The 123,905-nt window shown below is 39.9% G+C and overlaps 1 protein-coding gene across 1 annotated transcript; it reads left to right on the top strand.

The window, feature by feature from the left end:
• The first annotated feature begins 49,233 nt into the window (after window positions 1–49,233).
• Window positions 49,234–120,225, top strand: SNAP91 (synaptosome associated protein 91). Its single transcript, XM_050709551.1, is given in 27 exon segments — window positions 49,234–49,341; window positions 49,797–49,950; window positions 69,660–69,802; window positions 70,807–70,882; window positions 72,312–72,447; window positions 74,400–74,493; window positions 75,731–75,842; window positions 77,318–77,424; window positions 78,723–78,764; window positions 82,222–82,292; window positions 83,703–83,730; window positions 85,507–85,616; window positions 87,059–87,159; window positions 92,330–92,500; window positions 99,154–99,231; window positions 99,339–99,410; window positions 99,839–99,922; window positions 100,860–100,943; window positions 106,995–107,132; window positions 108,442–108,591; window positions 109,956–109,986; window positions 111,232–111,343; window positions 112,279–112,302; window positions 114,468–114,551; window positions 114,622–114,726; window positions 117,708–117,808; window positions 118,883–120,225. Coding segments are annotated over 25 exon segments (2,376 nt in total). The 5' UTR covers window positions 49,234–49,341; window positions 49,797–49,820; the 3' UTR covers window positions 117,801–117,808; window positions 118,883–120,225.
• The last annotated feature ends 3,680 nt before the right edge of the window (window positions 120,226–123,905 follow it).

The following is a 123,905-nucleotide window of genomic DNA, read 5'->3' as shown; positions in this document are numbered from 1 at the left end:
ACTCTTGCATGGTCATTCTGGATTTACAGCAGTAGACCTAAAAACATGATTTCGTTTTCTCAGAACGTAAACCAAGCAGTATGTATTCAGAACAAAAGTAATTACCTTGGTTTGCTTTAAATTGATTAAAAGTGCTTTTGTGGCTTTCCGCAGTATGACATCTTGAAATGTAATGCACTGTTAATAGGATACACAGAAGAGCAAACACAGAGGTCTGTGCAGGTTTGAGTGTGCTACTACAAACAAAGAAGGTGTTCACAAATGGCTTAGAGCTAAATTTGACAAGACGGTGCTAATCACACTTGGACATGGGAATATCTGGACAGAGAACACTCAGCTGGCTTCATGTTAACCTCTGAAAAGCAGTGATAGATCTTATTAGTAAAACATGGGCATGTATGACACGAGTTTATATAGAGAGAAAATGTGTCTGATCTGGTCAGAACTTTCTTTAGGGAGAAAGATAAGGTCAAACCTTCTCTTACAGAGACTGGACTGAGGTTAACAGTCAACATTTGATCTTGAGTATTTCATAACCTAGCTTCATTTCAATAGTTCCAATTTTGACAGAACTTTAGGACTAAGTTTTGAAAACTAAGTCTTATGCTTACTGTTTGCATACAGATATTTACCATACATGTGTATGCCATTTATATACATTTGGCCTATTAGCTGATAAATTGAGCTATTATTGTTATTATTATTATTATTGCTGGTAAATACAATGTTTACATCAGATATTTATGTGCATAACTTAGGTAGATGTATGTCTGTTATGATTGCTTTACTAGAAATTTTGCAGCAGTATCTTATAATGCATCAGGCATTTTTTAGTTGTGAAATTATTTATTTGGATTTTTTTTCTACTATAATTTGAAAGTAAAGCATCAGTTTATAAAGAACAAATAACAGCAGAGATTGTTTTACCAGCCACTCTGTCCTCACCATTATTTGAGTTTGATCAATATTTTAGATTTTGCTGACATACCTGAAGGTGGGCTTGGTTCGACACTTCCACAAAGTGGAATCTTTTTCAGTAAATAGTATGAGATCCAAATTAGGTCCTAAGAAATAAAATACATAGAAGTTCAAATTTCTCCTTCTAAATATATATATATATATATATATATATATTAACCAGTGTATCAGCCTATTCATGTTACCAATGGTTATAAAAATATTGCTTAGCTAATAAAGAGACATCTTCTTTCATGGAGACATCCATCCCTCTTTTCCCCATCTCTCTGGATTTTGACTGCAGCGTAATAGTATTAAATGCTTTTATTTAATTTTCTGGAGAAAATGATTCTTCCCCTTCCTCTGTCTCACTGGGTATGAGGGATTTCATGTGAGAGTGTGCACACATGAGAGTGCTAGGGCGGTCACTGGTATCTGCTGGGAAAAAATAAACACGTTTGTGTTTGCGTGGATGTGTGGCACATGCACGCCTGCTTGAGGCCCCTCCACGTACATGCATGTGGCAAGGTGTGACCCCACACAGCAGGTTGGGTTTCCTCATTTGCCTCCCCCCTTACACTCCACTCCCAGGCCCATGCTGGCAAATGGTAAAGGATAATGTATCCGTATGGGAAAGCGATGCATTAAGGGGCTAGGAATGTGTAATGGGATCAGCCACTGGGTACAGGGATCTTTTTTAAAGTAAGAATATCATTTGCTGTTGAGTTATGGGCACTTTAAATTCCGTGCAGATAAGAAACAGAGACATCAGTGCAGAACACCAATCTTGCCATTTCTTTTAATAGAATGGGAGTTAGTGAAACACTGATACATCATTAATGCTGGGGCTCAGCAGAAGTGTCTGGCTCGCTCAGCATAATGCAGCACAATGTCACGGTGTTCACTGCAGTTGGAGCTCCCAGTGCTGCAGTGTGGCACTGGCAGGATTTATCCTCTCACCTCTAAAAAAAAGTGAGAGGCAGCCAAATGTAATGAAGCCGCTCTAGCCCAACAGCTATTGACAGAAAAGAAGAAGAAATTAGATAATCATTGGAATGTCCTGATCTGACTCCTCTGGCTGGTAACACAGTGTCTAGCAGTGTCATCTCTCCTCTCACAGTGTACCATTCAATTAAGCGTTTCTTCAGATTTATTGCCTCCCTGGCTAGAAAGATAGTCATGGAAACAGAGCAGTTGTTTTTCGATTTCCTCTGTATCGCTAAGACATCAGCACAGCATCAACCCTCAAACAGGATGCATGTCTCTAAACTTGGGGTATAGATAATTCAGCATTTAACCTCCAGTAGCAAGGAATGAATGAAACAGCCATACCTTAGACAAATAAGCACCCGAGAAAGGCAAACCAGCCCTGAGGAGTACACACAGAATCTTGTGCTGCACTGCGTGGACGACAGAGCCTTTACACAGGTGCCCAGAGATAAGTCCTGACAGAGAGCCCCAGCCCTGTAGTTCCTCTGTGTCCCTCCCCACAAAGAAGGGTGGCTTCTGGCTACTGCTGTCATGAGGCTGCAGATCCCATCACGGCAGAATTTCAGTATTTCTTAATTGCATGCTCACATCTCAGCAATCCAAAGTGGTAACACCGAACACAGGGAATACAGAGCTCATTGTGCAGGCTTGTAGTAGCCTGCCTGTCCTAGTTAAGGTGCACATAAATGGCAGAGGTACCAAGGAGTAAATATTGGTATCACTTACTCTTAAGACTGCCTGCTGGTTCCCTTAAAAATCACATTTTCCATCGCTTATAGCTTTTCAGATTTCATTTGGACTACATTTTTCCATGCTAGGTTTATTCAGGTTTAGTTTTGGGGAAAACTGCAATCAAAATAAGACAGGCCAAATCATTGAGCCATTTCCAAGAATGAGGGGGAAATAAATGGTAGAAACATTAATAGTGCAACAACACATCATCAGTAGGGCAAAAATGACCTGTCTCACGATACTCTAAACCCAGCTCACGTTCCCTATTAGTGGGTGAAAAATCCAATGCTTGGTGCATTCTGCTTCACGATGATAAGAACTTTTCTGGGGCTCATTAGTTAAACAATGACAGCAGCCAGTTTTGGACTGTGAAGTTTGCCATTGCATCAGGTATTTGCCTTTTGGATTTTCTCTGAAAATCTACTCAAATTTGGCCGATTTCCAGGCCTATAAAAATGATAGTTTGAGTTGCCCACTAAAAAAATTTTGAAGAATTTAATTACTAAATTCCTTGAAGAATTAAACATGCCTTGGGCGCATTCCATCCAAAACAGACCAGGTCTCTCCTCGCAATGTAATATTTATGCTGTTAGAGGCTGGGGTACATCTTGAAGTGAGTAATCCAAACTGAGAGATGCTTTCTTTTCTTCTGTTCTCCTGTACTTCCTTTGTATAACCCAAGCCCACAGGCTGCAGCAAGAGGAGGTGGCAGGAAGAAGAGGAGGAGGAGGAAGGGAAGAAGTGGGCAAGTGCTTCAGTGACAGACAGAAACTGGGAAGTAAGGTTAAGGCTGGTGTTTGTGGGGCGTTGGGAACTGGGACTAGAATTGATGTTAAGTGGAGGTGGCAGGGAGTTTTAATTAACCCAGTGGAAGACTAAGACTGGGAGACGAAGGGGTAGTGAGACTGGGTGGCAGGACCCTGTTTGCAGCACCAGGGTCTGCAGCCTCTGTTTTCTTCATTCCGGTTTGCAAGAAAAAGATGTCTATCTGTACTGGAGAGAGCAACTTGGAGACCACTGCAGACACCAGTCCCCAGCCAATGCACCCACAGCCAAATGTGGGGAAGCTGGAGGACACAGCACCTGGTCAGCTGGGCAGACTAGTGGCCCAGAATGTGAGCAGATGTAGCTGGTTACATCCCAGGCTGTTAGACCTGTGCTAACACCCAGAGCCTCAGGGGCTCTCTGAGATGCCCCCTACATCTGTCCAGCTGTGGCAGCTCACACCCATGGGTTTCATGGTAGACTTTCCACCTCACAGGGGAATGCAGCCATTCCAGTAATTGTGGCCCTGCTTACTGCCTGACTCTTCCTACAATGCTTCCCATGTCATGGCCTCCCGCACTGTATCATTACTAAACAGGGGAGCCAGTTCAAACAGGTTTTGGAAAGAGCTTCTGGGCTTCTAAAGCTCACTTCTCTCCCTCATGACACTCCCAGCCTCAGTGTCACAGCAACTCCCTCCATGCTGGCTGGCTCACCGCTCTCCCTCCAGCAGGGACTAATCACAAAAACAGTGCTCACAAATCTACCTTGCAGAGCCTGTTGGTGCACCCAGGGTGCTGGCATGGGAACCAGGCAGGGTGTGGAGAGAGACGAGGAGAGGAGGGGGCCTTTGTGAGCTGAGTCCAGAGATCATCCGGAACCAGGGCTTGAGCTCAGGAGGAACATTGCAGCTGGCTGATCAAAGAGCTTAAATCCTGAGGAGATGTCTTGGAGGAATCGGCTCCAGTAGATATGGGGAAGAATAGCTTGAGGGTGTGGGTAGGTGTGTTGAGTTTGAGCAAGTAGAGTGGTCCAGGTTCCAAATGGGCAGTGGAGAAAGGGAGGGCAGGGGTAGGACAGGTCAGAGAAGTGAGGATGCAGAAGCAAAGAAAGAATGGTTGGGACAGGAGCAGGCAAAAGAAAGCACTGAGCATGGGAAGGATCATTTGGTCTGGAAAAAAGTGACATGGTAATGGCAGACAGAAACAGGTTCTGGTGTGAAGGACAGGTGGGAAGAGAAACTGGGAGAGAGAAATGGAACTATTAGAATAAGAAGGCTGAGGATAGGAAGAGCTGGAAGTGACCAGAGATGGGGAAAAGACTGAGAAGACAGTCAAAGGGAATGGGATAGGCTCTTCCCAGTGGACATTGGATCTGGTTGTCTTGGTCCCAGACGTGGTCTGGAGAAAAGTCTGGAGGGTGGATTCTCAGACTGGTTAGTAAGAAGTTAGATGAAGAGCTGAAACTGGGAAGGGAAATTACTAAAATAATACATTTGAGGGGAAGGAAGAGAGGAGTCAAATTTGGAAAAATTAGGTACAGGAGTTGTAGGCACAGTGCACAACCTCCCAAAGCCTGGGATGGACCCCGGGAATCCCTACCCTGGCCAAGCCTGTGAAACCTGCTGGCAAGGTCTCATCAGCTACTAGGGAGGCTGCAAGCCTGTACCACTAAGGTACTAAAGTAGCAAGAGCCTGCATCGTAGACCTGAAGTTTTCCTGCCTAGGTGCTAGTATAGCATTATCTGATACAAAATCAATCACTCAAAAATCCTGAAACTTTTGAAGAAAAAAAAAATTCTCAGAGGTTGACATGTGAATTATATCTCATCTAATCTCAGTGTTTAAAGGCTAGTCATTCAAGTCTAAGATGGTGAATTCAGGCTGCCTTCAGAGTTAAATAGGAACATTCAGAGGACAATGCACTGCATCCTAAGATAAGGTGTCTAGGATGTCTGAAATGTACAGGGCAGGCAAGCTGACTAGCTCTCTGGCACAATCTGTGTCTCTCTACTGATTCTAAAAAGTGATTACTTTAGCTTGGAAATCACTAGCTGAGCTTGAAAAGAGCTTTTAGGTGCCTCAAGATAGGTAATATCAATCACAATGATACGTTTCTGTATTTTTGTGTCTGATATGAGAGTCTGCAGGAAGATTCGTAGAAATGTTTAAGTACAGGACACCCAGGGTCTGTAAGTGCAAAGTCTCTCGTGTAATTTGTGTGTCCTAAATAGCTTGTACACAGTGGGTGTGAGGCTCACAACCACAGCTGAAATGAATGAGAATCATGCCTGAAATGCAGTACTATGCAAAGCTATGTAAAAATGAGATCACAGCTATCTCGAACTGGCCAGCCAGGTTTAAAGAGCCTTTTAAACAGCAATGCATGTCCTTAGTTGCCTATTTATAAAATGGCACCACTAGTAATTCACTCACTGTCCCTAAAGGCTCTGTGAAGTCTGTTCATTAATTCATACAACTACTACAGTTATTGACACTGCAGAAAACTCTTAGGGAAATTCATCAGAGCAGCATTTTGAAATCTTGTCTGTAAATTTTTGCTGTGTGAGAAAAAAGTCTGAGCATGCAGACTGTACAGAGAGCAAACAATATATTGAATAGCAATTCAACGACTTGTCATCCCCTATTCTGGGCACAGAGAGGGAAGGGACTTGTGGAAAACAGAGTATGTTGATGTCATTGAGACTGCCATAATGCATGTACACACATGAACCAAATTTAAGTCATGCAGACAACCATAATTCTGGCATTTTTCTGGTGCTTGCTGTTGGAGTCTTAATAATGTTTTGGCATATGATTGCTTGAGAGTGTGAAACAGATGTGTCTCTGCTTTATTCCATCTGGAGATTTTGCATAAGATCCTCCCATTTTTAATTTCTCTCAGAAGCTTCTGAGCATGTATTTATATGCTCTGACTTTAATATTCAAGATATTAAAATATTCGCTATAAAATATATCAAAATATTAATTGTATTTTATACCCAGTTATAAACTGTGAGGTGCAGTGTTTGATCTTGATATGAACACATATATTCTGGTTACTGCAAAGTAGATGACATCAAACTTTCTCTGATAGGCATAAACTTGTCATTTTTAAAGAACTTGAAGATCATTATTGAAAAGTTTTTAAAGTTGCATGTTCCATGTTTTTATCAGTTTCCTCTGCTCAGTGTTTTACCGATTTCTTTCCTCTCTGAACTGTAGCCACAGTCTCATTATCACACATTGTGTTCTTGTACATTCTAGTATTCATAACACAAATCACAGAATTGCAAATCAGTGTGATATCATATTATTCTAAATTTTCTTGTCTCACCTTTTAAATTTTCTCCTGTCAGACTTTTTTCATTAATATGCTTTAAGAATTCCATGGATCCCACTTGCCAAGTTACCAAGGTGGCTTTGCTCTTTGGAACACAAGTCTCCCAACAATTATCATTTTCTTAGTCAGCCAAGAATCTCTCTGGCCTCCAGGCATTACTGCAGCATAAGAAAAAAAAAAAAAAGTCTGAAATTTTTCCATTACTTTCACCTATTGTCCGTCTTCTTAACCTAGTTCTTTACCCAAAATAACAGTTTGGATCAATCTCTATTTTTTTTTCTTTCCTTCTTGTTGAAATACTTCATGGCTATATTACACATTGTAGTCTCACCAGTCATTTTTTCTTAGCTTCACAGAGCATACATACATACATGTGTACACGTGTATATATATATATAAGAAATATATTTTAAAAACACTTCTACCTGAATGAATATGACCTAGTCAGAAAGTGACACATACAAAATAGAAACTCTGTCAGATGTCTGATATATATATATATGTATGTATGTATGTTTGTAAAAAACTTAGGTACTTACATATATTATAGACATATATTTAAATGGTGCTACTGTTAAGAAGAAAAATTTTAAATGCAGAGAAATTTCAGAATGTTTTCCAGATGAAATGCAAATTTCATCATGGAAATGATTACCTTGTGTATTCATTATCTCAGCACTGCAAGAGATCAGTCATACTGCACATGACATTAGCATTAGGCGAATACTCCAAACTAGAATATTGTTTGAAATGCATACCAATTGAACAGCTGTTTGTCTGAAACAAGTATTTTAAATACATTTATGCATGTATATTTGAAATCATTTTTATTTATTCGCTGATTTACTTAAAGAGGATTAAGAGGACATGAATAGAAAGTGCTGGGCTAATTTGTGCAAATATTAAGTGAATTGTCTGTTAAAGCAACTCTTACTTGTTCTGTTACATATGTTGTCAAGCACCTAGCAAAGTCTTTTGCTTTGAATTTTGAGCTATGTTAGCTATGCCTGAAAACTAGGGCTATGTAATAACTCCAGAGTAGGTGGAGGCTTCTTTTTCCTGGTGCATTTTCTGCTCTTATCAGAAAAAAAACTCTTGTGCTGATTGGCACCAAGCTGGCAATCTATAGAGGATTCAATAGCCTCAAAAGGAAATGCTATATTAAAGCCTGCCCTAACTCCCTCTGAAACCTGCAGTCATTTTACTTTTGAGATCCAGGGGAGTCACGTCAGCTCCCAGCTGTTGCCCCACCATCAATAAACACATTCCCATGAGTGAGGGGGAAGAAAGTGCATGTTGACACTGCAAGATCTCTGCCTGTGCAGCCAGGCAAAAAGAAAACGTCGGCTTCTGAGGACCCATCCTTTCACTGAACTTCTTCAAAGAGCTGGAGAGCTGAGATGCACTTCATGATACTGTTTATATACAAAAGCAAAGAAACAGCAGAGGACCCGTGCTTGTTTATCCCCACACTGAGGCCAAGAAATAATTTATTCAAAGAAAACTGATGGAGGTTTTTCTGAGGAGTTGGTTTCTCTTTCCATTCCTACTGCTGTCTCTGTTCTCCCTCATTGTTCTTTTCCCATGGTAGGAGAGCAGGTGCAGGGCAGAGTCTGTGGCAGGTAAAGATATTCTAGTGCTATAATTATAATAAACACTTAAGTGTAAAATACCCAGAGGTTTCTGGATACACATATAGGAAGTTCCACACAGTTTTCAGTTCCTTGCTCTCACTCTACATCTCACATCAACCCTTCAATCTTCTGGAGAATTTCAAATGTACTTTGGGGGAAGCAATGTCCCTGGGAAGTATTGGCTTGACAAGGTTTCATAGTTCCTTGCATCCAGGGTGTCCATAGCATAGTGAAATGGGAGAGGGAACACTGAGAATATTCTGCAAAAACAGACACTCTGATTTATCCCAGCACCAGGACAGTTCACAAAATGGCACCAGCCTCACCCCCTCCAGCATACCTCTAGGTGCTTGTGGCAGGCTAGTATCATGGCTGGTGGTGGAGAGATACGTGGCAGGAGGAGCAGCTTTGTGATTTTCATGGGCTTTATATAAAGATGGCATTTCCTCTCAAAGTGAGAGAAATTTGGAGGAATACAAGGATGGAAAGCAGAGGTAGCACAAGATTTCTGGGAGAACTCCCTGGAGGAGGTTCATGGGGTTTCTTCCTGTGGCTCTTGCAGTCCTTGGCTTCTGTGCTGCCTGTGCAAACCACTGTGACAGGTGGGGGAATGGTTTCATCAGACAGGATGCACATGTGACAGGAGAACTTAGCTCAGCTCAATAGCATGCCTCGCTGAACATGGGAGCCGAGAATAGAGTTTTCAATAAATCATTTACTTAAAAAGACTCGCCTCTGTGCACAAGAGTGCATGCTTCCTTATTTTTGTAATAGGTCTGTGAACAGGCTGTGAAATACTTGAATTTTTGTTTAAAATCACATATCTCTATTTTCCATAAATTATGCACAAGCTGTTTTTGCAGTTCTTCCTAACTGAACTCACATGGTCTCAGTGAGATGGACAGATTCACCATGTGTCTGTGTTCTCTTCCTGAGCTGGACCTTTATGGTTAAGTTTCCCATGAGGATATTATACACATTCATCTTTATCAGTTAAGACTTCTTTTTCCCTGAACATCTTGAGTATTGTGTTTAAGAGTCCTTGTTTTCATAGACCAGTATACCAGTAAACAGGATAAAGGCACACAGAGAACAGATGAAAACCACAACTTGAAATGTGGAGTGGAATGAGTCTGCCAGCACTTAAGGTTAAAAGAAGACCATAGAGGAGATTTTAAATGGAGGATTGAGGAAAAGATGACAGGTGCCAGAGAGCATACAAGTTGGAGTGACTCATCATCTACAAGGTAAAAGCAGAAACACTCTGCACGTGTGAGAGAAAATGACAAAAAACAGATAGGAATCAACAGAGACAGGTGCAAATATTCCACATAAAATTGGACATATGAGAATGGCTTAGATCAAGTTTCCATATAAAAGTGCTCTGTGTCAATGCCAGGAGTCAAAGAACTGAGATGAGTGAACTAGCACATTTAACTTTAAATGTTTGAAATAATAGGCATCTGAGAAACTTCCTGGAAGATATTCAGTGGGATACTGTAATTCCAGACTGCAAATATATCTGAATGACAGAGAAGATTGAGAGGAGGAGTCAGCACTAAGTTTTAAATTGATAAGAACAAAAATGTGCCATAAAATAAATCTAGGTTGAAATTTGAGAATGGTAGGCACAAACGAGTTGTCCTGCTCTTGGAGGTCAGGCAGGCATATCTAGAGGAGCCTCCACCCCATCCCAAGGCAGAGCACCAGGGAGGTGGAGTGAGCCACCCTCTGTAAGTGCTTGTCACTCCCTGTGACAAGGAGCTCATGAGCATGAGCTCAGACAAAACACCTCTTCAGGGAGCCATGTCAGGCATGATACAGCCACCTGATGATCAGGGCTGTACTGCTGGAGTCTTGATGGGGTGGTGACAACAGCTGCAAAACAACCACAGATTAAAGGCAAAATCTAAGTTGAAGAAGGAAGCCAGTCCTAAGTTGAATGAGTCAAAAGCAAATGGCAGGAGCTGTAAAAATAAAATAAAGGTAAATATTTTATATTTGAGGGAGTAAATATGTCTTGCACGGGTGGAAGTGACACTTCACCAATGTACAAGGTGATTAAGGTATCTACAACTCATTAAAGTGCAGAAATCAAACAGAAACAAAAGCTGTCATTGCTGTCACCTTATGAGCCTATGGTGAAACTGTGTTGATTGTTGCATGGAATATTGCTCCATTGTCACAAAAAGAAAATACAGTATAGCTAGAGAAGGTACAGGAAGGCAGCAATTAGGATAAGAGACTGGAAGTGCCATCTGGACAACATTACAGGACTCTCCAGCTTAGGAAAAAAAATAAAATAATGAAGTGTAAATAAAATTAAAGAAGTGTATTAGATACCTGTAAATTGTTAATGATACAGAGATAGTAAACAACTATTTCTCATAATGTGATATCTAGAGCCATCATATAAAATTGCCATGTAGCAGCCTTAAAATGAATGGAAGATGCTTTTCCATACAATATGTAATTGAACTGAGAAACACTGCCACAGGGTGCAGTAGAGACCAAAAGCACAGAGAAGTTTTAAAAAGGATCAGACACAGATAAGACAGATATGTCAGAGAGTATTAAATATGATCACTTGGCTATCCTGTCTGACTTAGGAAGTCAGGGTAAGAATCGGTGTTTTCCCAGGGCTGGAGCCTGCAGGTGGGCTGGCCAGGCGCCTGTCCTGCTTGCAGTAGAGGTTCCTATGTCCTAACCAAAGACACAGAGTAGCTGAAGGGAAAATTGGGTGGTTATTTTCTCCAGCCATGCCTATCAGGTAATAACCTTTGATTATTGCGGTCTGGGCTGGATTCCAAGTGTTGAATTCAAGATGAACAGCTCCAGCTCAGTTATGCTATCCCAGGGGCTTTCATTTGTAAATGGAGAGTAAACATGAATACCAAGTATTTCTTTATTGCATGAAGTGCAGCAACTCAGTCTGATTATTGCAACGATGACAAACATCTTCAACTCAGATGAAATATATGCCTTCCAGGGCACAGTTCAATTATTTTCACTTTCACATTCTTCTGTTCCAGTGAGAATTTGGTAAGAAAAACATTACCAGCATCAGTGTTATTTTCTGACCAATGTCTCCTCTCTTTGCAGTCCTGACTCAGAAAACACAGAAAACGATGCTGTGCTTATCTGCCTCTTTCTGGTGGCTCAGTGCGTTCTGTGACTTGTCTTGAGGCACCATAAGCCAGGAACGATAAACTTAATTAAGCTCCTTAAGCAACAGCATTCTGGCTCAGTAAACATTAACACTTCCCCTCATGCCTGAGCAAACACAGAGATCTGGTCTCAGCCTGGGAATAGTTCAGAGCGCTAATACAAACAACACAACTTAAGCCATTTCTGCAAATGGTCCTGAAAGGTTTTCTAACAAGTGTTAATCACACTTGGGAAGTGTGGAATCATGCTTGGGAAGATAATTTTACTCTGCTGTTCTGCATTGTACAAGTGGAGTCTTTTGTGTGGATACATGGAATGATTTATTTGAGAAAATGTGGTGATGAGGGGGGAAACCTTTGCTGAGAAGCCTCTAACTGGTCCTCTTAGAATAAAAAATAAATAAAAATAATAGACTGCAAAATCCCTGATCCTTGCCTCCATCAAAGATCATAGTAACTAGAATTTAAATCTGCAGATATTCCCCAGTGACATGGGGTAGATCATATTTTTTTAAGATTTCAACAGCCTCACCCTACACAGTTCATAGGGGTCAGAGTTAGTTTTGTCCAAGTTTGCATCTGCATTTTATACAGCTTTATAAAGGCACTCGTGCATAGGCATGTGTGTGGTTATGCATGGGTTTGTACGTGGATCAGTAAGGGCCAGCAGTGGCATACCAGTGTTTCCCAGAAATTTCAGATGCCCATATGAGCACAGAGTCACAGAATGGCCGAGGTTGGAAGGGACCTCTGAATAACCTCTACTCCACCCCCCCTGCCGAGCTGGATCACCTAAAGCACGTCGTGCAGGATGGCATCCAGGTGGGGTTTGAATATCTCCAGAGAAGGGGACTCCACAACTTCTCTGGGCTGCCTGTCCCAGCGCTCTGTCACCCTCGCAGTGAAGTGCCCCGTCATATTCAGCCAGAACCTGCTGTGCTTCAGTTTGTGCCCGCTGCCTCTCATCCTGTCGCTGGGCACAACTGAAAAGAGACCGGCTCCATCTTCTCAACATCCTCCCCTCAGATATACACATTGGTGAGGTCTCCCCTCAGTCTTCTCTTTTCCAGGCTAAACAGGCCCGGCTCTCTCAGCCTGTCCTCATACGACAGGTGCTCCAGTTCTCTCATCATCTTCGTAGCCCTCCTCTGGACTCTCTCCAGTAGCTCCATGTCCCTCTTGTACTGGGGAGCCCAGAACTGGACACAATACTCCAGGTGTGGCCTCACCAGGGCTGAGCAGAGGGGCAGGATCACCTCCCTTGGCCTGCTGGCAACACTCTTCCGAATGCAGCCCAGGATACCGTTGGCCTTCTTGTCCACAAGGGCGCATTGCTGGCTCGTGATCAGCCTGCTGTCCACCAAGACCCCCAGGTCTCTCTCTGCAGAGCTGATTGCATCTTCATAACTGATATGGTGGAAGTGCCATGCGATGGCATATGTTTGGAGCCACCAGGCCTCAGGGGAGGAGGGTGTTCTCAGGGTATGCTCAGAGAGCAGCAGCATTGCAGCCCTTCATTCTTAAACTCAGTCCCAGGAGGAGGATTTGAGAGAAAAGAAGTGGCAGAGTGATGGGTCATCAGCAGCGCCATGGCTGAGGTCCTGGGGCATGGTCTGTGATGCTTCCCAATGGGTTTTGGGAAAGGCAGCTTTGGAGCATTGTGGGGATATGTGCAATGCACTCTGGCCCAATGATTCATCACAAGTTCAGTAATTTTAACTGATCTTTACTCTTATCTTATCTCTTTACTCAGCTAATGGAGAAAGGCTGGGGAAGAAGAGAGAGGTTTGTGGTTTCCAGTACCTTTGAAAAAAATACAGTTGTGCCTCCTATTGCCTATATTTCTGAAAGGAATGGTAAAACCTGTTATATTTATCTGCACCACCAAGATTCTTTCAGTGTAGGATCCCCTTTGGTAAATACTATAAAATTTGGTAAACAACATATTTCTATAAACTACATACTCTTTATTACTTCTATTCCATTCAAACTGGATGCAACGAAAACAGATCTAGTTGTTGAGCTTTTATATTTGTCTCGTTTTGTCCCAATACTAAAAGGCAAATTTTGTGTTGCAAAACCTGAAAATAGGGGAATGTTTACATCCAAGATTATTTTTCCTTTGAAATACAGGATAAGAATATTATTTAAATAAGTCTTTGAAGTTTTATGTGTGCTCAAGGCTCAGTTGACCCAATTAATATTCCTTTTAGTCAAGTCCATTTAGTCCTTATCCTTTCATTGACTCCAAACTATGTCTTGTTTACAAGTATCTATATGTTCAACAACCAAACTTTTTGGTCTATGTGAATTTTGTGTCACGTAAGTTCTTCAGGAAAGTGCTGCCTGGTTTAAAGGTTCACTATTATTTCACTTTTTTTGTTTGCAGCTATATTTTGTTTCCTCTCGAAGTCCTACTCTTATCCATCACTTTTCTTTTGTTCCCTTTTATTGTCAGGCCATTGTCTTAGGAAACATGAGCTAAACACCAACCACGCCTTTGTTAGTTGGTTGTCCTTATCGTTATCGTCAGAATCATTTCCTTTTACATTTGCATGTCTGACTTGCCTTCTTGAAAGTCAAAATTATATTACAGGCAGGACTGCTGTGGATGTAATGTGCACAGGAACTTCCTATTCATGTCCATAGAGTTGTTGTGTGTCTTAAGCTGAGCAGAAAAACAATCCTCTATATTTGAAGAGCTAACTTTGGGGATTAGGTGAGGTAGATGATAGACTTGCCTTGGGACTCGTCCCTTTTATCTGCCTTATTTACCGTCCAAAAGGGGTTAGTGATTCTTATAAAGCAGCTGGGAGATCCCAGCTGAGCTCCGGCCCAGGATAAATCTATTTAACTGTTATTAAAGGGGCTGGAGGAACTGAAATTTATGCCTTCAGTCTGCTCAGAAAATGACCTAATCAGGAGGCAACAGGCCATCCTGATGGGGGAGGGAGGAAGGCTTTCAGCTGTTCCAAGGACAAGCTTTCTGGTGGCCAGGAAAGCATTTCCAGATTCACTGGCCATAAGATAGAGCAAAGTATCTCCTGAATCTGCAGAGGCAGACAGGTCACAAGAGGACGGTAGGAGTCCAAACCCTCTCAGCAGGATCCGCTACATCAGATGGGGAAAAAGGTGTATGGAGGTGGACACGTGGAAAAACACCTGCAGGGATGAGCGACCAGAGAGGAAGCTGAGGTGCTGGACTGGCAGAAAGAGGACCCCAAAACTGGGTATCCACCAAAACCTCCTCTGTTGTCCATGTCAGGAGGTTGCTATTAAATGTGTGAGAGTAATTTATGTCCACTGGTGTGATTGTCCTGAAAGGAGGAAAGACATGCTGTTCCCAAGGTCTTCATCCACCAGTTTGGTTAGAACCTACTTTGTAGCTCAAAAACATATATGTCATTTTTTTTTCTTTGCCTAAAAGACTTCTTTCTACTGGAGCATTTGCTATGTCTTCTTTTTTCCTCCTTGAGAACTTCCCTTGCCAACCATGTCACTGATGAGGTGGCTCTCAGAGCTGACTCTACCTTATTCTCGTGCTCATTCACCTTCCATATAATCAGTTTATTTCTGCACAATTTCTGAGTTCCAATTTTAAACTCCGACTCATGGCATTTCTCCAGTAACAGAATAACCCACCTTTTCTCCAGAGATCAGTATAGAAAAGAAGCTGTGTGTGCTGTCTGACTCTCTTCCCTCATTATCTCCACAGTTAGTATGAAATCTTTCATTTTCTATTCTTCACTATAAACCTCAAGAGGTTTACAGCGTATTTTGATAACCTCTGCAATTCACTGAGCAGAGATGGCTGTACCTTCATCCAACAGAATGCATAAAAGTAGGCAAGGAAAGAACAGAGTTTCAGGTATGACTGCTTGCAGGTACAGAGACTGCCTGTCTTTTTGCCAAGCAACATTGGTGAAAGACTCAAGGTGAGGAATCTAATAGAGGATGAGCTTCATGTGTTCTCATAACCCATGGAGACTTTATATAATATTATTCTTAGGTTGTATATTTCCATAAAGTAAAATAAAAATAGGTTGAAAGTACATTCATTGCTCCAGGTGCATAAAAACATAGGAAATCTGCAGATCATTGTGTTGCACCTGATGATACCCTGTATATTTTTTTCTCATAAAACCTCTCCTTTGTGATACAGATGTTCTGTGTTTATAAGAAAAAATCCGTAGTTACTGATGCCTTGATTTCTTTCTTTCCCGTTTTTTTAATTGGATTTTTTATTTCTCATAAGCCAAATTTCACTGCCTGTGCTAATATTGACTGGACAAAAGTGCAGTGGAAGGGAACAGTGGCTGGGATTGAATACAATCAAGACTTCTTCAGGATGAAAGGATATCAAAACCACCTGATATCAAGGATATCAAATAACACCCTGACAAGAGAGCAAATTATAACAAGGCTAGTCCTGGGCATTCAGTTCCCAGAAGGTCCCCCTGAATTCCATGAACCATGCTAGGATGAATAGTGCCAGCACCTCTCTTGCTCCATCACATCCTGAAGGATGGTTTGCACAATCTTTATTCAGGAAGCAGAAAGCCAGGGACCAAATTTTCATTAGTAATCTCTAGTTTTGTCTGAAATCTGAAGAGCCTTGCTTAAGACATTCAAACACTCTGAGCCTGGTGAATAAAGTATCTTTCAGTAAGTAAGGGATGCTGACACTTCTCAAAAATCTCTGACAGAAGCAGATCAATTTGAGATTATATTTCTTATGTCTAGAACATTGTGTTTTCTAATTCTCTTTTGTAGTTGAGAGCTGAATGTTTTACTCTATCCCATTTGATACCTTAGGGCTGACTCTATATCATATAAACTGAGGAAAAAGATTACACAATGTGGTTGCCTGTGTTCCTAAGTCAAAACGAGTTTTTCCATCAGTGAGAACAGCATCATATCATAATTCCCACGACAACTCGTGATCACAAACAGGATTACAATCTGTGGTTCAGTAGAGGAAAGAAATAGTGGAAGGAAACAAAGTCTTAAGAAACAAAGACCCTGTTTTCTTTCAGCTAGATTTTACAGCACAAAATAAAACAACATCCGGAGAAATTTGATTTTGGGGGTCCCTGACAGGCATTTTTTTCTGGGGTGTTTAATCATCTTGTGTTTGTCACAATCATTAAAGCACCAGGCTTCTGGCTTGCTGGCTCTGCAAGTGCAACTTTATGTGTTATACATATCATGATACAAAGGAGAAGAAATAAGGATTCTGAAAAATCAAAACCTAACTGAGTCTAAGGTGGAAGAAAAGAATGTAGGTCTTAGACCTGTGATTAAATCTCCTTTAGTTAACTTCAATGGAAACCTGGACTCACAGGGCTACTGGAGCATGTAAGACAACAAAAGCTGAAGCTCTGTGATGTTACAAGTCAGGAGCCATCTCTTTAACTTTTCAGTCATGCAGAAAGCCACAGAAATATCTATGCAGCCTGTTCTAGCATAGATTTATTTACAGTGGGCCCTTGATTAAAAAAGCATTTTAGGTATAATTCAGTTTAGCATGCTCTGTACTTTAATGTTTATTCTCTTTTCCTGCTTTACTAGCTTAGACACCTTACAGATTAACATTTTTTTAAAAAAACTTACTGCAATCAAATCATTAGTTCAGAACCAACCACCAGTGAAGACTAACTCCTGAGTTATGGTCTCACATTCTTTAAGTAAAGCACTGTCCTTTAAATAAACTCTACCACATTACAGCTATAATTCCCACGTGGTTATCCCCTGGGGAAGCATCATCAAGAAGATATCATTTTTCCCATGCTCAGATCAGCTCACTGAAAGCTGCTGCCTTTGATTTCAGACAGTGCTAACCCTCCAGGCCAGGCGTCTGTGGGGATTCCTGCCGTTTCAGGTGCAGCGCAGCGCAGGCTGTGGGTTTCCCATTGCATTGTTGATGGGATCTGGCGACAAAACCTCCCCGTCGCTCGCCTTCCTTCATGACCCTACTTGATCACTGTAAACATCTGCTTTCTCCATGCTACCCCCAGAAGGAAGGAAGTGATGGTTTGGAAAGCTAATTGCATTTCTTACCAGAAGCCAGGGAAATGCCCCTTCTCTCCTCAGACTGCAAGGTGTTTTATTTGATATTTTCATTGTCCCCTCTGTGGCTCACGGAAGGAGGAGCAGAGGAGCTCTCACACAAAGCAAGTGCATTCACAGATTTGCTTCATAATACAAGCAGTAGTTTCCCAAATGTATGCTAACAGTTTTATTGCACAATGAACACATGGGTGGCTTGTGTTAATGTTGCATCTATTGAATGCCTGCTTGTCTAGGGAACCTGTAATTATCATATAGAAAAAGCAGAGAGATCTAAAAGGCTCAGTGGTGATATTTACTTGTTTCAATCCAATGTCTCTTTGATACTTTAACAGAACAGCTGCTCAGCTGAAAGGAGAACTGGGAATGGAGGACCAGGAACTGCTCTCAGCCTGTGCAAGGATCCAGTGTGGGTGAGGCTTCCCAGCTCTGGCAGTTCCTCGAAGGGCTGACTTGGTTCCTTTAGGAACTCACCTTTACTTATATGTTTATGATTATGTTGCTCTTCAGCTGCTATTAATTATAAAAATGGGAGGGGTTCATGTTTAATATTTCCCATTAGTATTATATAACTTACTTCAGAATGTGAGATCACTTAAAAGGATGGAGAGATTATATACGGTTGCTCCAAAATGGTAAAAATGAAGTAAGCTCACACAAAAGTACATTAAGCTAAAAAGATGCTGCCAGGTAATTTAAGTCCAAAATAATATCTAAGTAGTAGATTTAAGTGTCTGTGAGCATATAAGTACTAGTACATATGAGTAGTATATGTGAGTGTATACCTTTCTCTTGTCTGGACATGATTTTTTTTCTGCCTGCTCGGCTATTGTGGACAATTTGGTTAAAGCATCAGATGTTTTTTTAGAAAACCAACTGACAGTGGAAATCTTTTAGAATTTATTTTAATGTTTCAGCTAAAGTAGCTGTTGATTTGGTTCACATACACAGTACATAACCAAACACTTAAACAAAGCAGAAATAGAATCAGGCTAGAAGAAACCTTTTGTCTTACTGACCAAATGATGAATTTTAACACTGTCAGAACTGGAGCCTTGGCTGGAGTTCCAGGCTGATTTTCAGAAATACCAAACAGCCATCTCCATCCAGTTAGCTCGGCAGAAAACAAGGGAAACTGCACCAAAACCTCCAGTTCTCCATCCTGGCTTTGTTTCTATGCAGCCAGAAGCTCCCTATGGAAATGAAGCAGGGAGAGAACAGGAGCGCACTCAGGAGCCAGACAGCCCCCTGTCTCCTCCACTTGTGTGCTTTGTGGAACAACACCCAGGCAGCCTCCAGCAGCCCTTTCCCTCTCCTTTCACAGGCTATTGAGAAGTCCAGCCTGGAAAGTACCTTACAGTATGTGTCTGGGCTATTCTGTCCATATCTTGTGCAGCAGGACAGACAGATGGTGGTCTGTAATATTTCCTTTACTAAAGGGAATCCTCACAGAGGTGCTGCAGCAGCAGCTCCTGTGCGAGCCATGTACACCCCAACTGGCGTACTTGGCATTTCCCCAGCCCTCCCCTCCAATCCCCAGCCCATCCACATAATATTGTGAATGTTTTTCTGCGGGTTAAGGGAAGCTTCCTGAAACAGCCAGCTTTCTGCTGGGCTTTTTAATCAGCAATAATACTTGAGAGAAAAAAAAATATCCTGTCTCTCCTTGTTCAATGTGACAAGTGCGAAAAAACTGAAGGTGGTTGTAGCTTGCGCGGAAAGCACTGGAGAGCACTGAGTGATGCAGAAGCTGCAGCCGCCTGCTCAGGGCTGCCATGGCTATGCTCAGTGTACATGGATGATTTCTCCCCTAAATCCACTCCAGCAGTGGATGTAAGCTAGCTGTAGGAATTCTGCTACCACACCAAAGGCAAACTGATTTAAATAATCCTCTCCCATTTATGCAATTTAAAATTCAATACAGTAAAAATGATAATTAGTATTTGGTGCAATCTGAGAGCAAAATGCCCGACTGCAACAGAGAGGCAGAGTTCCTGAACCACAGCCATTAATAACGTCAATACCAATTAGGCTCTCTAGGGGACAGCCTGATATAGGTATCATAAGTAATAGCTGTGGAGAGAAAACAAGACTGGTAATGCAATTACTGCTCAGATACGCAGTAAATGCTTTGCAATCTTCTAAATTCTGTAGGGCTTAAATACACCCTGAAGATCAGAAGTAAGTGTTGGGGAGAGAAAAGCTGCAGAGCCGGGGGGGAGTAAACACACAGTGTGTCGTTAAACGGTGGTTAAAGTATTAAAAACAGATGAGCTGCTTTCTCTGCAGCTCTCAGAGCTTAGAAAATCATCTAGTGAATCACATTGTAGCTGATCAGGATGCAGATCAAAAAGCTGCATATCATGTAGGGGATGAAAGGGAATTTGATTTAAGGATCCTTCACAAGGGGAAGATGAAGATGAAATAGCAATGAGCATTTGGGTGTGTCAGTAAATGTGGCAGGCACTCATGGGTGCGCAGTGCAGTAGACAGCCCCTAACATTGACACAGTCATAGGGAGCCTCTGTGTGAAAGCCTTCAGATGAAGATCTCATGTGAGGCTTAGATTTTCTCCATAGACTTAGGAGGTATGAAAGCACAAGCTCTCTGCTCACTCTGTGTACATAAAAAAGAGAAAGAAAGAAACAAATAAACAAACAACAGAAATAAGCTTTCAGCTGTCATAGAAGCTTTTTTTTTTTTTAATTAAAGTAAAATGAGAGAATGTAAAATGTTATCTACTAAATTTAAACATTTTCAAATGTATGGGCCTGGAGATCTCACACCAAGGATTTGAAAGGAAATATACAAAGAGATCCTGTAATCACATTGAAATATTTCAATGTATTCATTTGTAATATTAAAATGAGGGGAATATATATGTGTGACAAACAAAGGATTTGTTCTAACATTTACAAATGGAAGATCCAGTCACTGGAGAAAAAAAAAAAAAAAAAGTCTATTTCTGTACATTTCCGGTATGCTAGAAGTGAACAAATCCAAGGAGAAGGAGATGGAAAAGGGAAGCAAGGAGGAGGAGAGAAATCACAGTGCTTGACCACTTCAGCAGCTGCAAACAAGAGAAGTGATTGTCATGCACCCTGGGGTGAAGGTGTCCTGAGAGTGCAGAAGCAAACCTGCCCCACCAGCACTATGTCTGAGAGAGATCCCACATTGCATAATCCTTGAGAAGAGAGCCAGAAATCATCCAGAGGTTAGGAAAAATCCTATAGGCAGAGGAAGCTGGGAGGTGGCTTGATAACTTCACATGGAGAAGCTGTTTAACCACTGGGGTGGTTTCATCCTTGTAAATAGGTGCAAAATGTGGTCCAGAAATTATGAACTGAGCTTAGATAAAATTAATCTTTCTTCTTACAGAAAGAGAACAGGATGATTAAACACTTTACCCGGGAAAGTAACAGAGGCTGTTCATGTGCTTTCAGGTGAGTTATCTATATCTCATCTGTGGATACAGTACAGAAAACCCAATGTGCATGTACCTTTGTGTGCGTGCATGTTTGAAATCAGGAGCACACCCCACACATCCACTGGAGGGCTTCTATACAGAAAAGGAAACTTGCTGTTGTGCTCTTAATGCATATAAATTATGCAGCTCTGCAACGGCTTCAAGGCTTCAAGGTCAGGAAAAAAAAATAACACCCTTCACACCACCAACAGCACATGCTCCAAATCCCTCTAGTACCCCCTGGGCAACACTTTTCATTTTCCACATACTCAGACATGCTGGGGACCTTGGGAACTTCCTACCTGCCTATGCATGTGGTCATATGAGCCCATCCCCAGTGGTGATAAGTTTTGGAAAACTGGTAACATTCATCTTGTCTAAAAGGCATTAATTTGATATTTGGTGTCCTGGGATCTGCAGGAGGAATGCAGAAGAATGTATCTGTTGCTCTGCTTTGGGTTTAACTTCTGTAAAGGTGATGATAGAAAATAAATTCCAAATGGAAGATGAAAATGTTCTGCCTTGTTTGTAAGATATTAATTCAGAGGGGGTCAATGGTAATGCAGAAAAGCAAACCAAAACCAAACAGAAGACTGAATGGCTAAAACAAATGGAAGGACAGATGAAGTTCAGAAAGAGCTATAAAATAAAATTGCTGTTATATTATGAAACAAACAGAAAGAAAGATTGTAAATGTCTGTTTAATTCCAGCAGATTTGTGTAAGCGTAGTGGCCAGTCCACTTATCCCAGCTCTCCTTTCTGTTTTCCTGTAGTTAGCTGACAATCAACATTTCTTTCTGTTGGTCTGTAATGGAGAAATGTACTTTAAGGAAGAAAATATATTAATATGAATTACAGAAATCTTGTGAGCATGGAATACTGCTGGTATTTCAACATATTGCAGTAGCCACGTATGACCAGTAGCAAATACCCAAGGATACCCAGAACATCTTACTTTGTGCAAAGTGAGAGAAGAAGCTGTGATATCTGACCTTGAATATCGGTTTATCTATCTTAACATATAATTTATAAACCTGCTTAAATGGATACTAGTGTTAGTCAGAAGGCTTGAGACTACATTAGCTTTGCCGTCACCACCACCTGGTCAAAGGAAACTGATGTCAAGGATAGGAAATGTCTAACCAACAAGAGATATTAACCCTGATTTATTTAACTAGACAAAACTTCTCAAAGTGCATTTTACTGCAGTGTTGAGATGAACTGAATATAAGCAGAACATGAACCAGAACAATGAGACTGATTCCTTGAAGCTGCAGGTGTAAATAAATAATCATTTATGTTTCACCTGTACATCTGCTTTTTCATATGATGAAAATCCTATTGAATTATTAGGTTGAGCTTATTGAGTCATTTTTATATTCTAGTTCTGCAATTTGTGTTCAACCTGAGGCAAAAGCCCCAGTAGAATTACTATTGATTTCATAGCTAAAGTGTGCTACAGAATACACAAAACAATCTTTTATTTCTGGAGCTTATAGCCCATGTTTAATGAAAGATCTGTGATGAACAAGGCCTTAAGGATCTGAATTTCTGTTTGTAAAATAAATTTGCCCATCCTGTTCCCGTATCCATGTAGTACTTTCCCTTTCTTAGTCCCAGAAACAATCATTCATTCAGTCAATATTCATCGAGTAAAATGAAATGGAAATGTAATGAAAGGAAAGGAGTCCTCTCAGATGAAATACTGCACATCAGAGACAGGGATTATGAAAGCAGAATCACAGAGTCAGAGAATGGCCAAGGTGGAAAGGGACCTCAGAATATCACCTAGTCCAACCCCCTGCCGAGCAGGATCACCCAGAGTATGTTGCGCAGGCGGGGTTTGGGTATCTCCAGAGAAGGAGACTCCACAACCTCTCTGGGCAACCCGTCCCAGTGCTCTGTCACCCTCACAGTAAAGAAGTGCCCTCTCAGACATGGCCAACTTGCAAACTTTCCAACCCTTGTTTTTAACTGAGGATACAAGAAACTTACCTTCAATATGTGAATTTAAGTTTGCAAAAAGTTGTAGACCTGAATCAAAACACAGAAGGTATGACTGGGGACAATTTCCCATCTCTAAGAACCAGAAATGAACCTACAGTGTTGGTACAACGGGTTGCTTTTTCACCTTAGTCTCAGTTTCCTGTTTTCAAAATAAATGACCTGTTTCAGAGAGGAGAGAGGCCTGACCGGACTTCTGCAGAGCATTTAATAAGCCCTCCAGAAGGAACAAGTGTTAGCTAAACTGTATAAGACAGGTGCCGTGAAGGGAGTTTCAAGGTAGCCATGTAGCTGAGGGGGAGGAAAGGAAAAAGAGGGATGAGAGAATAACAGAACTGTGCTTGCAGGTAAACTAAGGATTTGAAGAAGGGTACCCTGAAAAGTGCTGGAGGATCACCACAGAGATACAGTTTAATGGCCAGATTTGGGCAATGGGTGTGCACTGATGTGCACACAGTTGCGGGGCACCAGTGGGTCAGAGGAGAATCTGGCTAGAAGTGTTGGGGACACCAACAAGCTTAACAACAACATTAATTGGACAAGACGACAGGTAATAGTGTGAAGTGTGAGGTTACGAAGTGAGAAGGGCCCTGATGTGTCAATGTGTGCTCCATGTCGCCTGTTTTCTAGCCTCCCTGTTATGTTGATAACAAGCAATGGCAGAAGTCTCCAAAACTACTGCCTACACCACCGCCGGACCCATCGCCCCTTCTCGAGAGATCCCATCCCCTCACTTCTGTCCACTTAACAATTAATTAACAATGATTGATTTGGAGTGAGTTAAGAAAAAATAGTTGTGAATCTCAGAAAGGCTACCTGATTTGGGGGGGGATATGCAGAATCTTGTCTGGGAAGGGTTTGTGACCTTTCTATCCCCTCGTGGCAGACGGACCTGTTTGCTGGAGCTGCCCCTGAGCTCAGCAGCAAGCCAGCAGCCTCAGCCGGGCTGCTCCAGCAGCAAGAAGCTCTGCTCGCGGTTGTTTGGTGCCATCTACGGCCAGATACTGAAACTCGTTCACATATCCTGGGATCATTTGAGGAAGGCAAGCATCTGCTTTAATAACAGCAACTACACTGATATAAAATATAGAAGTGGATATAATATAAAAATATATGCAGATAATCATCCATCACTTTTTTGGTAGCTGTTGAACACCACTAACAAGGTCTTAGAGGCTACTAGTATTTTCTGAATTTACTAAATATTTTTCAGATTGGTCTTTGTAGCCAAAGCACAGTATATTAATTTGAGGTATGGAATCAGAAAACTTTACTAAAGGAAAGGAAACTTTGCAAAGGGTGAAAATACACCATTTGTTTTTCTACAGGAATGATATTTTAATTACAGACATCAGTTGCTGTGTCATTCCCATTTCTACCTTCCTTGAATCCTCAAGGACAGGCATCAGTCAGTGCCAATGCCAGAAATCATCCTGTTGGTTCAGAGGGATGTGCTCTGCCTGTGCCTCTGCCTTCACAAAGCTGTCTCTCAGACTTCAAAACTATCGAGCAGCTAAGCAGAGGCCCTGGCAGCCTTGTTCATCCTCAGCCTTGTTCAGTGTGTCTGTGTTTCCAAGCAATCTAAGCGCTGAATCCATCGCAGCAGCGGTTCTGGTGGAGAAGGCAGCCAGTGGCATCAGCAAGGGCAGGAATATGAACCTGTCGCTGCCTGGAAGGCCTCCCTATCCCCAGGCAGAAGTCCGTGTCTCCTCTCTCCTCCCTTTCAGCTCAGTCCCACTGTTTGTCTCTGGGTTTGTGGGTGGCTTTGAGGCCTCCCAAAGTATCCCTGAAGAAACTTCAGGCACAAGGACCAGTTCTGGGTAAGCATAAACAGCCTCTTGAAATGAGTCTCTCCTAGATGACCTGTGGGGAAGGATGCAAACACCTGCACTTAGTTATCTTTATGCCCAGGCCTACACACGGGCCAAGCATCCAAACTCCCACTACCACTGAGAGAGAGCAGGAGTGGGACACAGTGCCCACCTGCAGGCACCTTGTGCCATCCAAGATTACCTCTTGTATCCGACTCATCCACCTCAGGACCCTCAGGAGACCCAGGTCCTTCTGCAGCAGGAGCTGGCAGCCCACCAGGACATCCAAGTGATGTTCAAATGGCTCTAGAAGCCAGCCCATTGGCAATGGTAGACACTTAAATTCAGGTGTGCTGACCTGGAATTGAATCCCACTGACGGTACTGTTGTCTTTTCAGAGCTACTGACAACATGAGACCATCTGGTGTGGTCTCTGTATAAAACAGACCTCAGAATTTCCTCCAATTACTCATAATATTGCACCAATAATTTCTATTGGCATAATTAGTGGCTGCAGTTCCAATTAGTCAGTTTAGGATGTGGGGTTTAAATTTAAAAGAAGAAGGATAAGTGGATATTTGAATAGCCAAGTGACTATTAAATTGCCCACATATCCATACCTCTAGTTCCAGCCATCTTATGTTTACTCATGCAGTGCATCTCCTGACAACTTCAGGGAGATTTCCTGTGCAATACTTGAGCGATGAAGTTGTGCGTACATATGTGTCTCTGTGAGCCAGAGAAAGGGGATGGGAGGTACATTCCCATGCTTTGACTAGGATCAACTGTCTTACATTGATAATAATGTTACTGTAGGCTATATAAGAGACAGAATTTTATTAATCAGGATTTTGAAGGCTCAGAATTTGAAAGACACTCTCTATTTGTGATGTTTACTTCACCAGTTGGCCATAAATTGCTTTTTTTAAAAATTATTATTTTAGAAAATAATAATAACTAGAAAGAGATATGGCTACCAAGAATTCAAGGGATATTACCACCAAGAATTCCAGCATCCGTAACAACCAAATGTAATGGACCAATGCTAATTATCTAAGCTGTCTAAGAGATATATATAACAGAAAGGGATATATGGAGTTGGGGAGAAAAAAAAGTGGGGGACAGACAAGTAACCTTGGCATACAAAATTTTAAAGAATATTGAACAGGAAATAAAGCCAACTGTGAATATACTAAAAGTGGGAGCAAGAAGGTCAGTGGAAGAGAGGGTTTAGTGTGATTAAGCTGTCAATTGACAGAAATATTGTAGCACTTTGACCTTTTCTTCTCAAAGTGAGTAAATGAAACATTACAGCAGTACTTATACAGAGTTTTGATGTCTTTTCCAATATTGAAAGTACAGGAAATAGGCTTGAATATGGCACTGTCAAGAGTGTCTGAATTTTGTCAGTAGTAGTAAAACTATCCCCTATTATTCTAATCATCATAGCAATTTCTGAAGAGAACTTTTACTCAAGTATCCTCTTATTTTCCAATTTAAGCTGGAGGCAGAAGGCTGGACTGAGATCTTTCTGACATGCTATCATTTTCCTCCTGCCTGACAAAAAAAAAAAAAAAAAAAAAAAGAAGGAAAAAAAAAAAGGAAAAAAGGAGCAATGAACTTCAGTAGCGCATATGACTGTGCTGGTATGGGGGAACTGGCATTGTCTCTGCCTTAGGAATGGTGTATACAAATGTTGAAGAAGCACCTGGCTTTGGAAAATCAAGCTGATCAGTGGATAGCAAAGAAATAATGTTTTAAACTTTACAATTGCAATTACTTTAAAGGTAATAAACATCACAGTCAATCTCATCAACTCACACTCTGAAACGATGGTTTTAGTCTTCTCCAGATGACAGGGTTCTAATAGTTGGTGCTGACAAGTACATTTATTTCAACGAGATGGAAAATCTTCTTTGTTTTTGGATAAGGAGATGAAGAGACATTGAGACCAAGTGAATCCTTTAGATCATAAATTATGGCAGAAACAGTCAAAAAGAGTTTATAATTTGTCTTTTGAACAAGAGTATCCAATCTGGGATCTGTAGCTCTAGTGGAGACTCAGTAGATTGGACAATGATGTAATGTCCTTAGCACTTTCACGGTATTGCTTTTAATGTAGTCTACCCTCATTTTTGCCTTTTTCACACAAGAGAACTATAAGAAGAGGAAGGAGGTGTTTTCATATGGCCGGCTGTCTAGTCTTCCTAAATTCTGTCTCTGCTCAGCTGAATTAGACAGACCCTTGCATAGGTCATAACTGAAGAGAAGACAAACTTAGATGCCGTAGACCATCTCCTAATGGCTCCTGTCTCCCTAGAAAGACCAGTGGAACCAAGTTCTGTGTTTAGATGATTAAGACAGAGGGACATTCACATAAGCTCTGTTCCAGAATCAGATTGTTAAAAATTCAGTTTGGAATTTAAAGGATTTTCTGAACAAGAATGGCATGTGCCAGGAAGGATTGACTAATCTGGAACCCACTCATTCATGATTTTTTTTTCTCTCCATGCTCACAGGAGAAACTGGTATTTTCAAAGAGCTGAAATATAAAATCGATCATTACTGTTTTGTTATTCTAATGGATTTATTGTACTTATTTTCTGTCAAAGATATTTTAAATATTTGATGTTAAAATCCCTTTGGAGGATACTTTACTTCATGGACTTTCTAATCAATTGTACATTTGTGGTTTTGCCTGTGGGTGCAGGTTCACTTAGGATATTCTATTGCATCATGTTTGTACCTTAGCTGGACTGCTTGCATTTCATGATAAGATGCCTCAAAATGCAAATCTAAATGAAAACAGGAAAATTAAAAGTATGCTTTCAATAACTGTAGTCTTATTAGAGGATTTGCTGTACTTGACCTTTAAACCCAGAATGTCAGTTATTATAGCAAACGTTCAAACTCTTCTTAAACATGAAAGAGGTTAAATAGCTGATCAGCCTTTTGTGTACAGGGTATACTGCAGAGATAGAAAGGAAAAACATTTGCAGGTTTGTACATTTGAACATGTCTTTATTAAAAGAAACTAGCACATAGCCAGCAGCTTCACTTCTGGCAAGGCATTTAAGTACAGCTTTACAAATAAGCCAGTTTCTGAAGTTGAAGCAATAGACAACCCCGCTGAAGCAGAAGAATCTGTCTTTTCACTTGGCTCATTGACAGAGATACAGTCATCTCTGAAACCCAGAATTATCCACTGCTGTTAATCCTGCTTCCCTTCACTGAGAACGCAGATGACCTTCAGTTTGCCCCATCTCTGACAACTTTGTTTGCCTTCAATTACCAAAATTGCATCCATTTCTTCAGTGAAATCTGGATCACTAGGATCTCCCCTCTCATCCGCTGCTTTGCAAAGCCTGTGATGCAGCCCTGGTTCATGCTGTACCCAGGGTTACATCCCAGAAGTGGTCTATTATTAGAACTGACCACACAGATGTGCTTCAGCTACAATTCACTATGCAGCTGGAATGCAGAAAATACTCATATTAAAAAGAAAAATGTTTTCAATTTACTTCATTTCTGCTTCCTCTTGGCAGCTTTACTCCACGATATTGGACATCACTCTGCCTCCATTCATTTGAGCAGACGTAATTAATACCTTTTTCATTATTAAAGCCTTGGGAACAGAAGATGAAATCCTGTCTTTATTCAAGTCAATGGCAGAACTCCCCTGAACTTCAGTTCCTTGAGTATCAGACCAAAAGGGATCATTAGATAGTCCTGTATATTGTTGATATTGATGTTATGTTGGACTACTGCCTATCGTCCAGATGGCATCCAAGCTGTGAATCCAAAGGGACAGAAAATCCACCACTGTCCTTGGTGGTGATATGTTACCATGAACTGTTACCATCCCACTAAAAAATCCTACGTTTTATCCTATTAAGCTTGTCCAGTTTGAAATTCCAGACACTGATTTTTTGTTATAGTTTTCCTTTTCACATTAAAGAGACTTATCCTACCTATCATGTTTGTTCAGGAAGATGCAGATTCACTGTAATTAAATCTCTTTTAAAAACTCTTCAACTACTCCAAATAATGATAACAATTTCTGGCCCTTTGCTAGAAATTATTTTGTTTCTGTGTCTTTTGCCTGCATATTTTTTCATTCTCCAATATAATTTAAAAGTGTTTACAAAGGACTCTGGGTTGTATTTAAATATTCATCTCACCAGCTCCACCTACAGCATTCTCTTCCCACACTTGTTACAACCCCATCCAAGCACACCACATGCGGTGCTGGCTTCTCATGTTTAGTTGCTTGTCTGCTGTGGTCTTTTCTTCCTTTCCTGAACACATCTCCCTTGTTTAGGCAAAGTTTGAATACTTTGTTCTCAGATGTGTAAGACTATGGCTGTATTAAAATACATTTTGGTGCAGTTAACAAAATATTTCAGGTCACTGTGTATGACAACCCAATCATTATTTACCATATGGTCAGTCCTTGTCCTCTGCAGACCAGGGGTGGCAGAGGTTAGTTGCAGATGACAGGGAGTATTGCATATCCTGCAGCCATGCATCTCATGCAGAGCCTCATTAGAAACACTTGCAAACCATCCCTGAGGACAACAATTCTGAAATGCTCCATTTATCTTGTTCTCATTCCTGTTTAAATATTCTTTATTGGTATTCCATGCTGCTTAAATATACTCAGAAAGCCAGCCAAATGCCCTTACAAAAGCCAGCCAGTCAAATGTCCTTACAAGGGTGGCCATCACATAGCTATATTTATCAACAAGTTACAGTTCCGCAGAAAAACTGGAATAGGATATACAGGGTCATGATCCTGTATGCAAAGCTCCTATGAGGCTGATGAAGCTAAGGCTATAGAATGAAATGGAAAAGGTAAAGAATTTGCAAGAAGCAGGATGTTAAATACATAAAAGTACAGAAAAATGTTATTTTGACTCAGACTCATCCCAGTCAATGGCAAGCTGTATGCAGTTTCTCTGTATTCTGGATAAATACAATTCTAAAGCCTGGAAGTGATGCTGGACATTAGCCATCAGAGCTTTGATACTTCATTGTCATGGCCAGGTTAAGGAGAAATAAAGATATTAATACAGATATGTAGTATAGCAGGCAAAGAATTTATAAAGACTTATCTCTTAATAAAATTATACTATAATTTGTATCTCATAACATCACTTTGTTTCACACTTCTATTGCAACATGCTATTGCATAATGCTTCATACTTTCATATCACATTCCACCTGAGAATCTGATGCTCTACCAAGCTTAATGAGTTGAGATTCACAAAAGTGCCCTGAAGCAGACCTTGTACTAGTCCCAAACTTGAGATGATGAAAAGGAATGACAGAAAGGATAGGGAGTGCCCAAGTCACTAAGAAAGTCTATGGCAGAACTGATTCTGGAACTAAATTTTCAACTTCCTTGCCTTGGGTTTTCACCAGAAGACTGTTCCTATCCAGAGCATAAGTTTGAAAAATTTAAAAAAGGAAGAAGATTACATATTTTATGAAGAAATAATTTCAATATTGTGCATAGAGGTGCCCCCAAGGTCTTACTGCACTGACATAATAGAGTAGGCTTGGGCAGCATAAAGTAGAAGAGACTGCAAAGCCAGGCTCTTGATTGTTGGGAAATTCTAGAATGAAAGTTTACATGTATTACACTATTTTTATGAAGATCATACTTTCTGTGCACTGATCAACTGGAAATAACTGTGGAAAAATCATATGCAGTCATGTAATTAAAGCATGTTTCAGCGTCATGTAGCCAGGCGAGCTATTGTCAGTGTGACTCCTGCTTTACTCCAGAAGTTACACAATGTGCACTGAATGAGGCAGGGGACCGCCGGCGATTGAGTACTGCCCTGGAGAGACTGAGTATATCCCTGCCTCTGTCATTTTTTATTTTCTTATGGCCCAGTGGAAGACATCTGGGTCTTAATTTAGAAGAGGACCGAGCATGCACAGCTGCACTTAAAATTACTAGCTGTAATGTGAACATGTGAAAAAGAAAAACAAACCACACACACACATCAGGCTCTAAGCTTCTAAAATTGGGCACCGATATTTAGGCAATACTTGATAATTCTGGGTTTAACATCTGCTCTTCAGGTCTCCCTGTCTCAGGTCCCCATGCATAACATTGAGGGAATAGTAACCTCAAAAAAGAGCTGTAGAGATACATTAATCGATGTGGGTAAACAGTAATAATATTGCAAAGAGATCATCATAGTAAATCCCATGAGGAGATTAATAATTCAATAGAGAATTTGAATAATTGTGCTAATAATGTGTAAGTAAGGCTTGAGCCTACTGAACTTGGAATATTTGATTAGCTTGCTGCTGAGTGAGGACTGCCCATCCTCCAGATGAAGTGAGGCAGGAGTGCAGTGGAAAAAAGATGCGACTGTGTCATTAGGTATGGCATTGCTCACTTCACTCACACCTGGGCTGCATGCATGTCACGCTACTAATTCTGGCACTCTCTAACTTTTAAGAGGTTGAATAGCTCTTTTAAAGCATTAACATTCTTTTAGTACTGGTCTCTGCATACTAAGTCCTATGTATACTATTTTTTTTTAGCTGACTTGTACACTCAATGGCAAATAGCATTTCCCATGAACTTGTCATTTATATGGAAAAAAAATATTGAATTATGTATATGGGAGGTAAGTCAGCCTTCTGTTACAAATTGAAACATCAGGTATAGATAATAATCAGTAATGCCCCTTTGGTTTAAATACGTACTGTTTGTGCTGCCTTCCTCTTCTCAGGCTCACTTTCTATGAAAAATCACCCGGCTGGGCTGGTGGAGGTGCCCAGAAGTGGTGAGCATGGTGGCACACACCACTGCTGTGCTGCCTGGAACATGTTCTCGGTGGGGCTCTGCCACCATTTCCTTCATTTTGCCTCTCCCACAGGCCCTCTGTGTCACCAGGGGGAATTCCCCAGTAATTTAGGGATGCAAAAACCCCATCCCATTGCTAGAAGTGACAGCAGCTGCCAATTCCAGAATGGGCACGGTTTTACTAATAGCCATTACTTATGGCATCACCCTCAAGCTGGTGCTGGGACACCAGGCAGAGCAAAGCTGTGGCCACAGCAGACTGCGGGGTAATATTTTGAAGCGACGATGTGGCTCGACAGAGTGTCACATTTCCATTTGATCTTCTCTCTGGATGGTAAAATAATACAAGCTCCAGTCGATCCTTCTGATGCCACCAGCTGTCTCTCTTAAATTGCTTCCAGGTATCCACAGCGTCACTTCTAGCTTGGGGCCAGATCTTGCAGACTGACTTCCACATCACTAGGAAATTGTTCCAATACCTTTACTGATTTTACTGACAAGAACAAGATTTTTTGCTTTAAAAAATCTGTTTTAACCCTATGAAAAATTACGCAACAACAACAACTAGAACATTGCTATCTAGTCCAACACCAAAACAGACACATAATACAGCTTAATTATGATGCCAGCTTGTAGTGAAGTAAGCTGGTTTATATTATTTCTGATCTAACTTCGTACAACAGATTTTAGTAGTTTTTTTGTTTATTTGTTTGCTTTACATTTTGTGTTTTAATTTGGAGAGGAAGAGCTTTTTTCTTTTTTTTTTTTCCCCTAGCTTTAGAGAACTTTGAAGGCAGCCAGCCAACACAGAAGGTGTATTTGGAAACTTTCCCTCAGTTCAATTAAGATAGCTGGGAGCCATCCAGATTCAGTGCAATGCTTTCTTTAACCAGCTCTCCTCAAATTTATTATTATTATTTTAGCCTAGCTTCAAGTAAAACTGATGAGAATATTAAGCTCTGAAAAAAGACATTCTGACTTCTTCTCAAACAGCAAGAGATACAAGGTTAAAACTGTCACTATTAGGAGACCCCTGTAATGATAAAGAAGCACAATTAGAGCAAGCTAAAAATGGTATTTCAGTATTAACTGATTTTTTTTGTGTGTGTTTGCAGATTTATTACAGAACCAACTCCTACTTATGTTAGGTGACTAATCTCATTGCAATGTAGTAACTTGCATAAGTAAGGCAAATAGGACTTAGCCTTTACCGTCTGCTAGCCTGCTGAATTAAATTATAGTTTATTTTAATAACTTTAAATATATATACCCTTATCTCAACAACTGCACTGATCTATATTTTTGGTATTTGATTCTACCAATGACAGAATGAGTTGGATTTCAGAAGAAAAAAAATCAGTAAGAACAACTGTGTAAATCATGTTAAACCAGCATTGCTTGGCATGCTCAGAGCATTGCCATCAAAACTGAGCCAGAAAAGAACATATAAAATCAATCTCATGTTTAACTTGTTTCTTGTCCTTATGGATTTTTAATTTAAAAAAAAAAAAAAAAAAAAAAAAAGATTAGCATCTCCCACATGTTCACAAGTTGGGCTGAGTTCAGGGTTTGCATTGGTGAATTGCTTCATAATTGGTTTTTGATAGTAGAATTAGTATAAAGTCTAAGTGTGACTTCAAAACCTTCAGCAAGAACGCTGGCTAGCTGGTGATCAAACACCAGTTTATTTTCCTACAGAAACAGGACACTGTAGTCTGGAATGAAATATGTACTCTGTCAGTCAACTGTCAGTAGGAAAAAAAAAAAAAAAAAAAAAGATTTGTCAGAAGGTAGAATGATATTTAACAAACTTTTCTTCCCAGAAGTGAAAACATTGCTTTTATAAATTAAAGGAAAAAAATATAGGTATATCTGTATCAGTCAACAATCAAATGCATCTTCAAGTCATAGAAGGTATTGAATTGTAGAGAGAAACATTAAATGAAATGAAGACTGTCTCAGCTCTGAAAGATTATGCTTTAGTTATTTGTTGCAAGAGTATCTGTGCAGTGTATATTGTGATGATCTATGTCTTCCACTTTTATGCAAGTTCAAAAACTGGGAAAAGGAAATCTAAGGACACTCAGGGTACTCTGTTAGGTTCGAATTCTAAAACTTTTATTCACATCAAAGAATAACTTGTTCCCTTTGTAGTCCCGTAATCAGCAGGTCTCCCTGCACAGTGAGGGACTTCACTGGAGATACACACTGCTACCCGCGTCTTCCCTGGTGCTTACATATCAGCCAATTCATTTCTATTCTTCAAAGAAGGACTTTTTTTTTCCAAGTTTGTATGAGCATAGTAAAATCACTGAGGGCTACTATGCAGTACATCTTTATATACTTCCCATACAGCTCCTATACACCCTCCATGAGCCGTGGTGACTAGATTGGTGCAAACCTGCACAACAACCTGCAATGGGGATTTTGTGCACATGCACACACACAGTCCATCACTAAATTTTCTTCTGCTAGCTAAAAGGCACCGGAGCTGCCAGGGGGTCTAAGGGTCACTGAACTAGGACAGCAGCTTCATTTAAAAATAAATAAATAAGTAAATAAAATCACAGACAGCTGCTTCTCCTAGGATAAAATACCTCTTAATAGCATCCTGCTGATTTACACCAGGTGAAGACCTTCGTGCTGTATTTCTAGTGAAGTATGTAACTTTGAAGTGTACATCCTGAGGGAATGGGATGGTATTATTAAGGCAAAATTCTTCTGCCGATCCTATGGTGCTGAGTGGACAGGGCTGGGTGGGATGCCTGAGCAGTGGGAGAGGGGAGTCCCTGAAGCAGGTATGTAGACAGCTGACTATATCACAGCAGCTTCCTCTGTTCTGCTATTACTGGGTCATGTAAATAGCAGGAGATAAAAGGACGTGGCACAAATAGGTCAGAAACCTTCCTGACAGTCTATTCCAGGGAAGTGGCCATTATTGCAGCCTACTGCAGGAACAGATGTCCTGTTTCTCCTCCATCTGCCTCTGCAAAACAGAGGGAATTTCCTTCACTTCTCTTTCCTTGTCTCTCCCACTCACTTCCAAGTATGAATATTCAAAGTCCATTTACTCAAGATTTGTGGAGAGCTATAATTCCTCCCCCACCCCTAAAATCTATTTTCCTTTTAAAGGGGACTGCAAAGAAGATGTTCTGAAGTATTTTCAGCAGCTCAGCAGTTGTCATGTTCCATGACCTCTGACACAGCCTGAAGCCTTTATTACTGCTGAAGACCAGGTGCTCATCTTGCACTTCATAAGCCTCTGAAATAGTGAGCTATAAGGAACTGGCTACACTCTTGAAATCCCTGGTGCAAGCACACAAAGACATTGGAATTGTTCCCCCTATGTCATGATCTTTCCAGAGCTAATACTTGTCAAGCGCCCCAAAGAGCTGCACAGGTCCCATCCCATCCTCTCTGCTGCACATCATTCATTCAGGGATAATAGTGGTTTTAACAGGGAAGTAAAGTCCACAGGGATTTAATTACACTGGTTAACCAGGACTGAGAGTCATCTTAGGTCACTTTAGATATCCACACCATGGATATTTGTGTGTGAGCTGGTTACCCAGCTTTCCTTTATTGTCAAGGGTGAGGGGAGGGTGGGAGAATGAGCAGGATTCATCTGATCTTTGCGAAGACATCTATGTTATGATAAGATGGATTGTACCCCAGAAGTGCCACTTCCTGGATAAAAAGCAGATAAATAGCTCAGATAGATGTCCAAATTTCAACAAATGAATCACTTTTATAGAGCTGTAAACTTTGAAGACATTTATAGAATATAGAAACAGACAAAGACAAGGACACCACCCTTTTGATGACTGGAGAGTAATGTTTCTGCAATGATCTTATGTTCCCCATTTACAAGTGTCTCACTTCTTTTCATTTCTTACCCATTTTTCCCAGTGATTATTTTCTAAGAAAATTTCATATTGTTTACTCTTGTCAAGACATTGCAGATTAGGTACTGGAAAAAGCAATATGAAAGTCTTCACGGTTTAGGTAACCTCCTCTCAAGAAACTATCCCCAAAGTATCCTCAACTAATTTCAAGTTGAGTATGACTCAACTTGGCTTTCTTAGATCACTAAATGTTAAGTAGATGGTCTTGTTTATTTGTCGCTTGAGTGGGTGCTTGAAGGAAGTTCAGTGCAATTTTTTTTTGTTGTTTTACGAATGCCCTGCTTGATTTTCTCGTTTCATAATTTAGTATTGTCCTTTGGGGAGAACAGTAATCTAATGACCCAAGCCACTCAAAAATATTATCTAATTTTTTATTTGCTATGGTTGTTACATAGAGAAGAAATGCTTAGCTATCCTTGCTTAAAAAAATAATTAAAAAAAGAAGTAAAGTTGCATATGCACTTGAACTGTTATATGATATCTCAGATTTTTCATTTTGCCCTAAAATATCAGAAGAAGTTCCTTGATGTTGTGGATTGAACTTGTGCTTATGAACAAAAAGTGCTTAGCAATGTAAGGAATCCACCTCATCTAATTGCTCCAAATCAGCAAACTTTAATGCAAAATTTAAAAATGGCTCAGGGAATTTCAGAGAGAATTTTTATTGTTCCATAATTTTATGTGTCAGGTTTGACAGCAAAGGTTGTAACTAATCCTTACTTCCAGATCTGAAAAGAGAGAAAGTTCTGAAAGTTTTGCTAAACCTCTGCAGCAAAGTGAATGACATAAATGTAATAAAAACATTTTTGTATCTGGGTTCCTCGCATTCCTGCATTTATATGGGATTTGGCATCATAAAGAGAATATGTTAGATTCTCATGAAGATTTCTGCCTTCCTTAACCCCACCTTGTCTCAGAAGAATCATCATTCTAACAGAGTTTCATGCTAGGTCTTGCACCTATTGTCATTCAGATCTCTGATTGCAAATGAAGTCCATAGGACCAAGGGTCTTGTTTTAAACTTGCATTGAATACACACAGAAAATCTGCCAAACTTTAACATTCTATGTTCTATATATTTATACACCCTCTTCTTACTTTCCATGCTTTCATAAAGCATCTCTATGAAATTTTTCTGCAGGAATACTGTGCCAAAACATGGATGAACCATAAAACAAGGTAATCAGACATTATCCCTCCTGGGTAACTACTGCAGAGAATTTTAAGTGTGCAAGGGATGCACAGACAAGGCTTCCTGTGTCTGATTTATTTGGATAAATAGCCATTACCTCACAATCTTTTTCTGCCAGTGTACAGTAGAAAAGCAAGCTTGAAGAGTTCTGGTTCTGTTTTTCACTTTAAAAAAAAAAAAAAAAAAGCAGTTTTATAACATTTCAGGCATGTTTGAGTGCAGTAAAGGACAAATACACTAAAAATCAGAGCATGCAGGCACATTCCTGCGTTGCCTTGTATCATCATCCAAGCAGTTTAAATGCTATGGTAGTCTTTAACAGTTTGAATTAACTCTACAAACTGTTCTGAAATTTTAAATAAAGGCTTACCACATAATTTAGGCCTGGCTTCTTAAATACAGCTGAGCTATGGTCTATTTGATGCATGGCAGTGACCACTAAATTATCTTTGGTGCCTGATATATATTAGAAAAACCATGATGAGGGGCTGCAGTGTCCCCATCACTGCCATACATGGTTGACATCAGCCATCATTCCTACCCAAGGGCTGACAAGAGACAGTGTGCTATCCCTGTATTATTTTTATGCCAATAGAAATACTTGTGGGATGATCTTGTTAGGCTTCCAGATCCTTTATGTGACAGGAGTGGCATGAAAGGGTGGCAGCAGACTGGAAATCCAGCCCCACTGTTCTACTTAGTTCTTTGTTTGCCAACATAGATCGTAAACAGCTACTTTTAATCTTCAAAAATGGGTGTTCTAAATTAATAATGATGTTGACAAGATGAAATCTAAATGAGTTATTCCACTTCATTACATCTATTCCAAAGTCATTATTGGAGATCAGAATGACTACCAAGCATTCTGGATATCAAACTTTCATGATGGATGCAGTGAACTCTCCAAGAAAAAGAAAGAACAGTTCATCCCTATCAAAAACCAAAAATATATATATAAAATACTACTACTAATAAAAAAAGATGATACTACTAGTAATGTACAAAAAATACATACATTCCAGGTATAAGGGATTGGTGTATGATTCCTTACTGAAAAACATTGTTTTTTCCTAGTAGAAAAGAAAGCCCAGGAGACTAAGTTAGTCAGGCTTGGCCACTTTATCATTAGTGACACCACTAATTAGTGACACCACTAATAAGACCACCATTAATCAAGAGTATCAAAGTACATTGTTATTGCAGTGTTGGTCTTCCTTCCTAGTGGAAACAAGCTCAATGCACTTACTCCAGATACATATTCCTTTGGTTACAGCAAACAGGTAGTATATACCATATGCACCCACCAACATGTTCTGTTGCCTTTCCTTTTGTGTACTGTGCTCCACAAATTCACAAATAAATAAATAAATAAAATGTATTAGAGATGCCCTTTACTAACTACATTGAGGCATAGAATAATATTGTCAATTGGAAACAATAAGAACCTATTACATTCTGGCTTTTTGATGAGTATTTTTCAGATAGTTTTATAATCCCAGTGAAATTCAGAGTAACTAAAATCATCTAATCCTGCATGTTATACAGAAAAGGCTGTTTATTCCTGTGAATGCTTATTAAAGAGACATAAATGCATATCATTAATTATTTAAAGGACATATAAATATAAGGTTGTTAATATTATGGCAATATATGGCTGGTTAGACTCTCTCTATGGCAGTCCCACTCAAATTCATCCAGATGAAACACCCACAAATACTGAGTGTTCTGTCCTGATTTGCCAAGTCTGACACTGTAAAGCCAAGAAAGATGCAAAAGGATAAACTTCCACATTCTCCACTGTTAAAGTACAGCAGTAAGACTTACTAGTTGCTATTTACACAGCTGAAAGCCACACACAGGTGTCCTTGTGGCTATTAATACTGTTTGCACACAAAAATATAAATGGAGTATAATATTACATACATGTTGTCTCTATGACTTTTTTTTTTCACTGATCTGTATTTTCCTGCCTATTTTTAAACTAGCTGCCTAGAGGTTTACTAGCAGAATTATTTCACACTGAATAGAGACAGCCCTTTATTGCTTTCGCTCCTTGGGTAAATCAGGCACTGTAAACAACTTATTCTGTGAGGTCTCTAACAGTGCCAGCAATGTGGTAAGCACTTCCTTGACATAAAGAGAAGGCAGTCCCTGGGGCTAATAATACCTACCTTCCACACAGTGCAGTCGGGAGGGTGAATTAGCATTTGTGAAGTACCTGGAGTTCTTTGAATGGAGGACGGCATGGAAATGAAGGAGAAAGCAAAGTACATTGTGAAGCAAAAATGTCAACAATCAATAGTAACACGTGGAAATGAGACATGCTGGATCTGGATCAGTTATTATTTTAGGCTGAAGTCTTCCATATAGGCACTTAATTATGCACCCAGACATACAAATAATTGGCCAGTTAACATGGCCATTTAGGCATTCCCTGTCCATATCTTGGCTTTAATCTATATTTGCTTCTAGAGGCTGTTCCTCTCTTTCAAGCGTAAGTATTTGTAATAGTCTTTAGCCTTCTCTTGCAGGCCCTGCCATGATTTCTTTTATGACACCTCACTCTGGGAGTACCTGATTATCAAGCCACTTCCCTCCTAGAGATCATTTTGCTATTCTGCCTATTGGAAGCAGCATTTATTGATAAAAACACACATGCTACATATTTAAGTGTTCATTCTTAATAGCACCACATTTTCAATTTCTAGCCCTGAATTCCCCACTTCACCCCAAATTTGGATCAATATTAGCTCTCACATATGTCATTTCCAATCTGATACGGGGTATCAGATTGGTAACTTTCAGATTAGGTAACTATCAGATTAGGCAACTTTAACTAATATATTAAAAAAATAAATAAAAAATAACAAAACAAAGCAAAACAAAAAAATGCACTTCTCAGAGCTGCAAAATACTTAGAGTACCAACACTTTCCAAGACAGTTGGCACTCAACACTTCTAGAAAATAGTCTGCCTCATCAAATAACTAAACAATGATTTAAAAATCTCAGTAATGTTGGCCTCTTTGTTCTCACAGGCTGAACTCAACACGGCATCAGGAAATGTTTGCCTCTTTTTCTGAACACAAAGTAATTAACAGGTAATTGTTTTCCTCTTAAAGCAGCAGTCTAAACACTGTTTGGCTTAGTTAAGGATGATGTTTAAACACCCTCTATTATATTCTGTATATTTTTGTATATTTTCAGCTGTCAACATTGTGCTTGCCCAACTGGACTAAATTCAAGGAGAAATTAACTTTGATATGTTTTCTCTAAGTAATATTTTAGTTTACTAACTTAATTATTTCCTGCTGTGGAAATTATGCTTTCTTGTGATAGCCTAACAGAGTAGCCTGCAAGGAAACACTCCTACTATTGTCTTAAGAACAACATAAACTAATCTGTCTACCCAGTGCCAAATCCATGACTGCTTTTGTAGTCTTGATTTTAAAGAAGTTGAGGACTGGTTTTCTGGATTTCTGTTCAAGCACAAGCAGTTTTGATGAAACAAGAAAATCACCCTATAACCAGAGGATACAAGAAAAGAAATGGGAAATGCTCCACAGGCAAGCAAGCATGGCCCCATTATGTGCACTGGACAGAGGTGCTGGATGAAGAGGAGCAGTCAGCATCGGGGCTCCACTGTGCAATGCCAATGCCAAATACTCACCAACACGGTGTGTGTGTAGGTAAGAGTGGCCTTTTTTTCCTTCTGCACAAGAACATAAAGTGTTTCCAAGTAAGTGGTCATTAAAAGACTGCATGGTGAGTCTGATATTTGTCACTGTGCATTACAGGGCTGGAGACTACGAACAGGCTGAGTACAATCCTGCCACTCTGAAAGCCAATGGAAAACCTCCCTTTTGGCTCAGAGGCAGCTTTAAACCAACCATCTTACGTGAAAAGGCGTACTGATGAAGAAAAGTGATAATATCCCTCCTTGGGTCTGAAACATGAGATGCTCTATGTACTCCGCACACTAGTGCTTCACAGTATGGGAGGGTGGGGAAACAAAATTCTTCTTCTAAAGGCAGAATAAGGTGTGCTTTGCAAAGGAGCAGTTGGTTCATGACTATACATGGGCTCGAGGGTCCATTGGCCCACAAAGAAGAGTCAATAGTGTTATCTGTAAGTGTGTTGATGGTACTGCTTTTCTCTCTACCTAAATATTAGCCACATCTACAGCTGGGCAGAAAAAAAAAAAAAAAAAAGTAAATAAAAGCTTTTTCAGATGTTCCTGAAAATAAAATGATTTGTCCTTCTCTGCTTCCTCTTTTAGCAAATGATTTACCTAATTTGGAGGAGCAGAAAGATTCTCTCCCTTTACGGAAAACAGTCTGTGGCCCTGGTCTGTATGTCTATCATGAGGCATCAGGTGAAGAGGAGAACAAGAGCCTTCTAACACTTTCATCCATTTTGACAAAACTTTTAGAAGAGGACGTGGAAATTGGGATTTATGCCTGATTTATACCTACTATTTTTGTAGTACCAGTGTCATCCAGGTCATACAAAGAGATGAAAATCACTCCTCAGTCCTGTTGTTGGTAACTGATTATAAAGCTGTAAGTCTGACCAGGTCTATCCACACAGCATCACACTGGAAGTTCAGATATGTTGTTTGCCTGCTATGACCCCTAATCCTTTTTCAGAGCAAAAGCTTTCCAGCAAGTAATCTCATAGGATTTGCTTCTCGATATATGCACTTGACTGTATTAAAGTGTTGGTAATGATCCCAGTTTACCATGCAATCCAAAATCAGAAGGGCTTAGTCTTCTGTATGGTCGTGGCAGTCAACATCATGCAAGACCAATTAAAGTGGAATGCATCTAGTCAAGAAGGAGTTGACTGATCATGTCCCACCACCAGAATGGTCCTTAGGTTGCCACTGGACGCCAGTACAATCAAAAGTGTCCTCCTGTTGACAGACTGATAAGGTTAAAGAGAAACCTCAGGTTTGGAAAGTCACCCTAACACTTCAGAAGCATAGCTGAAGAATTTGATTTTTACAGTATTAGGCTGAGCTTTATGCTCAGAAGCTTTAGCAAAATTATAATGTGCATTGAAAACCATACGCACCAGAACTATTAAAAGATTAAGTATAGTTAAAAATGTATGAAAAATTTACTATTACATACATATCTGCATATGTAAGTTTTAGCATTCATTCAAGTATTTAATTGCCTAATTTGGATTTTTTTTTAATTTTTTTGATTGAACAGAGGTGGGATTTCGTCAAAAAGTACTACAAATTATACAGATTATAACTTCCTTCCTGCTTACATACATGCTTATCTTTTTTTTTTTTTTTTTTCTTAAAACTTCTTCTGCCCATTGGGCTGAAAATTGTACTTTTATTTGACATGAGTCTGACATCTATTCAACTTCTACTGAACAAACGTGTCACTGAAATTATAACTTCAGATATTTCTTAGCAGACTGACAATACTTTGCTGTCATAGTACTTACAGCTGTGTATGTCTGAACACAGAGCAGCAGCAGATGGGGTGCACTATCCATGGTCAAAAACTTAGTCCAGAGGTTTAGATATTATTAAACATCCACTGACTATGAGGAAAATGCATTGTAATGAACCCCATTAAGCTCCTACTTGTAGATCAGTTTCTTTCTACTACACATCAAGTTCTTATTTGGTTTAAAAGCCCACTTCTAGGATGCATAAAAGCTCGATAAGCAGTGCATGTCACCTGGCAGAGCTCACTGTTGCCTCTCTAGCAGTTGGTGTGTTGCTCTTGTCTGAAGGCTCACTTTCTAAATAGTTTTTTGCCTAACACCCTCTGTCATTCAGCTGCTACATATACTGACAGCACATAAAATAAAAACATGCTGCAAATACACGCAATTTACAGGAAAACAATTTGGACATTAAAGTTATTGTTTAACAGCATTCCCCCTTTTGCAGACATGGACAGTTTGCCACCTCCACTTGCTGTCAAGAGCCTGACAGTCAGTGAGAGACCAGGCTTAGCTTTCAGGACCTCAGCTATGCTTTACTGATTTAGCACAGCAAAGAAATGAAATTGCCTTCTCTTGACAGGCTCTTCTTTTTTTTTTCCAAGAGTATAGAAAAGCTTTCTCCTTTGCAAGTCCTTGCTAATTTGATCCAGAGGAATCATACACTGCAGCTTTGCTAATGTAAATCCGTTGGGGATTTATCTCATTATTTGGCGCAACGTTAGCTTTGATGGTGTCTGTGAGAAAGGGTGAAAATAGGAAGAAGAGAGAGAAGGAAAATGGTCAAAGAGAAAAAGGGTACTATGTGCCCGGATGCCACCTTTGCTCCTTCTCAGCCATGATTTCAGTCACTTGTGCCACTTCCTCACAGCACAAGCTACAGCAGCACTAGTGTGGCAGGCAGAAGCCAGACAAGTGACAGTCGATGAAGCATCCCTAATGCTATACACGATGGCCATAGCGAGAATTCATCTGCCGTTGTATTAATGCATAATTATTACAAATACTAATACAACAGCAATTCCCCACTGGCAGAAAAGTGATGATACTTAGTTAGCATGAATTACAAAATAATGTTCCTTCACCAAAGGAGAAAAATTCTTTTGCTTAAACGGAAAAACTTACTGCTTACAAAGACAATGTAGGTAAAAAGTCTGTTCTCTGTTCCACAGATAACAAATTCTTGTTAAATATGGCCTATAGAAAAATGACATTTGAATTTTAGTTCATGCAGCATCCTTTCCTCTTTGAGGAAATGATGCAGCTTTGATCAATTTCTTCAGAGTTACTTTGTGTTCAGAGACAGGGCTGTCAATTAGACAATGAGTAATAAATTTTAAAAGTCAATTAGTAGGAAATTATCTGTTTCTGTATACTACTGCAAATCTGTCTCATGCTAATATCTGTGAAACCTAGCATGACTTACCTAAATTATCTGACAGATGTTCCCCTTCCCACTATCAACAGCTTCAATGGAATATTAAATATTTGTATTCAAGTTGACCTGTGGACTTCCTTAAACTAATTCTCACATCTGTCTAATGTCAATGCGAAGCTGCAATTTCTATTGAATATATTAGAATACGCACCACCTAATGAAGCAGCAAGCCAGGTAATTTTTGGTACACAGAGTTGTTTAAATAAATCTGTAGAATAAGATTAATGTTCAGTATAAGGGAAAAGGTTATATACATATATATATATATATATATGTATATTTAAGCCTGGTTTGAATCCATTGCATGGAAGTGTAATATGACTCCGTAACTCCAAACTTTTATGTTGGAGAAGTGACAGAGAATGTGACATTAAATGATGGAAACAATAAATACTGAGGAGTTTCATGGGCACTGACTTTCATGATGATTGGACTTCTGTCCCATTTCTGGTATGTGCTATTTCTTATCTATTAACCTTTGTGTTATTGTCAGGCCTGATCCAAAAGAAACTCCAGCAGCAGAAGCTGTCCTTGCAATGTGGCCATGTCCACTCATGCATCAGTCAACAGAGACCTCTAAGATTAAACAGATTTTAAGGTTGTCCTTGTGTCCTTGAACCAGCATACTGGATAAGTCTGATATTCATGCATAAGAGAAATAATTCAAATTTAATGAACAGTCTGCCTTGGATGTATGTACATATCCAGGCTGCATTCTTCTTGGGCCATCATTTGGACTGGAAAACTGACAGCCTGCTTTTCTCATTGGTGCTTATTGCTACAGCTATCAGTTACTACTGGGACAGCTGCCCTAATGAGGGGAAATACAAATGTGAGTGAATTGTCATGGACAGAAGCTGCACAAGACTGAGAGATGAGGTTATATTGAGCAGCAGAGCACAGAAACTCCTGGGCATTTCATGGTTTTGGCATCTGCTGGTACTGGTGTTTTGCAACTTCTGCTGCAGGTAACAGCAGAGGGAGAACACTGCTAGTCACCTGGCTCCATCTACCTGATACAAAGTCTGGAGGACACATTTCCTTTGAAAAGTCCTTTTCTCCCCCTTACCACTGCTACACAGATCTTTTCAGGTCCACTGCTGTCACTATGGTTACAGTCAGCCTCTACAGGAGCTCTTGTTTTGTACCACTGGCCATAAAACCAGCAGCAAAGCAATAGCGCTGGGCATGCCACTGGCATGGGCCTGGGTAGGATGGAGCCTGAACCTCTGCCTGGCTGCAAAGGCAAGAGGAAGAGGCAGCAGAGCTGGCTGGAGAACTGGATGACCCAAGAGTTAAAAACAAGAAACAGGAGATCAGATGGCAAAAAAAAACCTAATGCAGAAATAGAGTCATAGAATCATCAAGGTTGGAAAAGAACTTCAAGACCATCAACCACCAACCTGACCTACTGATCCCTATCACTTAACCACGTCCTCTAGTGCCACATCCACACGTCTTTTATGTACCTCTAGGGGTGGGGACTTGATCACCACTGCCCCAGGCAGCCCAATCCAATTCTTGACCACCCACTTTGTGAAGAAATTCTTCCTGATGCCCAATCTAAACCTCACATGGCACAACTTGAGGACATTTCCTTGTGTGTCCTATCACTTGTCACTTGAGAAAAGAGACCAACACCCTCCTCACTGCAGCCTCCTTTCAGGTAGTTGTAGAGAGCAATAAGGTCTCCCCTCAGCCCCCTCCAGACTAAACAACCCCATTTCCCTCAGCTGATCCTCATAGGACTTGTGTTCCAGGCCATTCACCAGCTCTGTTGCTCTTCCCTGTACATGCTCAAGCAACTCATTATCTTTCTTGTAGTGAGGGGCCCAAAATGAACACTATATTCGAGGAAATAACTCAAAATGCATGAAATAGAGAGTCCTACACACTTTGCATCATCAAAGACATTGGCATCTCTGGTTCATAATCCAGCTGCCAGGTGCGATGAATCAGCCTCTAGACATGCCTGTTCTCCATGTAGGTGCCTGAAGGTGAGATTAACACAGACCAACTCTTTCTAGTTATTTCCAAATCTGTTAATTTTTTTTTTGAGCATTTGTCTCAAAAAGGATATTCAGCTTTGTAGTCATCCATATATCTTCTCCTTTAGGGTCTTCATTATGAAGCTGAAAGCACAGTTACGAAGAGTCAAGAAATAAAACACAACTCTGGGTTATTCTTAACAGCAAGAAGCCCTCCCAGCTGCCTATATAGCCCTCAGCCAGATCTCCCTGTGCATCCTATCAGTCAGGCTGTGACATGGGGCTCATAGAACCAGCTCACCAGGGGACTTCTCAACACCCGATATAGAGCTTTGATATAGGGCAACCCCAAACCCAGATGTGTGTAGGCCTGGGCTGCTCCCCCCAATGGTCTCACCTTATACAAGATGGTTCCTATTTCCTATATGTTTTGTATTACAAATGTGATTTCCTGTTTTTTGTTTTTGTTTGTTTGTTTGTTTGTTTTTGGATGTGTGGGGTGTGGGGTGTGTGTGTGTGTTAAAATTCAAAAGCAACATAGCTCCAGTAGGTCATATAGTAGGTCACATCACTTTACTCTGAATTTTAAAAGTACTGATGTGCTCTACTTGTCTCACCCTTTTAAAGCATCTTAGCTTTTTAGAAAAATCATCATGGTCAAGAAATTCAGGCAACCTGCTAGCTGAGGATGAGATTTGTTTGAAATACCCTCAAAACTCTCAGGGTCAAGTGTTCCCAGCTTTGCTCAAGAAAATCTTTGTATAAAGTGGTCACTGGAAGTCCATCTGCTGACAGTAACAAGAGGAACAGAGGAGCCTCATGTAGAGCTGTACTGACCAAACACGATACGGATGTAAATACGACATATTTTCGTAGTTGTTTGTACTCATTACACTGATTATTTGTTGCTGAATGTACAAATAATGGGAGATGAATTAATTTAACAACTTAAAAATGCTTCTGTACTGCTGCATTTAACAAATCTTGCAATGTTTTCCTTTTGCATATTCTGTTTATGACTTAGCAACATGCCAGTTTATAACAAAAAAATTGGAGGATCTCTTCAGTCCTTTCTTCTAAACTCAATTTGCAATACATAAATTTTACAGTAATAGTACAAATTGTCTAATTTATCTTTTACTTAAATATTCTGACAAAGCAAAAATATAAAATGAGCTGAATATTAACAATCATGGGTTTTAGTGGTACAGTTGAGACTCAGTGACTGACACTGCTCATAACAATAAGGACGGATTCAGAAATTGTCCAGGCTTTCACATCAAGCTTGGCTCAGAATACGTACACTGGACATTAATAGAAAGTTATATCACTAACTACATACTTTCTCTACTGCAAAGTTGAAAACTATTTCACTTGCAGCAAGTGAAGCTATTCTAAATTTCTACTGGGAGAAACCAGCAAACTGAAGCTTTTTTTTTTTTTTCTTCTATAATTTAATAGTTAAAAAGAAACCTCAGGACTTTTGAAAGTCAAGACATTTACACTCTTGTCAGTACTACCAAGAAGAGTTCAGAGTCATTCTTAATGCCAGTAGTGGATCATGAAGTATCCGTAGCTCACAGCTGTTTCTTTCTTCTGATATCAATTGACACTACAACATAAATAACTGACTGTGAAGTACACAGAGAAAACTATGTGTATGCCTGCACAAATGCATGCTTCTAGCTCCCCCATAGCACTCCACTAATGCTGAATTTCTATGAATGGAAATTAACACTTCTAGGGTAAATGAAACGTTACTAAAATTTGTCTGTATAGTAATAGTATGCTATCGTAATGCTAAGGATGGTGAATAGAGCTGGCAGACAAACATGGACATTGTGGTTACAGCCATTCTCACTATTGAAATATGAGACATATACGAGGCTCAAATTCTCAAATATGAGAATATTCAAATTTGTCAGGTACCTAATGCTTCTGGTCAGCAGTCAGTAACATACACATTACGTGTTTTTCCAAATGAAATCCCTGTCCATATTCAAACACTGCATATGAGAAAGCATTTGAATCTGGAAATCCAAATGTTTGCATCTGCTCTGCAAAAATGAAGGAGATTTAGTCAGTATTGAAAGCCTGAGAACACAAACACCTTTCCTCAGTGGACACAGGCACCATTTGAACAGTTATTTTGGAAGAGATTGTCCATAGAAAAAGGAACTTGAACTTTTGAGCATTGCTATAACAGGAATCCCAAGCTTTCAGGCTACCTACGACTTTAAAATCTCTGGGTTGTTCTGTTAAAAAAAAAAAAAAAAAGTAGTAGTAAAAAAGCTGCTGTTTCATACTGTCACAGAGCACAGTCCCTAGGCAGTATTGTGTTCCTGGTGCGATAAATGAAAATGGTGCAGTGTGTCTTTGCATGCCACACCACTCGGTTATCACTTCCCATGCACAGATCTGTGCACCGAGTGTACAAACCAGGTTTTTCGGCTGATTAATAACACGCACGTCGTCTGCTTGGATTTGTTCTAACAGCAGCTTGAAGTAATCGCTACCAGCACCATTTCACTCAGGCCCCACCCACCTAAATCACTTCACTCCCAAACTAAGTTCAGACGATTTATGTTAATATATGTACGCCACATTTCCGAAGACTGGGCAGATCACCGGCAGGCTTCAATGACACGGCACAAGCCCCGGGCTGCTGCTGGGGGCGATGCACCCTACGTCCCCTGCCTAGCGTGGCACGGCGTTGTGGCCGGGATCTTTGGGATATCAAACAGAAAACCCTTCAGGGGGCATCTTTAGGACAGCTTTGATCAAATCATTAACATCCAGTTCGCGTGCAGTTTGGGGGAAACCTCGGCGAATCCTTTCCAGACTTATCCACAGCACCGTACCGCAGACAGAGGCAGCATCAGCGGCTCTGCCAGACTTCCCCATTTGTGCAAGGTGCTTTGCATTCTTTATTTTCATTTTTGTTCTTATTGTGTGTGTGTGTGTGTGTTTGTTTCTATTATTTCTTTTTCTTTTTATTGTTGTTTTTGTTTTATTTTATTTTATTTATTTTATTTTATTTTTTTTTTTTTATTTTCGCGGAGGATGATTCTCACCGGGCCAGCTCTAGAGGACAGCCCGGGTCCCACCGCATCCCCCTCGCCCCCTACCCTCACCCCGCTGCCTTTTGGGGCCCCCAGACCCCCCCCCTCACCCCTGCCCCCGTCCCCGGGGCTCCCCTTTGGGTGGGAGGCACACCGGGCTGCCACCGGACTGCCACCGGGCTGCCACCGGGCTGTCACCTGACTGCGCCGGGCCACCGCCGGGCTCCGTTCCGCCCCCTGCACCGGGCTCGGGGGCGGCGCTGCTGCGGCAGTACGCGGGGATTAGGCTGCGGGGAGGATTAGGCTGGAAATAGCAGCAGCAGCAGCGGCGGCGGCGGCTGCCGGGCGTGGACGCCCAGCGCATCCCCGGTGGCGGCGGGAGGGGGCAGCGGGCAGCCCGCCCCGCACCGCCCCGCACCGCCCCGCACCGCTCCGCACCGCACCGGGGGGGCTCTCGGGGCCGGGCCGGCAGCGGCGGCAGGAGGACGGGAGGGAAGGACGCACGGACACACGGACAGGTCGGTGCTGGAGCCCGCCGGGATGCTGCATGGCGACCCACACCTTTTGCTGGGGGGGGGGGGTGTTAAACGGGGACGGAGAGGCGGTGGGAAGGCGGAACATGGCGTGCCGAGCCGTGCCGAGCCGTGCCGAGCCCCCGCCCGGGAGGCTGCGGGCAGGTGATGGAGGGGGGGGGGGGTCGATTTCCTTCCCCCCCTCCCCCCGTCTCATCGCTGTTTGTGCTCCATCTCGGGCTTATCGTTATCCCCCCCCCCCCCCCCCCCCCCCGCGGTGTCTAAAATACCATTTATTTTTATTTATTTTTTTGCCCCAGAAAGGCTTACACAACGGGGCGGCGGGGGGGGGGGGGGGGGGTGGATGCCGAGGGAGCTTTGTGCGGCCGCGGGCCCCCCGCCTCCCCCCGGCCCTACAGCCGGCCTAGCCCCTTCCCCTCCCGTGTTTTCCGCCTCTGCAGAGCAGGCAGCAGCGAGAACCGAAGATGTCGGGTCAGACGCTGACGGATCGCATCGCAGCTGCTCAGTACAGCGTTACGGGATCAGCCGTAGCCAGAGCCGTCTGCAAAGCCACCACGCATGAAGTGATGGGGCCCAAGAAGAAGCACCTGGACTGTAAGCATCCCTCTGCCTAGCCGCAGCGGAGGCCCCAGGCTAAGGAGGCTGCCTGCGGCGCTCCGTAACGGGGCTTTGAGCCTTTTGGCTGCCGTGCTTGCTGTAATCCAGCTCGCAGATCGAAAGGGTTACGAGAAATCTCCAGGAGAGGATGAGTTGTTATTGCATTTCTCCTCACATTGCATAATACCGCTCTTTCAGCCATTTTTTTTTTTCCCTCTTGACCTTTTAGCCAGGAAGGCAGCGCAAAGCGTGCCTCTCAGCACTGAGTCCCTCAGGGAGCGAAGGGGATCAGACCCATGGCAAAATGGGCACACGCTTGTCACTGCCTCCCTCAGCCTCCCCAGCGATGGATGGTGCTGGGCAGGGGCAGCGACGCTGTGCCAGGAGCTGGCCAAGCACTGACAAGAGCAAGGCCATCTCCATTAGATGGTGGCATGTCGAAATGATCAGGGAGCCCGATAGCACTGCGCTGTGGGTTGGAACAGCCTCTGGAGAGTTTAGGGGCTGTTGCTGAGGTCCCAAATATCTGAGAGCAACTTCACGATCCCCCTTGATGGTTTCCACCATCTCTTATTGAAGATGGCTGGTGGCTTTGTCTCACAGACTTTTAATCTATTCCGGACTTGCATGAGCTAGTTAATGCATGAGACAAGGTTGAAGTCAAAATGTTTCTTATAAAGCAGTGAGCTAGTAATGCTTTGTCTTGACAATTCTCTTTCTTTTCATCCCACTCACTGTCAGCCCCTTCTTGGAATCACCAAGGAGTTAGGATGGTGAAAGTACTTAATTGTATGATGTTAATTGGCTTTGTTTACCAGTAGTAACTCTGTCTTGCTTTGGACTCAATATAGAAACAGCAGGTTTTCATGTTGCCTAAAACTAAGTGTTTTTTTCCTTTTTTTTTTTTTTGGAAATGCTAAGGACACCTGGTAAGAAATGCTTTCAAGTAAAGATAAGCAGGGTTTTTTACCAAGAAGTCTCTTGGCTGCTGTCCATTACAAAGTAATGCTGGTGCAGGTGCATGTAAATACAATTCTGATGATGCTGTATTTCTTCAAAGGAGGTAGTATTACTTCTGGAAAATAACTCCAGATCTTGGTGTTAATGGCTTCAGAGCTAACCCCATAAGTGGCAACCTACATGTCAGCCTTCAGGCTGATGTACTCTTTATGTATGGCGATGAGATGCTGATGTAAGCAGCCTTGACTGAGGACTGGCTTGAGCATAAACTGTTGTTAAAATAGATCAGCTGTCTTAATATCATATAGTCTCACTTTTTTTTTTTTGTGTGTGTGTGTGTGTGTGTATTAAAAAATATCCTTTGACTAGTATAGATAAGCCACTGAATATAAACTTCTTGGTTATTGATGTCTCCTGTGTTGATGTTTGGTAGCTGTCGACACTTCTCAATCTGTAGGCTGTGTATGGACAGTCCTACTGTATCTGTTACTAGAAGCTTTAGTTTTTTTTAAAGAAGCTTAGTTCTTGTAATTAAAGCAATGCCATTTCTGTTTAATACTAGTATATACACATATTTTACACATGTAAAAATGAAAGTACTTTCTGGAATGGGCAGGATTAAAGCGAGGTAGAAATAGTTTACAAGTGCTATATTAGGGTCTGGAAAGGGATTGTGCTTGGATATTGGTGCTAATATTACTACTTCAGAAAATGAGACTGGAGGAGATTGAAGCCTCATATTCTATGCAATTTCATACCCACCTACATGTAAGATGCATGGGAGAAAGAGGAAGGATCATTTCCTGGGAAGATACATCCTTGTCTGTGTTATCATCTGTTTTCCAAGCTGTATGCAAGAGTTGGGCATTTAACTATCTGATATCGTTAAAGACAGAATTTTGTCAGTGGGAGATACATACATTCAAAACTGTGGACTATAAATGAAAAATCAAGTTCATTTTTAGAAGAGAAAATATTCTCAGGCTCTGAGACCTGAGGCATCTCCTTAGAATTGTGAATTGTTAAGCAGTTCCTTGAACTCTGATGTATATCTTGTGAACAAGTGTTAAAATGGGCCTTACATTGTAATGAGAGCATAAATTAAAAGTTCGCCCTCTGAAAGAGCAATACCTCAGTACATGCAGGAGATACTGCTAGATGGAGGTCGGGCTCTGAGTCACGTGGCTGACTGCATTTCCAGTTGGTTAAGTAGCATATGAAAATGTGGAGAAGGGAAGGCAAGGTAAGACTTGCCAGTGCCTTAAGATAAGTTTTGAGTTGAGGTGTGAAGGATTTCAGTGACTAAGACTTTAGATACTAGAGAAGATAGCTGCGCTCCAATCACCTTGTGCTTTATTAAAAGCTACGATTCTACTGTCAGCGTGGTGGTACCGTGCCCTTAGGGATCTCTGTAATTTTATTTGGTGTCTTAGGTTGTGTGACATGACACCAGGCCTCTATCTTCCGGTGTCCTGCTTAGCAGCTGGGCTTTGTAAATTAAATGGAAAGATCAACTATTTAACATGAATTAGATAGTCCTATGAGGATGCAACATTATGCCTGTCCTCATAACTTTTCTACAGAATGTATTAGTTCTGTAGGTTTTTAGAAAGGTGGCAGATGACAAGGTGGTTTTTTTTATGTGTGAGTAGAACTTAAATAAAGGCAACTTGCTCTGACAAGTAAACAGCACGATTTGAGTGTGAGTGCATGTGTGTCGAGAAGAGAATAGAATGAAGTGTCTTCTATGAATAAAAGCTGAGCTGCTGAGTGTTTGCCTTTGTGTGACTTTTTGTACTTGCACATCTTACAAGTCCAGGCTTTAATATGGATGCTGCTGTCCTTTGGCATGGACTCTGGATGCTGCACAGACTTGTTATGTAATGCAGAAGTACTAAAGTATGGCTAGGTCGCTAATACTCATTACTAAGATTTACCACTTTCTTGAATTCCGGCTCTCATACAAGTTAATTTTCAGCAACTGATGGAAGTAGTGCTAGGTAGCATTAAATAAATTCCCAAGTCTCTGTTGGGAGAAGAGGAGCATAAATCTAGGACGCTGTGATGGTTTGGGGCAAGGTGCTGCAGTTAGCACAACAGAGCTCTGATCCTTGTGGACTTACCGAACTGTTAGCACCCCTGACACAGTTTCTTTATTCCAACAGAGGTCTTAAAGTTAGCACAATGATATTGATTCAACTCCCTCAGCTAATTGTGTTGTGTTAAATAAATTACAATTAGATACAGCAAGGGAAGTGTTTACATGGTGAAATCGGGATTAGCAACTTGATTTTTTTGGAAGCAGTGAAAAGGGCCGTTGTGCAATGGGTGGGTGAGATATATATGGGCTGTGTTAAAGATATATGAGCTCTGGTAATTCAACTGGGAGGGCAAGCCTAGAGCCTGGCACAGAAGTTTCCTTCTCAGAATTGCTCTGAAAGATGTGTTAATGCTTTACTGAGAGTTTGATTACGTGGGGCAAGCAAAAGCCATCTTCCAGACTTGGATGTGGTGGCTCTGATGGTATCAACAGGGAGAAGCTTTCAGAGAAAGGAAATAACTTTTAAATGATAAAACACATGATAGATCAGAAAAAAATAAGTAAATCTGAACAGAGCTCCTTTTATAAAGGTTTTAGCTCAGAAACAGACCAGTGATTTTTCTTTTAGGGAAGTGAAGTGGAAACCAGCGAGGCTGTTGCATGTGTGGTTGGTTGTAACAAGTTCTTGTTTCTGAGATGGATCGAAATGGCTGGGATTTTCCTTGACTATGTTTTGTCAAGTGAATTGTTTTGCAGCAGGAGGAAGTTCTGGAGTGTGTAGTCTAAAAAGACCGTGTAATGCCTCCTTACTTCCTTAAAGTAATTCTTGTAAGGTAGAAGGCCCTTCCAGAGGCCTGATCAAAAGCCAGGAGACTTTTATGAAATGTGAAAACAAAGCAGATGAAGACCAGGACTGAATTTTCAGTGGCTATGGAGTTAACCTGGGTGTATATTGCAGGAGCAGTAATGTATTGAAGGTTGGACCAGATGATCTTGGAGGTCTTCTCCAACCTAAATGATTCTATGACTCTGTGATTCTGTGTATTTCCATCTCAGGTCTGATTTGGCACACGTCTGTGGCTGACAAAAGCTCTAAAAATAGATGTATAGTTTAATTTACATTGGTAACTGAAATGCAGGGCTGCTGTCAGTATTTTCCTGATACGGGTACTTGTCCTTGCAGTGTTTTGCCTTTATCCTTCAAACTGTGTGGATGACCTTAAGGAATTTGAATTATTGTGTTCTACAGCGTTGAAACAGGAATGCTGATTGTTCAGAAGCAAAGAGTTAAGCTTTCTTCCTGTGCTCAGTAAATATAACCCACTAACCCACAGGTTAGTCTTAGGAACCTCTGTCTCATTACTGTGTGTGATTACAAAATTACATATTGCCGGCTGGATTTTGGGAAAGGTGGAAACCAGCACAGCTATCTTCAGTCACTCAGCAAAGGCACCTGTTAACATTTACTTGAGTGTGTCTTTCAGAAGTTGTTTGCTATTGTGGTGATTTGGAGAGCATTCCAGGTCTGTTGGCTCTTGTGGCCCTTTTCTGAAGGGAGTAGTGCAGACATTTGAGTACTGCAATGCTCTGCAGTCTGGGTGATGCTTTGTCTTGATGGCTGTGGATTATCTTCTAAAAAAAATAATTGCTGAGAACCGAATCTCTGTACAAATTGTGTTTGATCCTTCACACTTTGCTAATGAAACTACTAAAGTACGTAGAGATATACAAAAATAATTTGTCATAGTTTCCATATATGAGAGAACTGGCTTTGGAAAATTGTCATTGAAGATCAGTTGTAGTACAGTGTCTTGTTTTTGTTTTCGCAGCTGGGTTGCACTCTGCATTGTGAATTCCTTCTTGACATCCTAGTGAATCTCTTTTTTTCACAATGGAAAAGAAAAATTCCAAGCAAGTAATTATTTACTTAAGTAATCCATTCAGTAATGGGTAATGGATTAGCATTTTTTTTTCCTGAAAGGAGTTGTCATCACTCTCCATGTTGAATGGTGCTCTGTTTCTGTGAACCTCTCTCATCTCCTTTCTCAAAACAGTATTGAAGACTTCCATCATTTGGAGATGGGTAGAACTGTAAGTAGGAATACAAATATCTGTCACGGGTAAGGAGAGCTAATATGAAGGTTTTTTAGATTAGTCGATCTTGAATATTTCTATAACATTAGCTCTTAGTTCCCATCCTTGTCCCACTTAAATACTGTTTTTAAGGCACGTGTACCTACAGAAGGCCGCCCTTTTAATTAAGTTAAGACTTGGCCAAGCAATACTTCTTAAAAAATATGTTTGAAGCTGGGGTGGAAGCCCTGATGTTGTGCTGATGACAGCTTTTAGGATTCAGATTGGGTGGGATCACTTGATCTTGCGCATCAGAACTGTTCTGCCGTTTTATGGTACAATGCTTAACGAAAGGGAGGATAGGAAACAGAAGAGTGGGTAAATAGTGTAATATTAAACTTTCTTTTATCTAAACAGTGTAACTTGATAAAGTTAGATTGTTAATTCCTACCCTCCTTACCCTCAGCTGAAGACATATTTGTAGTCTGTTTTCAACAGTCATCAAGATCCTTCTGTTAAACATGCTTTGCCAAGGTTGTGAATGATCAGTCTGGGGAGAAGTAAGGCCTTTCTGCTGTAATGACTTCTGTTAGTAGACCTTGACAATGGAGTAACCATGCCTTTTCTGCTTTCTTTGCAGTCCTTTGTTCATGAGATGGTCAGTATGACATGTGGCTACTTTTCTTTTACATAAATGCAGTCTTGCATTTTCTAGTTCTGCACAGATGAAAAAAGAGATATGATTTTTTTTTTCTTCTCCTGAAAGAGCAGAGCAATAATACAGTGACTAGTCCCTAGTTTTCATCACTTCTATTTAGTAGTTGAATATGTCTCATCACAGCTTAGCAGTGTTTACTCCGCTAGATCCTGGGCAGCAGTGATTGAATGTCTTTTTTAAAAAAAATAATTTAAAAAAATCTGTACTCTTATTTCCACGGTTTGATTTGATCTGTGCATCTGACTTCCTGACCTGGCTCTTAAACTTTCTGTCTTCTGTATGCACCTTCTGTATGCCTGTCCAACTAGTGAGGACTTTTCTGTAGTCTCCAAGAAAGTACTCTGTTGGACTGGTTAGTCCATCCATCTATGTCTCTGTTTCTTGAAAGATCCTCTGAAGTGCTTAAAAGTAGATGGCAGCCACGATAACTCTGCATTTTGGAAGCTATTAATCTTCAGTGCTTCTTGCTGCATAGAGAAAACAGCAGCAGTGGGTGATTCTTCCTTCCAGCCCCTTGGAGTCGTCTGCTATCTTGAGGCCTACTTGTGGTCTGAGAAGCTGCTCTACTGGGAATAGTCTTTGAATTGAGAGGAAACCGTAACCAATAAGAGAATTGTTGCCCCATTGGTCTCTTCTTCTGAAGAAATAATAATATAGCAGAGGCACACCTGCATCTGGTATCTTTCTGCGTGTTTTCAAAATACTTGAAGCTGCCGGCACTCTTCCTGCCTTACTCATGTTTCCCCCAGTATTGGATGTCCATGGCGAAGTGTTGGCAGTAGGGGGCTGCAGGGTGTCTGCTGTCAGGAGCTACCCTGGTGCAGACACAGCCAGCTCCACCACAGACCTGTGTGGTGGTTTTATCCTGCTGGGCAGATGAGCTACACCACAACAGCTCTCTCAATCCCCCTCCTCAAAGGGAAAGGGAGAGAAAATACTATGGAAAGGGCTCAAGGACTAAGATAAGGACAGGGAGATCACCCAACAGTTGTCACCATGGGTAAAACAGACTCAGTATAGAAAATTAATATAATTTATTGCCTACCAGTAGTGGACTAGAACAGTGAAACTAAAAACACTTTCCCCCCCATCAACCCTCTTCCACCTCCTCCCAGGAGGAACAGGTAATGGGGGCTGTGGTCAGTCCCTGATGCTTTGTCTCTGCCGCTCCTTCACGGTCACTCTCTGCCCCTGATCCACGCGGGGTCCCTCCCACGGGATGCCGTCCTGCCCGAACTGAGCCTGAGGGGGCTGCCCACAGGCAGCAGCTCTTCAAGAACTGCTCCCACATGGCTCCGTACCATGGGGTCCATCCCCCAGGAGCAAACTGCTCCAGCACGGGTCCCCCATGGGCGGCAGCTCCCCCCAGACCCCCTGCTCCTGCGTGGGCTCCTCTCCACGGGCTGCAGCTCCGGCCCGGGGCCTGCTCCTGCGGGGGCTCTCCATGGGCCGCAGCCTCCTCCAGGCCACATCCACCTGCTCCACCGGGGGCTCCTCCACGGGGGGGCTGCAGCGTGGAGATCTGCTCCATGTGGGACCCGTGGGCTGCAGGGGGACAGCCTGCTCCACCAGGGGCCTCTCCACAGGCCGCAGGGGAACTGCTGCTGCGCGCCTGGAGCACCTCCTGCCCTCCTGCTGTACTGACCTGGGTGCCTGCAGGGCTGCTTCTCACTCATTTCTCACTCCTTTCTCCCAGCTGCTGTTGCACAGTAGATTTTCTTCCCTTCCTTAAATCTGCTCTCCCAGAGGCCCACCCAGCGTCACTCCATGGCTCAGCTCTGGCCAGCAGCAAGTCCCTTTTGGGGCCGGCTGGAGCTGGCTCTGACCTGACATGGGCTGGGCTCTGCTCACAGAGGCCACCCCTGCAGCACCCATGCTACCAAACCTCTGACACATCAACCCAATACACTATCTTAGGACACAGCTGAGTTGGTGACACCTCCGGGAAAACATATTTAAGAAAAGTCAGACACTACTGCCCAGGCAGCAGAGAAGGGGTTGAAAGTGAGAAAAAAGTAGAGGGAACACCAAGGTCAGAGGTGGAACAGGAGGCACTCTGGTGTTACAACAGATATCCCCTGCACATAGCCTGTGAAAGTGACCACTCTTCTCACACAGGCTGCCCCTACAGCACCCCCACTACCAAAACTGTGCCACATACACCCCCTATCCCTGAAGGAAAATAAATAAATAAATAAATAAATAAATAAATAAATAAATAAAAAAGGAAAGGCCTCCTGCAGTCAGCTGCAGACATATGGTGTTGCTGAATAAGCTGGCTCCAATCTTTTCGGGAATGGAGGGAAGGCACTATATCTCTTCCCTTAGTCTTACTATAGTCTAAAGATGAGTCAATTGTTCCAAACAGTATCATTAACTTCATATGTGCTGTTCCTTTTTGGAGCTTATTTTCAAGGCACAGATCAGAATGTTGGTTAGGTTGGAAAAGGACAAGTTCTGTTATGTGCATAGGGAAAATATCAAAGGCATGAAATCAGTTGCACCAATGAGTATCTGATGAAACTTGAATTGCCATACTTCAATACATACAATGTAGATTAGGAATAATATTCTTCCTGGTTTGGAGAGATGGGTTTCAAATACTATGAAAACTGAACAGCAAGGAATAAAGCAATCTGGGAAATTGGGGTTGAAATCTCAGCATGGGACTTCCGGTGTGCTAAAAGAACAGGTAATCTAGCACTAGTCTGAACCCTGAACTCAAACTAAATGATATGATATAAGAAGCCTTGCTAGGAGCTTTGCAGGCACTGACCATTAGCAGCAGGGTTTGCAACAGTATTTGTGTTCCCCTGAGTCAGCAGTACCAGTAGGTTTGCAGTGTGAAGCCTCATTGGTGAGTTGATGCTAGAGTATCCCACTCCATCAGACTCAGCATGGTTGGTTAGCTTCCCTAGTGGCCAAAATTTTGCTTGGATGACAGTTTGATGGCTTGAATAAAACAGATGTTGGCAATTGCTGGAAGGCAATCAGAATACTTGGCAGAGGCTAGCTTGTCACTTTGCAGAGTATGGTTTTCTGCTTTTTTCTGGAGCCTTGCAAACCACATGCTAGACCCCTAAAACTGTTTTTAATACTTGTAATTTTGCTATTTTGATCATATTTACTTCTCTCTGGAAAACAATTTGAAGTAAGTTTTGCAAGGGTGGGTTCATATCTAGTAGTCAGTAAGGTCCTTGTGCTCATAAAAATTCATCTCTTCAGGTTGTCAAACATTTGTTGAAGCAGTTGACAGTTCTAGTCCACTAGAGAGGGAGTATACCAGCAGCCTGGACTAGTGCTACAAATGGTATTGGACGTCAGCCTTGGAAGACTTGACCATATCACCATGAACATATATGGAATACTAGAACAGTGTTTTCTATGCTGCTGGAAATTGCACGGTGCCTCTGAGGTTTGCAATTTATTCCTAGGCATAGTATATAGCAAATGGCGTCAATATTACCACTGACTGCCAGACTAACCAAGTCTAAATACCCTCCTGCTCCTCCTCCCTGTCCAGAGTAATGTGATTTCATGCTTTGTTTTAGATTGTATCTGTATCTCAACTTAGTTTAATGAAAGGAATTGGATGCTGAAAAGCCCTGATGTCATGCTAATGTTGTAGATTTGTATAATCTGTACTCTGGCCATTTGAACTGAGACAGTATGTCAGTTGGCTTGCTGGAGTCTTTTTTTTTCTTTCTTTCTTTTTTTTTCTTCTAGCTATTGATAAAAATCAAAGGTGTATATTTGCAGAGGGGATAGTGTGAGTACACAGGCATGGCCATGCTTGAAGGCCACCAGGAAAGTATGCCCTGCTCCTAATGTGTAATGCGAACTGCAAGTTGCTGACAGGATGTGTCTGCAGCTTGAGTCTGACTCGTTATGGTCAACCTTTTCTTTGGTCATAAGCCAATATGCGAAATTACCACAGGTAGAAAGCAAGTTGGCAGGAACTCCTGGTGCTGTAGTTGGGCCACAGACAGTTGAGCTGTGTACTTTGTCAAGGTGGCTTTAATTTCTCTTTACTGTCTTAAGAAAGGAGTGAAAAAGAAAGCAGTGTTTTGGGTTTTTTTGGTCCCCCCACCCCCCTATAGGTGTTTAGGAGACTAGGTTATGGCTGAGATGTGAAACACAGGTAAGGGTAGATTGAGAGTTTGGCGTTCACTTGAGCTAAGATTGTTCTACCAACTATTTAAAGGACCAAAGAACATACCCTTTCAAGAAAGTGCCTTAAACTTTGCTAAAGAGGTGGGATAAGACCATGGCACAACAACTGACAGTGTACTTGATCACTTCAAACTGAATCTTGGCTTGGCACAAGCATGGATGACACAATGGCAGCGGATGCTTCCATAGCAGATGGTCAGCTGTTAGCCTGCAGAGACTGGCAGGCTCTTGTGGCTCTGGCATAGTTTCTTTTTATCACTTAAGTCTATCTGATAGTTTACAGAATGTTCTAAAATGGTACTCCACAGAAATGAGAGGAAGACACGACTGCTCAAAGCATGAATAAAACATACTGACTTGTCGCCCACACCCTTAAAATTTATGCAAGTCAACAAGTTTCTGGGGAGGTCCTCAAAATGAGGCAGTGATCTTGCCATAGTGCAGGACTTTGCTAGCTAGAGAATGCATCTTTACACGTAATTAAAGAGCCCACATAGATACAATTAAGTGAGAGTTCAAACTCTTTTTAAAAGGATTCTTCCTTTCACTTCTCATTTTGGAGAGTGTAGGACTTATATGAAAGGGGGAAGCCAGCTGGCCTGTTTCCTGACTCTGAAGGCTGCTGTTTCTCATTATATAGAGGTTGAATATAGACACAAGCTTTAACAAATCATTGCATTGGTTCTTTAGCAACCCTGGAGTTTTAAAACCCAACCTTTTCAAATCGAGGCTTGGGTTTGGAGCTTACTGCATGATTCTGGAATCCAAAGTACAGTAATTGTGCCTATAGCTCTTAATCCAACTTTTATAGCTTCATTTAAACCCATTTATAGGAGAATGTACATTCTGCTAAGGGGCAGCAAGCCAGAGGAAGTCAGCATATCTAGTGTGCCAGTATTTTGAAAACATGTACAATTTATCATGAGTGATGCCTAGTTTCTGGCTCCTAAAACAGAAAACTATTTTCATATGTGAGCCTTGCCTATGACTTTCTTATGTGTTTCTTCATTCTAAGCCATGTTGAGTCTTCCTGGCTTTGCTAAGCTTTATTCAAATGTTGAATCGTTCTGCTATTTGTGAATGGCAAGAGTATTAACAGGCAAAAGTTACAAAGTTTACAGTAGGTGATCTTAAAGAACTTCCTCCTGTTTACCCTGAGGCTGGAAGATGCTTAGGCAGTATTATGAAAAGTTACCTTTCAAAACTCACCTCCGTAGTGTGCTTAGGAGTATGATTGACACTTCTTGGTATTCCAGTCTAGAGACGTGACTCTGCACGAAGCTTTGCTGACTGGATTTAAGCCTGCCTGACAGGTTCCGACTTCCCCACTCATCAGTAGCTTGATACGAGATTTCCACTGCCAGTGGCAAATGCATCTTCCAGATGCAGTGGTGGCTTTGAGCTGTTAGATAGCAACTTACTACTGTCAGTTTCCTTTGAATGTTAGTAGTCCTAACTGCATCTTCCAGCTCTCAGGTGGATATTCCATTCAGTTTATTAGCAGAATTTTTTGCAACATTGAGAGATCTGCAGTATGTGAAAGGTTGCAGGTTTATGTTGAAATGTCAAGTCTACTGCTAGTTTGTTTCTCAACATTTCTGAGACTTAAACTCCCCTGTCTGGCTGGCAGAAGGAGAGGATTTGTGTTTAACTTGTGTGGTATAAGAAAATGATCACCAAGGAATTGCGTGTTTAGTTTCATCCTGTTGCATTTGTTCTTTTAGCACAGAGAGGGTGCTCCTTCTAACCCCAACGGATGTCAGTCAGCTTTGTAAAACCTGTTTTAAGATGCAGCATTCGCATATGAGGCAGCCTTCTGCTTTTAGGAACTCTTACTGTCTTTTTATTAGTTGCCTTACAGATAAGGGACAAAATGGACTGAAATGTTTACACCCATATTATAAAGTACTTGCTAATGCAACTATGCTTCAATATGCCTCAAGGAGAGTATAAAGTCATACTTTTGCACTGACTGCATGGACAAGTTTGCATAACACTTGGTATTCTTTTCCTGTAGATATGTCCACTTTTTCAGTGGGACTATCTACATAGATGTGCACATTTCATTCACAATTAAGAATTTCAGCCCATTCTCAGCATCCGGTGATTGCCAACTCAATGGAGCACAGGCACTTTGGTCTTGTTTGGTTATTTTTCAGGCTGTCTATACTGAAGGTTATATCATCTTGTGACATCCACTGACAAAATATCTGGACTCTTAAAAGAATCCTGCTGAAGCAGCTGAAAAAGTGTGGCACCCTATCTGGCTACTGGAAGTTAGATCTGTCAGCCACTGAGGCTGCATACTCAGCTGACCTGTTTCTATCAGGCATGCAGTAGCTAATTAACATACCACTGAAGTTGCTTGCACATTCTCATCCCCACCCTCATTTTTTTCTATGTATTCAGTGTGTAACAGCTAAGCAATGGAGCTAAAACATCAGGCTGCTTCCAACATATTTTCAGTCTAATTCAGACTTGCAGTGAATTACAAACTGCTGTTCTGGGCAGGGTTGATAGGCTAGTGAAAATTTTGCTTCTAGACGTTTATTAAAAGCAAATGTTTTTCTCAGGAAAGTAGATCTTCTTGGGGGTGGAAAGCGCTAAAGAGAGTTTATTCTCCTCAGAATAAAAATGATGGCAGCATGGCAACTCAAATAGCTCGTGCACCATGCCTCCATTGATTACCACTTTCTACCAGATATGGTTGGAGTATACGATCAGCACAACATGTAAAGGCTAATTAGGAAACGCTCTAGGGCAGAGATTTCAGTAAATGACCCCATACCACTGTGGCAAACACAGAACCCTTCCTTTTCCAGTGTAGCTGTGCTGTTCCAGATAAAAGCTGCAGCTGGTGGTTATTGATAGTTCAGTAAACAGCCAAATAATAAGAATAACGAATTGATATAGCCAACAGGTAATGTTAGGTGTTGTTCAAACTCTTGGAAGGATATTCACAGCTGGAATTCTGGTATTCAGTTACAGCAGTAACTGTACTAGGCCTTATCAGCTTCTATACTTCTAAGAAATAATCTTGCAGCAATATATCCCCATAAAGCTTGTTTTTGTGTATGCAACAAGACCGAGGATTTTGTATAGGGCAGTACAGAGACCAATGGGGCTGTGGTTGTGAATGTGTGCTGTGGTTGTGACTGCGGTAAATGAATGTGTGTTTTGGTTAAGGCTTCTAGGCTTGAACTGATGAAGGAGCTGGCTTGTAGAATGAGGTATGAAGCTTGCCATGATGGACAAAAGTTATTTTTTATCCAAAAGTTAGTTAGCAAAAAATAGTTAACACAAGGCTTTCTACTTCTAATAGTAGTAGTGGTTTTTTGTTTTGTTTTGTTTTTTTCCCCATCTAAGATGCTATATTAAGATAGGATGGGGAATGGCATTTCTCCAAAGCAATTGCTTTTATGAACTAACCTTATCACTTGGTGTCGACCAAATACAAGTGGCATTTTTGTATATCTTAAGCTGTTGAGAGCTGTCCAAGACATGTCCAAGAAATGTCCAAGAAATCCAAAGGCGATATGTTGCTCAGCTGCTATTTGTAGTGAATCAGTAAAACAGAGCAGTGGTACTTTCAGCTCCAGAATAACTTGGTATTTCTTGTTGACACAAGGAAAATTGCTCATTACTTGTGTTTTTGTACTAAAGACACGTATCTGTTGAACTAGTTGTGGACAGGATTTGTGTGAAGGGAAGCACTGAAATGGGAGTTCTGGGAGGCAGGAAGGGAACATAAAAGCAGAGATTTCTCCTCTTCCCCTTTCTTTGCTGAACCTGCATTCTTGCCTGAGACAAATTCTTTGGTAATTCAAAGTAAGTGAATTCTGTACAAGGAGGGTTCAAGAGTGAGCTTCTTAATTCTTTGGACAGGCAAAAAGATTCCATTCTTAATCATTAAGGCTATTCCCACTGTGAAGTCACTTGACAAAGCTGCTGTGGCTGTGGTCTGGTCTGAATGTCATCTTTCAATTGCATTAACTTCAAGGAGGGAATTCAAATATAAACGCTAAAGGTGAAGCATTCTTCTGCTGCCAGTGGAGCTATGTTTTTGATTTTTTTTTTTTTAAACAGTATTCGCAGTTCATGGAACATTAAGTTGATTATTGCAAGAATTTTCAACACAGTATTATCACACCTTTTCCCCATTTTTAGTACTTAGGGTAGCCAAGCAACTTAGGGTTACATCCTTTCAGATCTAATAGAAAATTACCTGACAGTTGGCTTTTATTTCCACTTTCCAAGAGAATTGCACCTGAACCTCTCAGGAGGAAAAGCCCTATATATATATATATCATTGAGAACTGAAAGGGACAAAAATCCAATGTAGCTGTTTTAATATTGTTAATGAGCTAGGGTGGATTTTTCCCAGATAACTTATAGGCTTGGTATGCTGGGGAAGGAAGGGTACAGACTGTATGATAGTGCCTTGGAATAAGATGCAGCAATGTATATGGGCAGTAGATTTTTCAGTCTTGGTTTCAAAATCAAGATTTGGTGATTTAGAAAGTGGTGCTCTTCTGTATTTGAAAAGGAATAGTAGGATAAGAAGATGATTCTAAGGCTAATTAAACTCTTAATTTGAGAAATACTTGTAGGAAGGTCTGAGAGAAGTCTGCTTGTACTCTGTACTCTGTCTCTCTGCAGACTCTTCATATAGGGAAGACAAAACTGTTTCTCTTATGCAAAACTCTTAATACAAGAGTAGTGTGAGTATGCCTATGAGGAGGCAGACAAAGAAATTGGATAACAGTTGTCTTGGTGAAGGATGAATTTGGGTGGTGGTATTTTAGGGAAGGAGGTCTGTGAGGTAAGGCTGGAGAGAGGACATAGTAATCTCCTGAAGTATTTGTAGTCACATAGGCTATGTGCATTAGAGGGAATGTCTTTATAGTACCTGGAGAACACATGTTTTGTGGAAGATTTAGGTTTATAGAGTTGGCATAGGCATGAAAGAGTGTAGACAATCTCTGGAAGATGATGGACTTCAATAATGCTGCTGGGTTGAAGGTGAGATGCACTTAACTCTTGAGGCAGACTTCTGAAGAGGAAGGAGGAGACAGCATGAGTTGCAGTTCTTCATAGGGTCATATTATGTTGTATGTTTGGAGATAGAGCAAGCTGGGGGTGAAAAGAGTAGTAGATGCTAAACTTTATGCCCAGAAATAACTTTCTGACTCTCATTTTTGGAATTGCTTGATAGTTGGAGCTAATAATATTAAAATCATCTCAAGTTCTCATGAGCAATTTCTGGAGAAACAGAAGCCAATAAATTTGTTCTGCTTTTCAGTGCTGTTTTGTGGCCAGCCTTCTGCAGACCGGGAAGTTCAGCTCTTGTGTTGGTTAGCACAACAGTGTAGTAGCTTCCTGACAAGGTTTAATGTCTTGCGAGGGAGGACTTCTGCTGTTACTTGGCCACTTAGCTTTTTTGTTGAGGCTTTTAAACTTTTACTTTAAGACACTTCTTTCCATTCTTGACTAGCCCAGATTTGGAACAGTCCTTCATTTCCTTTTCTGTAGGTTCAATGTGTTCAAATTCTTATAAGCAAGAAAAATTACTTCTGAAGACTATTGTAGTGTTCAATGGAATGGTAAGAAAGGTTGGGGGGGAGAGGGGTAGGGTTACTGTCAGAGAGATTCAGCAAAATTTAGGAAGTGAATGTGTGACACAGCTCAGATGTTGAGGCAGCTCGCATGTTAATTCAACCTGGAATTGGTAGCTCTTGCTATGCTGGCACCAACATCCCCCTGAACAGAGTTCTTGTGCTACACTGCTGTTTCACTATATACTGGAATGTAAATTCTGAATAATTTACTTAGAACTGGGAAATCCCAAGTCTGTCTATTAAAGAATTGAAAGTTAAAAAGAAAAAATAAATAAAATAAAAATCGGAGATTCAGAATAAAATCTGAAAATGTAAAGAAATGAAGAAGGTCTTTTAAGGTGTTGTAGATTCTCTCTCATTCCAACAACAACAACAACATAACAAACCAAAACATTAAAATTAAGAAGTAGTTTTTAATGAGGCTACAGTCTGAAATTCTGAATACAGTGAAACTTTTTGCTATTCTCTTTTTTTTTTTTCCCAAAAAAAACTTAACAAACACCAAAATTAGCCATATCTTTCAAAGATCATGAGGAGCTAAGTTGTCTTAACTTCCACCTTTCTCAGTGAACTCTCCCTATCTTCCTCAAGTTGATAGACTTGTCTTGTTAGTAATGAAGGTGTTAGTCATGCTCTAGCCTTACTTCTCTTCCCTGATTAAACTGCAGATATCTCAAGACTGGGTTAAAAAGTTGGCTAGTCAAGGAGTTTAAAGGCTGCTGTTCAAATTTAAGATATTGTCAAAGAATTGACATCCTTTTTTTTTTTCTTTTCCTTTTTTTTTCTTCTGTTGCACATCAGTTTTTCATCTGAAAGTCCAAATTACACATATAATTTAAACGAGGATCTCTGGACTGAGTGTTCAAAATATCAGCTAGTAAGATGTGAAAGGAAGAAGTCATGTACCTTGATTTGGCAATTTGTACCAAAAATTTGGCAAAACTTATTCCTGCAGTAAAAAATTAATTCAAGGGAAAGGTATAGGTCTTTACTCTCCAACAACTACACTTGTTTGAAAGTAGCACTGAAAGCACTTGCTGCTATTGCTGTAGAATTCCCAGACTCTTACTCTGTCTGTAACTTGTATCCAAACTCAATTTCTGGGTTTGGTTATTAGCTGTCATTGTACTTGTTATGGGTGTTTGCGGTAGTAGAAACTTCATCAGGAAGTTGCCTTTAATCCTCATTCATCCTACTTCTGTGTATCCCAACCAGAATCAACTTTGCAAAACTGTTTAATAGGGCTGCCAATGGGCTGTTCTTCATCCAGTAGTTTTTATTATTACCTCTTTCATATTAACAAGTCCACCTGGGACTTGCTTAGAAGACTCTGAACTTCATTGCCGCTTTGAAAACTAAGATTGTGTGCTGACAGTAAATGTCTGAATAAGCATATCTTATGAAAATGTAGTTTCTAGATTTTTTTTTCTTTTTCTTTTTCCTCATATCTATTCTTCACTGTCACATTGAAAACAAGTTCATTTTGCTGACTCTTATCTTAAAATTCCATTTAGCCACCATACAAACTCTGCTCAGAATTCAGTAAGTTTAGCTATGCTTGTCAGTAGCTCCAGATACTGACAATTGCTAATTAAGAGAAGGCTTTGCAGTGTTGTAGAAAGAAAACTGGGAAACTTGAATTCCTTAACTCTGCATGATGACTGAACAGAATTAACTAGCTAACTTACCCATTTATTTATTTCCCCTCCCCCTTCAGATGACAAGTAAAATCTTCATGTGTGGTTTAATTCTTTTTTCATTTGCTCACTGAAAGTAGTACACTTAAATTTAATCATACCTCCCTCCTCGGCATACTATAATTACTCATGTCCTAAAACATTTTGAGCTGCATACTCAGATGCTGTACCCTCCAGCAATTCAGAGCGGATCAGAAATGACTGAGTGCTTTTAGAAGCAGTGCTGCAGCAGCGTATATGAATCGTGTGTTCCAGCCAGCCATGCCAGCATTGCTGTGGGTGGACTCATCTGAGGTTTCATTATCTAACACCCACAGACAGAATACACAACTTATACCACCTCTCTTCCATAGTGAGCTATGTACTGCAACTTAAGACTGAGAGCTTGCAAATTTGATGCATTTTTCCCTTACGCTAAGGACGAAAGCTATTGTCTGAAGCAAAACCTGAGTGTGGTAAAGAGCAAGCAAGCTGCTTGTGGCTTGTTTCTAGGCTTTTACTGATCAAAGTCTTCTATAATTCATTAATCCGCATTGCAGAATAAAAGATTATTTGCCTGTTTTTGCAGCAAGATCAGGGAGAATTGTTAGAGCTCTGTGAGCTTGAATTGCTGTCATTCAATAGTATGACTTTACTACTGCAATACTTAGTCTTCAGAAGTGCTTCCTTCAAGGGTAGTATTGCTGAGACTACAGAAGTTAACCATGCATTTCAGAAGGTGTTCCAAAAAAAAAAAAAAAATCCAAAAAATTAAGAAACAATAATTAAACTTGGTTTCTCTGTAGCTGTAAACAGGTTATTCCACTGACAGGAAACTGAAGAAAACTTGCAACTTTTATGCCCATTCAGAAAGACAATTTTAAACACAAGTACCATGGTTTTCCTAGGCTTCTGACTGAGCTATAGATTTCTTCTATCTAAAGGAGTCTGTTTAACAGAAGTTAAAAAAAAAAATCATTTGCCAAAGCTTCAAGAAAAATTACTAAACTTCTGAATGCTTGTAGTACTGCAGAGTGTGTATCGGATCACAGAAGGTGGTTCTCAGAAGCTGACACAACTCAGTCTGTTTTGGCTGGTGTCCTCTGGACTTTTCTTGCCCTGCAGAAGCAGTTTCGGCAGTTTCACAGCAGCCTGAACCTTGGCGTTCTGCTCTTAGCAGCATTAATGTCCTCTGTTATATAAGGTTGTGCTGGGGAGGGAAAGCAAGTGGAAACCCTACTGACCTGGTGAACTGAACTACTGTAGTGTTTGCATCAGGTGCACGTAGTTGAGGCGTGCAAGGATCAGTCGCAGAATAGCATGTTTACCTCTAGGGTAGAAAATCTGTTGTCACTGAATGACTTGAATAGTGAAATTAACATTTCTAGTCGGGGGCAGGGGAGGGAGAAATATGTGGAAGATTATTAACAATGGTTACTCAGGAAAAAGTAAAAGATGACCATTTTCATTAGTAATGGAGACACCGATTAGTCTAGGAGTTGAACTTTTTAATTTTTAACTTCTCTTACTTAGGTCTTCAAAGGTTAAGTTTCAGCTCTACAATTAGGTCTTTGTTTTGTGCTGTTTGTGTTGCATGAAGTCAGGGCTGTGTATGGTATCACAGAGGTTTTAGTCATGCAGTTGTGGTATGCAGTTTCCAACTGCATCACAAAATCTAGGTAATAGTTTGTAGAAAGTCATTGCCAGATACCTAGCAAGTGTCTGTATGTAACAGGTATAATAAATTGAAGATCCTTTCAATAGAGGTGGGATAGAGATGCTAGTGGCTCTACTACTTTTGATTAAGTATTTATCTTAATTTCAGGACTCATGCTTCAGTAGAAGCCAATATCTATCTTTGCTTTCTTTCCTAAAGTTGAAGAGGTATTAATGCATGCCTGAATGCACTCTTCTGCTCTCTAGGTCTGTGAAGACTCTAGGAGGTGTGTTGTAGCATGCTGATGAAACTCTAACCTCTGAGATGGCTAGAGTTTCAGTTTCTGGTGATACATCTTTTTGCTGATGTGACTGGGCTTAGTGAGCTTGCTGTACTGTCTGTAAATGGAGAATTTGATAATACTTATTAATCTAATCCAGAGACAATGAACTGTCACAATTAACTTGAAAACCCACAAGCGGTAGTCACATGGCATCGTGTACTCTACAGTCATCTGGGGTGAAGATGGAAGAGGGTTGGGGCATAGCTCAGGAAAGAATTGTTGGAAAGCTAGTATTGTTTGTTAGGAGAGATCAGTGTTATTGTCAGGATGCACTGCTACAGCCTCAAAGATATAAATAATATATGTTTTAAATGTAGAGGTTAAGTGCTGAACTTGCTATTTGTCACAACTATGACCTGCAGCCAGGTAGGCTGAGAGGTTGGGCATGCTGCAAACTTTTTTGTCTTGTTTGTAGCACCTAACACCTTCCTTTTGTCTCTCCTACAGACTTGATCCAAGCAACTAACGAAACAAATGTGAATATTCCTCAGATGGCTGATACGCTTTTTGAGCGAGCAACAAATAGTAGCTGGGTGGTTGTATTCAAAGCCTTAGTTACCACACATCATCTAATGGTTCATGGCAATGAGGTAAGCATAAAGCTGAAAATGTTTGTAGTACAAAGGCATCTCTCTGAACCAGTAAGGACCTGAGAAAAAAAAAAAAAAGTCGAGAATTATTATTTATGAGAAACAAACTTCCAAACTTACCTTTACCATCATGCTGATTATCTGTGTCTTCATCTATATTATCTATACCATTAAGAGCAAGCAGCAGCCTCTTAATATGGTCACAGAATCTATGGACTATCTGAAGACAGAATGATGCAGGATTAAAGACTACCTGGGACTTCTGTCAATGATGAACAAAATCTAAAAAGAAGCTCTGACAGTTTTAGCATCCTTGATGGTCCATCTCACTCTGTGCATTGAATGTGCATGATGATTGGTTATGATATTAGGGACCTAGAGAGTCAAAATCATTGTTTGAGGATATGTGTACCGTCATAGTGCTTTAGTATGACTATAAAACAATTCCTCCCTGACAATATAGAAAGCATTTTCTTGCAATGAACTTCTCTGATGCTGCAGCGTAAGTTTTTTCCTCCTGTCCTCTTTTTATGTTCCAACTTTGGGCCAACACTCTGATTTGTTTTCCATGATCATTTCAGCCTTAGTCCTGGTACTCAATGTGGGGCCTACTAGTTATTAAAATTGGTTTCTGCTAAGCTGAAGGCCTAAGGCTGATGGATCAATAAGTCTGGGACTTGCCTGGATATGCTGCTTTGCAAGCAAATAAATCTCATGCTTTCTCAAATCTCTCTAAGAATTAGCTGTTCTTACCGCTCCTTCCTTCTGATCAATATTTTGTACGGAATTTGTTTTTATGTATGCATTAGGATATTTAGAAGAGATTCATGCTAAACATAATTAATCTGAATGGATGAAAAAGGTTTTGAGGAAAGTATAATAGGCTGTGAAAAAAAAAACTGGGTTTTCATGTGTGTATACTAGAGCTAGACTAGTAGTCTTCTTGCTAGGAGGTACAAAATCTTCAGATATAGCCTGTGATAAGAAATAACTTTGTGTTGCAGAGATTCATTCAGTATCTGGCATCTAGAAACACATTGTTCAACCTCAGCAATTTTCTGGACAAAAGTGGATCTCATGGTAAGCCTACTCATGCCTATTACCTTAGTAAGATCCTAAATAAGATACTATTGTTAATTTGCTTCTCCATTCATAAGAAGTTAATAATATAAAAATGATTCAGTAGCACATTTTTATAAGTACTTAATACAGGATCTCAAGTTAAATGGGAACTCCTGGATACTTTCACAACAATGTTTCTCAGTTCCTGCAAAATGAAAGGTGTATTGGTGAAATCTTCTTATTCCTTGATTTGAAGGAGGAAAAGCTTGTTTTATGGAAGCTCTACTAGAGAAGAGAGAAAATTTGTAATGCAGCAGGTGTTGGTGGATATTTGTACAATGCTACAATAATGGGCAAAATAAAGGAATGCCATGTTACTTTGTCTCTTGTTGGAGGCATGTGAAACCAAAAAGACTTAAGTGTCTTTTAGAAATAGTTACACAGGGCAGGAACAAATCCCCCATAGTATTAAACCTCTGTTTCTCCAAGCAAAACATGATTTGCATGTTCAACAATACTGGTATTTGGCAAATGTGAATTCTGCTCAATGCATGCTTTTGTGTACTTTGCTGATCTCTCTAAACTTACATTAGAGTTTCATAGATAACACATCAGTGTCATAGATAATGAATCATCAGAAAATGGTAGTAATAAGCCTGAGCTGGCAGAGATGCTTAACATAGAGAGATATTAAGGAAAAATACAGTTGATGACTAAGTTGAGGGATGTGGATTTTAAGGAAGGTAGCAAAAAAGGACCCATACCAAAGAGGATAATCAGTTACCTTCTGCATACATTTCAGTAACTTAGAAGAAGAAACATTGAATGAAAAAACAGTGTAATTCTAACTGTTCAGAAATTTTATAGACTTCAAGGTTATTGACGTTTGAGGCTGCTTGCCCAATATCATGTGCCTTGAATATCTCTGGTGTAACAACTTCACTAATATCTGTGAATGCCGACATAATTTCTTTCTTCTAGTAAATCTAGTTGGGGGAATTTTGAGGGTCCATGTAAGAACTGGTGGGACTGATGTATGTAGAAAAATGGGAGTTGTAATTTGAAATCAATCATAGAAGCCATATACCAGTTAAGTATAATCTTTCTGTTAAATTGGCATTTTTCATGTTTACAGAGGGGGTAACTAATTTCACCATCAAGCCATGTTACCACATAACTCTGTAGTAGCCACCAGTAGGTTTCCACAGGAACCCTGCCATTGGTGCATTGCATACATCTGTTGGTAGTAGAGAGCAGTAGTAGATTGCTTCGATGCTGCACTACTGTATTTTCTTCAGAGGCAGTAAGATGTCTTCTGATGCCAGTTCTGTATGTGGAGTTGTATATTGTAGGGTATGCTGCCTGTATGTTACTGTTTACTAAAGAACCTCCAAACAAGCATACAAATTAAATGTAAAATTTACCTATTTTGTTTGTTTGTTTGCAGGTTATGACATGTCCACCTTTATAAGGAGATATAGCAGATACTTGAATGAAAAAGCGTTTTCCTACAGACAAATGGCATTTGACTTTGCAAGAGTGAAAAAAAGGGTAAGCAAAGTTTAGATACGTAAACTGGTTGGGTTGCCAGACCCATAAAAATCCTATTTATGGCATTACGCTTAATTTTATTTTCTTAATGACTTAAGTTATTTTTTTAGCCACAATGAAACACCAAAATGGTTGGATTTCTTAGGTATTTATAATTGGTTAAAATTACACAAGGTGAAGAGGAAAGACTGTGGGTACTAAGCCAAATATTGAAGACCAAATTAAGGTGCCTTGAAGAACTGGGAGCTTTTAGTGCTAAGTATTAAATCTGACTCTTAATGAATTGTGCTGCAGGGAAACTGTGTTTTAGAATTTGGGGAAGGAAATGCTCTGAATCTATATTTTGGATGTTTCATCACTCCAGACACTTTCCATAAGAAAGATGTCTAATTATGAAGGAAAATCAAGTGAACACCTGAAGTTCTTAGGAGGCAACTTAGCAAATGGTTATAAACTGAACAGAATAGGGCTACAAACTCCTGTTTTTGTTTGCCACAAGGGTTGTGTTTAAAAAAAAAAATCTGAAAAATTTTAACCATGCTCAGAATAGCGTCTTGGTATTTGTCAGAACATTTCTTGGTCTCTTAACTGGGTCTTCCATAGCACTAGATTATCTCTTGAAGCACTAACTATACTGTAAGTGGCTTAACACCCACTGAAGGTATAGTTGCTATATAGTGACTGCATACTAAAGTTGTCCCTTCTGATGATGAGTTACATACGGGATCATTCTGGCAGTTTTGGTGTATTCTGCAGCTTTGTATTCTGCTTTGGATTCTGGTAACACAGTCATCAATGCTAGGTTTTCATCTCCGGCTGTCTCAAACTGCTAGACAGTGTAGGGCCTACTGTAACAGCTTTGTAGTGTAGCTGGATGCTATTCCAGTAGCAGGAACCAGAGTAATCTTTTGAATCTGTCTGGTATATGAATCACATATAAGTTTTTGACATAAAGCTGGTAGCTAGTTGGATTGATATTCCAGGCAGACTTTGATCCAGTACAGCACAGTTGTCCTAACATCTTAGGTTCCCTTTGTCACATGGTGCCTTCACCATGTAAATGTAAGTTTGGGTTGCTGAGCTTCCTTCAATTTCCGCCTTGTAACATGTTGCTGCAAAGCCCTTCTGTACATATTATTTCCGGTTCTCAAAATAAGGTGCCTCAGAGTATAGCGTAAAATAAGTATAAACGGCGGTATGCCTTCCTGGAGAGTAGACACCATACCTGTCAGTGGCCAGAATGGGTCCACACATGATGACTGTTGAGTGGGTTTGTGATATTCAGAGATAAAAATGGTTATACATGAAAACATGAAAACTACTGTGGGCTGCAAATAAGAAATATTACATGTCCATGACTACTAGATGATCCCATTGGAATAAAAGGTCAGGACTGCTAAGGCAGTTCAAAGTCAGTGATAGCATTATGAAGAAATAATGGAATTAATTAGTACTCATGAACACAGAGGAAAGTGTCCTATGGTAAGAAGCTCTTAGCAAAGGCTGCCCTGATTTAAGTTATTGACATGCATATATTGTGGCACTTTATGGGAAAAAAGAAAACCACCCACAATCTATAGAGATTTTTTTTTTGTCTTCGGTGACCATAGACATGTCATTAAAAAATACTCTCAGCAATGAGTTGTCATTAGTTATTCATAACAAAGTTAATGCACAAAGACTAAGCACTTCTGCAACAGTATTTCTTGTCAAGTTTTTCAAACTCTCAGTGTCTTCTTTACATAAAAAGATCAATCTCTCACATTCATCACTCTAACATAAAAACTCTTCTTCACCTGCTGTCAGGGGTGGTGGCTGGATGAAGTGCTTTCCATGGCAGCTCTTGTGATGTTGAGGGAGGCAGGAGAATCAGGCAGTGCTCCAACTATTTGAAATGGGTTAAGCTTAAATTTAGATAGTAAATCAGTTTGGGGAGAGGGAGAGAGAGAATGCAATGGCTTCTGACCTGTATTCCCTCTTGCAGAGCTGATGGGGTAATGAGGACAATGGCTCCTGAAAAGCTACTGAAGAGTATGCCAATACTACAGGAACAAATTGATGCACTACTTGAATTTGATGTATGTATTGAAGCTGACCCAGCATTAACACTAATCAGTGATTTAAAATGCTGCACTGCAAATAACATATTTCACCTTATAGGTAATGCTTTACAGATCTTCCCATTATTTGGAAAAAAGTCCACTTTTTGGTGTCTCACTGAGATATAGTGCGGTGAAATATGGCACTTTTCTATATGTATGAAATGCGCAAATGTGGATTTTCTTGGAGGGTAACAGAATGGGAAATGAGGGCTGTTGAGGAATGTTGACTCAGAGAATGGAATGATGCATCTTTTGCATCAGAGAGGGGAAAAAATGGAACAAAATGAGATTAAAGAAACATTTTTTCTGTCTTTTGGTAACCAGCTTCTTTTTAAGGGGAGGCCATTTAAACACCTCATGTAGTATTTTGCTTCCTTAAAACTTTCACCTGGTTTTCAGCTCTAAGTGAACTGACTAAACTTTAATCTAGTCTTTTCATAGAAATAAGTGTCTTCAATTTATTTATAATGCTATTAATGTTGGTGGGATTATTTATCTGCTTTATGAATAAAAAGAGGAATCAGTTGAAAGTACAGAGTAACATTGCAGAGAGATCTTTGAAGAATGGATCTTGAATTTTTTTCTCTTCTTGATGGGTGGAAGGACACATTCCTAGATGTCTAGGGCCCACTTCAGCTTTCAGAGGAAAGCCTTAGAAGCACATGGTTTGGCTAATGTGTTTTTGTTACTTAAATGACTTAGGAATTGTGATAGTGGTCTTGGAAGACTTTTTCTGATTTTTTTTTTTTTTTTTATCAAAAGAGATCTTTTAATAAACAAGTAATTTTCTGCCCAAGTTAACATGAGAACTGGAAGGGTCTTTACTTCATTAACCTAACTGTATTACCTACTAGACCACTGAGGCTTTTTTTAAACAATGCTATGAACTCACTCCTTTTGTCCAGTTTCATTAAAGCTTTGTTAAGTGTCCTTGCCTTCCACCTCTTTGTGAAGAAGTCAAGACTAAGACTTTTACTGTTGTTGGGGATACTCTTCTGCTGTAGTGGTTTGTTCTGGATTAGTGGGAAATAAAAAAGCAAACTGTCATCTCCAAACTGAAACAGAAACAACCTTTGTTTATTTTTTGTGTGTGTGTGAAAATTTGTATTCAGTACTTGATTCCATCAATAACAGCACCAGATATCTGGTATAAAGTAAAACTGCTGATTGCATTCAATAAATTTGTTGTAACTAATTGGTATTTTATTTGTAGGTTCATCCAAATGAATTGACAAATGGTGTCATAAATGCTGCATTCATGCTTCTGTTTAAAGATCTTATCAAACTTTTTGCTTGCTACAATGATGGGGTTATTAACTTATTAGGTAAGTAAACAGTGTCTATATTTCACATACCATGAGCAAGTGAAAAGGGAGTTTCAGATCTGCTTCACTTTTTTCTTTTTTTTTTTTTCTTCTTCTTCTTTGTGGTGTGTATGTGTAACTTTCATTTCAACAATACATTATTCTTGACTATTCTATTCTGAAGTGAGAAGTGAGAGAAGACTTTAAGCCATAACCTCATACACTAGTGTTCATCTGAGACTGGATTTTCATATGTTCTTAAAATTGTATGGTTTAAAGACACTGATCACTAAGCACTGTGCTTAAAGAAACATACAGTGCTGTGTGAACCTGCATAATATGTCCAACAAGGTTAGCAAAGCAGCTTTTGCTATTTGATTTCTTTAAAAATGTCCAGATTCATCTTTCTGTTAAATATGCTATGTAGTAGTCTTATATGAAGTAATATGCTCCTGAATTACGTTACTGATCTATCTGAAAGGATGATGGTCAAAGCTGGGTCTTACCTCAGAAACTTACTTGTAGTCAACCTGAAAAGCCTGTGCAAGGCTGCAAGCATGTTCTGAAGCACAGAAAACTAGGTGTGATCAATAACATAACACGACTTAAGCAGTCTCCGCAGGTGGCTTTGTTATGAATCCCCAAACCAGGAGTTGCCTTATACTGCAGAAAATAGAACTGACCTTGTAGAAAATAAGGTTCAACTACTAAAACCTTTGAGCACTTCAGCTGGTCTATAAAGATAGAAACTCAGATTACTTGGCCATCATGACTGTCCTAAAAGTCTGGCTGCAACTAGAAAAGGAGGAAAATGAGACTGTTACAAAGACTGAAAAGGCAAGCAGATGTTCCTGAAGCTCAAATGCTGGTCTTGTATCCTTGTAGTGTTATTTCATAATGATGCTTCATAAAAGTAAGTCCCGGGTATTTTAACTGAAACTATAAGCATGGAAAGCCGATGGAGCAGATGCAAATGTGTTGGGCATAACAATTGAATTGAGATTTCAGTGTCTACTGCTACTTAAAGTGTATGTTCAGGTTGAAATATGTGGCAGTTGTGCTTGTTAACAGACACTAACCAACTTAAGGGAATTACTTGAGTGGGAGAATGTATTGTTCTATGGTGGAATGAAGACAACTTGGGAGAGGAAATATATTAATATATGTTTAAGTATCTTTAAATACTTTGAATTTTAAGGTTGGTAGCTACTTTGTCTATTTATTATTTGTCTTTAAAAACCTGGTTTATATCTCACACAACGTTGTGGCTGCTTGAGGTGCAGTTTTCCAATCTATATAATTCTTAGGCTTCCCAGTAGGTCCAACTTCTGAATTCTACTAAGGACTAGGAACACCACTAGATCAGTGTCCAGGTAGAGAAATGTTAATAGAGTGCAATATTCTTGAAATATGATTTTCCTGAAAACTAGAGTTGCTGATGAATACAGACCTAATGTAAGATACCTTAACTGAAATTTGCCAAATTATTTCTCTAGAGAAATTTTTTGAAATGAAAAAGGGACAATGTAAAGATGCTCTTGAAATCTACAAACGATTTCTTACTCGAATGACCAGAGTATCAGAGTTTCTTAAAGTTGCAGAGGTAAGTGACTTCCAGTCTTCTGGAGTCTGACACTTAAGTATTTTGTGAATATTTTAGCATCAATATAAAATATTAATTGCACTTGTTAAGCAACTGACTCACTGTACATAAATGTGAGGCAGCATAGAAATTCTTGGATCTGCTTATTCAGCTCTTCTTGAACTAGTAAGCCCTGTGTAGGCTTTCCATATGTCTCTAATGTGCAGCCAGCCTCAACTTTCCTGGTAATGTAATGGATGACATGACTGCAACCACAGCAGTATTTCATGGAAGTGCATAATCTATGTTTCTAGGGCAGGGTTGAACATAAGAATAAGCATAAAAATTTTATAAGTCTCCTTGTTAAGCCTTTGCAGCCAACTATAAGTTACTGCAATGTGAAAATTTCCTGATTTTCATTCTAGTTATCATTCTCTTCTGTGGATAATACAAATATTACATGGTTAGTTAACTCTTTTGCTGGGTTCTTATTTGTGGTAGTTGGCTCCTTGGCATAAGATGCACATTTTCCTTGTTTCATGCTTCACTATAAAGGGCAGCAGTAATGAGTTGAATAAAATATTTGTTTCTTTGCTAGTTTATTTAATTATTTATGAAGGAGCCTGCTAGACTACTGAGTGGCATGTAATGCCTGATGTGAATGTTGAGGGAGTGGTAGCATGAAGACTTCAGATCTTTGAGAAGTACTTCAAGCACCTGTAGGTCAGCTTTACAGGACGGGGATTATATTGCCTGTACTTCAGGATTAGTAGCTGCAGTGGAGCTTGCTCTTCTGCAAAAGCTAAACCAACAGGCACTTTGGAAAGCCATATGTAATCAACAGGACAACTAACAAGAGACAGCAGACTGACACCTCATCTTGCTTTGAAACACTAGGAGAAAAGGGTAGAAAAACAACATTAACATTTTGCAAGCGGTGTCTTCTAGGACCTTCTCATTGGATGAATTTCAGAGGAAAACTTTGTTAGGATAGTCAGTATCTTTTGAGTAATACATGTTTGGCAGTTCACTGCTGCTGCCCTCTGAGACAAGAATACATGTCCAGAAAGCCCTGCCTGATTTGCAGTAGGGAGTATGAACTTTACCAAGGTGGAAGAGAGAGACTGCTGCAAGTTGTTGAAGGTAATGGAATAGCTACTGGAAAGATGTGGGCATCTGCACATGCTAACTTTGTAGTCTTTTTCTAAAGACAAAACACATTATAGGTTGATGAGTGCGCCACTGTTGTAGTCAAAATTAATGCCTGCTGCCATGGAACAATGTGCTTACATTTTACCTCCTTTCTTAAAAATCCACAGCAAGTTGGAATTGACAAAGGTGATATCCCTGATCTTACACAGGTGAGCCTCAAGCCTCTCTTGTAGTCTTTTTGGATCTGTGTAATAAATGTTTAGTAATTAATAAGTATACCAGGAGTCTAAATGTTTGTAGAAAATCACGCCACAAAATGTTTTAAAGCCCTCCCAATTTGTAAATAAGACAAGAACTGCCAGAAGCTCTTTATGAAGACCGATATAACTAGATTAATATCTTTCATGATGGCTTCCAGCCTGCAGCTGGAGGGTGAACTGTGTTGCTCTTTCCTTGCTAAAGGACAGACTCTCACTGCCTGTAGAGCAATTTAGTCTTTGACAGCAGACTGCATAGAGATTATGTTGTGACTTGTATCATAATCTCACCCTGACACTATCTTGGACCAGAGATGAAATTCAGAGCAATGGTAGCACTCCTGTGTTGGTCTAGGTACAGTAAACTGTAAGCTTAAATGCAGAAGCCATGATTTGATTGCTGAACTGTGTCAGTATGTAACAAAACTTGAACACCAAAATTCACCAGTGCTGCTGTTGCTTAAAATCTATTGTGCTGGCACATTTACAAAATCCTTTGCAAACGGGCTTGAGTGCCTGGCTCTGTGTTTAATATGAAAAGGATATTTACTTGGAGGAGAGAATTCATACAGAAGACTTTGGACTTGTGGCAGTTTCAATACCAATAAAATAGGAACAGAAGAGCAACCCAAAGCAGTTGGAGCAGAAGAGCAACCCAAAGCAGTTTAGCAGTTGTAAATCTTAAGTGATAATAACCTATGACTATGAAGTTTTTGTAAAGCCTCTTGAAAACCTGGTATAAATCAGCATCAGAGTGTTGGTTCTCTTGGTTAGAAGAGCCAGATAATAAGTCTGAAACTCAGATGTGATGTGAAGATGGAGGCTGTTAATGTTTATAGCCCTGTAGCATCTGAAATCCATAAATTCTGCTCACACTTTTCGGCTGAGGAAACAGAATTGTAGTAGTGTATGGAATACCATACTCTGTTCTGAAGTAACTGAAGTAGGATGTTCAGCCAACTTGGTACCTAATGGGTTCTCTTGGAAAAGACCTCTAAGATCATCTAGTCCAACCTCAACTCAACCGCCACTCGTGATCTTTGATAGCAAACCTAAATCTCAAATAGTCCAGCATAACTGTTCTCCCACAGGCTGCTGTTTGGGACCCACTTGCTGAAGCTAATATGCAACATTCTCTAGATTGTGAACAAGATCTAGGCAGTGTATTTCAGTGAGAAATAAAGATGAATTTCAACTAACATCTAATATATAATTATATGTAATAATAATTTCAGGTAACAAAGCTAAAATATCAGTGGTATACCTAAATTCCTAATACAAACAATAGAACTCAAAGTCAGTATTATTCAACTCAATAGTCAGTACTCAATAGTCAGAACTCAATAGTCAGTATTATTCCACAAGAAGCTGTCTGTGTTGACATTTGATGTGTGTGCATCTATTTAAATCCAAGCAAGCAGTCACAGTACTGAAATAGAAGTTGATAGCTGTCGTCTTTGAACTTTCTGGTTTGGCTGCAAGGTTTTGGAAGCTGAGGAGGCATCTTGGCAGCTAGGGAGATTGGCTCATTTACAGTTATTAGCAAATCTTAAAGCATGTCAGTCTTCCCCCAAATAGCTAGTGGAGAACCCATATCTATGGTTCCCCCATGATGCAGAGCAATAGATTAATCTAACAGAAGCAGTATCTAGAAGAAATTAAGCAATGTTCACAGTCACAAATTGGATACTAGATGATATTTAATTTCCAAAGTGTTGCATCTGGTTAGAAATTTTCTAAAGCTGCTTCTGTGAATTCTGCTTCCCAGATGAGTTTCATGTTTTCTTGTTGTGTTTTCAGAAACCTGTGAATAATGCATTTGAAGGATAATTAAATTGTGTAGAGCTGCAGTTCATTAGAGGAAATAATTGTGGGATTTTTTTTTTTAATTTTTTGAAATACAGCTTTCTGTTTACATGCTTACCTAGACACAACTTCTTTCTTATGCTGTAGCCTTTTTGAATACATGGAAGTCTGAATCTGTTCTTCAGCGAAGGAGACACTTATTACTAAGTATTCTTCAGCAGCAAGAAAAAAATGAACAAAGTCATTTGTTTTTAGCCAAAATCTTTCTTGTGCTTACACTATTTAAAAATGAATAAACATGCTTATGAAATAGCAGTAACGGTTAATATGTTTCTGCTTTGTGTATGTACATGGGACATATTTAAATTCAAGCCATCAGTTAAGGATCTTTTGAGCACTTAACACATGCAGGAATTTTACCTTACTGCTCAGTTTAATGTCAAAATTAATATGCAGATGCAATAAGTACACATAGCTGTGCATTACTACTAGCAGGTACTAAGCATACTGAAGACAGAAAACTGTTTTTAGGGTAATGTACATATGGGCAGTGGAAAGTCTGTTTTCAAGCATGGCAAACTAACTTTTTTTGATGCATGTATATATACTGAAATTAAAGACAGCATTTATGAAAAACACCATAGGTATTGCTGTCAGGAATTCTGGTTGATCTGAAAGACACTGGTAAAGAGAAATCCCCTTTTAAAGACTGTACAAATAATGAAACGGTAACCCTGATGAGATACCTTACTATTACATGCTACTGTATCTCTCAAGGGTTTCCTCCTTGCTTGTTGATCTTGTAGGATTCTACTTATCTGGACACTATTTTTATACTGAAGTAGCTAAGCACACTGTCATTTGTATTTGACTACTTTTCTTAACTACCACTGTAACAGCAAGTGCATGCCTGGGGGTATTGCCAACAAAAGGTTGCTTAAAATTAAACCTAAGATTAGAAAGGCTTGAAAAAGCTTATGTTTGTAAATATCTAAAATGGTAATCTTTCTGAATTTTGAATTACCTGTTGAGCTTAGTAACTTCTGCATAGTTTTGAGAAGACTTAGCTAAAAGGTGGAATTGTGATTTTGGGGAGTCTTGAATCAAAGGTAACTGCTTTCATGGGCATTGGAACAGACTTTTAGTTAGCTTTGATTAGATATACAAATATTATGCAACCCTTTGGTCATAAATTACATATTGTAGATCTGGCTAAAAGTAGAACTAAAAAGATGACCTTGGACCTTGAATCTTGAAAAAGATGACCTTGAATTACTATTAAAATTGACTCTTTGGATGCCTATGCTGTTGTCAATGTCTAAAACTGACTCAAAGCATGATGAACACATCCTGGGTGTAAGTTTCAGGCTCTGTTTAGTAGAGGTAAATGTTCTCTCTCTGCAAATTTGAACACAGTATTATCTTTCAAAAGCTCTCTTTGCCTGAATACTTCTAGCATGGAAATACATTATTTTCAGTGTTGCAAATAAGGTAACAGCATGAGTGTGCACATGGTGGATTTAAGGAACTTTTGTGCTAGGTTTCTAGCACTGTTAGGTCAATTTAACATGTTTAGAAATTTATCTTTCTCTTTGCTTTCAAGGCTCCTAGCAGTCTTATGGAGACCCTTGAGCAACACCTAAACTCCCTGGAAGGAAAAAAACCTGGCAACAAGTAGGTATATGTTTTGAGAAGGGCAGCAAGGCAAAACAGTATAAATTAGAGACTAGATGATATTTAGGTTTGCCTCCCCCAATCTCTTTTAGTCACTTAGTTGGAAAAAAAACCTGTGGTGACTATGCTTTTCCTTTCCCTTGCAAAATTATCTTAATAGCAACTATTTATCTTACTGGGGTGTGGGAGAGACACTGAACAAGCGGACACTTTCCTAACAAAGTAAAATTAACTATGGAGCAGTCCTGGAAAGAACTATTTTTCCCTACTGCTAAGGCTTTTATTGTCAAAAATGATTTGTTTTCTAATGGCTTTGCATCTTCTTACTAGATACTTGTCATGGCTAACTCTAGGAAGGATTAAGCTAAAATTGTGTTTTCTCTTTTGCTGTTGCTTCCCTTGCAATTTAGTGAAGGGTAAGTACATATGTTTACATATCACTTGCATGCAGATGTGGTTATGGTTCTGTTTGGTATGTTTGTTTGTTTTTTAAGATGTCTTGAACAATTAGAAACAGATATCTTCTTTAAATTGTACCTAAACTGTTGCTTGATTTTGTACGTAGCTACTATGTTACTTGTAGTCACTTCTGTCTCAACTCCAGATCTTCTAATCAGTTCTACAGCTCCTAGGATTTACTCAATTGATTTAACCTATTAGGATGGATGCTAGTTCAGTACTGGTTCAGGTTCAACTCCTCTTTTCATTATCAGTGTCATTGTAATTTTTCATCTCTTAGATCAAAGCAGCTCTAAAAATAAGTAGCAGTATTTTCATACCCCATAATAATGAAAGTAAACAAATGCACTGACATATGTTCTAACTTATGATTAAGGCTGTATAGATTAACATTGGTGTGATTTTTCTTTCATGTGGGAGAATCTTCAGCTTGGGACTTCACAACTAATTTTTTCCATACTTTTAAATATCATTTTAAAGTGACCCTGACTTTCTTTAAAAGAATGGTAGACTTTGGAAATTGGCTTATACGTTCTCAGAAGACTAGTATTAGATAACTGCTTTCATATTGGTCTTACTTTGCTACCCTTGTAGGATTTTATAATATGGCTGTGTTTTGCCCCAAGAATTATTTCCTGCTGGCTTCTGTATGCCCTAAAGCAAGACATTTGCATGCATCTTTGCCTTTCCTCCATTCTGTAGAGCTTATTTAAAAGGCAGAATAATCCTGTGATACTAATTAGCTAAAATGATTAATTTATGCTTTGAAGTAACAATTTGCATTACGTCTCTAAAGTGACACATAGAAGTTTGAAAAAGGGGAGGGTGTGCAGTTGTAGAGATCGAGATAGCTGTGATGTTTCATTTTTGGTCTTTTTGCATGTGTTGTGATGACCAGAAACATAGTTTCCAGAAATGTACTTATCACAAAACCCTCATTTTTTCCCCTAGATCTGGGGCTCCTTCACCTCTGAGCAAGGTAAATACTGCCTTACTAAATAGTTGCTGTACTAAATAGTGCTATACTAAATAGTTGCTGTACTAGTTAATTCTTGTTCAGGTGATATGCTTAATTCTTATTCAGGTGATATGCTTTAGAACATAAAGGCATAATGAATTAAGTTTCCATCTCCTGATTTATTTTTTAGACTGTGCCACCTAGGCCTTACCTGAACGACAAAGTTGCATCTTAAAATGGCCTTGTAAATAAAGCTTTATAAAAACACTTTGCTGATTTGAAGTGCCATACTGCTTATACCAGTGCAGGATGCTAAGCAGCTTTACCAGGAATTGATGGTCATGCTTTGAGAAAGCATAAGACACTCGTATCTTTGTCTCAATATCTTTTTTAATCTTCCTGTCAGTGAGACAGTTGCTATGTACTCTTTCTTCTCCAGATTCTTCACTCCATTTCCAGCTTTTTATTTGAAAATGCTGACTCTTTTTCTTCCTAAACATGAATATAGTTTTAAACTTTAATCTGATATACCTAGTTTCAGAATTGACCTTCATTAGTGAGAGTGCTCACCTTAATCTATATCAAGAGTTGCCAGTGAAAACAGCTTGGTTAGAGTGTCAAATAAACTAATGATCTTTATGATGTTAGTATTACTGGTTCCTGCTGTACCTGAAACATTATCACACCATAGCTCTATGGTTAGTAACAAGTGTCGTACAGGAAGAACTGAATGAAGACTTCTGAATCTGAGGGAGAGTGTTCAATACTTGATTCTACAGAAAGCTCTAACATTTCTTTCCAAAAAGCCCATAGTTGTTTTTTAAAAATACTTTTATTCTAACACTGTAGCAGTTAGCAAGAACTACATAATGACTCAGGAAGTGTTCTTACAACTTTAGGTGAAGCCCTTCTCGCCCATTTATGTGAAGAATTTGGACCAATCTAGTCTCAGACTTTAGTAAAGTCTTGAGGAGAGTCTAGAATCATAGAATCACAGAACAGTTTGGGTTGGAAGGGACCTTAAAGCTCATCCAGTTCCACCCTCCCTGCCATGGGCAGGGACACCTTACACTAGACCAGGTTGCTCAAAGCCTCATCCAGCCTGGCCTTGAACACTTCCAGGGATGGGGCAGCATACAATTGCTGAGGAGCATATAATTGTCTTGGAACTTACTGAGAAGCCTTTGATACATAGGCACTGTTAGATGTCCTGGTTAGGATTTGAAAAGGCAGGTAATGCAACCCCAGAGCACGAGTCTGAGTTAGTTACATAGACACTGAGCAAGTACAGAACCAAAGAGACTAAAGCTAATGTGAGGCTTGCTGCTGGTGTCCCTACATGCACTCAGAGCACCTGCAGTAGGCATTTCTTCTCGAGCCAGGCATCTTAAGGAGGAGTCCCCTTGCAGTTCCTCAACTCAGCCACCATTCTGGGGAGGTCTTGCTTTGCTCCCCTTAGAACAAGGAAAGATTTCCACTGGGAAGAGATGGGTAAGACCTGTGTGTGGTTAGGTAGAGAGGAACCGGAAGGGCTGTTTTATGTTGGTATAGGCATGTATCCCATGACCATACAACATACCTGTGACTTCTAGTGAGGAAATAAAATATTCAGGTTTTGTGAATTGCTAGCCCTATGAAAATGTAGCCCCGTCTTCCTTAAATTCTCTTAAAAAGAAGAACAACTCACAATGAAAGGACTGATATGTAAACTGGACTTTTTAAGTATGTGAATCTGTGCTTAAGTTGTTTGTGGGAAAATGCTGGTATATTGAATGTGTGTTTAAAATATTTCTCCAGTCTTCTCCAGCCACAACTGTTACATCTCCCAATTCTACTCCAGCAAAAAGTATCGATACATCTCCTCCAGTTGATCTTTTTGCAACTTCATCTACAGCTGCTCCAGTCAGGTAAATAGAAAAGGATACTTGAGTTACTGCACTTGATGTAGATGCCAAAGTCACACTTGTAACTGGAGACTTGCCTGCAAGATTTTGCTTACTTTACAGGTAGTGTACAATGATATTGAATGTGGTACATAATTCTACCAGTCTAGGTCACAAATGAGCTCAAACAAACAAAAGCAAAATAAACAAAAATCACACAGAGTTTGTGTCTACTCTGATTTGCTTTCAGTGTAGCAGTGACATTGTATGATTCTCAATATAACAACATAAACTTGCAATCAAATAAACTGAAGTAATATACAAATCCAAAGAAGTCTTTGACCTTCAGTACTGTTTCTAAAATTGCTGAATTAAGATCATTTTTCTTTCTGTTCAAATTAGTTAATGAAGAACATGAAATGAATTTTGGGAGGCTGAAATCAGAAATCGACATTCAAGTTTGGTCAAAGAGAAATTCTGACCCATACGTTCAAGTCAAGTTTGTTCAAGTCAGAACAAACCACTATTGTTCATTGTAATGAGCAGAAAAGAAAGAATTCTAAACATGTAAAAGTTGTAAGCCTGAACCAAAAGTATGAAGATGTGACTAACTTGATTTAAATGTCAAGATGAAATGCTTCATTGAGGAAAGAGCTTCTACAGTTTATTATTTAAACGTTCTAACTAAACAGACCTTGTTTCCTAAGGAAATATCCAGCTGGCTTAAGCCACCAAAGTCTTACAAATTCCATTCTACCTGATGTCTATTTCTTGCCTGGAAATGCAGGTTTCTTGTTTTCTGACATGGCATGGTGAAGTATTGAAGTAGAATGGAGCTATTTTCAGTTGCAGCAGTTACTTTCCCTGTAGAATCATAGAATCATTAAGGTTGGAAAAGACCTCTAAGATCATCTAGTCCAGCTGTTCACCTACCACCAATATTGCCGACTAAACCATGTCCCTAAATACCACATCTACTCTTTCCTTAAACACCTCCAGGGATGGTGACTCCATCACTACCCTGGGCAACCTGTTCCAATGCCTAACCACTCTTTCTGAGAAGAAATTTTTCCTAATATCCAATCTAAAATCTCTGTACTTAGGGAACACCTGGGATTTTGTGAGCATGGTTTTCTGGTGGTGTGTTTGTTTTCTAGGATTGTCACAGTTTAGTGGTATCTAATAAATCAGTTAAAATGTCATTATCAAGTAATGTAAATAAGTTACGATCCCATCCGAAGATGTAATGTGTTCTTTGGCACTTATTGTAGTGCACATGTTCATGGCCACTGCTCTGATGCAGTGAAAAAAAAACATAAAATATATCTCTTAATGGTTCTGTTAGTCATCCAATCTAAGAATGGTTTTATCCAATCTAATTCCTAAAATCTAGTCATGATTTTTTTTTAAACTCGATGGAATAGAAAAATTATGCCAATATTTAATCTCTCTTCCTTTTTTGGCAGCTCTTCCAAACCATCCAGTGATCTTCTGGATCTTCAGCCAGATTTTGCGGCTGCTGGGCAAGCGGCTCCAGCAGCCCCTGCTGGAGCAACTTCATGGGGAGGTAGAGAAAACTGGCTATCAGCATCTCTTCTTGCTATCTCCCTTTTCTTGCTTGGCTGGCTGAACTGAAACCTATCCCTTTCTGTACTAGCACAGGATGTTCCCAGCTCACTCTCTGGGTTCTGTTGACCTGACAGGCAGGCATTCCTTCGCAGAACAGGACTACTCCTTTTTCTGGGGATATGCATAATAGTATAAGCTGCTTATGAAGACCTGACTGCAAAGCTGGGGGGAGGGCAGGATTATGAAGCTAAACGTGAGCAGGAAGGGAATGGCTGAAGGTGAACAGGTAGGGTAGACACTTTAAAATAGTTGGGGAAGTAGAATTAGAACTGTTCACGTGCCTATTGGCAAGGTGTGGGCAGACATCAGCTCTTCCATTCATAAAGCAAAGCCCACCAGTAGGGGAAGGACCAAAAATATCTTTTAGAGCAAAAATGTGTCTAACAGGCTGTGCATGCCAACGGTGGTAAATGATTCTGCTGCAAGTGCAGTTACCTCTGACATCCCTTAACACAGACATCCCTTAACAACTGAAAAACTTCATTTTCTGTTTACAGCTATAATATGAAAATAGAAATAGAGGTCTAATTGTCTTCAAATAGGAACCAGTTTTCTGGAATCTAAACTCTCTAAATCTAAACTGTGTGCAGAGCACACAGAACTGTGTCTGTTCCAGACAACATTACCAGCCCAGCTGATGATCTGAAGAGGACCACAATAAATGTAGGCAATGTTCACTCCTCTCCTGTGAGGACAAGGAATTAGGCCAATAGATGATGATTTAAGTAGCATAGTTGTAAACCCACTGTGGTGCAGCCTTAGATCGTCTCTTGCGTGGCAGCTTAATGAACTCATTAGCCTTCTTACAGTAGGAATGCTACACTGAGTCATGCTGACTCCATTATGAATGCTAATGCTGGGTACTAGTGACTTCTGCATACCCTGTTTCTGTTTTCATCTTTAGCTCATTAAAAATGACATTGTCTCTCAGCCACCTCATTATGAAAGTGTAGTGATGGTTGTCATGTAGACCGTGCTTTGCATATTCATATTTAATCTGTTGATTTTTTTTTTCTCAGAAGTGTCAGTTTTATTTACTGAAATGTAATCTTATACAGAAAACAAGACCACAGGGTCATCTCTCCTAGGAAGTCTGGGACTAATTATTCCATGATTTTTGGTAGCATCCTACTTATTTTCTCTGTAGTTACGCCTTAGCAGCTGGTAGTTACCATTGCTGTCCTTCTCTGACATCCCCAAGTATGGGAACACAAGCTTTTCTGAGCCATTTCAGAAGAACTCAGGCTTCTTGGCTAACTTTTTTTTTTCCTTTTTTTTTTCCCACTTCCAAGCAGTTGCTCATTCATGCAGAATAAGTAGCCATTAACATTTTAAAATATTGATTCATATTGCAATTGAAAGCTGACAATTTGTTTTGTGTTTTTGGACAAAACACCTAGACTTTGGAGATTAGATATATTTAGAAGAGGTGTTGTATGCGTATTCTATTGAACTACTGAAAACTTTAAAAAATTGCTCAGTAATACATCTAGTCCTCTTATTACAGAACAGAAAAGGACAGCGAATTTTTTTTCCTTTGGCCAGGATTATTACTAACCTCATCAAGTATACTTCAGACTTATCTTTCAGCATTTTGGTTACTTAGTAAGCTTCAAGTCTGTCTGCTTTGCTGATGGCAGGAGTCCAGTTATGGATGACCTGTTACCACACTGGAATCTTACTTTAAAAAAAAAAAAAAAACTTTCTAAATAATTGCCAAAGACCATGTCAGACATGAATAAACTGAGATTTGGAATTGATTTGTTGTGAAAATACTGAAACTTCCATTCATGTTTTATTTAATAATGAGGAAACCTTTGAGCCTAAGAGGTTTTATTTATTCATTTATTAAAAGTGGTACACTCTCATATGTATTACAGAACCTTCTAAGTAGTGCAGGTGAGGCCACATCTGGAATACTGTGTCCAGTTCTGAGCTCTTGCAGTCAAGGGAGACTCTTGGGAAACTGTGGAGGGTCTTGGTAGGGGGCTACCAGGACTCCAGAGATGTAAAGCAAAGATTTTTTCCTCTTCACAGAGAAGAGAGGTTGAGGGAGCTGGGCCTCTGTGGTCCAGCAAAGAGGAGGTTAAAGAGGATTTATGACAGTGGCCTACAACTACTTGAAGGGAACTTGCAAAGTGGAGCCAAAGTTTTCTTGGCAATGATAACTGATTATAGTGAGGGGTAACAGCAACAAATTGCAGTTTCAGAGCTGGTTGGTTGGTTGATTCTTCCTTCCTCTGAGCAGGAGTTTGGACTAGGCGACCTCATGTCCACTTCCATGCAGGACTTTTGTGAGGAAGTGTAACAGTAGGTTCCTTGGTACCTGAGCTTCTTCCTCATCTGCAAAACTGTTCACACACAGCAAGCTAATGTGGGAACTTGTGAGAAAGTAGTAGTAAGAGGAGGAAGCTAGAAAAATCACTGTAGTTCAGAATAGCTAGGAGGATGCAAATATGAAATATTTCAAGAGGCAGCATCAAACCGGCACTTTGAATGTCACATAAGCCTCAGGAATTCAGGTTGTCCCTAACAAACAATCCTTTCTCAATCTTAGTTTCAGTGTAGGTTCATATTTACTGGTATATACAGTACACTGTATGTTCCATGTGTATGCCCTGTATATTTCTGAGTACAACACGAGTTGTCTAGCAAATAAGCTGTAACTTGTGAAACCTACACTTCTGTGGTAACAGTAGAAGATCAAGGTAGGGTAATAAGCTGCTTGCAGCATACTGCAAGGTAAGCATTTGGCAGACAGGTTAGTATTACAGAATTCAACCTGCTGTACTTTTTGTACCCTTGCAAGATGTCTCTCAGATATAAAAGCAAATTGACTTGAACTACTCTGAACTACCTTGCAGTTTACCTTAGAACATCGATTTGATAGCAGTATTCTTACTTTAATATTAACTATACAATAAAACATTGGTTTTAGTTCTTCCCATGTTAAGAGTAACTACACGCTGCTGTGCTGGATAATTGTAATTTCACTTCATTATGATCTATAACATAACGGGGTAACAAAAATATGTTGAAGAGTAAGCTACTAAAAGGTAGAAGTTTGCCAACAGCTGTTTATTTCAAGTCTAGCTGTGTGCAGTAATGAGATACCAGAGTGCTGTTGCATTTTTAATATATTGTTGCACTCTTAGAATGGTATTTTGATGTAGCTTACCTTGTGAAGTGAGTCTCAAGTATAGCTTTCCCAAGGAACCAATTACTAAAATGCATGCATGTAGTTTCTTGGTCCCTTTTTAACAAGTACTGTAAAATAAAGACAAACTTAGGAAGATTAACCTCTGCTTGCTAAAAGCATTTTGCTTCCTACATAAACATCTCGACCGTGTGCTGGCTGTTCGGTATGGATCAGACGAACCCATGACTCTGTTACATGTATAGTGAATCTAGGAGCAATACTGAGCTACTAGTTAGTAAACAGGGACAAACTGCAGAGTTTTCTCACATTTTCACAGCATGTAGGGTTTTCTTGGTTGTTTTTATGTGTGTGTGTGTGTGTGTTCTGGTTTTGGTTTTGTTTTATAGGCAAAGCTTCCTCTGCTTGTTGTTGGGCTCAATAATCTGACTGGTCTTAGAGGACTCTAAATTGTAGAAAAGTCTATTACCAAAGATGCTCATAGGCTTCTGTAAAGTTGAGTAAGGAACCAAAGTTGGGACACAGCTAGCCTGCTTATGCTGTCAGTCACTCATAGTCCTCATAGCAAGTGTTAATAAGGGTGGTTGTTTCTGCGTAATATGCTTGCTCCATCGCAAATGTAGGAAAAACTTTCAAAGAGTAGCTGCTCTTCTATACTATGACTTTTTTTTTTTTTCCCACAAGTCAGTCAAGTACAAGAACCTCAACCTGCCTGCCTTTCAGAATACATATACTTTTGGGCAGTAGGGATACAATGATTTGTTTCCTGAAGTAACTTGACATTGTATTTGCCAACTGTTACCTGTCCAAATGCAGTGGCCTTGGTGCCAGGTTTGTGAAGGGTTTGAGGGCTGATATGTGGGTCAAAACAGCTAATCTTGGCAAAACAATAAGCCAGATTTTATTTCTAATAGCTGTAACATTGACTTTGACCGCTACCTGATTCCTTTGATCCAGCAAATACTTGCAACTTAACAGAATTGTCTTGAGATTCTCTGGTATCTAAGTTTATTTTGCTAATAGCATAATAGTATTTTTTGTTTGTTTGTTTACTGATTTATATTGAATTCAATTACTTCTGGTGGTTTATTGTACCTATATGAGCACTGGGGTTCACTGGGCCTTGCTTTTCCCAAATAAACTTTTATTTGGTGAGAATCTTGAATCTGTGTTTAGTTAGGCCAGTGGGCTTGCATTTAAAATTGTCATTGCTCTTCTGGGATGTTAGCTACTTATAAACTTTAAAGTAGTCTGTCAACTTCTGGTGCTACTCTTGCACTGCTAAGCCAAATGCAAGTTTGAGGAGAGGAGAAGGGGAGAGAGAACTTGTATAGTGTTGAACTGAGCGCTCTAAAGAATTGGGTTTTCACTCTGCCCTGGCATAGTGAAACCTTCCTCCATAGATACCTTCCTGTCAGCTCTTATAGGTTACTACTTGGTTCACTCTGTTGCAGGGTAAAATACAGAAAATCAGCTGTAATGAAACAGTGAAAAATGCTACTTGTATGTGAATAACTTGGTAATTAGATATGAATTTATCAAACACATGGAATTTACGCACTAGTTCTGATATGAACAGAGATATTAAACAGAAAGAACTTTGTCATGTAACAATAATTTTGAAAAACTTTGGATGTTAGAAAATCAAGTGCATTTGTGAAACTATGTTTAAACTAGACATATCACTTAGAGAATAATCTTATGGCTAATGCACATCTTCAGTCTGGCAGTTCTACTAATTGGTTTGTTTCTTTATACTGCTGTCATTTTAATGGACAATCTATAGACCTCTTGGGAGAGGGTGAGTAGTATTTTTTATTTCTAAGACTTCTGAATGTTAAGACTCCTTATTTGGAGCTCTGACTTATTTTTTTGCAGTTGAGTGTTTGTGGTCTCTCTCCCTCATCCCCTTACTTTTCCTGTTTGATCTTCATTATGTGGTTGCATATAGATAATCTGGCTGCACTTTCCGGTGTTACCTCTGAGCCACAGATTTCAGATCCATTTGCCCCAGAGCCTAGTGCAACTACTGCTGCAACTACTGATACTACAACTACTTCAGCTGCTGCTACTACAACTACAACTATTACTGCTGCCACTGCTGAAGTGGATCTCTTTGGAGGTTAGTTTGGTTGCTCTAGTACTCTGCACCAATTCATAAGGTAGATGAACCAATATGAGTTCAGCTATTTGAAACAAGGCCTCTAATTTAACTCTGTCAGAGATTCATGTGTGTTGGCTACTAGATGGAACAGGAAATGTAAACTACCTTTAGGTTTCCTGTGATATTAGCTAATAGAGTCCTTTGCATATGCCCAGCTGTCTGGAAATGGAAAACTGTATACACTTATGACTAAGGTATCTTATGGTATACAGCTAAGAACATTAGTTTTCAGGTCTGTGCGGGGTTAAATAGGTATTTTTTCCACATTATTCAGTAACTATGATTTCTGGAAAAAATAGTTACTGCACTGCAGAAAATGGACATGGCAGCTTCCTGCATCTTTATTACATACCATGCTTGAGCTCTTATTTCATTAGGATTTTTCCTGTAAATGTAATACTGAACCAGCTGAATTTACTCTATTTCAGTACTCTTGAATCTTTGTTTTTATTTTGCATAACATAACAGTAAATTGAAGCAGTAATGAACTTGTACTAAATGCCAACTATAAGATTAATGTATAGGAAACTTTTTCCTTTGTTTTTGTTATGCTCTTTCAGTCTCTAATGTTAGCTGCTAAACTCAATTAAGAATAAGGACTACCCCACTCCCCCATACATTGTCAGCTTTCTTGTCTAATGGAGCAGGAGGTTTCTCAACAGCAAGTCAGAAATTACTGTTTCTTTTCAACATGGGACCAGCCCAGGTTGATGGAAAAATCTTCCAATTTACAAACTATTAACATATTTAAGATCACCCAACCACTCTGTATTTTTCTAGTTGTCTCTTCCTGTGAAGTGTACTTCCCATGGGACAGTGTATGTAAGAATTAGTAATAACTTACTTGGTATCAGAACTTCATTCCAGAAATTTACTGTATGTTCTCTGTGTGGGTGTGTTTACCTATTGCTTCTAGTGACAGGAGTGCTGGAGAGGTCTCATATACAAATCGTCTAACAACAAAGGTATTTCCTAAAGACTGGAAGTTCTTAGCTGAAAGTTTTGTTTAGGACTGGCATCAACGGATGTCTTCAAGATACATCCAGTAAAATTGCTGAGAAGCTGTGAGGAAGGAGTAGAACTCCTACACTGCTACTGAATCCCTTGTTTTAAAAGGATGGAAAAGACTCCAATGCCACAGAATCAGGCAGTTCAGAAGCAATTTTAACCCGGGCAGCAGTTCAGGACACCACTAAGAGCGAGAGAGGATCCGGCGTTGGTTACTTGCAGAAGTCAAGGCCTGTACTCATGAGCACCCACTCAGATACATAGTGTGTGGTGTGTACTTCTGTTGTTTAGACTTTGGGAGGTAAGCCAGTCTTAGATACTGCACTTTCAAATTGTATTGTTAGTTTAGAATAGATTTATATGACCTTAAAAAAATTAAACCGTAGTTAAATGGCTAGAAATAAGTGTAAATTTACAACTGGATTAGAATTCAGATTAAATGAATACTGACTCTTTCCTGGAACACTACAGGAAGAAATAAAATTTTTATTATTTACAATAGCATCAAATTTATAGATTTGGAAACTTCCAGTTCTCAAAGGAATATTTGAGTATGCTCAGCAGTGAATATTCTTATGCAGTACCTTCAAGACACCCACAGGACTGAACCTTTTAAAGTCATGGAGTCCATATTGAGCTTCCATTTCTCTACTCATGTTTTTTGTTTGTTTATTTGTTTGTTTTTCATCCCTGAAGGCTCCTGTGCTGTAAGTAATGGCCAATTCCTTGTTACTTTAAGACTATTAATCACAAGAAGTGGCACTTCTCGGGCAGACACTTTTGCTGTCTTGGGACATTCATTCTTAACCTTGATAAACAGGTATTTGACCTTCAAGGTCTGATAGAAGCTGGAGATGCAGTCGCCAGGTGATTTTAACTTTTTGTGGCTTGACAGTTTTTAATTGCTTTACATTGTTTCTTGGTGGTGAAGTGCAGTACAGGAAGGAACAAGAACAGTGATCTCAGGAGAAAGAGTATAAAGAGTCTGCAAGGAGTGACAAGGGAGGAAAAAGAAACTGAAAGCTACAGAAAAGAAGGCAGCAAAGAAGCTGGAAGTAGCAAAAGAGAAGACTGCAGGAATTAATGTTGACTGTTTTTGTCTTTCACATTATCACTGATGCTTTAGCTGGTAGGTAGCCTGTATGCTACCTGTGGCTGGACTTTGACTTTAGGAAGAACAGCAGTTCTACATTACATCTTCACCTAATATAGTCTTGGAAAGTAGATGAGAAATGCAGAATTAATCCAGCATAGCTTTTTGAAAAAGCCAGTCTGAACAATGGGAAAGCTTTCAGTTAACTTGTCCAATGTGAAGGATTCCCAGTCTAGAGGCAGTTTTCAAAGTGCAAGTGGAATCATTCCTGAGAGGGAGAAATCTAAAGATAGAAGAAATGTCTTGAAATGCCCTGTATCTCAATAGTAGAATTGAGACACAGTATTTTTGGACACCGTTGATGTGCTTCATCCATCTCTGCAATGTGTTGTATGTATCATGATGTGTTGTGTCCATCTCTGCATGGGGTGCCAGACTTTTACAGAAACATCTCTGCAGGTACAGCAGAATCTTTTGAAAGGCTACAAAGGTCTCAATAAGCATTAACTCTACAGCACATTTTGGGAGGCACATATCTAAAACCGTTTGTTTGAACTGTGCTTTGTAGTGCCACCTATTCAGATTGTGCTGCCATTCAGAGGGACCTCAACAAGCTGGAGGGATGGGCCAAGAGGAACCTCATGAAGTTCAACAAGGGCAAGTGCAGGGTCCTGCAGCTAGAGAGAAATAACCCCAAGCACCAGTACAGGCTGTGGCTGACCTGCTGGAGAGAAGCTCTGCAGAGAGGGACCTGGGAGTCCTGGTGGACATCAGTCTGACCACGAGTCAGCAATGTGCCCTTGTGGACAAGAAGGCCAACGGTATCCTGGGCTGCATTTGGAAGAGTGTTGCCAGCAGGTCAAGGGAGGTGATCCTGCACCTCTGCTCAGCCCTGGTGAGGCCACACCTGGAGTATTGTGTCCAGTTCTGGGCTCCCAATACAGGAGGAACATGGAGCTACTGGAGAGAATCCAGAGGAGGGCTACGAAGATGATGAGAGAACTGGAGCACCTGTCGTATGAGGACAGGCTGAGAGAGCTGGGCCTGTTTAGCCTGGAAAAGAGAAGACTGAGGGGAGACCTCACCAATGTGTATATCTGAGAGGAGGATGTTGAGAAGATGGAGCCGGTCTCTTTTCAGTTGTGCCCAGCGACAGGACGAGAGGCAGCGGGCACAAACTGAAGCACAGGAGGTTCCATCTGAATATGTGAAGGCACTTCTGTGCTGTGAGGGTGACAGGGCACTGGGACAGGTTGCCCAGAGAGGTTGTGGAGTCTCCTTCTCTGGAGATACCCAAACCCCGCCTGGATGCCATCCTGTGCAACGCGCTCGAGGTGATCCTGCTCGGCAGGGGGGTTGGAGTAGATGATCTTCAGAGGTCCCTTCCCACCTCAGCCATTCTGCGGTTGTGTCATTCTGTGATCTGTCTCTACACTCAGAAGTCCCTTGAACTTCTCAGTGTAACTAATATTTGAAATTCCTAATATGCAGTTATTCCTTTAAATTCCATTATGAGCTTCTGGTGTTTTCACCACCTACCATTTAACACCAGTGCAATGATAAATAAAATAATACTGCAATCCTATTAAGAAATAGCAATGAATAGTAAAGCCTGTATCAGGTTAGCTGTTCCCTTCTGTCTGTGGGCTGGAAGGAATTTGTGCATACCTGAATTTCTATGGCTATTGCACATGGAACTTTAGTCTACATTGTGCCAGGAACAGGTGTTGTTCTGAGGCTGAACTGGTCCCACCATTGAAGTCGTGACTACCTTTGTGCATTCCGAAATCCCTCTTCAAAGGAAACACTGAGTCTGTCCCCTCATGCTGGAAAATAATTAAATAGTGTCTACTGACTTCTGTGTTGTTGGTCTACAGGCATGTGTGGCTACAAATATGTTCTTTTGAGAGAACCCAGGGTGATGTTCCATGTGAAAGCTAGCAAAGTAGAGCAAACAGCAACACACACGATTACTATCATATTCTGAAGTTGTACAGTTCAAAACTCTTCAGTCCAATTCTGTGTTGAATTTCTTCTAAAGGGTATATGCTCGTGCCTGGTATGCATACAATAAGGTGACTTTTGGCTAATTATTATTTTTACTTGGACAACTGCCATCCAGTTTTGTTATTGAACCCTGATACATAAAAAATAGAATTTGAAGTGGCTTATTAGCAGGCCTCTTTTTTTTTGCTACTAACTCATTTCAATTCTATTGTACAAGAGTAGTTGGCTTCCATCTCTTCTGTTGAAGTTTCAGTGCATGTTCTTTTGAGCTTTTTAGATTAACTGGCACAAACTAGTTTTTAAAATGTTTGTTTTCATTTTAAAATTGATACTCCAGTTAAAGCATGTTAAGCTTTTTCCTATGCTAGTTGCAGTATTTCCCAACAGATTTTTTTAACTTGCTAACTTTGTAGCAGTAGAAAAACGGCCTTTATGAGCATCTCAAACCATTTAATCTTAATTGTACCATCTTGTTTGTGAAGAAAATACTTGCTTATGAGGATAGTCCAAATGGAAGTGCCCATTAGGACTACTCCATGGAATTAAGAGCTACAGATGGTGGTTTAAGCCTAGGAATAATGCTGTAAAAGTTCAGAGCTGGAGGTTTAAGCATTCCAATTACCAAGTGGCATACAAAAAATAAGTCAAATAAAACTTGAGCAAGTCATTCCAAAACCCCGAAGTAGTTGTTTTCCCTGACTTGACTGGGCTGGTTGGCCTTAGATCCTCAAAGAAGGAGAAACTAAGTATGGCTAGCCAGTAGTGAAGATGAAATTCTGGGTCTGTCAGAAGCAAGCTGAGTAAATATAACGTATGAATCAGTCTTTCTGGCTTCAGAAAGATCCTATTGGAATACTGTTAAGAAAAAGTAAGTTCAATATTTCAGATGTTGCATGACTGACTTGACTTAAAAGCCAGAAATGTTAGCCACAGATCTCTTCCAATATAATTGGATTGTTATTCATAACAGTGCTGAAGTGTGCAGAGTACTATGCAAGTAAATTCAGGTACAGATTAACCACACATACTGTGGGCTTTGAGCATGAAATTTCAGCGTCATTATTAACACTAACTTACTGCCATACCTCTGCTCTTTCTTCATTAGTTAATTTTGTGTAGTCCATGATCATGATGCTCTGAACCCTTATACAATGAGAATAATGCCTTTTACATGTGCTGTACTTCAGGCAACAGAGAAGTTCCTTCTTCAAACCCTGTCTAGAACCTGCTTGTGTGGGGTTGGGGGAGACAAAGCATATGCGCTGCATGACTTGTCTTGCTGTCAGAGTAACAACATTCATGTTGTATAAGGGGATCTACCTGTGCAATTTAACTTGGTTCTTTTACTATATTTTTCTTCTCTTTATCCTTTTTCCTTTTAATTTCTGTTCTAAAACTGCACCCAAGATGCCTTTGCAGCTTCTCCTGGGGAAGCCCCTGCAGCAACAGAAGGGGCAGCAGCACCAGCTACCCCAACCCCTGTAGCAGCAGCTCTTGATGCATGTTCAGGAAATGGTGGGTTTTATGTCATTAGATGGTCTCTTGCTTTGCTGTTTTGGTTTTGTTTTGTTTTGTTTTCCTTAAACTACATGGCAGTGTGTTTTTCTGATTTTTTAGTGCTTGTAATTGGTCAAAAAAAAACCCTTAGACTGAAGAGCATGCTTAACAAAATGGCCTGTTTCTGAGTTTCAATACCTTTGTGCTTGTTCAGTAGTGCTAATAAACGATTCTGGCAATGCTGACTTTTGTGAGCAGTAACCTGTTAAACTAGATATACTTTCATCATTTTTCTGTTTTGGCCTTGTCAAACAGCCTTTGAAAGTTCTGCCCTTTAGTAACTAGACTGCTCAGCCTTTCAGATGGTCTTTATTTTGGAAAAACATAAGTAACGTGTTTGGATAAGTAGGCTAGATGTTAGAGCAACCTCATCTGCGTGTGCGTGAGTGTATTTGCAGTGTGTGCATAGCTGGTAGTTGCTTTGATTTTGACTTCCTCCCTCACTAATCCTAAGTATGCATACACATATATTTCCCCTCTCCTTTTTACAAGACCCCTTTGCCCCATCCGAAGGTAGTGCAGAGGCTGCTCCCGAGCTGGACCTCTTTGCTATGAAGCCAACAGAGACTGCTGTTCCTGTAGTTACCCCTACAACTAGTGCAGCCACTCCAGCTCCTGCAACAACTCCTTCTCCAGCTGCTGCTGTTGCTGCTGCCGCTACTGCTACTACAGCTACTGCCACTACCACTACTGCCACCACCTCTGCTACCGCCACCACCTCCGCTCCTCCTGCTCTAGACATCTTTGGTGGTAATATTGTTTTTAACTCTTTGATGGATTAATCTGTCAGGAGTATTGAAATAACAAATTGTTGCGTGCATGCATGTGCTAGGTTTTCAAACCAGAAAGCCTATTAACTCCAAAGATGTTGTGCAAAATTTGAAAGTTCACTTTCAGTCTTGCCTTTCAAAAATGAGTTAAAGACGTGTTATGTTCTTGGTCTTAGATTTATTTGAGTCTGTCCCTGATGTACCCGCAGCACCTAAACCAGATGCTACTCCTAGCATAGATCTCTTTGGTACAGGTAAAGAGAGAAATCTTCAAATACTCTGCTGCTTTGATGCCTTGTAATAGTATAAACGGATTGAATGATACTTAACTTCTCCTTGTTTTTTCTTTCATTTCTGGAAGATGCTTTTTCATCTCCACCACATGGGGCTTCTCCTGTGCCTGAGAGTTCTCTCACTGCTGATCTCTTATCTGGTGAGTGTTTTTTTTTACAGGCTTATGGTTTTGATTTTTTTTTTCCCTCAAGAGTGAAAAATAAGACTTATTGTCAGTTTACATCTTTAAGCTGAAAAACTAAGTTGTGGGTTTGTTGACACTTTGGTCACAAGATTAGCACTTGTTAAAGATGTGGATCATGAAGTGGCTGACATTGATGTCAAGTAAGTGATGTGGCTGTTGAGAGAGTATATCCTCCTATAAAAATAAGGAAGTTATTAATAAACAACTCTAAAAAGTACTCTAGTGTTCAGTTGCTGTGTGAGAAACTTTGCAGTTCTGCAGACTGTTACCTGAATTTATGTATCCCATGATTCTCTCTGATGAAGCCCATGTGGCTTTGAAATATTTAGCTATCATTGTTGCCTTGCTGATACTAAATATTATTTATCCTGTGCTTACTTCAGTGGATGCATTTGCAGCCCCCTCTCCTCTACCCACTGCCTCTCCAGCAAAGGTGGATTCTTCAGGTGTGATTGACCTATTTGGTGGTGGGTATTTTTCTTTCCTCACCACTTCAGAGTTGAATCACTTCATCTCAATTACCTTTGCGCTTTTCTAAAGCTGCAGTTTTCCCTTCTTACAGCTTTTCTGTGTGGCATTACAGCTAAGAAAAACATGTCCAGTTCTCCATATTGCAAAATAATGAACTGCAAATGAGCTGTCATTGTTGCCATTTTGTTGTCCTTACATTTTCCATTCTATCTGCAGTCAGTGCATGTATGACACTTTTCCTCAGAGGTCTGATGGAAGTATGTTATGTGGTTGGTTTTTTTTTCCTTGTTCTTTGTAGCTCTCCGCTTTCACATTGTTTTCTGTCAGTTCCGTTTCTCAAAGCAGCTGAAGTTTTGAGGGTGACTTGTCTCAACCCAGAGAGCTGAATTACAGGATCTTTGTTAGATTCGACAAGGTGGAAATTAGGATGAGCACAACCAGCTTTAGAAGTGTTGTAGAAAAAGGAATGTTACTTACAATTGTTGAATTTCCAAACATTAGTGAAATATTCATCTGAAAAGACTTAATGTTAGTCAGTAAATTCTGTCAGGAATTACTCCAAACTCTGGAGGTGAATGCATCAGATAAAAGAGCTTAACCCTCTAGCCTAGAATGCTGTTGTTTTTATGGGTTTTCTGAGAAGAGGCCCAAATAAAAGGACTTGCAAGCTTCTCTGACCTAATATCTCACCCTCTTTAGTGCTATTCTTCCCTATAGAAAAAACAGCTATCTTTGAAGCACTGGTTTGTTGCATCTCCTTTTTTCCACCTGAGCTTTGCATCCATGGTACTACTCTGCAATAAAGATGGTCAAGCACTTTCATTTTCTTCTTCTGATGAATGAAATGGTTGTCCTATGTCATCTCTTGTTTAAAATAAGTGATGAATTTATGCAGTTAATATTAAACTCTTTGCCTTCTGGAATTTTCTTTAGATGCTTTTGGAAGTAGTACTTCTGAACCGCAGCCTGCAGCCCAGGCCACTTCTAGTTCCTCAGCTTCTGCAGACCTACTGGCTGGTAATAAAGAACTTTTTTTTTTTTTTTTAATTAAAAAAAAAACAAAACAAAACACTTTATTGTCATGCAAAATCTAAGAAACCGTCTTTGTGAAATCTTTTATGTTCATTGGGTGTAAATGGGCTTTCACACTCGAATAAAATAGTTTTTCATGAGATTTCTTAATCCTTTAGATTTCTTAAATTAAAATTACTTTGATTTGCAATGGCAAATCAAAGGCATTATACCAAAGTACAGATTAGCTTCCTTGATTACCTTCTTTCCCTACTCTTCATTTTCTGCTACCTACACAAGCTTTATTCTCCTTTAACGTTTACTGAATAGTAGTGTTTCCATAATGTTTCATTGGCTGACTGTAGCAGTACTTGAATTAAACAGTATTGGAGGCTATGCTCTTTATCCATCACTTCTAATCCATCTTTATTTCTTGGTTGGTGTAATTCAGGCAGTTTACTGACACAAAGGTTAGAAAATTGAATGAATGAATTTTTAGCAACAGGCATGGATTTAGCCAAGGAGAGTGGGGTGATGGGAGACAGCCTTTTTGAGTGCAAGAGCATGAAAGTGTTGGAGACCCTCTCCTTATAGTGGGTAGAATAAGGCTCCTGCTAGTGTTGAATGTGGCATCAGAATGTCATGCCTGTTTAGGAGATCGAATAACTGTGAAATTCTAGTCTGCATCCTACAGCTTAAGCCACTTCAGCTGAATTGTTTCTACCATTCTCCAAAATTCTTGCTACACCATGTATTTTAGTGGATATAGTAACTGTGCTAAACAGTCATGACTCTTCCCCATCTCAGTTTGAAGTTTACAGAAAGCAAGATCCCAGCATGTTTTTCTTGGGATTAAAGAAAACGTCTGTTTTGAAGGAGGTCTTGAGTCATTTTTCCTCATGTTTCTGAAAGGTGAATTTGTCAGGAAGTTATCCTTAGCAAATGTAGATGATTGCTAGCTTTGTGTTGTACTTCTCCGTCTTCATTTCTGAGCCAGAATGGAACTTTGCCCTTTATGCAACAACTAACCATTCTAGGCATGGTGGGCCCTGTTGTCATTTGCTGTCTGAAGGTTTCCCATGTCAATTTATAAGGGGCTTGACTTCTGATATAGTGTATATTTTTGTGTTTGCATGCTTGTGAGAGATCCCCCACTGTGTGAGAAACATGTAACACAAGTGGGATATCTCAGTATGTGATCTGCTGTAAGTTTTCGGAGTTCTTATAAATGGGTGCTTACATTCTGAAGCCACCTCAGAAGGTGACAAACTGCTAGTACCTGCTGTATGTGTAGGCATCTCCTAGCTAGGCTTCAAGAAAGTAGAAGTGTTCTAGAGAATAATGTAAATGTGTGTTCTGAATCTGTTCCAGTGCTGGCAAGCTGGCTACTTGGTGGCTTACACAGTGTGTAAATTCAGGTTACATCTTAGTACCAGCAGTTCCAGGATTTTAAGTTAGAAGACTTCCTTTGGTTTTAATACTGGTTCCATTATTCTCTGTATTGGTTGAACAGCCTATGGATAGCTTTAAGATGGAGATTATGCTTTACCCACTAGGTCCTGAAACATACTGGTAATTTTACAAGGAAAAAAGATTACAAAAAGAAGAGCTGGTGCCCTTAGCTGTGTGCATTATCTGTGATCTGGGTGCAAACAGGAAGAAGCTAATCCTGCTTATGCAAACGTTAGAAAATATTTTCTGTCCTTATCTATAACTAAGCTTAAATTACAGTAAGAACTATGCTCCAGATGGTTTAAGCTTCATCAATGTGCTCTCTGAATCTGAGTCACATTAAATCAAAACCTAAATTATAAAATGGATGTCATAAACCTGAATGCTCAAGCAGACCTGAAGCTGTTTGGGTGAATAGATTTTTTGTTGTTGTTTACATATATTTAAAGCACTCCAAGTTAGATGTGGATCTCTGTTTGGCAGATATAGAGGGTATGTAAACATCACAGCATATTGCTAAGCATTTGTTCACCCTAGATAATGGCAGATGCATAGCCTGCAGTGCAATCCAGTTTTATATTTAAGATTGTGTAGATTTCATGTGGTGTCAGAAGGTTTGTCCTTCATGGTTTATCAATGTTTAGTTGTACTAAGTGTTTATATGCATGGTATTACAAGTATACTTACCATGCATCATTGTCTTAAGTGTTCTGCTGTCAGGTAAGTGCCTAGATGCTTGGCTTACTTAGAAAAGGTGATAGATTTTTTTTTCATACTGTAAGCTTCTCAGCAAACAAAAATAGAACTGTGCCAATAAATGCAATAGTCTAGCCTTTTTCCCTTCTAGATCTTTCTATCCAATTAAGGTGCATGCATATGCACCCCAGTGTGTAGTCTAAAGGCATGTTCTTATAAGAAATTTTACATGACCGTGTAATTAAAAACAACTTCAAAATCAGACAGCTGGGGACGTCCAGACAATGCATCTCAGTATAGCTCAGCAACAGCTGCTGCTGTTTCTGCAGACTCACTCTGGGTCTTGTGCAAGCACTAGATGACCAGGATTTTAATCTGTTAAAGCGTATCTGTGTCTTCTGTGCCCAATATTTCTGTTAGATTGTACAAGTGGCTAAAAGCTATGGAACTAAGACCAATTGTCATGCAAATTTCACCTGAAGCTGGGGAGGACTCAGTTCTGTAGCTGGAGAAACAGGCACTTTGCAGGGCTTTGCAAAAGCTTAGTCATTTATAAAATTCTGCTTAGAAAGTTATGTATGATGTCATTACACTTCTGCCAAGCTCCTTGTGGAGGCAGAATGGGTCTAACATAGCACAAGATCTTTAGGGGGTTCTGGTGCTGTAGGGATTGCTGGAGTCAGATACCTTAGTCAGCCACATACCTTGTCACCCTGCTTCTGGTCTGATTCTTCAGTGCTAAGTACGTTTTTTGCAGATAGTCAAGCGCATAAAGCTTGGCCTTGAGACAGGTGATGAACCAGGAAGAGCTTGTAGGTAAGGATCAGAGGATAGGCCAGCGCTGGTGATGTTATAGGAGGTGTCTGCTACTGATCATCTGATCAAGAAGAGGCAGTAGAAAAAGCCTCAGGCAGCCTTTAGGCAGCTGTAGAAAGCTTTGCTATCGCAGGCTTTGGCACTCATGAGCAGCTGAAGTCACCATAATACGTGCTGGAAGGGCAACATGGCTGGGCATGAGTAAACCAGGGGACTTCTGGAATGTATTAAAGAGAATCTCTTGAAGTAGGTGGTCAAGACATACCAGTGTGAGTTCATGAAAGGCTGCCAAGATGGTGACTCGTGCACATGACATATCAGGAGAGGCTAAGAAATGGTCCGTTCAGCTTTAAGGTCCATTCAGCCTTAAGAAGAGAAGGCAAAAGCTAGGTCTTATAGCTGTCTAAAACTACCTCCTTGGAGGATACAAAGAAGACTAGCCGTGTTCCTCTTGGAGGTGCACAGCAACAGAAAAAAGGACAATGTGGGAAATTCCAGTTAAGTGTTGGAAACATGCGTGTATTTATTACCACCAGGATGGTCAGATATTAGAACAGGCTGCCCACAGAGGTGGTGGAATCTCTCCTTGTGAAAGTGCTCAGAAAAACTCTCTGAGCCACCTGATTTGATGAGACCTGCTTTTAGCAGGGACTGGGACTGGGTGGTCAGCTGAGCTGAGGGTAGTTCTCTGATCCAGTACGTTTGTCCAGATTCTGATTTAGCAGCTGTGAACATGTGGCTTGCCACAGAGTAGGATTTGGATAATAAGGTTTTCTTGGTGCCAGAGCCCTGAAGTGGGCCTAATAAGCCCAGGGAAGCTCGTAGAGGCATGTGAAATGCTCTTTACCTCAGGATGCAGAAAACAGGCTGCTCTGTGTCCTGCTCTTGCTTCCCTGTCTCCATCCAGTGCAATAGATCAGTCATCTAAAGGAACTAGTTTAAGTTATGATCAAAGTGTCATTGCCTGCAATCTGGCAAACTTTAGCCGAAGGATGATGTTCTTTGAGGTCTTTCTAATCAGGTTGTGTTCTCCTGGGCCAGCAGTACACAGTTGGGTTTGCTGAACTTTCCCAGGTGTGTCTGGGGCCAGTGTAGTTGTTAGCATAGCTCTACAATTAAAGCCTGTCTTCTGATGGTACAACAAGCTGCTGGAATATGGCCAGAACCAAGTGATGGCACAGCACTCATGTTTCCCTACTGAGGATTTTGGTTTGAACAGGATTAGCTACTGTTAATTCCTTTCTCTTCTAAAATATGAATCTGCCTGTAAGTAGGTCTGGTTCATCAGGTGCATATATAAACTTTTTTTCCTATCCTTTCCACATTTGTTAAATGTTTGGTGTTTAGTTTTCATTCTCTGAGAAACCACAGTTTTGGGGGAGATGATTTAAGGTATCACAGTGACATTTGATATAATTGATATTCACAATTTGAGCATAAATCCTCTACATTGAGTGGTAATATGTCTTGTAGCTAAATGTCTGTGAGGGACTTGGTTTCATAGATGGGAAATGTGCTATTGTCACAGCTTGTGAGATGTCTGCATAATGCTGTAGTTAATAGACCCTGTGACCATGGAAAGAGGTTTTGGATAAAAACTAACAAGGGGTTGGAAAGTCTTCAGTGCTTTCTTCCCCACTGAACTGGTGTTTGGTTACCACTAAATATAAGTTGAAGAAAGATGAGGAAGAAAGGAATTAGCTGACTGCTTAAGTGAGTGGTACTAACTATTTAAGTAAAAAGTCAAAGCAGCATTGGAAGATAAATGTAATTAGATAATCTCTTCTAAACGGATGTCTTTATGGTATTTAATTTCAACAATGGGACTGTTGGAATAGCATCCTTAATTTTTGAGATTCCACACACATGAAAAAAGCTGTATTTGTCAGATGAGAACTTCAAATGGTCCCTGTATATTAGAGAAAATGGTCTGAAGAAGGATTTTCAAATGGGTAAACACGCAAACGTCTGGTTTTGGGCGGTGATGATTAACTGAGGAAATGACAGTAGACTGCAAAGGCAGGAATGTCCCTGAAAAGAAGCTAAAGGCAGTGGTAGAGCACTGGCACGTCACCATCTTATGTTCAGCCATGGGAAAATAATATGCTTCCTACTCTGATATAGGGGGCGAAATTACAGCCTACAGAATGCACTGGTCTTCCTGGTGATTTGCATAGTTTCAGTTGGACTGGTGAGCTCAGAACTGATACACCTATTGCGAGGGCAGCAGGGCAGCTGGGAAAAAGCAAGGCTCAGAGACTGAAGGAGTATGGAGGTCTCAGGCGTCACAGTCAAGGAAAGATTGAATAAGAGGACTGGCTTGTAGACTAAAGAGAATTGAGGAGGTGTCGTATGTCTGGTCTCTTTTTTTTGTCAGAGTCTTTGCATATTTAAACAGTTTCCAGAGTCTGTAGATAATACAAATAAGCTTAAATTTCAAGGGAGATCAAATTTTATAGTGAAAAAGGGGGGGAATTTAAGAAAATAAAGCATGGGAATAAATTGCTAAAGGCTGGAGAATCTGCATGATTGGGATTTATTTATTTTGTGGATACTGTTGATCCTGCTTTGGAATGAGGAGGGGATGGTGGATGGCAGCTTGAAGACATCTTGACCAGGCAGACCAGTATGTTTTAAGATAGTGAGAGGCTAAATTGGATGAGTAAAATACTGCCTTCTGAGCTGGGATTCCAAAGTAGTTTGGTCCATTAAACTGTGATCATATGTTCTTCTCAAGCTACTCCTCTGTTTCCCTTCCCTTTCTGAACTAATTCTTTTTTTGTTGCTTTCTACCTGAGAGTTTACTTAACTAAAACTGTAGCGTATAGTACTAGAAGAACTGTGTACTCTGTCTGCCTCTGCAGATATCTAAATAATGGACATTAAAGTTTTTACTGGTGACTCTTGAAAAAAGCATAAATTTCTTGGATCATATCTGGCATACAAAGGATGCTTATGTAGTAGTGAGCTGTTCGCAATGGTCTAGTAAGCACTGTTTTTATAATTCTGTCTTCTATAGATTGAGCTTTTGTTAAACACAGCCCATCAAGACTGATTCTAATGTCCACACCTCTCTTATGTAACTTTTTCAAGGCTTTGGAGGGTCTTTTATTGCTCCTTCTCCATCACCATCCCCGGTCACTCCAGCTCAAACAAGCTTACTACAGCCTAACTTTGATGCAGCTTTTGGAACAACAGCTCCAACAACTGGCAGTTCATTTGATGCATCAGGTGAGCTGAAGGTTTTCTTCCTATTAATTTCCTAATGTGTTTTGTGTGTCAGATGAATTAAAGACACCATATTTAGGTTCTGAATACAAACAATAAAAGCAATTTCCCTCTTCCTTCTCTGCTGGAAGTACTCAAGGTTGTGTTAGGCAAGTGTGTGCCCAAGAGCTCTCTGTACCCATCTTTTATTCTACCATGAAAGTAGAAACCAAACTAGTGTGAGCATCATCCTTGCATGCGCTTGATGGCACGAATCAGGAATTACTCAAGGAAAATACTCTTCTGTAAATCAATTATATAGCCAAGTCATCTTGCTGTTGCTGCCAAAACTGTTCTTAAGCTTGCATGGCACCTGAAGTTACACAAAACTGAGAGACCAAGGTCATGTTCTTTGCCTGAATATAAGCTTAAACTTCCATCATTGCTATCATTTTGTTTGTATCTCTTCCATTCTGTACTTTCCATGCTGGGTCCTTGCTACAAACTTAAAATTGGTGAGTTCTGCAACTTTATAAGAAAAAGGTCAAAGTAGTACTGCTGTGTGGTTGATTATTTGGTTGCTTGCCAGTGCACATGCTACCCCTTTCTGTTGACTTAACATTAGCATGTACCTCAAATACATGATCAGAAAAAAAATCAGAAAAAAGATCAGAAGATAATGCTGGCATGAGATGTACCAGGCTGTTTGACTTCAAGGGATCTAAAAAATGAGTTTCTGAGGTAGATGGATGGACTAAGGAGACTAGCTCTGTCAGTGTGGATGGTTCTCATTCCTTCTGATCTTATGAGATGTTAGTAGGTTTTCCTAACTCCCTGCTGCTTGCAAGTGAATAGTAATATCCTGAGACTGTTTCAATCCTGTTGCCGTAAAATGTCAAGGTATAAGACTGCCTTTACCATAAATCTGACTGGTGTTTGTGGCAAGATGTTCATTTTACAAGCCTTTAAATGAATATCTCCTGACAAATGTGTGTGCATCTGACATCTCTCTAAGGATGGCTGTAAGAAAAATAGTGTTATGTGGAAGTAGTGCTGTATCTGTGTAGATTCAGCTCTCCAATTAAAGTGCTTTCAGGCATGTCCTGTCATATTAGTTTTCATTGGTATAGCTCTTTCAGGGTTACTGTACATTCAGTGTGTAGTAAAATGACATGCATGCCCTTGTTGGCATTACTTTTAATGTCAAACTATGTTTTGGTAAGACTTGTGGCATTGTTGTCTGTACTATATTTGTTGGACCAACATCAAAGTGACCGGTAGTGTTTTTCTTACCACAGCTGCTATTCTTAAAGGACTCTCCTTTCCCTTCCAGTGTTTGATGGCTTAGGTGATCTTCTTATGCCAACTATGGTTCCTTCTGGTCAGTCTATAGCACCAGCAGCCACTGCAGCAGTCACTCCTTCAGCAGCAAGCAAAGGCCTCGGAAGTGATCTTGATTCATCTCTTGCAAACTTAGTAGGCAGTAAGTGACAAATTTCTGTTGTAAGTGGTGTGGCATACAACGATATTGTTTGTTTGTAGAACCAAACAGCTGTACATTTTAGCTTTCTTTTTTCAATGCCCTCTTATTTCTCTAGGGAGATCAGGGCAGCTATAGGCAGAAGTAGGGCCTGATTTGGGTAGCTGGTATTTTAGGGTCGTAGCTCGTCCCTCATTGTGTCCAGGATCTTAGCCAAATAGTAGGATCTATTTACTAAGTGTGATTGGTAACACGTGAGCATCCTGGGACACTGAGGGGCACGTCAGACTCTTGATGGGTGGGCCCCGAGTAATAACAGCTGGAATGGTGAAAACTGTCCAAAGAATCTGGTAGCACTATGGAATTTAGCCAGAAAAGTTCATGAAGACAATAGCTGACTTGTTGCTTAGTAAGAACAGGAGTAGCAGTGGGGTGAAGTGAGAACAATAGCCAAGAACAGATGATCTCACAGATAGTGAACTTCCCAAAAAAAATGTTCTTGAAATGCTAAACAACAACAATAACAGGTTCTTTCCTATAATAGAGATAGCCTCTATAACTAAAGATCAGTAACACCAGCACCTGTACAAACCTAACATAGACCTACCTAGGCTAAGGTATAATAGTACTGAAGTTGTACTAGCAGTACTGCGTAAAATAGAATATGCTGTTCCTATATGTAAACACAACAAAGATATAACTGATCTGAAGATGCATACTATTCTTTTCGGTGTGGAGAGAAACAACCGTGTTTAGAAGTCAGCAGGAGTTTTAATCACTTGAGACCTCTTCTGCACATCACTTGGTATATCCAGGTTTGGGGGAGTAAATAATTGCACTTAGCAATTTGACTTGCAGGACTCATACTGATCATGTGAGAAGAGAATTTTTTTAAAACTTAGCCTAAAACTTCTTTCAGAGAATAGTTAAGGAAACTACTTGGAGTGCATGTGCATGATAGAACAGATAAAACTGCAGAGCTTCCAAATAACATTGAGTTTTATCTGTATCAGTAAAATGACTTAATATTTCAGCATATAAAATGAAGAACAGAAACTAATGCTGTCATTCACGGTAAATAGTTTTGGTGCTCTTAAATAACATTTTGTAGACCTAAATATATTGTCACTTTGCTTTGCTTATAGAGCAAAAATGGCTTCTTCAAGTATAAGACACCCATAGGGTTCCTCATAAGTTTGTCCTGTAGGTGTGTCTTATGCTATTCTAGTGCTATCTAAATGGAGACAGACAGAACACCATTATTCTGTATAAGCCCATGTACAATGAAATGTGAGCTATTACTTTAATGCACTTTAATTTATTAGACATGTGACTTTCCTTTTTTCTTTTTTTCTTACACCTTTCAGATCTTGGAATTTCTGGTACCACTTCAAAAAAGTAAGTTCAACATTTGATTAAATTTATATATATATTAAAAAAAATGTTCAAGTCTGTTTTATAGTCTTACATTGATTTCCATGTTTATTAGGATCAATGAATTGGTCACATGCCAGTACCCCCCTCCCAGCCCCCTTAACCAAAAATGAGCACTTCATAAAAATTCTGGGAAGTGTATTCTGTTCTATACAGATTCAATGAATAATTAATGTTAATTGTTCCTGATATAGCTTTTAAGCTTGCTGGCTTTAATCTGAGTTTCTAAAAATATATATGTATATATAAATCACTGTCTTCATATTGGGTAGCTGATTTCCAAATGAATTGTCCAGATAATAAATTGAATAGCTCTCCTCATTATATAGGCTAATATGTAATAGTTTTGTTATCTTTTTACAGACGCTGGATGTGCTTATCGTGTAGGCATTGGAATATTTGTAAAATAGAAAAGAAGTTGATTCCATGCAGTGAAAAGCTTCTTTTTTGCAAGAAGAAATATTGAAATCATTACACTTATTTTTGATTGTCTTAAGCTAACCAATTGCTTACTTCTGTGCTGAGTCTTCCTCTGTATCCAAGACTATTTTATGATGTGTGTACTTCAAGATGTCTTGTACCTCTGCAGAAATGATAGGAGGGAAATAAGTAAACACATCATAAAGTTTATTCCCCATACTTAGCTTCCCTCAGTCTACTTCATTCAAAGGGTGTAGCTTATTCCAGATAAAGCAGTCTCTAGCAAAACCCAGTTTTGAAACAGCCCTTTTATTCTGTTAATGATTTGTTTTTCTTGTATCTATCAACTTTTTTCAGAACTGAATGCTTTCTTCCTTCTTCTGTCTGAGCAAGATTTCCAGCAATGAAATGACCTTTCAAAGACTTCTATCAGGCAGCTCTACTGCCTGGCCCCAGTAGAATAGGCAGTAGCAGTCCCTCTTCCTACTTCCTACAAGGGTATATGCAATAATATGTTACATTCAATCAATACTAAGTAAAACAACTCTTTAATTCTCACCACAAAGGCCATAACCATGTAACTGACTTCAGTGTAGAGTGTAGTGGTGTCTACCACTAACAATCCTTGAAACTGCGTACTAAAAGTGTATCTTTCTGTTAATAACTTAAACTGCATATACCATAAACTAATGTAGCTGTAGGCTTAAAGTTAATGTACACTGCAATTGATTTTCATTTTCACTGTGAGGGTATGCAAAGAATAGCTCTGTCTCTCTCCCTCTCTACTAGGGGAGATCTTCAGTGGAATGCTGGAGAGAAAAAGCTAACAGGAGGAGCCAACTGGCAACCAAAGGTAGCACCTGCAACATGGTCAACTGGTGGCGTCCCAAGTGGTCCATTGGTAGGTGCTTAATCCTTCAATACCACCAGTATGAAACCTCACTATTTTAAGACTATGCAAATGTGCATGTAGACACTACTCCTGTTTGTTTCAGCTAAAGAGTTTGCTTCATTATAAATGATATGATTGTTTCAAGTCACATTTTTAAGACCAGATTGACTTGAACCCAGTGATAACTGGCTGTAAATGAAAACTGCTTTTTTTTGTGTGTCTTACAAAAACAAAACAAAACAAAACAAACAAACAAACAAACAAAAAACAAAAGACTTTACATATACTCTTAATGTCTGTGGACATTTCTAAGAACAGTGTGTGGTTACCCCTATAGGTCTTGACCAGCACCAGGTCCAGGTAGATTGTCCAAGGCACAATGATATTTATCCAAAGCTGAAGTACTGGAAGGAAAGAATTTTTTTCTCAAGCTTGTTCATGATTCAAGCTTTCCTGAATGAAGTAGATCAAAAGACTACATGGTATTCAGACTAATCAGATGATTTTTGTTAAAGTAGTAGAAGGGTGTAGCTTCTTTAGCCCAGTGAAAGCAGTCTTTTGGAAAGGTTAAGATTCCCCTGTAAAATATATCAGAAGACACTAACTTTGGAGGAAGGGGATTGAATTGAGCTTAGAATCTAAACTTGGCTCAAGAACAACTTATCATGAGTGGTCTACAGGGGTAATCTGAAGAAAGGTCATACCTCATCAAAGCTGCGCAGGGCATAAAACAGCCTCTGTTGGAAAAAAGTGGGGTGGAGGTGAAAGGAGAGGACCGTCGGGGCGAGCATGACCAACTCAGTTCCTGCTGACACATTCAAAGGTTAATGCAACTCTAAGCATGTTCCAGCTTGTTCCTTAACCTAATGGAAGGTGCAAGAATTCCTTGAGGTTGATACTTCATTTAATGTATTAGTTGTAATGCTAACTTTTTTTCTTAATAGAGAGGCTGGACAATACTGTACAGTGTAAGTGAAAATTTTTTTTTTGATCGCTTTTTGTACTTGCTAAACATGAAGATACTAACAGCAGCTCACCAGCACTGCAGTTATTACAGCTGGCTTAAAACTACCTAGAAGCTACCTAACATGGCTCTTTTTGGATTGTCCATCCAGCAGACAGTCCTCAGGCAATGAATGGTAGTAGTGGGTGCTTAACTGTTCATGCGCTGTAATCTCAAAAACAATGGCTTCAAACTATCTGTGCTATACTTGGATGTGAACGATGTGGTGACTTGTACTATCTGAACTTTCTAACTCCTGTAATATCCTGATCTGGTAGTAGTTTTACCGTCTGATAGGTAACTATCCTTTCTGGAAAGCTGGTTTTGATGGTAGTTTGTGAAACTTGCGTGCTACATGCATTTCTTCTACATCTATGCACATAAGTGTTTTTGAAAACCAGGACCACAGGAAAAAGTAAATACTGAGACCAAAATGAAGCATTCCTTCACATCATAGTTGAACCTTGAATTTGAGACACTTAAATTTTGATCACTTCTTCCCTTCCTTATGACCTCTCAGCTTCTGGATTAAAATCAGCAGAATTTCACAAAAGCCCATTCTCTTGAGTGACCTGAGCACTTTGATGCAAAAGCAGATTCAGTTTGTGTCTTGGCATGTGATGGACTGAATTCTGAACTAAGATGTGGTTCTTTGGCTACTCAGATAGCTTTAGGGTGCTCACCTGATGTCATTAGCCCATGTCTTTCTATTCCTTGCTTTCCATATCCAAGTCTCCAGATCTTGTTCTTAGCTCGAGGACAGCTGAACTGGTAGTGCAATAATTGAAGTGCTCCCAGTAAAACATTCAGACTGGAAAAAGAGGTTCATAAGCACTCAACACTTTCTTGCCAATTACTATTGTTCAATAAATCTGGAATGAGTTATCCTGACTAGTCTAATGTTTCCTAAGAAACTGGTATATTTTAGTCTTGAAGCAAGGATCAGGGAAGGGCACTAAACGCAGCTTTTATAGAAGTGGACTCTGTAGTGAGTAATTCTTGCATATATCCAGAGATATTTCTCTGCTGTCAACTGTAAGCATGCTGACAGCTCTGCAAACATAGTGGAACATAACTGACTCAAGGTAGGCATTCAGGATTTAGAGGCTCAGGCATGGCCTTACGACTTCTGTAATAGCTTGGGAAATTGTGCCAATATACTTACTTAGGCCGCATGGTAGCAGTAATGAGGTTCCTAAAAATCCTACCACCATCTTTAAATCCCTTCTTTGAATGTTTCCTGCCTCTCTTTAAAGTTCTTATCAAGAGTTTAAGCACTGTTTGTACTGAATATACTTCTGCGAAAAGGAGAGACTTGCCTGCTTTCCAAGCCAAAGGGAGACTGTGCATGGGAAATTACAGGCAAGGGAACCAAAAGGGATGATGTATAGGTTCTGCTAGATAACTGAGGTGGCCGAGTACAAAGGTACTGTTTTAATTGTGCTGTATGTCCACTACTAAACTAACATTTCTCTCTTCCTGAATCCTAGTAAAATACTGCTTTTCTGCGCTTATGTTTTATTTGAAAATCCATTGCATAACAAGTTCAACTTCCCTTTGTAAAGTTTGTAACAGTTGTGATTCTGGTTTAAGTGTGTGAACTTAGTTTTTAACTAAATGAATCTCACTGCATAAAAATACTATTCTTTTTTACTGGAAACTAATAACTATAGCAGTTACTTCCTTTAACTTTACACTCTGCTTAAGCTAGGCATTGCTAACTTCAGGTTATATTAAAACCACTGCTATAGCAAGTGCAATGCTGTGTTGGCAATCAATTACAAAATCAGTATGCTTTTTACCTTGTGTAGAAGAAGGAGAAAAGTATGAATTTTCTTGGGTCTATTCTGAGCTGTATTCAGAAAATGAACTCCATTCATGAAGAGAATTGAGACTGTCACATTGGCTTTCTTATGATGAAGAAAGCTGAACATCAGTGTAAGGACTAACTCAATTCTTTCATTCTTCAGAAGCATCATGGTTTTGAGGTTAGGTATTAAATAATACATAACAGTCCAAGTTTCTCAAACAACTCAGAGAATGCTTGAGACTCCATGCAGTATCAAGATATTTGGTGTTACAGACATTCTTGCCTTCTTTTTTTTTTAAAGCCTTTTTTTTTTTTTTCAGACAGGAGCCGTGCCTCCAGCAAGTGGTGTTCCTCCCACAGGAGGTGCTCCACCTGTCGCACAGCCAGGAGCACCATTTGGGATGGTGAGTCTCTTTCATTACATGGCTCTCCCTTCTTTATCCAGAAACGTACTCACAGTGCTTTAATTTACAGCCCCCAGCAGGAACAGGTGTACCCATGATGCCCCAGCAGCCAGTTATGTATGGGCAGCCTATGATGAGGCCACCGTTTGGAGCTGCCACTGGCCCTGGTGTACAGGTGAGTGTTATCGTTAGATGAATGTTTAACTGTTATCCATATTGCTAGAAGGGCGTTGTGTATATATTATCTCAGTTCAAATTCTAGCTGTAGGTTTGTAAATGAGATTTCTTGTGGTCTCAGCTGCCTGACTTGCAATTGATCACATGAATCACCTTGATTTTTCTTTTCTTTTGTTCAATTGCCTTTTATGAGACCAATGGAACAGGTTCAGAAAGTCTCCTGCATCTAACTACATCCAAGATGTGTTTCAGGGGGGTGGGAGGTGGGGTTGAGTAAACTTGAAAGTGGAGTTGCTTGACAACTCTATTCTGTTCAGAGCTTGGCAACATTTACTAGAGTCATGCTCTATCTTCCCTCTGAGCCCACTAAGAAGATTCTACAGAAAACTGACCTGCTTATGAACAAGCTGAGGTCTCAAGTTCTTTGACAGCTGTTTCTTAGTAAATGCAAGTTGAACTGCTTTAGGCTAGTAGCATGCTGGGTTTATTTCACTGCAAAATGACTGCATTCAAATATGAATTACCATAGTGTACATAAAACTGGAGAGTTCAGAGCAAGTTTTTCACTGCAGTGTGCAAATTTAAATAATGTGGAGTAGAATTTTTCCTCTAACCTAGACTAATGTGGAAAATTGTGAATGAAAGGTCTTGAACTTCAGTTACTCTGTTTTTTGTTTTTTAAGTGAGAGATACATGGCAATGCTTCATTTTTCATGTACTTAAAGTATATTTACCTAGTCTGACACTGTGACTATCAGATATTTAGATCTACAGGGGACATAAACTTGGACACACACAACCAAAGCAAACCTGTTCTTAGAAAACTAGCATAGTAATTAAACTATGTTTTGGGTCTCTAAATTGTTTGACAAATGGAGAATCTTTAGCATAAATTTCTGTGCATAAGAATTCTCTGGTATTTGTTGTGTGCAGGGAGTTCCTTATTCATTTAATAAGAACGTCTTTGCTTAGCAGCAATTCTACATGAAACACAGGATAGCTGAAGCTTGAAGGAAACCTCTGGAAGTCTTCTTGCTCAAGCAGGCTTCTCAGGACCTTGTGTAGACCACTTTTGAATACGTCTAAGGACAGAGACTCCACAAGCTCTCTGGTCAATCTGTGCCAGGGCTCCATCACCTGCACAGTAAAGAAGTGCTTCCTCATGCTCAGGAGTAACCTCCTGTGTTTCAGATTGTTCCCACTGCCTCTTTTTCTGTCACCTATCCTGTTCTATGCTTGATCAATATATGTAGAAGTTACCTCTGGATATTATCCTGCAGGTTTGTATGTACTGATACTTTAAAGCAGAAGAATATAATCCGAGAAGATGATTATTAATAAGGAGGTAAAAAATAGTGAATGACTGCAGAGTGGTCTCTAGCTCCCAACACAAGGTAGAGAACTGCTGTAGTACTCTCACATTACATTTGTCACTTAGGAAACCATCTGTCCTGCAGCCTGTTCCACGTCATACAGCTGCCTATCTACCATGCTGCCACCAAAGAGTACAATCTTAGCAGGCTTAAAAATGGATCTTAAAAAAAAAAAAAAAAGTAATTTATGGTAATCTTTAAGAGCAGATTGTAGTAACTGTGTGATCGCCCTTATCAAAATGCAATAAGCTAGTAACAAGGAAACACAGACTTATCAGCTGCCGGCGTCCTTCTTTAATATAACAAAAAATTAATGGGGTAATAAATGATGAAGTAGGTTGAGTGAATGGAGACATGACATCCATCCAGTTGAACCAAGGATTCCCTCTAACTGGAAGCTAATGAGATTGGAAGTGCAGCACTCTGTATCCACTCTGACACAAAGCTTTTAGCTGATGGATGGCCAGTAGGTGATACAACATAAGCCATGGTAGCTGTTCCAGGCTATTTCTCCAAAGTAGAGTTTAGTTTGTCATAACCCTGAAAAGGAAAGGCCCTTTCCAGAGGGGAGGCAGGGAACAAATTATTTGCAGTATTTTGCTTCTGGGCAAGTCAGAAGTCCTTCTTATCTTTGAAATAAAGTAGGAGGTGGAAGTTCATGCTGTGGCTCTAAAATACAATTTTTAACACTTAAAACCACACAACCTTCCTTTTTTTTTTTTCCAAACATTAAGTCAAACAATCATCCTGTAGCAAACTACACTCCTTAAGTAAGGAGCCACATTCCTGTTTAAGTATCTCTGGGTTTTCTTTGTAGAAATGGGAAGAACTTGAAACTGCTCTAAGTGAGAAGTTGTAGGTATTGAAGCTCTGCGTTTCATGTACTTGGTCTTTTCCTGCCGCCTTAAACTGTCTGTTCACATAGATATCAAGAATAATATTATGGAAGACATAATTTTTTCTCAGAGTAGGGTGGTAATCAAGGTGCCTAATGTCCTGGGTAGGGTGGCAGTGGTGGGGAGTAAAGTCAGGATGGGAGAACTATTTGGCTCACTAGTAAAAAAGGATTGCATGGAACATGATAAATGGATACTTTCTATGGAATAATTGATTTTATGACCACAAAAGGAGGAATCAAGTATACATATAGTCACAAGTGTAGCACTCTTTGAGCTTTTCCTCTTATTACCAACATAGAACAAGTTGTATTTAAATGTCAGTTACTGAGGTTTTCATATGTACTCTGCAGCACACACTCAGCTTATTCTGTACCTTGGTGTTTAATATCTAACAATTGCTTAACTTCTGTCTGGGTTGATAATCCTAATGGCATTCTTTCTTACAGGCTGAGAGTGATTTACAGCTGTGCTAACTACCGTATGCAATGTCTTTGGCCTTGTGCATTACATCAGCCAAGCATTGTTAGCCCTGTAGTAAGGACAGAGATTAAACAATGCTTGAGAAAAATGGCAACGCTGAATTTAGCGATAACGTAGAGCTTCATATGCTTGCAGTGTGCTTGTGTGAGACCCAGCTATACTCACCTAATGATTGTGTATCCTTGTCTGCTTTGTTTTTTTCTGCCTTCCCATCTGGCATCTGTTAGCTTTCTCCAAGCCCAACTCCTGCTACTCAGAGTCCCAAGAAACCTCCAACAAAGGACCCATTAGCGGATCTTAACATCAAGGATTTCTTGTAAACGATAAGGTATTCTGTGACTGCCTGCATGTTACCCTGCAGTACGTATCTGGCACACAGATGTTGATTAGTCTGGTAGATCAAACATGGTTGATAGAATTGTAGCTTCAGAGATGTGTAGGAACATGCACTGTTAGTGTGGTGGCTTAAGCAGAAAACTGAATTCTATCTGCGCTTTTAATTTTAGCCTAAAATATTGACTTCTGACTACTTTTTTTTTTTCCCTTTTCTGAAAGTAGCTGGCCAGGAAAGTTATCTTTAATCTATGATTTCCGTTTTGCCCTGTTTCCACTCAATCTGAGGGTTTGCTTTTTTTCATGACACTAATATTGAAACAAATAGAATCATAATAGTGTACAAATACTGGGGGCAAAACCGTGCCAAGGAGGCTTGTTCCAGGTTGTTACAAGGAGCTGTAGATCATTTCTGAGAGCTCTTGGTAAATTGTGATAGATCTCATATCAGGTTTTGCGTGTGTGGAAACAAATTTTGTATCACAGGTGTGGAGAGATCAAAAGACGAAAAAATAGGGCTAGAAAGAAACATCAGATTGGATTGAACACTTCTGCATTTTATTTTTCAATTGGCTGAAGTAAGGTAAGCATTTTATAAGTAACCCTAGAATAATTTGCCAGGTGAGGAGAAGACAATAATTACATATCTTTGAGGCCTTCTTTATAAGTCCCTTTTCTTTCTACCCATAACTTAATTTTAAGGCTTGTTCTAGGCTTCTTCTGTGCTTGAATTAGCAGCAGCAGATGGGATCATGCTAATCTTAGCAAGTACTACCTGGTTCCACTTTGTCCCCATCACCAAATCCCAACATTGAAGAGGTACCTGGGGCTTTGTGGAGACTTTCAGGAGTGGAGATGCGTTTTTACTGCTGGGATTCACTGCTTTCAGCTTGAATTATAGTAGACTGACTCATAAAGGTCTATGGGACGACAACTGCTTTACTGAAAGCTGGTAACATCTTTGAGGTGCAGTGAAGAGTATATCTGGTGCTTTCCCCTTAGTTTTTCTAGAGCATGCTTTATTTGATTTGTTATTTCAGTTTTCATCTAACACTCTTTGTTTTCACAGCTGCAGTTTTTCTGACTGGATGACAAAAATGTGAGTTTGGAGTCTGCAAATCGATGCTCAGAGTTTCGAAGTGAGCCACCAGTACCAAACCCAGCGCTTACTCAGACTTTCTCTTACTCCTGAAACGTGTAGCACAGCTGTGAAAGTGAACATTAGGAATGTGTACTACCTTAGCTGTTATCCCTACTCTCTCTAAATTTGTGTACTTGGGTTATTTGTGTTTTACAATTTAAACAATGGATGTATGTTTCTGATGCCTTCTAGTGCTTTTCTGAACCTATCCCACAGGGGCAGATTATGCAGCTGTTGTTTGGTGAGCCATTTGGAGCGATGTCTGTGTTTTTTGAAGGTTTCAATGTATATAACTTTTTGAGGACATCTAAAATTTCCCTAAGATTCAATTTCTCCTTTATCTGTTACAAAATATAGTGTGATAATACCAGATGGTAAGGAAAACACTTATGAAATTGTGTGGAATACATTTTTTTCCAGTCACAGGAATCTCAATTGTTGTGAAAAAATGTTTTATTTTTTGTGGCACTGTATATGTTAAGATAATTTAAAGTAATATAATGGTAAACTTCCATAACAAATACTTTTTCAATGATTTTCCAAGAATGAAAAATCATATCTGAAAGAAATATCATATTTATTGCCATTTCAGTTTTAAAATATATTTTAATTATTTAAGTTTTTGCATTTTAAATTGGCATATTTATCTATCAGTTCTTGCTAAATGCACTGAAAATAAGTAAAGGGTCAGTTTCTCTCAATGTAGTTGAAAAAAAAAAGCAGCCATAGTTGTGTTGGCATTAAGGGATTTCGAATCTGAGAGCACTCTTTGGTATATCTGTAGTCAAAACATTGCAATTGATGTTACTCACCTCTGTTTAGTTCTTAAGTACATCTCTTAATTTAGTGCTTACCTGTGTATGCCATAGGCTAGTGTTTTCTCCATTTCCCCAATTGCGCTGTGAGTAGCTTTCGTACTATTGGTGATTAGATTTAATTCTGATCCAGAGATCCATGCCCTTTACTGTACATAATGTGTTTCTTTAATTTTTATTTGTTCTCATACTGTTTCTGCTGATGGCTTGGCTTAAGATCTTGACTCTTAAATGAGGTCACTGTTGATCAGTGTTACAAGTGGCTTGGCAGTTCTCTGTAAAAGCATACTGGGTTGGAAAGATCTTCACCTGAAGTCTTTCAAATTAACTATTTAATCAATGTATGGTACCATTAAAAGTGGTTGTATCTGAATTTACTGTGGGGATAACATACACCGTAATGGGAAAGTTCTATAAAAAGCTAATTTCAAAATGGCTCTTCTTTCTTTGTATTTCAGTTTAAAAAAAAAAATTAAAAAAAATGAAAAAGGAAAAAGAAAAAAGAAAAAAAAAAGAAAACCCCAGTGCATGTGTGCCCTCTGAGATGCAATAAACACCTTGATCAAAGTAAATATCTTGTTACCGTTTTCCTGATTATTCAGATGTTGATCATAATAATATACTTTGAGGGGGAAAAAATGTATCAAGAAGATCCTTGTGAGAGGGAGAGGTGAATTTTCTAGTTTGATCTGTAACACCTAGGAAGGTTTCATTAGATGTTCATCTCCTTAAACTAGAATATTAGTGGAATAGTTGCGGCTGTGAGAGCTTATACTGGTCCTGACTCCTTTCCCATGAGGTATCATTACACGGCTTATTGAGAGCTAGCACAGCTGCGATGGCACAGGAATTGCTTGTGCTAAGGTTCATCTTACAGCAGGATGAAAGGAGGAGAAAATGTTTCATACAATTTAGCTACATTAATGTCTTTCTGATACTATTCACCTAACAAGTGACTTTCTGCTTTAATACCAAGATGAAGTGATGAAGCAGTACTGAAGGCTGCTTTAAAGCAATTTATAAAGAACAAAATACTGAAACAACTTGATCATCTCTGGTAAGGTCTGAATTTTGAACTGGGTTTCAAAGAAATTTCCAAGTTGCACAACCAGTAAGGGAGTGCCATTGCTTAAGAGGGTTTTTTGGTTCCTTTTTTTTTTTCCCCCTCTTATTTGCTGCTAACATTGGTATTATGAATCTATCAAATTTGCTACTGAAAAGTTGTTTTGATGAACATACCTGGTAGATTCAGACTGTTCTGGATTATGAGCCTGTAAGGCTCTGCAAATCCTTGGGTTTTCTTGGTATTTGAGCACTAAGACCTGAACAAGCTCTGTAAATGCACGTCCAGGAAGGCTAACAGTGCTCTCAGGCTCTGGCCAGTTGGTTTTCTTTGCTCATCCTTCCTATGTGCTCTGTGTTGCCTGGAAGCAGGGAGCTCTGAACCTCTGACCACCATATTGTGCATCCTTTCTCAAAGCAAGCACTCTTTTTTCAGTGGACAGTCATAACCAAGCATAGCAGCGAGGAGATGTCTTCAGACCAGTTCATTGGTGTGTTGTTCTAATTAAGGTGATGCCAAACTAGTTGTGTGCACTTTGATGCCCATAAATGCTTGCTATAACCAAGTTCAGTGATTTCTATAGGACACAGCTGCATGTTTCAAGGGGCAAAACCTCAGTGTGATGGCCTGGATGGACAGAAAGCAAACCTGGAAGATCAATATGCTTTTTTGCACTGTGGGAGATAAAACCAGCGAATTTCCGCAGTATGTTGCATAAGGCTAGACAAAAGTGACTCTTGTTCTGCCCATCACAAAGAAGTTATAACATCTGTATTGCACAGGAAAAGAAGTGGTTGTCTCATGGTCTGAAGATAAGAACGTTCTTGTTATCATCTGAGTTGCATCACCCAAGCATGAATGTGTCTGTGTCCTACTGCAATCAACTGCTTCTCAATGCAGGCTGTACAGTAGCACAGGATGTCTCCCATCTGTAGGCAGCAGCAACCATCCCCCTCCTCTCTGTTTTTCATGGGGGGAGAACAGGTTTCAAAAAAGCTGATACGTCCCTTACCTGAGCTCTTGCTGTGGGGTGGTTTCCTTTGAAGCTGACACCTCTAGTCACAAGAGAAATGTGCAGCTCCTCTTTAAGCGTGAGTGCTTTAGGGGATGGTGAATACCTGGAAACCATGAACTCAGCTTACTGTAGAGATCTGAACAACAACACAAAAACTTTGTATTTCCTCAGAGCTGACTCATTTTTTGAATGCTTCAGGTTAGTAGTGTCTCACACTGTCTCCCCATTCATCATTCCTTTTGATTAGCTTTATTTGTGATTTATTTTTTTTAGTTGTGTCTTTCAGCACACTGTAACTTGATTTGAGGACTTCCCCTGGAATGAATCTAGTGTTCCACCGTGACCACAGATGAAAACCTGGAAGTAGAGAACTAAATTGTTGTCTTATAAGATCCTGGGGACCGCCTTCCTATTTCAGGCTGGTCGCAAAACCATGCTGCTGCCTAAACTTCTGTTCCTCAAACTTAGTAAGACAACTGCAAGTTAGCAACTTGCCTTAAAAAGGTATATCAGGAAGGTCTAAAGCAATAAAACAGGTAGCTGGAAGGAAAAACAAATTGCTTTGGTAATACAGAGTATTACTAGTGAATGACAGCATTTAGGGCATGAAATGGCCACTACCCATAGCTGACATTGTTTTCTTTTTCTGGTATGGCTATTTGTTCCTGCTCCTTCTTTCCAATCCCTCACACTAAAATGAGACCTGCCTGTTCAGACAACTTGTTAGGATCGTTTTTTCCCTGAAGAATAACAGCAGTGCAGATCTACAAACTCTTAATGCTCAGAAAAGCCAACTGAAACTTCCTATGATAGAACTGGTGGCAGCGAAACAAAGATGATGCACCAATTTACTGATCCATCTGTTCCAGAACATGTAATATATAAGTAACTTTATTAAAAGAGAAACCCTTTTTCCTACATGTTGTGTATTGCTAGTGCTGTGAGCAATGTGGGAAGTGGCAGACACTGAGTGGTAATGAAAGAACTAAACAAGAATTTTAGAGAAGAGATTACAGAAGGAGAGAGTGGGCTATACATATTTTAAAGCAGGTAGCACTGCAATTTTTTCTGTTCTACATTGGTGCTCCTAAAGCTTCAACTCGTCTTTGCTTCCCCTTAATTAAACTCTGCGAACCATGTGGGAAGGAAAAGCCTGGTGTTTGCTCTTTTGCACAAGGTATCTGTTAATGCAGTTATAGATGTAAGAAGTTACTGAAGGTGGTAGTAAAAAGGAACTGAAAAAAGTGAAGAAATGTGTGTGTAGGGGAAGGGGGGGACATCTGCACTGAGGACTAAGGACAGCACACTTCTTCTCTAGGTGTGTAGGGGACCCTACGAAGGGTATGATGAATATCTACCCTGCTGCAGCAGAGTAAAGCACGTACATCCAAGTGTTCGGGGTTGCACATGATGAAGTTTGCTCCACATTTTTGAAATACATCTGTCTCCTAGTTTAGTATGATGTAAGAGATTGTCAATTTACCTCAACATCATAGATGCCTGAAGTAGCCATCTATTTCAAAGGTCTTGCCAGAGCACTAGCTCGCTCTGATGGAAGCAGAAATTTCATACCACTAAGAAACAGCAGGTGCGTGGAAGCTACATGAAGGGCTCCCTCTACTGCAAACTGCCTTTCTAGACGCAAAGATCCAAGGAACCACGATCTCTGATGGGATGGAAAGCTGTGTCAGTCTTTCAGGGCTAAATGGAGGCGAGTAAGTTATCCATGACAACTTTGCAGAGACTGGTGGGCTCTCTGTCATGTAGGAGGGAGCCTTCTCTGCCTTCCTGAGAACTTCACATTGCTCCTCATTGTCCTTGCCTGTACTTTTACCCATGTTCATGGCATGTTCTCAGGTCTGTGGCTGAGGGAGGGAGCAGGTGATTGAGTGGTGAGGGGACACAGTGACCCCAGCTTGCTGCCCTCAGCATCATAAGCTGGGGAAGGAGAATTGCTGCAGGTGTGCAGTTTGGGCGCTAGATCTCATCAAACACTGTTGTGCACAAGAACAAGGCACCGGACTTTAAAACAGCAGTAATCCATACTGTGTATGTCTG

This window comes from Cygnus atratus, chromosome 3 (assembly GCF_013377495.2).
Source record: "Cygnus atratus isolate AKBS03 ecotype Queensland, Australia chromosome 3, CAtr_DNAZoo_HiC_assembly, whole genome shotgun sequence".
Taxonomy (NCBI): Eukaryota; Metazoa; Chordata; class Aves; order Anseriformes; family Anatidae; genus Cygnus; species Cygnus atratus.
This window is presented reverse-complemented; position numbering and strand designations above follow the sequence as displayed.